This window comes from Leopardus geoffroyi, chromosome E1, assembly GCF_018350155.1.
Source record: "Leopardus geoffroyi isolate Oge1 chromosome E1, O.geoffroyi_Oge1_pat1.0, whole genome shotgun sequence".
Classification (NCBI taxonomy): Eukaryota; Metazoa; Chordata; class Mammalia; order Carnivora; family Felidae; genus Leopardus; species Leopardus geoffroyi.
The window spans coordinates 40043848-40183810 of record NC_059330.1 but is presented as its reverse complement, the minus strand read 5'-3'; the positions used below and the strand labels follow the sequence as shown (position 1 = coordinate 40183810).

General features: G+C 45.4%; 10 protein-coding genes across 11 annotated transcripts in view; all 10 read left to right on the top strand.

The window, feature by feature from the left end:
• The window catches only part of LOC123603700 (keratin, type I cuticular Ha8-like), a 5373-nt gene extending 327 nt beyond the window's left edge, over nucleotides 1-5046 (top strand). The window contains exons 1-7 of the mRNA XM_045488852.1: nucleotides 1-407; nucleotides 600-682; nucleotides 1467-1623; nucleotides 2014-2175; nucleotides 2265-2390; nucleotides 2838-3058; nucleotides 3619-5046. The exon at nucleotides 1-407 is cut by the window's left edge and continues 327 nt beyond it. Coding sequence (XP_045344808.1) covers nucleotides 1-407; nucleotides 600-682; nucleotides 1467-1623; nucleotides 2014-2175; nucleotides 2265-2390; nucleotides 2838-3058; nucleotides 3619-3751 — 1289 coding nt within the window. The 3' untranslated portion in view covers nucleotides 3752-5046. The remainder of the gene's footprint in view (nucleotides 408-599; nucleotides 683-1466; nucleotides 1624-2013; nucleotides 2176-2264; nucleotides 2391-2837; nucleotides 3059-3618) is intronic.
• Nucleotides 5047-13300: 8254 nt separating this feature from the next.
• Nucleotides 13301-18289, top strand: LOC123603693 (keratin, type I cuticular Ha8-like). The gene is made up of 7 exons (XM_045488843.1): nucleotides 13301-14760; nucleotides 14953-15035; nucleotides 15827-15983; nucleotides 16375-16536; nucleotides 16626-16751; nucleotides 17200-17420; nucleotides 17832-18289. Exons 1-7 carry the CDS (start codon nucleotides 14269-14271, stop codon nucleotides 17908-17910), a joined length of 1320 nt encoding a protein of 439 aa, XP_045344799.1. The 5' UTR covers nucleotides 13301-14268; the 3' UTR covers nucleotides 17911-18289.
• A 7830-nt stretch (nucleotides 18290-26119) lies between these two features.
• On the top strand, nucleotides 26120-31807 carry LOC123603694 (keratin, type I cuticular Ha7-like). Its single transcript, XM_045488845.1, has 7 exons — nucleotides 26120-26587; nucleotides 28082-28164; nucleotides 29145-29301; nucleotides 29653-29814; nucleotides 29904-30029; nucleotides 30389-30609; nucleotides 31356-31807. The coding sequence occupies exons 1-7, from the start codon at nucleotides 26159-26161 to the stop codon at nucleotides 31495-31497; spliced, it is 1320 nt and encodes a 439-aa protein (XP_045344801.1). The 5' UTR covers nucleotides 26120-26158; the 3' UTR covers nucleotides 31498-31807.
• Nucleotides 31808-38869: 7062 nt separating this feature from the next.
• LOC123603697 (keratin, type I cuticular Ha1) lies at nucleotides 38870-42700 on the top strand. Its single transcript, XM_045488848.1, has 7 exons — nucleotides 38870-39343; nucleotides 39551-39633; nucleotides 39983-40139; nucleotides 40913-41074; nucleotides 41169-41294; nucleotides 41419-41639; nucleotides 42284-42700. The coding sequence occupies exons 1-7, from the start codon at nucleotides 38996-38998 to the stop codon at nucleotides 42414-42416; spliced, it is 1230 nt and encodes a 409-aa protein (XP_045344804.1). The 5' UTR covers nucleotides 38870-38995; the 3' UTR covers nucleotides 42417-42700.
• A 9332-nt stretch (nucleotides 42701-52032) lies between these two features.
• Nucleotides 52033-55836, top strand: KRT34 (keratin 34). The gene is made up of 7 exons (XM_045488847.1): nucleotides 52033-52449; nucleotides 52551-52633; nucleotides 53150-53306; nucleotides 54185-54346; nucleotides 54441-54566; nucleotides 54689-54909; nucleotides 55371-55836. The coding sequence occupies exons 1-7, from the start codon at nucleotides 52102-52104 to the stop codon at nucleotides 55453-55455; spliced, it is 1182 nt and encodes a 393-aa protein (XP_045344803.1). The 5' UTR covers nucleotides 52033-52101; the 3' UTR covers nucleotides 55456-55836.
• Nucleotides 55837-62540: 6704 nt separating this feature from the next.
• Nucleotides 62541-69147, top strand: LOC123603698 (keratin, type I cuticular Ha3-II). The gene is made up of 7 exons (XM_045488849.1): nucleotides 62541-62976; nucleotides 64977-65059; nucleotides 66031-66187; nucleotides 67187-67348; nucleotides 67443-67568; nucleotides 67691-67911; nucleotides 68674-69147. The coding sequence occupies exons 1-7, from the start codon at nucleotides 62629-62631 to the stop codon at nucleotides 68798-68800; spliced, it is 1224 nt and encodes a 407-aa protein (XP_045344805.1). The 5' UTR covers nucleotides 62541-62628; the 3' UTR covers nucleotides 68801-69147.
• A 10364-nt stretch (nucleotides 69148-79511) lies between these two features.
• LOC123603695 (keratin, type I cuticular Ha3-I) lies at nucleotides 79512-84680 on the top strand. The gene is made up of 7 exons (XM_045488846.1): nucleotides 79512-79934; nucleotides 81125-81207; nucleotides 81756-81912; nucleotides 83156-83317; nucleotides 83412-83537; nucleotides 83660-83880; nucleotides 84093-84680. Exons 1-7 carry the CDS (start codon nucleotides 79587-79589, stop codon nucleotides 84208-84210), a joined length of 1215 nt encoding a protein of 404 aa, XP_045344802.1. The 5' UTR covers nucleotides 79512-79586; the 3' UTR covers nucleotides 84211-84680.
• Nucleotides 84681-110709: 26029 nt separating this feature from the next.
• On the top strand, nucleotides 110710-113281 carry LOC123604682 (keratin-associated protein 17-1). Its single transcript, XM_045491006.1, has one exon. The coding sequence runs from the start codon at nucleotides 112541-112543 to the stop codon at nucleotides 112868-112870; it is 330 nt and encodes a 109-aa protein (XP_045346962.1). The 5' UTR covers nucleotides 110710-112540; the 3' UTR covers nucleotides 112871-113281.
• Nucleotides 113282-118751: 5470 nt separating this feature from the next.
• LOC123603686 (keratin-associated protein 16-1) lies at nucleotides 118752-120907 on the top strand. Of its 2 annotated transcripts, XM_045488833.1 has the most exons (2): nucleotides 118752-119269; nucleotides 119315-120907. In XM_045488833.1, exons 1-2 carry the CDS (start codon nucleotides 118790-118792, stop codon nucleotides 120512-120514), a joined length of 1680 nt encoding a protein of 559 aa, XP_045344789.1. In that variant the 5' UTR covers nucleotides 118752-118789; the 3' UTR covers nucleotides 120515-120907. The 2 variants fall into 2 exon arrangements, with proteins under 2 accessions (XP_045344789.1, XP_045344788.1); XM_045488832.1 differs by having other exon boundaries at nucleotides 118752-120907.
• A 4399-nt stretch (nucleotides 120908-125306) lies between these two features.
• KRTAP29-1 (keratin associated like protein 29-1) lies at nucleotides 125307-127209 on the top strand. Its single transcript, XM_045491005.1, has one exon. It carries the CDS (start codon nucleotides 125340-125342, stop codon nucleotides 126396-126398), a length of 1059 nt encoding a protein of 352 aa, XP_045346961.1. The 5' UTR covers nucleotides 125307-125339; the 3' UTR covers nucleotides 126399-127209.
• Nucleotides 127210-139963: the final 12754 nt, after the last annotated feature.

Sequence of the window (139963 nt, the reverse complement as noted above, 5' to 3'; positions counted from 1 at the left end):
ACGTTGGGGGCCAGCCTGGGGCAGAGGCCAAGGCTGCCTCCCTGTGCCTGTCTGCCACCCTGGCACATGCCAACCGGGTGCGTGTAGGGACAACTCCTCTGGGCCGACCCAGCCTCTGTGTGCCCTACAGCTGCCAAACCGCTTGCCCCTTGCCAGGGACCCGAGACATTCCCGGCAACATCGGAGCGTGTGGGAACTATGGGGAAGGCGCCCCGAACGGGCACGAGAAGGTGACCATGCAGTTCCTGAACGACCGCCTGGCCAACTACCTGGAGAAGGTGCGTCAGCTGGAGCGGGAGAACGCGGAGCTGGAGACCAAGATCCGAGAGTCGAGCAAATGCCACGAGTCCAGCGTGTGTCCAGACTACCAGTCGTACTTCCGGACCATCGAGGAGCTCCAGCAGAAGGTGAGGTCTGAAGTAGCCTGGGGTACGCTGGGTCTGAGGAAGGTGGAAGGGCATGGCAGTCAAAAGGCCATTGAAGACTCAAGGGTCTTTGTGCTCTTGGGTTCTCTTGAGCATGAGCGTAGATGTCACCCATAGAGCTGGAGCCCAGAGTATGATGTTTTGTGCATGAACTGTCTTCCTGGTTTTCCACAGATCCTGTGCAGCAAGGCTGAGAATACCAGGCTCATTATTCAAGTTGACAATGCCAAGCTGGCTGCCGATGACTTTAGAATCAAGTAAGTAGGGCTGGAAGAGGTCTCAGAGTGACCCCTTCCTCTACCCTAAGTCACAAAGGCCAACTACTTAATTGACTGAATTACTGTCCTGTTTCTTCTTTCCTAAATTCTCCAAATAAAAATTTTTATTACAAACAAAGCTAATAGAAAGTGGCTGAGAAAAAAAAAAAACACATCAAATTCAGTATGTATGGTGTAGCCTAGAGTTCTGCCTCCTTCATTTACTTCTCTAAAATGGAAGGTAAGGCTGCTTCAGCTCACTCATCAGGAGCAGAATAAGGTGATTTCAAGAATAAACTGAGCAAGGACAGTCACTGAATTTCACATGTAAGTTAGAGGAACCATTTACAGATAGGTCAGGGTCCAAATTTATCTATGGGGACCTCAAATACCAGGCATTTCTACCAGACAAAGGTCAGAGATAGACAAGTAGCCCAACACAAGGAATAAGGGAGCAAATCATTGACCAGGTACCTGGATGTTGCTTAACCTAACGGTGTGAGTCCTGTATTGGATCCTGAAATACATGATCTCATGCAAGCTAATTCATCTTTTGGAACCAAAGTTTCTTCAATGCCCAATGGTAAAAATGATACCTACTATGAATATCTTGCTAGACCATGAGCTGATTGAGTAGAGGGGTTGAGTCTAATTAATCTCTGAAGCCAGTGCTGAGCACAGTGAGCAAATGAGGATCCTAATTGGTGAAGGAAATGGAAACTGGGGGCAGCTGAAAGGGGCTGTCCTTGTCATCCTGCTGACCTTTCATCTCCTGTCCTGGAAGGCACGAGAGTGAGCTGTCCCTACGCCAGGTGGTGGAGGCGGACATGTGTGGGATGCACAAGCTCCTGGATGACCTGAGCCTGGCCAAGGCCGACCTGGAGGCCCAGCAGGAGTCCCTGAAGGAGGAGATGCTCTGCCTCAAGAGCAACCACGAGCAGGTCTGGGCTTGGGGCTGCAGACCCATGGGAGAGGGCACTGAGCAGAGAAGGGAGCACCGCCCACCCTGTGGCTGTAGGATTAGAAGCCAGGCTCAGTTGGCATCAGGATGAGGGGTTGATCTGGGTGTGGGAGTCAGGCTGACTCTGTAGGATGTAGCAGATGTAGTGGTGGGGGTGGGGGGGGCGGGTTCCTTGTCTCTAAAGATTTGCCTTGTGAATTTAGGAAGGCGACCCACTGGGATCTTCCCAGTGGATCCTGGACAAGATCTTTCACATCGTGCACAAGTGGGCTCACCCCTCGTGCTGCTCGTCAGAGAAGGGGTTCAAGTGCCATCTGCTCTGTCCAAGGCCCTTTCCTCACTCAGAGTGTTGGTCCTTCTGTGCCCACAGGAAGTCCACATCCTGAGGGGTCAGCTGGGAGACAAGCTCCAGATTAAGCTGGATGCGGAGCCCACCGTGGACCTGAGCAGGGTGCTGGACGAGATGCGGTGCCACTACGAGGCCATGATGCAGACCGGCCACAACGACGTGGAGCAGTGGTTCCAAGATCAGGTGAGGGTGCTGCCTTGGAGCAGGGAGGGCCCCCCGGCTTCCACCTGGGCAGGGGGGTGATGTGATATCTCTGTGCACTTGTGCTTCAGTCTGAGAGCATCAGCAAGCAGGACATGTCCTGCTCCGAAGAGCTGCAGTGCTGCCAGTCGGAGATCCTGGAGCTGAGGCGCACGGTGAACGCCCTGGAGGTGGAGCTTCAGGCCCAGCACAGCCTGGTACGGTCCTCTGCCCTCACCGTGCTGCTGGTGCCACGGGCCACGGCCTGGCAGCAGCGTGTCTTAGAAGTCCACTCATCAGTCCCACTAACAATCAGAACTCAGGGGCTGGGTCCCTCTCTCCCCGGGGGAGATGCCTCACCATCAAGGTTGGTTTGACCCCGAAATCCGGTTCCTTTAAAAAGTCAACTCCACTTCCTTTACAATAAAGGGTGGTGGTTCAGGCCCTTGTTCCACAAGACGTCACTGGGTGTCTACTTGGTCAGGTACTGGGAATACAGGGATGAACACTTCCTCCAGGTAGAATTTTGTGAAAAGTCGTGGTGATATGGGCAGCGATTTCTCCAGAGTTCTGGGCATGTCCTATGACATGGTGAGGTTGGCCATGATTCCTACTGCTGAATTTTGGGACACCTCGGTCTCTTACCCGGTTATTTGCCACTACAGAAGGATTGTCTGCAGAACTCCCTGTGTGAGTCGGATGCACGCTTCGGCACCGAGCTGGCCCAGATGCAGATCCTGATCCGCGACGTGGAGGAGCAGCTGTCTGAGATCCGGGCTGACCTGGAGCGGCAGAACCAGGAGTACCAGGTGCTGCTGGACGTCAAGGCCCGGCTGGAGAGCGAGATTGCCACGTACCGGAAACTTCTGGAGAGTGAGGATTGCAAGTATGTGTGATCTAGGCACTCTTGGCCAATCATTTGCCCAATTCTTATGAGTTCCTTACGGTAACAGTAGTGTTGTCTACAAGCCAGAAGGCAGTCTATGCTCCTGTTGAGTGACCCATTGCCCCTCCTCTTCTCACACTCTGCCTCATTGACAGAATATGAAGGGAGTGAGGATCCATTGCCAGGTCTCCAGTGGGGCTGCTTGGCTAGCCATTCACTGGTGAGAGTAGAAACATGGCTGTATCTTGAACAGGCAATTTGAGTATAGATCCCAGTAGGTTTGTTGAACTCACTTTTGCTCTCTTTTTAATCTTTGTTTGTATTTTTTATCTTGTAGGCTAGAACCCGATTCTCGATTAGAAAACCTTAATTCTGGATGACATTGTAGATAGAGATCCCTCAGTCTAGCACTAGGGGTGCACAATAGGGGGTCAATGGCTAGGGCATCTGTTGGGTCCCCGTCTTGTAGTTTTAAAGAGGGGGGACTCCCTCCTTGTGCTCTATCACACATGATTCATTTCCCATCCCTCACTTCATTCACCTTTTCTCTCTCTCCACAGACTCCCTTGCAATCCATGCTCCACCTCTGCTGCCTGTGTGACTCCCCCCTGTGCACCTCGTCCAAGCTGTGCCCCCCGCACCACTTGCGGGCCTGGGTCGACCTGTGGAGTCAGCACCGGGAGCCGATTCTGAGTGCCCGTGTGCCAGCAAGGGTGGTTAGAGCAAGGGGATGCCTAAAGAGAAATGCTTGTTATACATCCAGAAAATATGGCTTCTAACTATTGCTGACTTTCTGCATGCAGAGCCTGTCCAAAGGCCACAAGATATCAGGAGAAGTGGAATCTTGGTCAGGAGGCTTCTTTCCCAGCTCCAGATTTTCCCAGATTAGCTGCATGCTCTCAGTGGCCGGATCCCAGCCACCACTGGTGGGACTATCTACATTGGAGAGACTCAGGCATTGGATCAGACTGAAGAAGTATCATGGGGTGAGGATGGGGCAGGACCTGAAACTGCATTTGCATTTCAAGCACCAACTTTAGCTTGAAAAATTTCCAGTTTGTGGCCAGGAAAGTGAGAAACAAACCTCACTGTTTGGGCTCCCCGCCCCCCCCCCCCCCGATGTACTGATTCTGTTTCTAACATCTGCAGCCCCAGATAATGGCCCCAGTGAGGGGGGCCATGAAACTAGATATGACATATGTGAACAATTCCTCATCCACTTCCTTCCTCCTGTCCTTCTGCCGCCCCGCCTTGGAAGTGGCTTCATTTCCTCTCTAGTGAGGTGGGAGTTCCCTGTATCAGATCTGAGCTCTCTTCACTCAGAGTTCCTTTCTTTGACAAAGGACCAGGCTGGCCTCTTGCTATGTAAAAAAAACTTTCAGATTAAGAAATCTCTCTTCTCTAGAAATCTGGACTCTCATAACTATTGTCTGGCTATACTTCTCTCTTCATCTAATTTTACAGTAAAATTTGGACAATGACTTTATTTTTTTCTAGTAGTTTCTCCTGAAATATTAAACCATTGCTGAGCCTGATGATTTAGGGTGATGGAAAATATATTATTACAATATTTTCAAAGTTTTTATTCTTATTTACCTTCTCTGCTCCCACCTCGTGTCTTCCCACCCTCCCCCTTCCTGACCACAATGCCACCACATTAGCCAGTATGTTCCATTGGACATCCCTGAGACTGGACCCTGTTCTTCCTCCTTCCTGGAATGCTTCCCCTCTCTTTCTTGTTATTCAGGCCTCAGCAGAAATGTCACTGCTTCTGAGAGCTCTTGCTTGGCCGTCAGTCCACATACTCAACAGCCTCGTCACTCTCTGTCTTGCTTATTGTCATCATCAACAGCTAAAATTGCCAGCTCTTCCATTGTTTCCTCACTGAAATGCTTCCTGGAGATTAGCATTCGTGCACTGCTGCTTCCCCGGAGCCTAGCTCACTGCTTGGTACAGAGTAGATGCTTAATAAACATCTGTTGAAAGAATGAATGTGTCTTCCTGACTTTATCTCTGACTTGTTACGGGGCTTGAGAATCATCACTTAACTCAGCGTTTTCCCCTGCCATACAGTGAGGGTTATGTCATCTTTCCCACTCACATCCTAGATCTGTTATGGGTTCTAGGATTAAGTGAGATGATAGAAATTTAAACAGTCTGAAAAGGAGAAAGCACCATATTGACCTCATGCAGAGCCAGTGTCATATAATTAGGAGTGTGGGTGCTGAGCCAGACTGCTCACAATTCACCTGTGGCCTCAGGCTGTTTCCTCTGGGCAGCTAGAATTAGTTTCCTTTAGCAGCTATAGGCGATCAGAAATGAAATTGTGTACTTAATAACTTGTTTTCCAGAGCAAATTTGATTTGAGTATCTGTATTAGTTCAAAGAATGAGAAAATTTTGCTTCGGGGTAGAAGGCAGAGCCTTCTTAGCAACTCCCTTATATTGAATCCATCCAAGAAGACAGGGCCCAGTTGTATGGGTGCTCTCATTTCCTTTTTCCCCCTTTGGGTCCACCAGTGGTGACGTGATGTGCAAATGTACCTTACTGCCCTGGGCACTCAGTAATTCTAAAAGCCACTGTGATTCTTGTAGAACTTCATTTTGGAGGCTACGTTTTGGGGGGAGTGCAGATTATGCCTATTTGCAGTCCTGATTTCTGAATGTGGTTGATAGCTGCTTGAAAAAAAAATAGCTCCTGTTAGCCTCCCTTCTCAGATCTTGTGCCATCATACGAGAAAGGGCAATATGGGGAAATGAAATCACTTCACCCACCCATGTCAGAGGAAGACTGGGATGGCTCAAGGCAGCTTCATCTTCGTGGGGACAACATGCTTCTTGGCATTTAGGAGCTACAACTTCCAGCGTTGAATGTGGTCTTGGTGGTGAGGGGTGACTTGCAGGAAGAACTTCTCATGATAACAAGGCACCATCTTGCCTGATGTTGATTGACTGGCTTGGGTTGGGGGCAGGAACAGGAGTCTTTCCAGAAACTGGCTTGGTTTCTGTCCATGATTTGAGCTAGAAAGCTTCCTCTGCAACCTTGGCTTTTTCTGAGAAGCAAAATGAATGAGATGGGGCCTGTTGTGTTGGGGCCCACCTTTGGAGCACTGCCTTTTAGAAAGACCCAGGCTCCTGCTTCTGGCCAACTTTAAGTCCCCTGACTCTGTGTCTGGTGCATTTCTTCGCTTCTTGTGAACAGCAACATCTATGTCAAACACAGAACCTGCTTTGCTCTCTTCCTCTTTGATTGTTAAACATTTGAATAGAACTGCACAATTTTTAAATTGAGGTTTAAAAAAAATTTTTTTTAATGTTTATTTTTGAGAGAGAGAGAGAGAGCACGAGCAGAAGGGCAGAGAGAGAGGGAGACACTGAATCCAAAGCAGGTTCCAGGCTCTGAGCTGTCAGCACAGAGCCGGACTTGGGGCTCAAACTCACGAACTGTGAGATTATGACCTGAGCCAAGGTTGGATGCTTAACCGACTGATCCACCCAGGTGCCCCCAAATGGAATTTTATATAGTGGTAGCTTCCTCCTGCCTGATGTTAAGTGCTGCCGCTTCTCCTGAGAAGCTAATACCACTCTCTAGCATTCTTACATGGTAGGCATTGTAACTGCTTTTAAAATATGAAGTAGTAAAGCTCACAGAGGTTAAATAGCTTGTCTAAAGATATGATTTGGCAAGTGGCTGAGCCAGGACTCAGACCTAGATTGCTTGGCTACAAAGCAACTCTCATTATATCAGTTACGTATTTATCCTCTGTTCCTTGGAGTGATTGAGCTGCCTTTTAAAGAGAGACCCTTCTTCCTCAAAAAACTAAAAATAGAATTATCATGTGATTCAGTAATTCCACTACTGGGTATTCACCCAAAGAAAATGAAAACACTGATTTGAAAAGATATATGCACCCCTAAGTTTATCGCAACATTATTTACCATAGCTAAGACATGGAAGCAGCCTAAATGTCCATCGATAGGTGAATGGATGGAGATATTCCATATACAATGGAATATTGTTCAGTCATAAAAAGATTGAAATCTTTTTATTGCCATTTGCAACAACATGGATGGACCTAAAGGGTATAATGCTAAGTGAACTAAATCAGTCAGAGAAAGACAAATACTGTATGACTTCATTCATATGTGGAATTTAAGAAACAAAACAGATGAACAAAGAAAAAAAAAGACAAAAAATCAGACCCTTAAATACAGAGAATAAACCAGTGGTTGCCAGAAGGGAGATAGATGGGGGGGGGGTGTGGTGAAATAGAGGCGATTAAGAGTACACTTATCATGATGAGCACTGAGTACTCTAAGAATTGTTGGATCACTATATTGTACACCTGAAACTAATATTACACCGTATGTTAACTATACTTGAATAAAAATACAAAATAGGAAGACCCTGCAATGTGAGACTTGGATGTCCCTATTTTTCACACTCAGGGTCTCACTGACAGTGTAATTTGGAAAGGGTCGCTGAAATCATGTCATTTGCTTGATCAATTTAGTACAAACCTTACTGGACAGTGTATTGTCAGTTCCTGAACCAGCTAGTCTGCCCCCAGCTCACTGCTAACTCCTCCTGAACGCCTTGTCTGTGTTGAACATTTCATGGGTCAATGTCAGTATCTGAGAAGGGACAGATGATGACTTTCGAGGGGAGAGTACATCATTAGCAGAGAAGGACTAATACCAGTACAACCAAAGCGACTGATGCCGTCATTAAATAATTCTATTCTTTTCCCAAAAGGACATGAGTTAAACACATAATTCAGTGTGATCTACTTTTGAATGCTCTGTAGGACTTTTCATGAAATACATTCCTAGATGAAAACATGTCAACCTGATTTTGATTTGATTTAGGACTACAGGGTTTAGAAGTCAAGGATTTTCTATCATTGGAACAACAAGCTATTGTTTGGTTTCATATCACGTTTGTTCGTTCATTCATTCATTCATTCAACACACACTTGCTGAGCATCACCATGCACTAGGCACTGTGGAGGGTAAAACTGGGTATGATTTGCTCCACAGCTGAGCTCATGTGGTTCTTTCTTTCATGTTTACATTGACTGTGAGTTTACATTTACATTTACATTTCATGTTTACATTTTGTGTGAGTCAGACGCCGTGTTGGAAATTACAGAGATGAACAAGATAGTCAAGCAACTGAGCCATCCAGGTGCCCCCAGAGATGAACAAGACAAAAGTAATACGTCAAAATCCTTGCTTGCAAGGGTCTTCTGCATAAGCCAACAACAAAGCACACTACCAGGACGTAAACTGAGGATTCAGTATGAGTGGAAGCTTTCACTTGAAGACAGCTCTTGAGCTGAAAAATATGAACTCCCAGGGATGGACTTGACCTTCAGAACGTTTCAGAATTAGGGTATTTAATAATGGATTGTCAATGTGCAAAATAAAGCAGAGTTGTCAATATTTCCCTATTTTTATTGCATAAAATCTGTGAAGTGGGCCAAGTAAGTAATTCTATAATGACTTACTCAGAATTTCATATTTTCCCGACTTCCTAAATCATCTACTCTACAAGTTTTTACAATTGCATTTTCCTCCTTTTCATTCAGCACACCTTTGCCCCAGGACTGTCTCCAGCCAGATCAGGGAGAGATCAGGGACCACAAGATGTGGTCCCCTGAGAAGCTCAGAGGAATGGACTCCTACATTGAGGTGAAATCCACAAATTTTGGGGGGCACAGAACAAAGGAGATGGCTCCTAATCCAGTGCCTCAGGGACCTCATCAGCCAGAATCAAAGATGAGGCTGTGGGCTGTGGAGAGCTGAACTCTGGGACAGGGCACATCTGAACCCAACTGGTTCAGCACAAAAGACATAGACCCCTGAAAGGGGAAATGGAGCCCAAGTGTGTCCAAACTCTCACAAAATACCAAGCATTTTTATTTTTGTTTGTAGAAGGTCTTCTTTTAAAAAGCCCAGCTTACAGAAATTATACACATAGAACACACATCCTGCAAAAACTTGAAACAGAAGTGAAGGCTACACTAAGCCAATAGTCCTCCTCCACAAATTAGTTTCCATATGTATACAAGGGAAGGGGGGGGGTATTGTGAGGTTCTAACAGATGATTCTCACTGTATTTCTCACTGTACACCGGGGCCCTTCTAGTAGCTATAACCCAAGCAGCACTCAGTGATTTGGGAGAGGGATGGCAGAGTAGAAGGCAAGGAAGAGGGTTTTGAGTCTCACGAGTCCAAGCCCTGAGCTGACCAGAGAATGGACTTGGATGAGATGAGTAAGGGGAAATGTCCTGCCCTCTGGTTAGAGGAAGGCACGCTGGGATCAGGGAATGAAAAGGAGGGGAAGGGAAGAGAATTTAGATGCTGGTGGGTCCTGCTTGCCCTACCCCTTCTCCTGGGCTGGGATACAGAGTCAAGGGCAGGAGGATAATAGGTTCAGGATGTAGGAGCAGAGGGCATATGTCCTCCCTTTCCCAGGTAGAATGTGGAGAGGCACCAAGACCCCAGGGGAGTCTGGACAGAAGGTCCTGAGAAAAAATCATAGACTATCCTGAGACCCGGGGTGGTACCGAATCTGAAAGATGACCCTGTGCATCAGAGAGTAGCATGAACAGAGCAAAAGGAAGTCTGACAGCTCAAGAGCCACATGGGTGAGAATGAGGACACCTTGGCCACACTGGGGAGCTCTGGCAGCCAAGAACTGGGCAGGAGGACCCACGTGGGTCTCTGTGGCGGTGTGGATGGATGCAAATGCCAAGGGTTGAGCCCTGCCCACCTCCTGTCTCCCAACATCCTGGAGGAAAGGCCTTTGGCACTTGGGGTGACCTCTTGGAAAGGGGTCCTCAAGATGACTGAGATTAAGGTTCTGCTACCTGGTGTAGTGTGGGATGAAGATTAAAAGTACAATTTGGTTTAAGTATAAGAAAATAAAGGTACATATTTTTCACACCTGACTTTAGGGTCTGAGATTCATTTTCGCTATAAATGTAAGCTCACATATGTCCCCCTTTGGGTAAATATACAAAGTAGCATACTGGGTATCTTGATGTGCATTTTGCCTTTTCTTCACTGAAAATTCCATTGTAGTTGTCATTTCTATGGTAGTATATATCTATGTCTATGTCTATATCTATGTCTGTCTATGTCTACGTCTATATCTATGACTACGTCTAGATCTAGATCTGTGTCTATATCTACCTTGGTATCTGTGATGGCTACATGCTTTTCACTATATTCATGCACTACAATTCGCTTAACCAGGGTTCTTTTGGTAGGCGTTTCATTTTCTCTTCGGTCTGCTATGACTCCCCAGATATTGCCATAAATATTCTTATTATCCTTGTACGCGTGTAAGTGCGTCTGTGGGATAAATTCCTGGAAGTGGAATTATCGGGTCACGGGGTATGTGCAATTGTCATTTGCATAGATATTGCTAAACTGCCTTGAAGAGGCTGCATGTTTCACCCCCCACCCCAACAGTGTTTGACGATGCCTGTTTTCTTACACCTTGCCAACATTGTGCCACTAGCCTTTTTGATCTTTGTTAATTTAACTTAAATAGGTATGAAATGGTAATTTAATAAGCATTTTTGAATTGTAAATGGTGTGAGCATCTAGACCCGTGATTAAAAGCCACTTGAAAAAAAACAGCCAACACTTATTTAGTGTTTACGGTGCCACGTGCTGGCCATTATTTTCAATGATTTACAGAGATCAAATTCTTTAATGGTTAAAACAAATCTGTGGGCTAGGTGCTATTACTGCCTCCGTTTTGCGTGTGCAGAAACCACAGCACAGTGAGGTCAAGCCATCAGACCAAGTTTTCACAGCTAGTAAATGGTGGAACCAGAATCTGAATCCAGGCAGGCTGACCCCAGGGTTCTTGGCCTTGACCATGCTACTATGCTGCATTAAAGGGCTTTGTCATGGGCCCAGGTAGGACATAAATAAGGGCAAATGTGCTTCCCTAGAATGTGAATAAGGGAAGCCTGCCATCAGCGCAGGAGGGAGAGGAGAAGGACAGACAATTATTTTGTCAGCTAGTTTCTAATGACCCGGAGACCTGGGACAGCAATAAAGCCGACTGATAATAATAAACACATTTAAAATCAGACTAAAGATTCCCAAATAATCATATTATTAAATGCCACTTAATAGAGAAGACTTCAGCAGTGTTGCCTCTATTTCAAAGTCTCTAGAGCTGGACGTTTGAGATCACAAAGCTCCCTGAGGGTGTCCTTCCTGGAAGCCCCGCCTCCTGGCCCAGAGTGTCTGGGGTGGGGGTGGGGGGTCGCAGGCACAGCTGTGCCAGGATGGACCACCTGTTGTGGTTTGCCAACTTCTTCCGGGTGCATGCAGTGCACACTGCGTGGGGACAGCACCTGCTTCCTTAGACAACTTCAGAGTCACCCTTTTGCAACAGATAAGGTAGCTGTAGATCAGACCCTAACCCCGTGGGCTGCTCCGAGTTCACTGCTTTCTCTTTCACTCTGAGTTGCCTCAGTAGGTCCCATCACCATGGCGTTGAATGGTGCTGTTCCAGATCCAGTGTCCTACCCCCCACCTTGAAGACGGACTCAACTCCAAAACTTTTACTCCTAAAGAGAGATGAGGTGGCCCCTGTGAATGAAGGAGGGGCTGCAGGACTTCCTCCCTCTTCACCCCTCAGCGCTGGGACCTCCCTTCATGCAGTCTGGCTCTCACATTGTTCTTTGGGGCCAGTGACTCTTTACAGGGAGCAAAGGAGGCGGTCTGGGGTGTCAAGAATGGGCTCCTCCTCAGTGACGCAGCGGAGTGCATCTCAAACACCTGCCTCATGCTTTCCACTTACTGCCAGTTCTTTGATAGGGAAGAAATTGGCTGAACCCACTTCTCTACAGAGTCACAGGCGGGCCTCAGTGTCATTATGCAAAACACCTCGCTGAGCCCAAGCCAGGGCTTTACAGAGAGGTGTCAGGGCGTCAAAACTTCAGCTATGGAGCCTAAGAAGTAACAAATCGCGGGTGTTCTGAGATGGGAGGAACCATAATTTTAGTTGATGGAACAAATCCTGCCAGGGGGTAGGGTCAAAACATGGAGCCTGTTTAGCAAATCAAAGGAAACAGTTTTAATGGTCCAATTCTCTGGATTATAGTGATGCGCTGTGATGAGGCAAGAGGGAACTAAAGGGGTGTTTGAAGATGGAACATATGCAGATTGCACCCAGAGGCCTCTGAAGGATGGGATGGTTTGGCCTCGTGAGGTCTCCTAATTTATGGTGTTTGTAAGGGGATTATTCATTGGTGACCTCAGGGTAACTGGCTCTGACCCTAGAGTGGGTTTTCTTTTTGGGAAGAATTCCAGATCCCTTTATTTCTTTTTTGAGAGAATTCTAAGAGTCCAGCTTTCACCAATACTCAACATCCTCCCATTTGGTTTTCTCGGGGCTGCTTGTTCTTGAATTTTGCTTAGAGAAGAGACCTATTTATACTTTTCTGGGGTCGTCCTCCATTAGATCTCTCTCAGTCCTTCGGTCCCAACACTCTGCAGGGGCATCTCCTGAGCCGGTTGCCTTGGTCCCTTGGCTCTAACGAAAATCTCTGGGATTTGAGGTCTACTTCAGACTCTTGATTTTTGAGTATAATTTTTCTACGTGCATTTTGTTGTTCTCCCTGCTCTATGTCTAAATATCTTCCTTTGCTGGAACACAAGGACCCTCGGATATTTTATTTCTTTTCACGTCAGCTTCTTGCCCAACTACTAAGCCTTCTGCGTCCCCCTGAGCAACAACACAGGCAGTACGCAGGTTGTTCTAACTGGGAGTCATGGTGGGTTGGAAAGAGAATGAATGGGCTTTGCAGACATGAGACCAAATCGAGCCCTTGCCAATTTATTTCTCTGTGAATTGGAAGATGGACTTTAGTTACCTCATCTGCACACTGAAGCCACCAAGAGCTACATCACAGGTAGTAAGGATTCAATAGGAAAGAACACCTAATAATAATAGCAATATATACCTACGTCCCCATAAATTTTGGTTCTTAAACTTTTTTTTTAACGTTTATTTATTTTTGAGACAGGGAGAGACAGAGCATGAACAGGGGAGGGTCAGAGAGAGGGAGACACAGAATCTGAAGCAGGATCCAGGCTCTGAGCTGTCAGCACAGAGCCTGACGCGGGGCTAGAACTCATAGACCACAAGATCATGACCTGAGCCGAAGTCGGCTGCTTAACCGACCGAGCCACCCAGACGCCCCGGTTCTTAAACTTTTGAGATACCCCTTGAGCTCTGGGCCCAGTTCCCTTTTCTGGATCAAATAAAGTTTTTATTTTATTTTATTTTTTCTTCTTTATTTTTATCAGTAGCTTCTCTCTAGATACATCCTTGATCAGGACCATGGATCCTCTGTCTTTCACTAACCCCCATTGATCTATGGTTCTCATTCAAGTTAAAGATATCCTGAGATTTCTGGGGAACTGTTTTTTCCTGAGGAATAGGGACCCCTGCACGTTCAAGAATTGGCACACTGCCTGAGTTCAAGGGAATGTTCAGGAAACACGCTCAACAAGTGAATGACTGAAAGCTGATTCTGACTAGTCAACCAAAACTTAGCCAGCACTAATGTTTCGGGATGCATTGATGCTTTAAAGCTTCTCAAGAGGAGTACGTAGTGTAAAGGATAGAAGAGAGAAGAAAGGGGACCTTACAATAATCAATATCTGTAGACTTCCCAGTTTTATAAAGTGGTGTTTTCTCTTCAGAGGAAACGCTGGGTGAGTCTAAATGCTGGTGATGGATTCACTGTCCCTCCTGCCATACAGATCACTGACTGAAAGATTCAATCCTTGAGTGTGGCTATATCCACAGGCAGACTGGCTCAGTCCAGCAAGAGGGCATCTGGAAGTTGAATTAACTGCTGGTGACTGTTGAGTAGAAATATACATCTTTGATCTTTCATCAACCGACAACCTGATATCAAACAGCAAGGGGCATGTCAAATTCATCAACATTCCTTTAATGAGGTGAGGAACTCTTAATGGTAAACCAACAGCTGAGTAACAGGATGACAGTACAACAGTAGGTAGAGAATCAAGGCGCTGAGGTCAAAGCATTGAGCCAACACCCACCTGGGATGGGGTATAAAAGGCCTAGCAGGGAAAGGGGTTGTCACACTCAGTGGCTTGGCCTTCGCAGCTGCTCTGAAGCTCCTGTGCTACCTCAGCCCACACCATGACCTCCTGCTACATCAGCTCATCCCGCTGTCTGGGCAGCACTCAGATGCCCGAAGCTGCAAATGTCTGCGGTTCCTGCATTGACGTTGGGGGCCAGCCTGGGGCAGAGGCCAAGGCTGCCTCCCTGTGCCTGTCTGCCACCCTGGCACATGCCAACAAGATGCCTGTGGGGACAACTCCTCTGGGCCGACCCAGCCTCTGTGTGCCCTACAGCTGCCAAACCGCTTGCCCCTTGCCAGGGACCCGAGACATTCCCGGCAACATCGGAGTGTGTGAGAACTATGGGGAAGGTGCCCCGAACGGGCACGAGAAGGTGACCATGCAGTTCCTGAACGACCGCCTGGCCAACTACCTGGAGAAGGTGCGTCAGCTGGAGCGGGAGAACGCGGAGCTGGAGACCAAGATCCGAGAGTCGAGCAAATGCCACGAGTCCAGCGTGTGTCCAGACTACCAGTCGTACTTCCGGACCATCGAGGAGCTCCAGCAGAAGGTGAGGTCTGAAGTAGCCTGGGGTACGCTGGGTCTGAGGAAGGTGGAAGGGCATGGCAGTCAAAGGGCCATTGAAGACTCAAGGGTCTTTGTGCTCTTGGGTTCTCTTGAGCATGAGCGTAGATGTCACCCATAGAGCTGGAGCCCAGAGTATGATGTTTTGTGCATGAACTGTCTTCCTGGTTTTCCACAGATCCTGTGCAGCAAGGCTGAGAATACCAGGATGGTAACTCAAATTGACAATGCTAAGCTGGGTGCCGATGACTTTAGAATCAAGTAAGTAGGGCTGGAAGAAGGCTCAGAGTGACTCCTCTTCTGTTTTATTTCTAGGTGCCCATCATGGTGCTGGCCCAAAGTAGATGTTAAAAAGTGGTTACTGACTAGAACCTAGAAATGATTGAAAGTGAACAAAAGCATTGAAACAAAATGAGGAAGAATCATCTAGATGGGTCAGGCCCTATGTCATTTTCTCCCCATCTAGAAGATAAGAAGGTTTTGTGTTATAGCCAGAAACAAAATCAAATCATTGCAAGAATAAACTTTCAGTTCATTGGTCATTGACAGATTCACTGACTCTTCGCTAAATTTATGAGTGGGAAGAATTGTCACTATAGCTTTTTGGTATCAAGAGTTGCAATTGAATGAATGAGAAAGGCATAAAAATCATCTGAAATAATTAATCCAAGGGGTAAACTAGAAAACTGTAGGTCCAGAAGGCTTACTTTCAAGCTATTCTTTTTCCTAGCTAAATGGCTCCTTTATAGCAGAATGAATACTGCGTTAATTTGACCACTTAGGGTGAATCCGTGAATCTACTATTAACCAAGATAGACAATCCTGGATACTCCATTTATTCTCTCTGAGCCGCAGTTTCCCATTTAGTTCCATCCAGTGGGCATAATGATATTTCTTCCAACAATGAGTTCTGTAGGTACAGGATCCAACACAGTGAATGTTGATTAACCAAGGAAATGAGGATCCAAGTTGGTGAAGGAAATGGAAACTGGGGGCAGCTGAAAGGGGCTGTCCTTGTCATCCTGCTGACCTTTCATCTCCTGTCCTGGAAGGCACGAGAGTGAGCGGTCCCTACGCCAGGTGGTGGAGGCGGACATGTGTGGGATGCACAAGCTCCTGGATGACCTGAGCCTGGCCAAGGCCGACCTGGAGGCCCAGCAGGAGTCCCTGAAGGAGGAGATGCTCTGCCTCAAGAGCAACCACGAGCAGGTCTGGGCTTGGGGCTGCAGACCCCTGGGAGAGGGCACTGAGCAGAGAAGGGAGCACCGCCCACCCTGTGGCTGTAGGATTAGAAGCCAGGCTCAGTTGGCATCAGGATGAGGGGTTGATCTGGGTGTGGGAGTCAGGCTGACTCTGTAGGACGTAGCAGAGGTGGTGGGGCTGGGGGGGGGGGGGTGGTGGTTCCTTGTCTCTAAAGGTTTACCTTGTGAATTTAAGGTGACCCACTGGGTTCTTCCCAGTGGATCCTGGACAAGATCTTTCACATCGTGCACAAGTGGGCTCACCCCTCGTGCTGCTCGTCAGAGAAGGGGTTCAAGTGCCATCTGCTCTGTCCAAGGCCCTTTCCTCACTCAGAGTGTTGGTCCTTCTGTGCCCACAGGAAGTCCACATCCTGAGGGGTCAGCTGGGAGACAAGCTCCAGATTAAGCTGGACGCGGAGCCCACCGTGGACCTGAGCAGGGTGCTGGACGAGATGCGGTGCCACTACGAGGCCATGATGCAGACCGGCCGCAACGACGTGGAACAGTGGTTCCAAGATCAGGTGAGGGTGCCGCCTTGGAGCAGGGAGGGCCCCCCGGCTTCCACCTGGGCAGGGGGGTGATGTGATATCTCTGTGCACTTGTGCTTCAGTCCGAGAGCATCAGCAAGCAGGACATGTCCTGCTCCAAGGAGCTGCAGTGCTGCCAGTCGGAGATCCTGGAGTTGAGGCGCACGGTGAACGCCCTGGAGGTGGAGCTTCAGGCCCAGCACAGCCTGGTACGGTCCTCTGCCCTCACCGTGCTGCTGGTGCCACGGGCCACGGCCTGGCAGCAGCGTGTCTTAGAAGTCCCACTCATCAGTCCCACTAACAATCAGAACTCAGGGGCTGGGTCCCTCTCTCCCCGGGGGAGATGCCTTGCCATCAAGGTTGGTTTGACCCCCAAAACTGGTTCCTTTAAAAAGCCAACTCCACTTCCTTTACAATAAAGGGTGGCGGTTCAGGCCCTCGTTCCACAAGACGTCACTGGGTGTCTACTTGGTCAGGTACTGGGAATACAGGGATGAACACTCCCTCCAGGTAGAATTTTGTGAAAAGTCGTGGTGATATGGGCAGTGATTTCTCCAGAGTTCTGGGCATGTCCTATGACATGGTGAGGTTGGCCATGATTCCTACTGCTGAATTCTGGGACACCTCGGTCTCTTACCCGGTTATTTGCCACTACAGAAGGACTGTCTGCAGAACTCCCTGTGTGAGTCGGATGCACGCTTCGGCACCGAGCTGGCCCAGATGCAGATCCTGATCCGCGACGTGGAGGAGCAGCTGTCTGAGATCCGGGCTGACCTGGAGCGGCAGAACCAGGAGTACCAGGTGCTGCTGGACGTCAAGGCCCGGCTGGAGAGCGAGATTGCCACGTACCGGAAACTTCTGGAGAGCGAGGATTGCAAGTACGTGTGATTGAGTCAATTTTTCACCAAGGCACGTACCTGACTATAAAGCAGTTCCTCACAGATAACTGACATGGTTGTGGAAGGAGATCTCAGCACGGAGAGCAAGTCTTCCTGTCCACACTGGCTTAGTGATGCGCTCAACTCTCCTGGTGTATGTGGATTGCACTGTGGATTGACTGTTACATAAACTATAGCTGGTTCCTAAGCCAAGTCCCCCTAGAGGACTCTTGGACACGGAGAGACACAGATGGCACTGGAAGAGGAACTACTCACACAGATTTCATTGCATTCTGTGACTTGGTGGCAGACTTGTCTTTTGTCCATTTTGGTCTTGCCTCTTCCGTGCATCACTGAGACATCTTTGTACTCCCTGTGTCTAACTCTTTCTCTCTCTCTCTCTCCCTACAGACTCCCCATCAATCCCTGTTCTACGGCTGCTGCCTGTGTCCTTCGTCCAAGCTGTGTCCCAGCCACCTGCCCTCTCTAAGCAAGTGGCCTCGGCGCTGAGAAGTGATTCTGAAGGTCTGAGTGCTGGTGCAGGAGGTCAAGGCTGGTTGTACCCAGGCTAGGATTGCCTTCACCTGCTCATTAGCCTTCCTTCCAGGAAGACTGAACTCACTGGAGGCATGTTCACTGAATCAGAGCATAACAGAAACTTCTAAGCCATGGCTCCCTGTGTGTCCCCACACTGCATCCGCCCCCCCCCCCCCCGCCCCGCCACATCCAATGCTATCATTGTCTTTCACTTAAGCTATCATTTGATCCCAGTACCTCTTCTGGGATTTGCCTTCTAGTCCCATGCTTCAGAGTCTCCTAAGATGTAATTGGGTTCCTGTATGAAACGGTCAATAAATCTCCTTCCTGTATTAAGTGCTACGTTTCTCGTGCTTGGCAATGTATATGGTGTGATAAACAACTCTGGCCCTCAAGACTTGGGTGATCCTTGGCCCCGACATGTCTTGTCACTGCCAGGATCTTCCACTGGGGCACTGAGGTCTTAGCCTCCGGATGAAGGCCCTTTGCTGACATTCGATTTACCTTGCCCATCGATCTCTATGGGCTGGTGAAAGGAAGACATGTTGGTTGCCAAGGATGAATTCCTTCAGAACAGCTCAGAACTAACATGTCCCTGCCGTGCTTTTGGCATCTTTAGCGTCTTGGTATTTTGTCCAAGAGCAAAATCACACAACTTAGAGTTCCGATCTAGCCAAAGGGAGGTCATGCTGAGAATTGCCCTGGCCAGGTTGCCAAGTTTTTATTTTTTTATTTTTCTCTCATTCAAACTGGCTCCTGAGTGGAGGCACGGAATTACTACCTGCTCTCTTAGCTTGGGTACTCAGGACAGTTGTCTGGGTCCTGGGCATATTTCCCTCCCAAGAGAGGTGTCCTTGTCTATTTGCTGTTGCCTTTGGGGTGCTGAAGGTGAGGAGCACAGTAGGCATGAGTCTGCCTCTTGGACATGGCTCTGACCCAGGCCCAGGTGGGTCACAGTCAGACATGGTGGAAGACCACCCAAGAGATGATGTGCCTTCTTTGCTGTGCTACTCAATTTAGCTTCTGGAATATGCTGAGCATGCCCAGAATGAAGCTCTCAGGGTTCGGCTCACCTGCGGAAACTGGTCCCAAGATCAACGCAAATTCGAATCTTCTGCCTAGTAGCACAGTATGGTGGGAAGGGCACTTGCTCTGGAGTTGGGCAGATCTGGGCTCAAATGCCACCCTTTGTGACAACAGTTAAGTGAAGTCGCCGGGCCATGACACTCTCTTGAGACTTACTCTTCAGTTGTAAGGTTAGAAAGATTCTATTTTCCTTCACCGTTGCTGAGGGATAATCCATACAATGCTCCTGGCACAGAGAAGGTGGATATTGGTTTATGGGGCTCCCTGGGAACCGACAGGGATAATCTTTCCTTCTTAGAAGGAAAGAGGGACTAAGGAGGTGGTAGCAAAACCCATTAGCAGTATCAGGGGCCATGTATTTCTGAGTTGGTGGCCTAGAAGTTTGACCACCCTCCTTGTCCACTTATAAGCAATAATAAATAAATAATAAAATCAATCACTGTTGTTATCGGAGCTTAGTTTTTCACTCCAAGTGTCCTAACCAACATTAAAAAAAAAGCATTCTTTGGGCTGTCAGAGGACAAGAATGTCCAAATGTCCAGTGGGTTCTGTGGGCTTTCTTCTAACAAATACCTCACAAGAATCGTATGTTTTAAGGAGTAGCCATAGGTTTTCATGCAACAGCGCCATGAAAATCGGGCCTTGTCCCCCTGCTAGCCTGACCAGGCTAAGTGTGGGACTCCCGAAGCTCCTGGGTGTGGCAAGAAAGGCAATTAAGATGCAGGATGGGTGCTGCAGGCAGGGGAGGCTGGCAGGTGTCTATCCAGCCTGGCCCAGGGCATCTGGACACGGAGGTTTTACCCTCATCCGTAATTATGGCCTGAGGGCTCAGGGCGCCCTCTGGTGCCCAAACCCGGGCACTCACAGAGTGACTCCCATCTCTGCACCTTCCCCTCGGCGGCGCTCTGGCCCCTACATCTCCCTATCCTCCCAGATTGGACCGACAGCCTAGATGCACTATTAGGCTTTGCTGTGGTCACAATAATTTCAACCAGGTTGACTGATTATTTTTCTTCCCCTGAGACTCTGACTTGGGACCGGATCCGGTTCTGAGCCACCTGGTAAAGTACTGAGCCCATTGGTTTTCGGATTACCACCTCTGCACTACCAGTGTGCTGGTTTGTAATATTTCCTTCCAGGCTTCACCTATGACACCAGGCAGGCCTCTGCAGGCCCCTGTACTCATTGCTTGTTTTGTTTTGTTTGTTTTTCACTCAAATGCCATTTCTCCCAAATGCCAGGAAAGTGGAAGGAGTAAGGGTGGCCCGCTGCTGTCCTCAGGGGCAGATGCTGCCACCACTGAGCGAGCTCGGGGGAAGGGCCCACACTTCTGCTCCCGGAAGCCAAGAATATCGAGGTGGAATTCTGGACTTTCTGGAACAGGAGCATTTTTTATTTAGGCACCAATTTTCGGGTGTTGTGGTCCACGATGTATGATACCTAAGGCTCCACCTCGTCACACCCGCATCATCCTCCTTACAAAGAACAAAATCAAATTCGCCCCTTCTGAGGACCACTTATAATAATCTTCACAAGCTCATCTTGTTGTCTTTGTCTTTCTCCACCTAATTTAGTGTTTCTCAACTTCTTTCTCTCCATGCCTTCTCATTTGACACATATTAAAAAAAATCCCTCTGGGGCTCCTGGGTGGCTCAGTCAGTTGAGCGTCCGACTTTGGCTCAGGTCATGATCTCGCAGTTCATGAGTTCGAGCCCCACATCCAGCTCTGTGCTGACAGCTCGGAGCCTGGAGCCTGCTTCGGATTCTGTGTCTTCCCCTCTCTCTGCCCCTCCCCCGCTCGTGCTCTGTCTCTCTCTGTCTCTCAAAAATGAATAAATGTTAAAAAAAAATCCCTCACTTTGGGGTGCCTGGGTGGTTCAGGTGCTTAAGTGTCTGACTTCTGCTCAGGTCATGACCTTGTGGTTCGCAAGTTTGAGCCTGACATCGGGCGGTCTGCTGTCAGTGCAGAGCCCTCTTTGGGTCCTCTTCTCCCTCTCTCCCTGCCCCTCCTCCACTTGTGTTCTCTCTCTCTCTCTCTCTCTCTCTCAAAAATAAACATTTTTTTTCAAAGATAAGTGTTAAAAAAAGAAATCCCTCACTTGTCACTTAATGTTGTTTTAGCTTTCAAAAATATAAATACGGAACTCAATCATGGCCAAAAGCTCATTTCAAATACAGGTTGTATTTGTTTTTAAGTGACACTCCCTCTAGCCAAATTATCTTCCTTGCCACCTCCCCTCTAGTGGGGGGCGGGGGGAGGAGGGAACCCGCCTTTTGAGAATTGCTGCCCTGTTCAGGTAGGAGCCTCTGGGCTAACTCAACAGCCCTACCTGCTTGCCAGGTGTAAGAAGAAAACTTAGCAGCTCAGGAGAGTTTCTCATTGAGTCCAAGCGATTCAGGTCTTGGATCTCCTGGTGGACAGTCCCACTTGGCTATATGTTACATTCCCCAACCTTCACTTCAGCCTCTCCCCCTTGAGCCTACTCTTTGCCTGGACTTCCTGGCTCCCTTTCGCAGCACATTATTGTTCCAGGAGCCCAGGGACCGCAAGAGCACGTATGGTGTCCCTCCTTCCTTTGACCCCCACATACAGCAAATCACTCAGCCTCGTGGGCTCTTTCGGCAGAATCTTCTTGTTTGTTTGTTTGTTTTTTTTTTTTTAATAAAAATTTTTTTTTTTTAACGTTTATTTATTTTTGGGACAGAGAGAGACAGAGCATGAACGGGGGAGGGGCAGAGAGAGAGGCAGACACAGAATCGGAAACAGGCTCCAGGCTCTGAGCCATCAGCCCAGAGCCCGACGCGGGGCTCGAACTCACGGACCGCGAGATCGTGACCTGGCTGAAGTCGGACGCTTAACCGACTGCGCCACCCAGGCGCCCCATGGGTACTACTTTTCCTAAACTGCTACTTGGGTCATCTCTCTTGTCTGCCCAAAACTTTCCAGAGGACTCTGTTCTGTCTCCCCATAGATTTCTAGCTCTTCGGACGAGGGTGCAGCCCAGAGGAGGACGGCACCTGTTTGTTGCATGAACAGAGTGGATGGAATGGGTGTCTGGGCTCCTGGCTGGGAGCCGCAGCTTGGGCTTGAGCGTCTGGCCGACCTGAGCTAATGCTTCGCGGACTTCCTCTTCTACTTTTGTGAGCTCAGACAGGTTACCTAACCACTCTGAGCTTTTTCTTATTCTACAGTGGTACATTGGTAACTACTTTTCAGTGTGGTTGAAAGGATTAAAGCACCAGGTACAATACGGTGTAGCACATAGTAGGTGGTCAAATGTGATAGTTCGTATCAACTCTGGATATATAGGTGTGTGTGTGTGTGTGTGTGAGAGAGAGAGAGAGAGAGAGAGATGAAATCCTGTGTAAGTGCCAAGCCAGAATCCCAGCACCTAGTGATGTTAAAGTGTATCACTTCACTTGACCTTCATCTGTCCTCTACAGACATTGTTTCATGTGGGCTTACCCACTGGTTTAACAAACACTGTATGAGTTTCCCCTTTTGTCCCTCCCTTCTCCGGTCTTAGATGTTCTTGCAAAACAAACCTCTATGAAGAAGAGTAAACCAGGAAGAAAGCAAACAGAACTTGCTTATTATATTGAGGAAAACATATGCTCACGTATCTGAAATGTGCCCCAACATCGGTGCAGAAATGTTCCGCAAAAATACCATTTTGCTACACTGTGCTTGGTTTACATAGGATGACAACCACCACGAGGCTCCTCTTTCCCCCAGAGCAGAAGTCCTGTTCTCAAAGTGTGCTCCCCAGACCCCCAGAGTCAGTATCACCCGGGAACTTGTTAGCAATGCAGACTCTTGTGCCTGACTCCAAACCTACTGAATCAGAAACTCTGGCACAGAGCTTGGCAATCTGCATGTTTGCAAGCCCGTTGGATGATGCTGATGTGGCCTAAAGTTTGAGAATCACCTGTGTAGAAGTTACGAAGATATAAGGCGACCACATTTTTAGCGTAAATGAGCACACATTTCAGTTTCATAGAGTTTAAAAATGCGGTTTGACTCTGCAAGGTGTACGTTTTTGTGTCATTCAAGGTGGTTTCTTTCCAGGAGGGCCTCTGTTGGCTGCACACCTACATTCCCAAGCTTGCACCCCTGCTTCTCCAGAGCCCACCACACGTGTCTCTGCTTCTGAGTGTGTACCTGTGCTTACCTCTTTTTTCTAGAAAATCCTCTCTCTCCTTCCTCTGCCTGTCCAAATCTTATCTATCTTTGAAGCTCCAGATAAAGTCTCTTTGATGTCAGCCCCTCACCCCAGCTCTCTCTCTGTGACTTCTCTTTCTTCTGAGTGACATGACCTATTTCTCCTTCTGCTCTGCGATTTTTGCGACGGGAATTTGTCTGATTCAGCCCTGAGGTCCTCATGGTGCCTTGAGAGGGCTTTGAATATTGGAGCGTATACGAATACTGGATCCCTCGGAGTAGCTCGTTGGGACAAGTTCACGGATGGTGGTGAACCCTGCCTTGGTGAATACTGCCCATGTCTCTACAAGGAGTAGTTAAGAGGGAGTGTCCTCATGGGTCTCACTGATCATATATGGGACCGGCTGGTGACTGGGTGGGTATCATGGTTGAAGAGTTGGTGGCACCAGCACACTCCACACAAGATTCCTGGGCAAGAAGATTTGCTGGGCCATCTGCTGGCAGCCTCTTAATTCCAGCTCATCCAAAATTCCATTCTAGAGCCTTCCCTTAAGAGTGGTAGAGACTCCATGGAATGTATTCAGAGGGATGTACTCAGGATGGTGAGGGGGATTAGAACCATTTGTCATAAAGAGCTGCAGGTCAGCCATTGTGGCAGAATGATTGGATTTATCCTGTATGGGACACCATGGATAGAGCTAGAAAGTAAATTGAAGGACAGACTCTTTGACTTACTTGCTAACATACCACCAGCATCCAGCGTCAGAGCCTGTCTGGCATAGAATGGGTACTCACTCAACATTTGTTGAATGAATGAAGGAAGAAACAAAAGCAATGGACATAAATAGCATGGAGGTAGATAGGTTTCTGCATAAAGGACTTTCTAATAGTCCCCTATATTGTAAGCCCCTGAAGACAAAGCTGGCTGCTGTTTATCTCTTGACCCCAGTATCTTGCACAAAGCCTGGGAAACTGTGGGCCACAGGGGCCCAGTTGGCCAATGATGGGATAGACCTTCTGGAGAGTGGTGGACTGGATGCTGAGTTGGAAGGTTATCAGAAGGGATTCAATGCCAAAGGCCCCTAGACTGAGGACTTTGAGATCCCTTTTGGCTCAGATTCCATGTTTTAGAGCCACCTAAAACATGTACTGCTGCTTCAAGGGCCCTCCTGGTGAATGCGTTCATCTTCGGAATGGGGTCAAAGCGTCTTCATTAGCATAACCTGGAAGCTGGCAGGCTGCCCTTTTCCAGGGCTTACTGAACAACCGGCCACTGACTTATTTAGGAATAGAGGAGGCCATAAACCTTCTGATGCTCTGAGTGTGTCTGAAGATTAAGGAAATTTAAATTTATTCTAGAGTCTGCTAAGTAATGGACAATCAAGGTACGTGCATTTCTTTGAAATATACGAAGTTTCAAAAGATGAAAGATCAAAGTTCTTGAGTGTGTATCTTCTTAAACAAGGTGAAGAGGGAGTCAGTCGGTGGGATGACCAGTGTCTTACAAGGGAAGATGCCAGAAAAGAGGGGGAGGTGCCTGAGAACAGACACCATAAAGTGCTAATCACTGCCTGCCTTAATTAGTCTATAGGCTCTAATACACAAAAACATAATTTTATTTCTTGGGATCACAGATTACCCCGTTTCATTCATGATTTTTTTTTCTCACTTCCAAAACTACTTATCTGTTTCACGCCTGCACAGGGAAAGTTTTAATTCCCACATCAGCTTGATAGGTTGTATTTTCGTCTTAATTCAGTTTAAAATACTTTAATTTCTCATTTGATGTCTCCCTTGACCCATGGGTAATTAAAAAGTGTCTATTCAGTTTCTAAACACCAAAATCAATTTGGAAGTTAGGTTTCTTTTTCATTTTTCTGGCCTGGTGTTGTTCTCTAATGCTTATACAGGAAACTTTCATCTCTCTTCTGTTACTTTGCTTCAAAAGGAGCATGGATATTTATTTTCCCTCATATTTGAGGAGAGTCAGCTTCCAGGGGCAGATTCCTACCTTTGATTTACCTTTACCTGAAGACTATATATGGGATGGTCCTGGCATTCAAGGCTTCCCACAACCTGGACTAAATGCAACTTTCCAGTGCCGGCAAATGTGTGTTCATTATAAGCATCAGCATAGCTAGACTATTTTCCATTTCCCAGACTTGTTTGATTCTGTTCATTTTGGTCTCTATGAGAGATGCTGTCTCCCTCAACCCCTCCTGGAAACCATTATCAGAAACACAGTTTAAATGTTCCCTCTTCCATGAAGTCTTTCTGGTCACTCAGTGTTTTCTCTTCCTAAAATCTATGCAACTTTTTTTTTTTTTTTTAACACCCTCTCTTATTGCCTTTATAATATTAAGGTCATTTACTTTCTTATTCCCCTTACTAAAAATCTAACCCCTTCCCTCCAAGCAAGCTAAGCCATGTCCCACATTGGACACTCCATACACATCCGCTGAAACAAACTAATTGTGATTTGATTTTCTTTCCTCAATGTGCCTGATTACTATCTTAGACTTTGCCATGATGGGAACATTTGGAGGCAGGAAAAGAATATAGAATGGGAGAGACTTTGGGGGGATATTGGGAGTCTTCTGGGTCTTGATGATCTCACAGAGATAAGCTGACTGAGGGGAAAGGGACATAAACCACAGAATGCGGGCCACTTGGAGAAGACCTCGTTTTCTCTGTATTCTAGGACCCTGCAGTGAGGGGGAAGCTTCCTGTGTGGGTGAAGGCTTCTTTCATGAGCTCATTAACTCTTTATGAGAGACAAAATCACTGACTAATAGAGTGATTGTATGAGAATCAATATAAATATTAATGAGGAAAATGCCTATTTTCTTGCACCAACACCCACTACAAGCCTATATAAGTTCTGGAGGAGAAGGAAGGCTTCATCTTCAAGCAAATCCAACTGCGGGCAAAGCACGAGCCTGGCCTGTACACCATGACTTCTACTCATTGTGATTCTCTCCTCAGTGGACAGGTTTCAGAGCCCACGGCTGCCTCCCTGTGCCTCTCCGCCACCCTGGCACATGCCAACCAGGTGCGTGTGGGGGCAACGCCTCTGGGCCGACCCAGCCTCTGTGTGCCCTACAGCTGTCAAACCGCTTGCCCCTTGCCAGGGACCCGCGACATTCCCGGCAACATCGGAGTGTGTGAGAACTATGGGGAAGGCGCCCCGATTGGCCACGAGAAGGTGACCATGCAGTTCCTGAACGACCGCCTGGCCAACTACCTGGAGAAGGTGCGTCAGCTGGAGCGGGAGAACGCGGAGCTGGAGACCAAGATCCGAGAGTCGAGCAAATGCCACGAGTCCAGGGTGTGTCCAGACTACCAGTCCTACTTCCGGACCATCGAGGAGCTCCAGCAGAAGGTGAGGTCCGTGGTGCTCCAGGTCAGGGGTTGGTAAACTATGGCCCCATTTGGCCTACTGACTGATTTTGTAAATAAAGTTTTATTGGTACACAGCCATGCTCATTCATTAACGTATTGTATATGGCTGCTTTTGTGCTATAATGGCAGAGTTGAGTAGTTGTGACAGAGATTCATGGCCTTCAAAGCCTTAAATAGTTACTGTTTTGCCCTTTACAGAAAAAGATTACTGATACTTGCACAGAATTTTGAGGGCCTGGATTGACAGTGGAAACAGCCATAGCTGAAGTTTCTTTCTTTCTTTCTTTCTTTCTTTCTTTCTTTCTTTCTTTCTTTCTTTCTTTCTTTCTTCTTTCTCTTTCTTTCTTTCTTTCTTCTTTCTCTTTCTTTCTTTCTTTCTTTCTTTCTTTCTTCTTTCTCTTTCTTTCTCTCTTTCTTTCTTTCTTTCTTTCTTCTTTTTTATTTCTTTCTGTCTTCCTTTTTCTTTCTTTCTTGTTGATTGTGGGAAGAGAATCTCTTGAGTGGAGGTGAATGGGAACATGTAAAAGACGAGATGTAGGATTTGGCTCTCCAGGATTTATGTTTACTTAGTCTCAGTCCTTACAAATCTAACATTGTAGTTGCAAAAGCAGTGCAATGTAATTTCTGGCATGACACAAGGCAGAATGTTGTAATGTCCTTCATGAGCCAGTATATGGCCATTCAGTAACATTGGTCTCTTCTGCATATCTGCTGTCCCCTTTGTAGGTCAATGCAATGCTTCTTAAGAGCCTACATCTTAGTTTTGGAGATGGGAAGACAAAGAATGTCATAATAGGGGCCAAAAAACCTGGCTAGATTCACAGAAGACCTTTGGGGAGGTTGGCCAACCAACATGAGGGACTTCTTATTAAGAACAGGTTCCCTGGGGCGCCTGGGTGGCTCAGTCGGTTAAGCGTCTGGCGTTGGCTCAGGTCACGATCTTGCAGTTTGTGGGTTCGAGCCCCGTGTCGGGCTCTGTGCTGACAGCTCAGAGCCTGGAGCCTGCTTTGGATTCTGTGTCTCCCTCTCTCTGCCCCTTCCCCGCTCATGCTCTGTCTCTCTCTGTCTCTCAAAAATAAATAAACATTAAAAAATTATGTATAGAAAAAAAGAACAGGTCCCCCTTTATGTAAACCTTTCATATCCAGCCCATTGTTCTGTGGCCTAGATTTCAGATCTTGTTTATATCAGGGGAAGCATCACAGCTGGAGAAATAAAATTGAGTCTCTGTCAAATGTTCGGTTTGCTACTCCTTTCTATCTCCCAGTTCCTTTGGCCGTACGCCTTCAGCCTCTGCCAAGCATCTTCTTGCACACCACCCCCCGTCCTGCACCACACCAGCATCTCTTACGTGTTGGGAGTTTACGCTGTCCCAAGGTGATGCTGTGAATCTTAGCCAGTGGAACGTCTTTTGACCTGAGGCCATTGATGGTTCTGGAGGTAGTGAATTACTGAGCCTGCTTTCTCTCCCTAGATCCTGTGCATCAAATCTGAGAACAACAGGCTGGTTGTGCAAATAGACAACGCCAAGCTGGCTGCAGATGACTTCAGGACCAAGTGAGTTGGGGTAGGGCACGCAGAGGGAGGAGCCAGGGGCCTCCCTGACTTCTTCGGTCTTGTGATGCAGCCGGCGTCAGAGATGTAATTGACCAAGATCCCAGACCGACAGTTACAGCAGGAGAAAACACAGAGCCTTATGCCTGAGACTTTGAAAGAACACCCACCCTGCTCCTCAGTTGTTTCGCTTTTACAGTTCACAACTGTTGAGAAGGCATCATCCACTTGTTGCTACTGTTGCAAGAACCTGGGGAGGCAGGCAGAGCAGTGGTGGCCTCATCTTTGTGAGGATACAGAAGCTCAGGGCCCTGAAGCGACCTGCCTGAAGTCACGTGGCTCCTGAGTGCTAGAACTGGAGCTTGGCCCCGCATTCCCTACCCCGAGGCCATTTCCTACCAAATTCTGCTGCCTCCGGGAGGATGTTTCCACACTGCAGCCCGACCAATTTGTAAGCACTAGTAACTCATGACAGAAATCATGCTTCAGTCTACAATGGGAGGCATGTGAACATCAAAAGGTTTATGCCACCTGAGAAGGTCCAACCTGGGAATAGGAAGGGGCATTGTGTTTTACTGTCTTTTTTTTTTTTTTTTTTTTTTTCAGGGCCCTGTAGAAGTCTCACTCCTCTGGAGCTAAAGAAAGCCATTTCCATCCTCCTATTTTGGCATTTGGCTTCTAATCCGAGAGAGAACCCAGGTTCTGTCTCGGTAGGGGACGGGGACGAGGAGGGTCTGCAGGGGTCACCTCGCGTGGCAACTGCCCGGTGTGATTCGGCTGCCTACCCTTTGGCCATCAGCCCACCCTGGCCCTCTCAGTACCGGCCACTCTGCCAGGCTTGTCCTAGGTGCTCAGGGTCACATGCATGGGGAACACCCATTGTTGGCCGGGCTGGGCGTGTAGCCACATAGGAAATGCCGACTGCCAGTGTCCTGGGGCCCCTCTGCTCTCTAACCTCGATTTCTGTACGTGCCCTGCTAAAGGTACCAGACGGAGCACTCCCTCCGCCAGCTGGGGGAGGCCGACGTCTGCGGCCTGCGCAGGGCCCTGGACGACCTCACACTCGCCAAGTGTGACCTGGAGGCGCAGCTGGAGTCCCTGAAGGAGGAGCTGCTCTGCCTGAAGAAGAACCACGAGCAGGTGCATGGCCTTTTGCGTGAGACTTTCTGGCGGGGGGCGGGGGGGGTGGAATTCACGCTCATTTGGGGGAAGAAATGAAGCTCTTCGTCCTGCTCAGGATGGAAGTTCTGCAGGCTCTACCTCATGGTTAAGGCTCACGAGCTACGGAGGTGAGCTCCTGCTTTGGTGGGGGCCCGCTCTTCCTCCACAGCCTCTGCGAGTTGTGGGGCTGGTGCCGTAGGTGACTCCCCCTCGGAGGGGCACAGGGAAATCACTGGGGGGCGGGGAGGGACAGGAAGTGAGGGATGAGGCTTTGGGTGGAGGGCAGTGGGGGGGTCCCACGAATGGGATGTCCTCCTCCTGTGCCCACAGGAAGTCCACATCCTGAGGGGCCAGCTGGGGGACAAGCTCCAGATTAAGCTGGACGCGGAGCCCACCGTGGACCTGAGCAGGGTGCTGGACGAGATGCGGTGCCACTACGAGGCCATGATGCAGACCGGCCACAACGACGTGGAGCAGTGGTTCCAAGATCAGGTGAGGGTGCTGCCTTGGAGCAGGGAGGGCCCCCCGGCTTCCACCTGGGCAGGGGGGTGATGTGATGTCTATGTGCCCTTGTGCTTCAGTCCGAGAGCATCAGCAAGCAGGACATGTCCTGCTCCAAGGAGCTGCAGTGCTGCCAGTCGGAGATCCTGGAGCTGAGGCGCACGGTGAACGCCCTGGAGGTGGAGCTTCAGGCCCAGCACACGCTGGTGAGCCCCTCTGTACGCCTGGCAGACCCGGCTTGGCTCCCACGCCCAAGGGCACTTCCGGGTCAGGACGTGCCTCCCTTGAATACAGACCAGGACACGGCTCAAACCTTGACTTTCTCATAGATGTGCAGGCTGAGGGCATGAACATTCACCCAGGGGAGGGAGGCTCTGCAAACTTCTCCTGAGGGTCTCCAGTGACGAGCAATAGCACGATGTTCGTTCTTCCAGCTGACGGCCTGCTAACGGGACCCAGAATGTTCTCTGGGCCTGGGCAGTGCCTTGGGGTGTCAAGGTCTTACTGAAGAGGCTGAGGGCTGCGTTCTGTGACTTCCCACCTGCTTCCCCCTTCCGTGTTACAGAAGGACTCTCTGCAGAACTCCCTGTGTGAGTCGGATGCACGCTTCGGCACCGAGCTGGCCCAGATGCAGATCCTGATCCGCGACGTGGAGGAGCAGCTGTCTGAGATCCGGGCTGACCTGGAGCGGCAGAACCAGGAGTACCAGGTGCTGCTGGACGTCAAGGCCCGGCTGGAGGGCGAGATCAACACGTACCGGAAACTTCTGGAGAGCGAGGATCGCAAGTACGTGCCCTGACGTTCGTGTCAATGTTGGGTGTGAAAGCAGAGACCTCTCATGGGAGTGATTTGAAAGGAGGAGCGGCATTGCCGACCACATCTCTGGGGACAGACTTGGTACCCGGTAAACCTGGTGAGCTGCCTGGATGTGGAGGAGGGCCCGTGGGGACTTTTCGGCTCACGCCTTCCATTTTGCTGACCACGTTCCCAGATGCCAGTCACTGCCACGGGGGAAGGGGAGAGGTGCTGACATACTAGAGAGCTCAGTGCATTTAGGTTTTGCTAAACTCCCTGGAGGAAGTATTCCGGTAACAGGGAATCTTCATACTCAACGTTAAAATATATTGCTAAGGGCACTTGCGGCCATTGTCTCATTTTGTCCTTCCATTGCACTGTGAGAAAGGTAAGGGGGCTACACACTCCCCTTTAAGCAATAAAAGACAAGGCTATGGGCTGTGTGTAAATCTGGAGGGCAGCTGACGCCCAGCCTGCTCTCACCCGGCCAGCCTTTCTGCCTTTCTCCGCCGTGTTCCTTCGCCTGTGGCAGGAAGCTCAGGTTTTGCACGTAGCCCCCTGAGCTCCCGTCCCAGCTCCACAGTGGGCTCCAACCACATCACTACCCTGTCTTTAGGCCTGGCAGGACCTCTGAGCTCTAAAATCCCCTTTGGCGTTTCTGATGCTAAAGCGCATACTTTTTGTCTTTCATGCCCCGCCTCACGCCAATGTTTGAAACACCTTTTCTTTCTCCGCAGGCTGCCTTGCAACCCTTGTGCAACCCCGGCCTCCAGGACGCCCTGCCCGGCCCCTGTGGCCTCTGGGCCCTGCTCTCCCTGCCTTTCCGGGCCTCCTCCTCCTCGGGCCTCCTGTGCCTCCCGCTCATCGTCTCGATGCTGACGTTCCCCTCAGCTTGAGGGATCGGGGGATGGGGAATGTCTGCAGCCCCGCCGGCCCCCTTCTGCGGGCCTGCCCCCTCCCCCAGCCCCTACCCTCCCGGGTCTTGCCCCCTCAGCCTGGCCCGGCTGCAGACTGATGACGCCAGGCAGTGCGTCTCTGCTGATGGGCTGTCCGGTCCAGGGCTGTCCGGTCCAGCGGCTCAGCCCTCGCCCCTGGATTTGTGCTTCCTCTCTCCTCTCTTCTGTGGCCTCACAGTCTGAGATGTGGTAGGGAAACTTTTTGCTAATAAACTTCAGTTCCGCAGCATGAAGAGCCCAGGGCCTGTGGCCAAGGTCTCCACGCTGTGCCAAGAGGTGTCCTGGAGCCCGCTGATCGAAGCAGGGGCTGGGGCTCCCTCACCAGAGGGCTTCTGGGAGATGGCAAAGCCAGCAAGGACCGCAGTTGAAAACAGGACTGCAAGCAGAATGGCACAGTTGAGAGACACCCAGCTGTATCTGGGTATCTAAAGCCTGATTCACAGAGCTTTAAAATACACACAACAGATATCGCCCCTCGCCTTCCACCTCTTGTCAGGATGAAGCCTCTGGTCCTTGTGCAAAGGAAAAACTCAAGTTCGAGGTTCTGCCCAGACCCCCTAGAAGACTCCATTTAAAGTTAGCTTTTGTGCTCACATGCCCATGGGGAGCATGCCCTTGGTGAGGCTTTATGGATCTTGGGATGCAGCGTCCCACACAAACCCTGCAAAGAGGGGAGCGGCGGGTGGCTGAATCAAGACTTGAACTCTGGTTTCTTTGAATTAGGCCCCAACCCTGCACTCTGAAAGCTTTGAAAGGAAAAAGATTAAACACGAGGGGATTTAGGGTGGCGGATCTAAGAGTAGAGTCCCCCAGTTTACTTGGGGACTTTTAGGAAAGGCAAATTTTTGGACCCCACCTCAGACTTTCTGAATAAGCAGTCCAGTTTATTGAGCCTTCCAGATGATTCTATGTGTACTCAAATTTGAGAACCACTGGGTTAGGGGGTTCATTTTGGGACTGAGCCCCTTACAGGCCAGATATATCCCAGGAGGAGTTGGCCACAGGCTCCTGATAGAGCCCATGTGTGAGGAAGGCTTCATCCGATCAAGATCGTGACTTTCCCCTCCATGCTGTGAAATGCTGAATGTGTTAAATGATGGCAATTTCTGAGCCTGTTAGGCTATCAGTTGAGAAAAGGCCAAACTGACCCATCCAAGCTCCCCCACTGGTTCCACCAGAAAGCCCTTGGGCAGCTGCCTGGCTTGGGTCTTCTGGGCAGTAGACACATGAACCAGAAGCTCCATGTTTAGGCAGCCATGGCCGGGAACAGCGTGTCTCCAGAAAGCAGTGTCAGAGCAGACCAAAGTTGGGAAGCAGTGAGCTCCCCATCACTGGAGGCATTCAAGCAGGGCCCTCACAGCCACCTGGTGGGGACGTTGAGAGGTTACTCAGGTATCTGATGGGGCTGGATGAGATGGTTGCAGAGGGTCTTCTAGCCCCAAATTCTATGACTTCCTGCGGTCTAGGTCTTATTCATCAGTGAGATTATGGATGTTAAAGTGGAGCTGGTTCTTATCTTCCCTCTGCTGCCTGAGCAATTTGCATCAGAGTAGCCTGTTGAGAAATTTACAAAGTCCAGCCCATCTCAGTGCAGAAGGGACCACAGTCCCAAGCCCCAAGGGCCGAGAGATCTTAAGCCAGGGGCTGGTTGGTGTGCCTCCAACTGCTCTCAAGTCCAGAATCCTACCTGTTGGCCACTGTCTGTGTGGACAGGACTGATTTGCCTGGGAGGCATCAGGGCTTCCATCATAGGGAATCTGGAAGGGTCAGAGGTGGTCACACCTTTTCCTCCCTTCCCCTCTACTGGGCCTCTGCTCTTTCTCCCAAGTTGTACAGCATACAGGTGACACATCTCTGAGGGTAGGTCCCAATAAGAAAAAAAACCAGTCTTGGTAAGTCTTAATTTAGCACCTGGCCCAAATGCCTTCACCACTTCCTTTGTACTTAAATAGCTCCTTTCATCCAATAAGTTCAAAGCTGTCTAACAAAATAAACCCACTTATTCCTGCATCAAGACAGGGTAGGTAAGCATTGTTCTTCCCTTTTAAGGAGAGGGAGAGGAGGTGAGTCATTGAGGGACTGCGTGGTTGAGGGATTCGTCAGGTGACATGAAATGAGTCAGTGATGCCCCAGGTAATTGACCTGTGTTTGTTAAGTTCACATCCCTGTCATTTATAATTAAAAGATGAGCTTTGATGAGACATTGTTGGTGTGTGTGCGTATGTGGTGTGTATGTGTGTGTGAAGTGGTTTGGGTTCCTGGGAACAAATACTGGGTGGAGGGATCACTATGCTTGGGGAAGTGTGAAGAGCTTCCCTGGAGACCAAACAGTCCCTCGTTACCACCATCATCACCACCATCGGCACTGAAGCTCACATTCATCCAGCTCTTTCCATGAGCCGCACACCGATCTAAGTTACAGATACATTTAAGCATATAGACTCATATAATCCCCATTTTGGAGTGACAAACCATGGCTCCGAGAGGGTAAGTAACATGCCCAGGGTCACACAGCTGGTAGGCGGTGAAGCCAGGATTCAGATCCCAGCGGTCTACCTCCAGCAATTGTGCTGCTAACCCCTGTGCTTCACGGAAGCCAAGTTTCTGGTTGGGTTGTGTCTGCAGGATGACAGAACCATAATCGCCCCATTGTCTCGATTGCTTTTCCTTGAGGGAAACGAGAGAGTGTTTACGCTAGAGGAGCCACTGTTGAGAATTTCTGTCACAAAGGGCTGTGCAAGAGATAAAAGGGGCAGCGCATTTCAAAATAGCCTGAGAACCCTGGCGATTGTAATGACAGGGAATCACTCAAGAAGGTCAACTCACCCCCTGCCATTGCTAAAAACACTCTGTCTACTGGGGAAGAAGAGAAGAGAAACAGGCAAACTTGCTTGTATGTCTGTTGCTTTGCCACCATTAAAGCTCACTTTCACCCAGGCTGTCCAATTTGAAATCCCCCAAACTCCTGGGAGATGCAGAGCAGGCTCCACAGTCCCCATTTTGCAGGGAGAGAAGTTTGGGGCTAGGGAGGGAAATGAGCCAAGGAGTCTCCCAGGTGGTCTCTCACTCAAGCCCACCACCTGGCCCTGCACCCAACTGCGAAGGGCTTTGCTAGTGGTACATCTGCATAAAACTGCCCGTTCGGACCCGCTGTCTGATGTTGGGGTGAGGTGGGTCACAGGGATCTTACAGGACCTGGGAGTTTCCCCAGGGAGAATTTTCTTGGTGTTTACTCCCATCCTGCAGTGTCCTCACCCAACCCCATTTCAGACAGAGTGCTTCTGGGCTTTCGGCTGTCCCCGGGCCTTCTCCAGCCCAGGCTCCCCCTTTATGCTGGATTTTGTACCGAAAGCTCTCTTGCTTGCCTCTCCCTTATCCCTGCCTGGTTGCCGGACATCCCAAACACATGCCTCGGTCATCCACACGGGCCCCCAAAGGCCCCCCGCCGCCGAGATGCCTGTGCCCTGCAGTAGATGCCTCTCGTCCCCTGGGTGGCAGACTTGTGTTGTGCTCACCAGTAGGTTCACACGTCACCTCCATTTCCCTCCACGAATCTCAGGCCCTTTGACACTTCCTCTTTCACTTGCTTGCTTTAGCATTGCCTCTCTTCTTTCTGTGTCCTCGGAAACCACTTCCATCTGCTTGGAAACTCACCCCAAAATCATGGAGCCTCTGTGGGGGCAGGCACACCACTCAACTGTGGTCTCCCAAGCAACAAGAACCAAATATCAAAAAAACCCTAATGACCAGGCCCAGTGGAAGAAAGGGTCTTAAAGGGATTAGGGTTCGATTGAGGCCACTTGTTTGAATTCTACTTCCGAGTCGCCTCACTACCAAGTCTCCTTCGGGATACAGATAAATAACCTGAAATGGCCTCATTCCTCCTCTTGGGGCAGAGAATCAGAAAATGGTCCAAATGGCCCAACCGGAGGTTGAGGCAGGAACAGGTATGGGAAGAACTGGAGGGAGAAGGAAGAAACTCTTGGAGGGAAGGGCCCAATTATATCTCCTACATTAAAGTTCGTTGTGGGCCTGCCTGTCCGCTCCGCAGGACCGAGGGCTCACAGAGGACGGTACCGTGTCATCTCCCCACTGTCCCCGCGTCCCCATCCTCAGTTCTGGGGCTGTGCCAGGCACTTGGCAGATGTTCAGTAAATGACAGCCGCCCTTGATGTCGTATATGCAGTCTCTTAGTTACGTTAAATACACACATATTTCCAGATACGTCCATCTCACACCTCTTAAATATCTCACCTCCTTACTTTCTTGTTGCTTTTGATATATTTTGGGGGGACCCATATTAGCCTGAATTGCTCACAAAAATACAATCCTTTACCAGAGCTATGATTCTTCTGTTTCAAGGTAGCCCCGTGCCCAGCACGGAGAAGCCGCGCGATAAATGTTTTGAATAAAATTTATCTAAATAAAGAAAGTGGGGTTGATAGTCCCTTGACCACTCAATTTCTCTTTGAATACAATTTGCGGATATTTCAATTAGGAAATCAAGACAGTACACGAAGTCTGCTCCCAACCTGTGTGAGGTCTTGAAGACCTTACAACGCCCACGTCCCCTTTCCCCACTAGTTCAAAAAGCAAATTCACCCAAGCCTACTGATATTTTGAAAGCACTGCAAGACAGAGGCTAGCTTTACAAGGGACAGCAACATTATGTCCACTCACCTGTCACTCCATCTGTGGTCCCGGCCATTTCACCTGTGGGGCAACCAGCAGGGGAAAAAAGGAATCTCCGCTTGTAACCTGTACTTTCCTGCGTCCCTGTGTGGCTGCCGATTGGCCGTGACCCGAAGCCAGTACAGGTATGATCTTCTCTGCTTCTATCTCCGTTTCTCCTGTCCACACTCCGTACTCATTCAGGAACAGGTAACGTTGTCCCCTTTTGACCTTATGCTGCCTGGTATAGGCAACACTGTATTTCTCAGCCACAAACAAATCTCAGACTGCATCATGGAGGTGATGCTCTGGTCTGGGCACCTTGGAAAATGTCACTGTTTTTGGAGGCCTCAGAGGCTGTGGCCCCGTGTCTGTAGATCTTTCCTGAATCATCTCGATTTATATCATGCAGGACACTCGGCAGGGTGGGCCAGTCTTCTGACCGTAGATTTGGGTTGCATCGGCTACTTCTCAGCTTTGTACTCTCCGGGATCACTCACTGGAAGGTGGGCTAGCTTTGTCTGAGCAGCATGAGCCCGTGTGGTTCCGAGGATTCTTCTGGTTTTCTCCTTGCCTCTTCTGTGTGTTCTTATCTCTTAGTCGACATCGTGCTCTCAGTTTCCATTCCTCTGATCTCTTGGCACTCTATGCAAATTCTAGTTTTGGTGTTTTTGTTGTTGTTGTTGTTGTTGTCGACCCAATTCTTGAATCTTCTCGTACTTACAAGCTAAACCCTCTTCTTGGACTAAAGCCCCCATGAGGCTGCACTGGTCAATCAATGGATGCGACCAAAAAGCTTGAAGAGGTGCTGCCATTGGTCTGTGCTCAGGCGCAAGTCTCCGTGGATAGGGAGGGAGGCAGGATTGGGGAACAGCTTCAGGCTGGAAAGCCAGGGCTCTGGAGCAGGCTGACAAAAGTCAGGAAGCAGGAGGCCTGTGCTGTGCCCTATGGGTAAATGTTCATCAGTCTGATTGATAGGCCTTTCCATCTGTCCCAAGCCCAGCCGAAGCGAGAAAGGAGCTCCTCACACCTAGACTTGCGTCCTGCCTCTGGAAAGTCTCTGTAATGCCTGCCTCAGGACCCACCTATTTCTGCCCCTTTAATTGCCTTGGAGGAAAACAAAGAAATTTTGGTTTTATTATAAGTCCGGGGCTTCTTTGTAGTGTGGTGGGACTTTCCGTCAGAATAGCATTATAATAAGCGGCGAAATAATGACCTTGGAGGGGGTAGATGAAGGACCTTTTATCTGAGACCCAAGCGCCATGCCACATGAATCTCATCATGAAAGCTGGCTGGGGGGAAGGACTCCAATAACCTGTCAATAAAACTGCCACTCTGGCTGGCAGCCAAAGCCACAGTGGAAGTTGAGATGCTGCTACCCAAGATGCGGGTGGTACCCCCATGGTGCCTATAATTACGCAACCTTTATATAGTCAGAACTTTGGCCGCCCCCTTCCTCAGACCTTCTGGTGCCTTCCCTCAGCTCCCAAATCAACCCTGCATGACTCCAAACTTGCTTTGCCAAATCTTCTCCTTCTTCTATGCCTGAGCAGTTTCTGTCTTGGTGCCCAAGTCTTTGGACTCAATTACACCACCACGGAGCCCTCCTTGGTACCTTTTAATGCTTGGTTCTCAAACCAGATTGCGTGTAACCCAGTAAGGCCGGAGATGGGAGCCCAGGACAGGATGGGTGTATGTTGATTTTGCTCAGAGGATGGGGCCAAACCTTAGAAAGTTTAACTGGAAATTGTAAAACTGTTTGTTTGTTTGTTTTTAATGTTAAAGCCCACATAGGTATACGATGGAATATAAGGCCTAGTCACATGAGGTTTTAAGATGAACTTCAAAGTTTTCATGCTTGAGGAGGCTCCTTCGGGTGATCTCTTGACTTTCTCGATTATCTGCTCACCTTAGTCTAATACAATGGACATTTCGATGGTAAGGTGTCATAAGAAATGCCTTTTTCCTGTCCACATCTGCCTGAGATGCTTTTTCTGGGTAGTTTAAATACACGTATATGGGTCTCTCAGCCCTCCTTCCAAATGATCTCTTCCTCCAGAGCCTTCCCTGTTCTTAAGCTAATTGTCAGAGCCTCTTCCTTTAAAAATTCCTCTACAGTCTCTGCACATGATATATAGGAGGCATTCCCCAAAAAGCTGCCCATTCTTTTCAGCCATGACCGGACTCAGTCCTTATCCACCCCAAGGCTTCCAAGGCTTGGGATGCTGCGGCATAGAAGAATTCTTCTCTGAAAGCAGATAGAAAGGGAGTTCACTGCAACTTCTGCTTTGACTCAATCCCAGTCCCTCCCTAGAAACGCCAGGTGGGCCAGGAAATGAGTCTGAATATGGGTTTACAGGATCACACAAGACAGAGGAATGTCATTGGATGGACCAACTCCCTATTAACAAGGGCAGATACCCGCACCACACTGTGTGGCCTCTTTCAAGATCTACCACAAAACTCTGACTTTATGGGTATACCTCCTGAAGAGGAGTCCTGACTTAGCAAGAAGCCCAAGTAAAGAATTTTATGGGATAAGGGACTCTTCTGAGGAAGGCAAATAACAGACTGACTGAGGGAAGGGCATTTGAAAACCAGTGAAGACATAGAAAGAAAAAAGACATTACATACCACGTCCACACCCTCTGCGGAGGGAATATAAGTGCTTCCCAGAGGAAGGAAATCTACAAGCTCCCTGGAGAACTTGGACTCTGTGTTCAGCCAGGTGCCTTGCTCCCTCCAGCACCATGCCTTACAACTGCTGCCTTCCCAACCTGAGCTTTCGCTCCACCTGCTCCTCCCGGCCCTGCGTGCCCCCCAGCTGCCACACCTGTACCCTGCCCGGGGCCTGCAACATCCCCGCCAACGTGGGCAACTGCGGCTGGTTCTGCGAGGGCTCCTTCAATGGCAACGAGAAGGAGACCATGCAGTTCCTGAACGACCGCCTGGCCAGCTACCTGGAGAAGGTGCGCCAGCTGGAGCGGGAGAACGCGGAGCTGGAGACCAGGATCCGGGAACGGTGCCAGCAGCAGGAGCCCTTCGTGTGCCCCAGCTACCAGTCCTACTTCCGGACCATCGAGGAGCTCCAGCAGAAGGTGAAGGTTTTCGCTGTTATCTCTGAGCAAGAGGAGTTTGCTGTGATTCTCGGTCTGTAGTAGAGCAGTGTGTCTGTCTCTTGCTTCTACGTGACCGTGATTCTTGCTTCCCCCTTTATCTTTGAAATAGCTTTCGAAGCCATTTTAAAGAAGTTGCTGGTTTCATACTTATTTTCAGTCCTCACTAAGCGGCCTCTCATTCTCCAGGTCCTGTGCACCAAGTCTGAGAACGCAAGGTTGGTGGTGCAGATTGACAATGCCAAGCTGGCCGCAGATGATTTCAGAACCAAGTAAGTTGTTCAGAATTCACACTGGTGTCCACCCCTTTTGTTTAACCTCTGGTTAAAGGAAAGGGATTTCCATGGCTTTACCGAGCAGCAGTTCCTATCCATGGGTGGTGAGACATTCTACAGAGATTGAGGGGAATCACGCAAAGGAATCACAAAAATAGATGAGGACTCAGATCAATCTGCTTATTTTTGGATCTATATTTGTTCTGGACTGAGCCTCCAGAACCCTCTGTCTCCTGGGTCTACTCATTGCAGAAAGTGGGAAGACTAAGCGAATGGGGTTATCAAAGATCATTCCTGTGAGTCTTGAATGCTTGCTGGTCACTGCTCTGACCTTGTCCTCGTGCAGGTACGAGACGGAGCTGGGCTTGCGGCAGCTGGTGGAGTCGGACATCAACGGCCTGCGCAGGATTCTGGACGAGCTGACTCTGTGCAAGGCTGACCTGGAGGCCCAGGTGGAGTCCCTGAAGGAGGAGCTGCTGAGCCTCAAGAAGAACCACGAGGAGGTGAGACTGGAAATGAGAAATGAAGAAACCTGGTTCAGCCTCAGGTTGACTTGGGTGATCTGGGGTGGCAGAATGCAGAACACGACGTTGAGGCTGACTTTATAATTTTCCTTTAAAGACACCAAAACTTCATGATGTGTGAAAAAATGGAGAGATGAAACCTCTCCATGTTCCCAGAGAAGATGTACTTTCACTCAAAACTGGTGCATCATGGGAATTTCCCAGTGCTCCCCCATCGGCTTGTGATTGGTCGCTGAGTTGCAGAAAGAGTCTCAGCATTGCTTTATTCATGCTGTGCAAAGTCATTTCTCTCCCCAGAGGTCACCAAGTCAAGCCGGTGAATCTGAGCCTCCACTCTTCCAAAGCCTTGGTGAAAAATGAGCCAAGGCTCCTCCTTTTCTCTCCCGGAGGGGGTCACGCCATCATCTTATTTGCTGGCCAGAATTGTTTGCTCTACGATCTGAAATTGTATGGCCAATTCTTTGCATTATGAAGTCTTATGCAAACAATCTGGAAACTGGGAAAGTTAGGCATTAGTCCATCTTTTGGTGGCATCTGAGCAAATCCTTGGGAATTCTTTTTGAATCCAAGTACAAGGCACAGCCCTGTGAGGAGGGAGCTGTTCCACATGGAGCACAGAGCACCTTGCCTTGAGCTGTCACAGACTGCTCCACTCAAGGTCTCTTTCCCAAGGAAATAGACTAACGGGGCTTCAACAAGCAAAGTCCATTCTTCATTGAGGAGAGTCACTCTTGCCTTTTCTGCATCCACAGGAAGTCAACACCCTGCGCTGCCAGATCGGAGACCGCCTCAACGTGGAGGTGGACGCGGCCCCCACCGTGGACCTGAACCGCGTGCTCAACGAGACCAGGAGCCAATATGAGGCCCTGGTGGAGACCAACCGCAGGGACGTGGAGGAATGGTTCACCACCCAGGTGGGCATCTCGGCACGCGGCCGCCCGGGCCCCTTGGCCCCTCGCGGCCCTTGAGGCAGGGTCTCACCCTGTCTCGTCCCCTGTGCTGTTTCAGACCGAGGAGCTGAACAAGCAGGTGGTGTCCAGCTCGGAGCAGCTGCAGTCCTATCAGGCGGAGATCATCGAGCTGAGACGCACGGTCAACGCCCTGGAGATCGAGCTGCAGGCCCAGCACAACCTGGTGGGTGTTGCTCGGGGTGCTGCCCACCCTCTCCTCACCTGGTGAAGCCCGTGACTTCTCTGGAATCCCACGGAGTCGCCCCCTGAGAAGCGGCTCTGTGACATTCCGTATGTTCCCCACACAGAGGGACTCCCTGGAGAACACGTTGACGGAGACCGAGGCGCGCTACAGCTCCCAACTGGCCCAGGTGCAGTGCCTGATCAGCAACGTGGAGTCCCAGCTGGCCGAGATCCGGAGTGACCTGGAGCGGCAGAACCAGGAGTACCAGGTGCTGCTGGACGTGCGGGCCCGGCTGGAGTGCGAGATCAACACGTACCGGGGCCTGCTGGAGAGCGAGGATTGCAAGTGAGTGGCCAGCTGGAGGGATCCGATGAAGCCATGCTCACAGGAGCATGGTTCTCATTTGACTCCGGGCAAAGAACACACACTTTCAAAAGGAAATCATACCTCCACCCCAGGCATGATCAAACAGAACTCAGAAAACACAATATGGCCATCATTCAAAATACAGGGAAGCACTAACTGTTTGAGGCACACACTGAAATTGTACAGCCAATTCTTTGCATTCTTCTGTGATCACACAGATATGAGATCTATGCGATTGCTCACTCGTTACAAGACCGCATTGCGCAGAGGGAGCATTTGCATACACTGCCTTATCTGACCTTGCAGTTGCCGCCAAGCAGGTTGGATCAGGATTCTCCCCATTCTGTAGGTGAAGAGAAGCTAAGGTGACTTTCCCAAGATCGCTAGCTAGGAATGGACAGTGTGGGGAGTCAAAGATTCTGGAGTTTCTGTCTAGCGCTTCGGGCACTGTATGGTGGGAAGACCAGGAGGGGTCTGATAGGGAGCTTTGCAGCAGGGAAGCTTGTGGCCTTCTCTGTTATAGGTCAGGCCAAATCCCACAGGCAATTCCACTCTTGGGGTCTCTCTTGTGTGTACCACGAGCCCCCCTCAATTCACCTTTCCACATGGTTCTTCTTCTCCAGGCTGCCCTGCAACCCTTGTGCCACAACAAATGCGTGCGGATCCGCCGGCTCCTGCGTCTCTAATTCCTGCGCCCCCTGCACGCCCTGCGTCCCCCGCCCACGCTGTGGGCCCTGCAACTCCTTCATGCGCTAGAGCCCAGGGGCTACCAGAGGAGCAAGGAGGCCGGGCCCACGGCTCCAGAGCTTTGACCTAGCACTGGTTCATTCGAGAAAAAAGGGCAGAAAACACAGTTTGCGTGGCTGGAGCTGCCCCAGTAAGGCAGCCACGAAACTCACCCCACCTACTGCAGACCATTCCTTGCCCACCCTTTCCTTCATGGAGGTGTGTTCTTTCTTCACTCGCCCAGAGAATCCTCGCAAGTGCCAGGGCCTTCCCTTGTAACCTGCTAATAAACTTGATTTCCCTGGCAAAGCAGACACCTTTCTCATTGGTATTCATTTGTTTCACCGCGCCCATCACTTGAGCACTCTATAAAAAGCCACTTGAAAGTCAGGCTACATAATGGCCTGACTCTTGGATACCAGAGCAGTTCTCTGCCTGGCGGGCAGACTGCTGGCCCGGCGCCCTGGACGCCTGGGTGAGGCAGACTGGCAGGAGGGAGGGCAGGGCAGCTGCCATGACGTGGTCCCCACCTCCCCCTGACCATTCTTGGATGTTCCCCACTCTCCTCTCGAGACCCGGATGTCTCCCAGAGCTGATTGCATCTAAATCCGAAGTGCAGAGGCAGGAGTGGGGCTAGAAAGAGGCTCTGGAAAGTTCATCTTTTCTCAGCAGGAGGTTTCAGGTCCAGTGCTGTATGATCTGGGGGCTGGTGGCTGGAGCGTTCCAAGCAGCCTCAGGGACACGCAGCAAAGGAATGCTCTGGCCTGCCTGCCTGCCGTGTTCAGGACATGCCCCTCCTGCATAGGTGGGTCATTATCAGCCTGGGTCCAGCAGCTCACTTCCCCTCCCAGCTCTGGGGCTTAGAGACCTCCTCACTCTTCATCTGAGACTTCTGCCTTTCTCAATCCAGCACCTGTGGAATACTTACCCTGTACACACCCTGGATGGTGGGGAAGGGAGAGACATACGGAGAAAGACATTTTAAAAAAACATTTATTCATTTTTTAGAGAGAGAGAGAGAGAGAGAGAGAGAGAGCATGAGCAGGAGAGGGGTAGAGAGAGAGGGAGACACAGAATCTGAAGCAGACTCCAGGCTCTGAGCTGTCAACACAGAGCCAGACTTGGGCTCAAACTCACGAACCACGAGATCATGACCTGAGCTGAAGTCAGACGCTTAACCAACTGAGCCACCCAGGCGCCCCAACAACTTGTTTAAAGGGATAAAACTAGTCCCTAAGTAGTGCTATTATAAGGCATTATCCCCAAACACCGAACACGCAGGCTTGTGCTGCAAACAAAACTCCGAGTACTGGAAGTGACATCAGTGTTCATCAAGAAAGGCTTGAACTTGAATCTTTAACTTGAAAGAAGAGCCATGGAAATGCTAAACACTGACTCGCTAAAACCCCAGAGGACCATTTTGACATGAAAGGATCAGAGACCACTCAGGTTTCTATCTTTTCCCACGAACCTTCCCATCACACCAGGCTTTCTGAGGCAGATATTGGACCCCACTTTGGTGAAACACAATCTTGTGTACTGGAATGACCAAGTGGATTGAAATTACATATATATTTGACAAAGGAACTATTTATTGTTTCTACCACAATTGTCCCCTTGACTCTTATTTTTAAAGCGCAAATTCCAGGGTGGATTCAGACTTGCACACCTTGCTTCTGGTTTGTGAGAAGCCTCTGACCTGGAATCCCGTCTCTGATGTGGTCCCCTACCCGGATCTCCTCCAAATCCAAGGTCAACCTCAGTTCAGAGGCCGTCCCTGATTTTGCTTGTTCCTTTATCCCGCATCCTGTGTATATATATTATTTTACAATAATGGAAAAGTAATGCTACTAACTCCTGCGGGAGGAATGACTGCCCCCTTTCTCTGCAAAGATGCCCATGTTGCTTCCTGGAACCTGGGAGTATGTTAGGTTGCATCCAGAGGGAGATTAAAGGTACCGATAGAACTAAAGCTGTTAATCAGCTGACCTTAAAATGGAGAGATTACGCTGGATTATCCAGTGGGCCCAATGTAATCACAGGAGTCCTTCAAAGTAGAAGCAGGAGGCAGAAGACAGTGACAGGGAGAGGGAGATATGACTGAGGGCGCATGTCAGAGCCATGTGATACAAGGACTGGACCCTTCACTGCAGGCTCTGAAGATGGAGAAAGGGGACCATGGGCCAAGGGAATTAGGTAGCTCCTAGATGCTGGAAAAGAAAAGGAAAAGGGTCCTTCCTTGGAGCCTCCGGAAAGGAACATAGCCCTGCCAACATCTTGATTTTTTTTTTTTCATTGTGGATAAAATACATATATATAACATAAAATTGACCATTTTATCTATCTGTTTTAGCATTTAATTCAGGGACATTAAGTACATCCACATTATTGTCCATCAATCAGCACTATCCATCTCCAAAACTTTTTCATCTTCCCGACTGAAACTCTGTCCCCATCAAACTCTCTAACCCCTCTACCTCAAGCCCCTAGTAACCTCTATTCCCCTTTCCGTCTGTATGAATCTGACTACTCTAGGTACCTCATATAAGTGGAATCATACAGCATTCATTTTTGTGTGTGTGTGTCTGACTTATTTCACTTGGTATAATGTTTTCAAGGCTGATCCATGTTGTAGCATGTATCAGAATTTTGTTCTTTTTAAAGGTTAGATAATATCCAATTGTATGTATCACATTTTGCTTGCCCATTCATCCATGGATGCATATTTTGGCTATTGAAACTAATGCTGCTGTGAACAGTGGTGTATATATATGCATACATATACACACACACACACATATACATATATATGTATATATATTATACACATATATCATATATAATATATATTATATATGTTATATATTAAAAATGTGTCATATATATAATATATATGTATATACATTATATATATATATATTCAAGTCCATGCTTTTGTTTCTTTTATGTATGTACCTAGAAGTGGAATTCTTGGATCATATGGCAATTCTATGTTCAATTGTTTGAGGCCATGCCATTTAACATTCCTGCCAGCAATGCGCAAGGGTTCCAATTACTCCACATCCTTGCCAACACTTTTTAAATTCTGGGTTTTTTGTTTGTTTTTGTTTTTGCCAATGGCCATCCTAGTGGGTGTGAAGTGGTACCTCACTGTGGTTTTGATGTGCATTTTCCTAATTATTAGTGATGCTGAAGCATCTTTTCATGTGTTTGTTGACCATTTGCGTTTTTGGCGAAATGTCTATTCAAGTCTTCTGACCATTTTTTTTTTTAATTGGGTCATTTAGTTTTGTTGTTGTTGAGTTGTAGGAGCTTTTTATGCATTCTTGATATTAATTCCTTATTAGGAATATAATCTGCAGATATTTTCTTCCATTCTGTGGATTGCCTTTTCATTCTCTTGATAGTGAAATTTAAAAGCTTTTAGGGGCGCCTGGGTGGCACAGTCGGTTAAGCGTCCGACTTCAGCCAGGTCACCATCTCGCGGTCCGTGAGTTCGAGCCGCGCATCAGGCTCTGGGCTGATGGCTCAGAGCCTGGAGTCTGTTTCCGATTCTGTGTCTCCCTCTCGCTCTGCCCCTCCCCCGTCCATGCTCTGTCTCTCTCTGTCCCAAAAATAAATAAACGTTGAAAAAAAAAAAAAAAGCTTTTAAATTTTCTGGAGTTTATTTTACCTATTTTTTCTTTGGTTATCTGTGCTTTTGGTGCCATGGCCGGGAAATCATTGCCAAACCCAAAGTCATGCAATTTTCCTCTATGGTTTCTTCTAAGAGTTTTATAATGTTAGCGCTTACATTCAGGTCTATGATCCATTTGGGGTTCATTTTTGCATATGGTGTGAGGTAAGGGTCTAGCTCCATTCTTTGCCTGTGAGTATCCAGTTTTTTCAGCACCATTTGTTGAAAAGACTGTCGGTTTTCCCATTTATTTGTAACTTCTTGATTTTCTTTTGGTAATGTTTTGCAGTTTTCAGCATACAAGTCTTTTGCCTCCTTGGTTACATTTATTCCTAAGTATTTTATTCTTGTTGATGTTACTGTAATTAAAAAAATTTTGTTTACTCCCAGTGAGAGTAAGACTTTGATTTTAGACCTATGTTAGGCTTTTGACCTATAGAAGTTTAAGATAATATATTTGTATTGGTTTAAGCCAGTAAATTTGTGGTGATTTGTGATGGTAGCAATAAGGAACTAATATGGTGAACATCTTTTGAATATCAGCTATGGGTTAGGCAAAACACTACGAACTAATCTTAATCTTTATAAAATGCTTCAAATTAAACCCATTTTAACAGATGAGGAAATTGAACTTTGGAAACTTGCTCAAATCACAGTTGGTTATTAGCATTTATGATATTTGAACCAGGTTCTATTTATAGGTGCACATGACACCACTATAGAGTATGAAGAATGATTTAAAAATCAGAGCAGAATGAATACACCCAGGTCAATGATATTCTTCAAAATTGTTCCCTACATAAAGATTCCAACTTAATTTTGGCAAGTCTCTTTAAGAATTAACTTTTGAGGACAGCTGGGTGGCTCAGTCAGTTGAGCTTCCGACTCTTGTTTTTGGCTTAATTCATGATCCCAGGGTCACGGATCAAGCCCCATGTTGGGCTCTGCACTGAGCATGGAGCCTGCTTGGGATTCTCTCTCTCTCTCTCTCTCTCTCTCTCTCTCTGCCCTTCCCTCATCTTGTGCATTCTCTAAAAAAAACCCAAAAAGTTTGCTTTTGAATCAATTATAAGCCACATATGGAGGTTTTTTTCCTTTTTAAAGCTTTATTCATTTATTTTTGAGAGAGATAGAGAGATAGAGAGCATAAGCAGGGGAGGGGCAGAAAGAGAGGGAGAGAGAGAATCCCAAGTAGGTTCTGCACTGTCAGTGCAGAGCCCTACGTGGGGCTCTATCCCACGAATCACAAGATCATGACCTGAACTGAAATTAAGAGTCGGACACTTAATGGACTGGGTCACCTAGGCGCCCTGGTGTTGTTATTGTTGTTTTAACTATCTAAGTTGGTTGTTTATCTTTTTCACAAGGTTTCTTGTTGAATGGCTTCCAAAAAATCAAATCCATCCTTAAAAGACAAAGGTTTGCTATCAACAAACTGGATGTTAAAAAGATACATACATTGCCAAAACATAAAGCTCCAAACATGATTTGAACAGAGAGACCATCATTAGAACAAAGGAAGATTCTGGCCAGAGGCAAAGCTTTTTGGATCTGCAAATTCTGTCATGTTCTTTCAAAACAAATCTCAATCCTTAGAGTTAAACCTTAATTTTGTAAATAAATGTGCTCTACATCCCCTTAAGCACTCCCATGTGGCTTTTAAATTGTTGGCAAGTACTCTGTCATCATCATCACACATGAGGACAGTGGTTCTAAACTTTGGTGGTGCTTTGAAATCACCTGGGGTACTAAACAAGTGCTGAAGACTGAGTTTGTCCTTAGAAAGCTTGATTTAATTGGTCTGGGACACAACCTGGCCACTAGGAGTTTTAGAATCTCTACTGGGGGTTCTAATGAGCAAGGTTGTGACCCACTTGCCAAAACCAGGGTTTTGGTTCTCGCTTATCCTCTCATCTACTCTGTGTCCTTGGACGAGACACATAGCTTCTCTGAGCCTCAGTTTCATTAAAGTGGAGGTAACAATATCTTCTCTACCTGCTTTATACACTTGCCAAGAGGATCATGGAAGATTGTGTTCATGGAAACACTTTGCAAGCCAGACATTTTTATCAGAGTTATTATTTTGATTATTGATGACTTAACACATAGACAAGCTTCTTAAGAATAGAGAACCTAGTCATTTTTGTTTGTTGTTGTTTCCTGCCCAACGATAGAATTTGTATACCATCCTATTGTCTTTCACACCATTGTTTCTTTCTTTAAGTCCCCCACCTAGCTCTGCACTTGGTGTACGTGCTCTATTCAGCATTATCTGATGCTCTTTGTCTCCAGACCCATCTTCTGATGGGCCCCAAGGCCCTTCTCATTTGGCATGCCCAGTGCTCTTTGGCGACCTGTTTTATTGGCTCTTGGCTGTCCTGGTCTGAACTCTTAGCCCACTGGGAATATCATCTTCAGAGACTTGACCCAACTCCAAGCTTGTGTCCTGAATATTTTTGCTGGTTCTTTTCCTGTTTCCTTGAAAATTTTGTATTTGCTATGGGTAAGCTAAGGCACTTTTTTGCATCCTTATATCTGGGGTCAAAGTCATTCACTGAGTTCTTTGAGGCCTGAGGCTACTGTCAGTGTCTGCAGGAAGAGCAGGATGGTCCAGGAACGCATAGCATTTTTCTCTGTAAAAGCCCATTTCATTACTTCCAGGAGGCATGCCTCATCACAAGCTTGTGGGATTTGTCACTTTTTAACCTCCAGTTTACTAAGAAGCAAAGCAATATGCAGGAAGCCTAGGTGTGTCTTGCCATCCATGCTCAGAGCTGGCATTGGAATTCATGAGCTCACCTCTTTGTTTTCTTCTAGTTCTCGTGTTTTGTCACACCCTGGCCAGTGTCTCATCTCTCTACCTCACAGTAAGGGCCCAGCAGACTCAAGTCTACTTACTTGTATCATTTTGAACAAGTTCACTTCTTTTCAGATTATTTATCTCTGATATATGGTGACAATAATGGCATTGAAACATTCATAGTTTGGGGTGAGGGTAGAATACCATACGTGAAGGGTTCTAGTAGACTACCCGATGAGGAAATGATGTATTGATACTCATTACTTTCCTGCCTCACCATTTGCACCTCAGTTTTCTTCTCCATAAATTCAGGTCTTTCTAGCTTTAGAATTCTTTGATTCTTAGAAAATAGATCTTACTTCTGAGAGGTGAACTTTTACAGGGCTAAAAGTTCAGGGTGAGGCAAAAAGCCTGTCTCTCAGATTCTAAATCACCTTAGGTCCTGCCATTGTGCATTTTGATTTGTTTAGATGCTAAGAAGAGGCAGTGTAATGTCCAATCTGGACGTATCAATCAGTAATGAAAAAAGGACAACCATTTCCCTGTGGAGAAAAGTAATAAGTGTAACTTGGTTTTGGTTCAAGAGGGTACCATAAAAAGTAGCTGAGGGAAAGGGCTGCTTGGGCAGACAAGGCTTTGGAGGACTGATGGGGTTGGGAAAGGGTTGGGAATAGGGTCCCAGAGGGAATCAGAAGCAAAAATGATAAAGAAAGGGGCAATGGGAAGAAAGGAATCTAAGATTTTCTTCCCCTTGAAAAATCAGAGAAATTTCTGTGCCAAATGTTTGCATTGTGTTTAGGTATTTGGGCTCAAGAGTTAGACAAGGAATTGTTTAAATCCCAACTCTGCCACTTACTATTTGTGTCTTGGGAAAATTCTGAGCCTTCCCTAATCTGTTAATTTATCTGTAAAATGGGAATAATTTTATAGACCGATATTATAGGGTTGTTGAGAGGGTCAAATAAGAAATGTGCCATAACACTTAGCACCTAGCTTGTTTGGCACAGAATAAGTACTCATGAAGTGGTAAGTAACATCATCAGTATCACCAAAACCACTGTCATCATTATTATGGATGCTAGCACAGAAATGCAAGGCTGGGGAAATCTCAGAAAATGAGTAGAGCCCATTTCAATGCCAATACAAGAAAGGAGGCTTTGGTGGCAATACAATCTCCATGTAGAGAACTTGTCTTCTCAAAAACCACCCCAGACAAGATAACCAAACCCACAAGATCAGTAACCTAGCAGAGAATGTAGGCACAGTGTGCCCTCCGCCAACTTCCTATTCTGGCTACCAAGTCAATGTTAAAATTTGTATTTTTGTTGATTAATTCATGAATTTAGTTCTATGTCTCTAGTGTTTGCAAGGTAGGTGAATGAGGTATTATCACCATTGGATTGGTCTGGGCAATGTACCCATGTGTCTGCTCAACAGAATTGAATTTTCAAAAAATTCTACGTCTGGGCCATCTGGCCAACACTAGGAAGGATAAAAGTTAAAGAAAGAATCACTGGTCTCACCCCCAACCATATTCACACACAATACATTACTTAAATTTTATAACAGAACTATGAGGTGGGCAGCATTATTCCTACTTAAATTTAAGTGATGAAGAAAACAAGAGTGAAAAAGGGGAACTCACTTCTTGGAGCTCATCTCATCAGTAAGAATGTGAACTCAGGTGGTTTAGCTCCAAGTGTGTGCTTTTCTGTTACCTTGATACTGCCTTTGAAATCTGGACACATCCTTCCTAAATGACTCATATTGTGTTCCACAAATAATTTTTTGGGACTTCTGTCTGAACCGTGATTTTGTTTCTGTGTGGAATAAAGGACAGACAGAGTGACAAGGAACAGAAGGTGAGATGAGGAGGGCTACTTCGTTAAGATTCTTTATTGGGCAATAGGGAGACTCCCAGGAATTTGGAAGGGTCCAAGGGTATCTGACCCCACAGGTGATAGAGAGGCACCCACTCATCAGGGATGGTGTCCACTTCTTAGGGACGACAGAGTGAAGGTGCATTCTCATGGGCATTGTGACTGGTTTTGGGAGCATCTCAGGTTGGCAGAGTCACAACTCTAGGGACGTATGATGCTCTCACAAAGAGGATTAAGTCTAGGAACGAGGACAGAGAAATATCCAGAGACTTTGAGATAAGGTCACCATGCACACAAAGATAGCTCTGAGCTCCTCATTCTGGTTTTTCCATTCTTGTTGAGTCTGAAGTATTATGCTTCAAATTTATGCTTCAACATTGCCACTTGAACTCTCTCTATGGACTAGTCCAGGCATAATTTTCCTTCTAGATATTTCTTCTCCTTCTCATCTTTAGGAAGATTGTTGCTTCAGTACGGTTTGGTAAACTTTTTCTATAAAGGGCCAGAGACTAAATATTTTAGGCTTTGCAAACAATATGGTCCCTGTTACAACTATTCAATTCTGCCATTGTAGAACAAAATCAGCCATAGACAATACCTAAATAAATGAACATGGCTGTGCCAATAAAACTATATTTAGAAAGAAAGGCAGGAGGCAGAACTTGGTCTGTGGGCCCTAGTTTGCTGATATCTGCTTCAGGGCTATTCCCACCCATCCAGCCAGTTTTACTTCCTAGCCATGAACACTCCATTGTTTTCAATCTCCATGTATTGATAAATTTCCACAGCCCCAATTAATACTCTCATAAGTAGGGCCCAGGTTTCTTGCAACTAATACAGGACAAATTTCTGCTATGAAGTCAAGTTGAACCAAACACTGAACCATGGGTAGGACTGGGAAAAGAGAGCCCCTTGGAAGACTGTTCACTCCAGACTCTCTTTCCAGGGAATCTAGTGGCATAACCTCATGAGTGAGGAGTTCCAAACAACTCCACCCCATGTCCCTGGCTGTCCTACCCTCTGAGTAATGGAGAGAGCCATTTGGGGTTGTGATGATTCTGTCTCCTTTGAAGCCATCTGATGAAATTCTGATTTCACCAACCACTAGCACCCATGAGGAACCTGGTGTGACACAAGCTAAATGGAATAATTTTATGGGTTGAGGAGACTCTTTGCAGGCATCTAACTAGCATATTTTGGAGAAAAAATTAGCTGAAGCATTAGGAAGGGAAATTATGCTGTATGCCAACCCCCACCCACCATTAAGGGTATAAAAGGACCATGGAGGAAGGAGAAACTCAAACCTCACCACATCCACCTAGATTAGCTTACTTGCTCTCCATCACCTCTCCCTGCACCATGCCTTACAACTGCTGCCTTCCCAACCTGAGCTGCCGCTCCACCTGCTGCTCCCGGCCCTGCGTGCCCCCCAGCTGCCACACCTGTACCCTGCCCGGGGCCTGCAACATCCCCGCCAACGTGGGCAACTGCGGCTGGTTCTGCGAGGGCTCCTTCAATGGCAGCGAGAAGGAGACCATGCAGTTCCTGAACGACCGCCTGGCCAGCTACCTGGAGAAGGTGCGCCAGCTGGAGCGGGAGAACGCGGAGCTGGAGACCAGGATCCGGGAGTGGTGCCAGCAGCAGGTGCCCTTCGTGTGCCCCAGCTACCAGTCCTACTTCCGGACCATCGAGGAGCTCCAGCAGAAGGTGAGGGGGTGCCATGTGGGGGCACAGCAGCAGCTGACTGTCTTTGAACAATAAGACATTCTCAAGTTCAAGTGGCCCTCACAGTAGAATCTTGTTTTCAGATTCTGTGTGCCAAGTCTGAGAATGCCAGGCTGGTGGTGCAGATCGACAACGCCAAGTTGGCCTCTGATGACTTCAGAACCAAGTAGGTTGAGACTTTTAGGCTAGGTGACCCCTAAGGTCCTTATGGCTCTCTCATGGCCCCTTGGGACTAACATTTCCTGGAAGGGGAGAGGCAGCCATTTTTCCCTTTTGATTTCTCTTCTCAAGCCTGGCTTTATCTAAAACTGGTTTCAAACAGAGATCCAGACACATATGCTGTGTGCACTTCAGCCTATATTGCTACCTCTGGAAGGCCTTCTTAAATCCCCAAATTCAGAGATTGACAGAGACTGTTCTATGGGGAGTGGTGGTATATTAACCAACAAAATTGAGAGGAAAATGAGAGACTCCATCTCATGAGTTCTTGTGGGGACCTTCTGGTGTTAGGGCGAGTCAGGGGCCTCTCCAATCTATTTGTGCAGAGCTTGAGGGAAACACGGAAGAAAAGGGGGAGAAAACTGCACCAGCTCAAAGAGATGGAGGCCAGTCCATGCACACAAGACACAGAACAGGGGACCGGCTTCTTTCCTGCCTCATCCTTTCTGATCTGTGTGTGCAGGTACGAGACGGAGCTGGGCTTGAGGCAGCTAGTGGAGTCGGACATCAACGGCCTGCGCAGGATCCTGGACGAGCTGACTCTGTGCAAGTCTGACCTGGAGGCCCAGGTGGAGTCCCTGAGGGAGGAGCTGCTGAGCCTCAAGAAGAACCACGAGGAGGTGAGAGGAAAAGGAAAAAAAAAGTAGGTTTCAGATCCAAGCCTTTAGCATCAGCAACCAGGAGGCAAGTGCCATCAGGCTTCTTGAGCTGGGACTCTTCTCTGAAGAACTCAAGACTCTTCAGAGAATGATGATACTATACCCATAGCATGTAGGGAGGTGGGTTGCTTATTCTCCAGCAACTGGGTGAGGTTGGGCAGGTGTTGGAGACGCTGAGAAAAGGCATCCATTTATTGAGCCCTGCTCACTGCTGCTCACTGTTAGTTTTTAAATTTGGTGGTAGAGATGGAGGGAAAAAAAGAACTAAGACACGTTCCCTCTCTTCAACGGGCTCCCAGTGGTCTAGGGAGATGGCTATGTACAAACGATGGTAGAATACGGGCAGAGGAAAGTAGTACCATATGAGAAGTATGAGCAACATATGCAGGGAATAGTCCAGTCTACCTGGAAGGAGACAGGGAATGTTCTCAGAGACATGTCATGGGAAGGAGGAGGCTTTCACACTTGGATGTTTCAATCTGGGGGAAGAGACTGAGCAAAGACACAGAAGTGGAAGAGCAGGTATATTAGAGTTTGGCACATGAATTGATATGGCTGGGCATGCATTACCTATAGGGGTGAGTTGGGAAATGAGGTAGGATTTGCACAGGCCAGGGAGTTTGGACTTGAGTCTTACTGGAAATGTGAGCTTCTTTCAGTTTTTTCGGGAAATATATTGATGCGATCCCTATTTGGGTCTAATCCTACATCATATCTGTGTCAGTCTTTGGGAATGATCAGGATATACATTTTTGGCAGGGCTGTGCTCACTGTCTTACAGTAGGAAGATATACAGCAGATCCATTTCTGTGGTTCATTTCTTCCTCTTCTTCCCTCAGGAAGTCAACACCCTGCGCTGCCAGATCGGAGACCGCCTCAACGTGGAGGTGGACGCGGCCCCCACCGTGGACCTGAACCGCGTGCTCAACGAGACCAGGAGCCAATATGAGGCCCTGGTGGAGACCAACCGCAGGGACGTGGAGGAATGGTTCACCACCCAGGTGGGCATCTCGGCACGCGGCCGCCCGGGCCCCTCGGCCCCTCGCGGCCCTTGAGGCAGGGTCTCACCCTGTCTCGTCCCCTGTGCTGTTTCAGACCGAGGAGCTGAACAAGCAGGTGGTGTCCAGTGCGGAGCAGCTGCAGTCCTGCCAGGCGGAGATCATCGAGCTGAGACGCACGGTCAACGCCCTGGAGATCGAGCTGCAGGCCCAGCACAACCTGGTGGGTGTTGCTCGCGGCGCTGCCCACCCTCTCCTCGCCTGGTGAAGCCTGTGACTTCTCTGGAGTCCCATGGCGATGCCCCGAGAAGCGGCTCTGTGACATTCCGTATGTTCCCCTCACAGAGGGACTCCCTGGAGAACACGCTGACGGAGACCGAGGCGCGCTACAGCTCCCAGCTGGGCCAGGTGCAGTGCCTGATCAGCAACGTGGAGTCCCAGCTGGCCGAGATCCGCTGTGACCTGGAGCGGCAGAACCAGGAGTACCAGGTGCTGCTGGACGTCAAGGCCCGGCTGGAGTGCGAGATCAACACGTACCGGGGCCTGCTGGAGAGCGAGGATTGCAAGTGAGTGCGAGGCAAAGAACTCTGGAGGACATGTGGTGGGACTACAAGATATTGTGAGCATACACATGGCGGCCACGTTTTCAACTCACAGAACAACGTGCATGTATAGAGTCCATGATGTGACAGTTAAGCAGAAAAGGAAGGTCAGAGGTGAAGGGCATACATCCCCTGCATCAGGGAGCTAATGATAGAGAAGTGGTGGTGGACAGATTGTTGCAACAACTGTTGGGTAAGACAGCGTGTATTGTTTTCAGGAGAGCTCAAGAGCATGACATATTTTTCAAAAGGCCAATTTCCACCTCAGCACATGGCATTCTGGGATGGGGAAAAGGATTCGATGGCAATCAAATTTGATTCCAACTATCTCCAACCACTGAGAATTCATGGGTTGTCTCATTAGGCGCCTTAGGGCTCTCTCCACAACCATCCCCAATCCGCTCTAAACCTCTGTGTCCTCCCAGGCTTCCCTGCAACCCATGTGCTACCACCAACGCTTGTGGCAATTCCTGCGGGTCCTGTGGTGCCTCTCAAACGCGTTGCTCTTAATTTAAGAACTTGCACCCTCTTTGAAGACAACAATGAAGCCACTCTGATCAAGCAAAGGAAAGGTCCTCGGGTCTTGCCTTCTTTGGAGCCTAGCCATGCCAAATATGATATCTCTAGACATGAAAATGCCTTCCAGATTCAACAAGCAAAGGCACACAGGGTTCACTTCCAATGTCTGGGAAATCCCTTTCTGTTGAAGTTCGAGTGTCTTTGTTTCTGAAGATGTCCAGCTCCATGGTATCTGAGCTCCAGGTATTACTTTTAGGGCATTTCCTGTATGTATTGTGTTTCCTGTTTTTCTTGCTTCTTTGGTATTCTCTGGAATGCAAGGAAGCTACTTCATTTACTTCCCAATAAACTTCATTTCTCTGGCATAGTAAATGTGTTTCTCATTCATATTTATGCACTGTAAAGTACCTGTTGTGGCTATTTCATAAAAATGTCCCTTTGTTAGGATGAAATGGGTTAAATGACTAACCCCAGCCATTATGCTCCACTGGTAAAGACTGCTGGAGGGGGGAGGGACTGTTCTCCTGGGAAGCTCCTGCCAAGGGGTGACCATGAAGGAAACCTGGCCTCCAACACTCATGCCCCTCTTTCCTTGGCTGCAGGGTCCTTGGCAATACTGAGTCCTCCCCAGATCTGACTGCTATTTCCCACGGTCATCCTTATCATTCAGGGGTTGATTTTCTGTTCCCCTTTCTCGTAAACTGCCTAAAGACCAGCTTCTGTAGAAACTGCTCAAAGAGCAGCTACCCTCTCCTTTCAACCTGTCAACTGCACCTGCATCCCCACTGTAGATTACCTGCCTTTCCCTGAAGATGTGCCTTCAATGATTTCCATAAACCAGCACACTCTGGGTTCTCTCGTTATATCTCCTGCTACCCATTTTCCAGCTCCTGATTAGCCTGCCTTCTCCTTTCTGTCCCAATTGGAGGAAATGCCTAGATCCTCAGCTGTGTTTTTTTCTCCTCCATCCTTGTTCAGGAAGAACTAGCACCTCTATGCTGACAACTCCGAATCTTGCTCTCATTTTAGTTCAAGCCCCAGGTCTTTAGTTGCCCATAGGACAGTTTCACTTGATACTAGGCTGCCACATCACATTTAACTGGACTGAAACTTATCTTCATCAAACTGGTTCCTCTTGTTACCCACTTGTTACACCCAACACTTCGTAATCTAAAGACCCTTTAAGTGCAGGTAAGCGCATCTCCCCACCTCCCCCTCTTTTCAAGTTCCCTCTTTCCTCTAGGTCTTCTCTCCTACCTACAATGTTCTTCTGTAACTTCTGTATCATTTTATTTCTTATAATTTCAAGAAAGACCAGTGCTCACTGTCTCCCCCAACAGACATGAACCCTACCCCTCACGTGATTCATAGCTGAATTATTAGAGCTCTCAATTCTCTTGGTCACTGTGTCAAGTCTTCATTCGATTTGACCCTATCTAACCTACACAACTGCAACCAACCATCTGTTGTGTATGCTCCCTGTGGAGCACTGAGAGTACACAAATAAATGAGCCCTGGTCCTGGCCCACAGCACGTTGACAGTCTAGAATGGACAAGACAAAGAGACAACGCTTATGCAGACAAACATCCATGTGGCCCAAGTAAGGTGTAAGTAAAGAATGATACATTTCTGACCTGTGAGAGAAAAACTATATGATTTCAGGAATTATTTCTATAGTTTAAGTGTGAGAGAGTGGTAAAAAGAGAGAGGAGGTAGCGCTCAATCAGAGCTTTGAAAACCCAAATATTCTGTTCATATGAATACTGTCTGCCTATCCTCCAAGAGAGACAGTATCATCACCCAGTTATAGCCCAGTGTAAACCACAGAATACTGTACGTGGAATAAAGGAACAGTAACACTAATGAGGATTCATGAGAAGGTTATTAAAACTTAATATACTTCCCTTGTTCCAACTTCAGTCAACGATTACTGTATGATATTAGCATAATTCTGAAACGAAGTTTGATGGGGGTATGTTTGGACAGATGAGTATATGCAGGTCTGACAAGAGGGAAAGTTTTCCCAAACATGAACTTTGCCTGGAAAGGAGAAGAGGAAGCAGGAAATGTGTCTAGAGCTTGGAAGACCAATTTCTAACTGGAGCAAAGCATAAATATAGTGGCTGATGATGAAACTGCAAAGTAGTCATGGAGCACCATATCTGGCAGTGCTTTTCACGGTTATCTGTGAGATTTATTTGTAAGGAAGTTTGGGATATGATCTATCGAGAGCTATGTATAAGGCGGGTTGTGATGAGTCCTAGAAGTTGGTGAGATTGGGTGGAAAAGAAGGAAGAATCATTGGGAGGCTGGTGAGAGACAACAGGACGGAGATGGGGGTGGTGGTTGGGGAGCCAAGGGCGGGGTGGATTTCAGAGGCACAGCCTGGGATGTGGAAGCAAATTGGGGGTAGAGGAACAATGGAAAGGGAAGGAAGGAAACTAGTACTGATTGAATACCTGCTTTGGGTCAACATGAGAGACATTTTTTGAGCCTGAGAAAATGAAACACCAGTGGGCCTCCAGTGGAGAAAGCTGGAAGAGAATGACTGGATTTGGGAGGGACGTTGGAGAGTTACCTAAACAGAGATGATCAGTTAGAACCATAGGAGTTGTTAAGACTGTCAAGGGGATGATGTTACACTATGGACAACCTTGGGAACCACTGGTAGAAATGACAGAGTGGCCTCAGGCTCTCCAAAATCCCTGACGTGAGGTTCCTTCTTGATTTGGCCCAGTCCCCAAGGAGAGAGGTGATATCTGGTTAAAAGCAGTTGGGAGTGGGAAGCTGAAGCAACACAGAAGTCAAAAAAGGGGTGCCTGGATGGCTCAGTCGGTTAAGCGTCTGACTTCGGCTCAGGTCATGGTCTCACGGTTCATGAGTTGAGCCCTTGATTGGGCTCTGTACTGACAGCTCAGAGCCTGGACCCTGCTTCAGATTCTGTGTCTCCCTCTCTCTCTGCCCCCCACCACCCTCTGCTCACATTCCATCTCTCTCTTTCAAAAAATAAATGCACATTAAAAAATTTTTAAAAAAGAAGTCAAAAGAAATTGGGGTTTTGATGAGGGAATGGTCAATGGCATCCTTCTCATGAATCCTCATTAGTGTTATGGTTCCTTATTTATTCCACTTACAGTATTCTATGGTTTACACTAGGCTTCAATTAGGTGAAGATATTGTCTCTCTTGAAGGGAGAGAAAGAGGAGAATTCAGACAAGTCAGTGGACATAGTAATAGGGAGATCACTGGTGACCATAGAGAGAGCAGGGTCTATAGGTTGCTGAGGAAAGGAGTCATAGTTCAGTGACTTTCACATCTTTTTCAAGTTACCAACTTAATAGTGAACTTAACACAAAAGTTCAACACAATGTATTCATACTAAACATGAAGCTTACTTTGCTTTATTTTCTGTGTACTCTTTTAAGTGTTTATTTATTTTTGAGAGAGAGAGAGAAAGAGATGGGGGGAGAGAGAGAGAACAAGTGGGGGAGGAGCAGAGAGAGAGAGAGAGAGAGAGAGAGAGACACACACACAAAATCTGTACAGGCTCCAGGCTCTGAGCAGTCAGTGCTGAGCTCGACACAACATGGGCTCAAACCCATGATCATGACCTGAGCCGAAGTTAGAGGCGTAACTGAATGAGCCACCCAGGTGCCCCCTCTGTGGAACTCTCAAAATGTTTTAGCACCTGCTCTTCCCTTTGGTATGCAGAACAGTCACATAAACAGGTGTTCATTCCTTCTCTGAGTGGTTCCTGAATCCAGCTTTCGCAGATTAGGACCATTAAGTTATATTGTCTTGGATTTTTTTTCACATTCTTCTTGACTTCTCTATTCTAGACTGGATAGAGTTAAAAACATACTGATGAGCTTTGCATTTTTAGGATTTGGCTTGGTCCCTTAAAGACCTCCAAACTCCATTCCCACTGGGAGTCGAAGACTGAGTGTAAGGGACAGAACAGCAGTTCTGGAGAGGATTTGAGTGATGGGCTCTGAATCCTATTTCGGGGTGCATTTTGATCAGCCCATATTACCATTGACCTAGCTCATTCTGCATATCCTCCTCTGCTTGTTCCTCACTGAAAATCTTGTTTGAACATCTTCCCAAAGCCAGACCTGTTGGTTTAATTCCTGGATCACCATGACAATTGCTCCCTTCAATGTAGTAAGACTGAGTGGTTGATAAAATGGCAATAGACACTTTTATGGAATAGTCTATGGAAGCCCTGTATCTTGTTCTTATAAGCAGCTCTAACTGGGGCTGGTAATGAACAGTGTTTCTGCTTTTCGGATTTTCCAGTGAATAACTCTTCATCTCTTAGGCAAACATCAGTATCTTGGTCTACGTGTGCCCAGCGATGGCACTCCTGGTCTCTTCTTGCCATTTGTCTACATTAAAATAGAATTAATCTGTAAGTGGCCCAGTATGTTACTTTGCATTTCCCAAGTAACGCAATTTATATTTCTCGTGGTGAGAATTTCAAGTGCCAGTACCTGGCCATCAGAGAAGATGGATTTGGGAAGGAGGAGGGAGGCTTCCTAATACCTTTAAAGTTCTGCCATGGGAGGATGGTCTCAGTAGATCTGCCCTGAATCCACTCTGTGGTTGAGTGCCACCGGTGGGTTGGCATGTGATCTCTCCCACGGATATAGTCTTGGCTTCCATAATAAATAGTATCTTTTAACCTCAAGTGCAATTTTCTCACATCTGGAGACCAGAAGCCTTACTGTGGCGTCTGCCACAATTACACAGGCAGGTCTAAAACTTTTTTGTTTGTTAGGGTTTGATCTGCTCATCAAGTTTATTGAAGGGTCATTAACTAGAGACAATGACATTGCTTATGTAAAGGGAAGGATTCAAGCACACAGTAAGTGGAATAAATAAAAAACAACTGCCTTCCAGAAATCTTGGGAGATAAAACTTGGCTCTTTTCTAAATAAACCCAAGTCCTCTCAGCTATTATAATCTAATTACCGTGTAGCTATGCAGCAATCATGGTTATTTTTGCTCAAGAGGTGGGAATAGTCATGTTTTCTAAACTCTGCCCTCCACTTTTGAAGATACAGGGTACTTATCTCTGGGTCATTTTGTTCTGAGGCAGAAGCTGCCATCATGGTTTAGGAATCCCTGTGGACATATTTATCAATCCAGAATACAGCATCTCTCCTATTCTTTAAAAAAGTGCCATTGTCTCGGTTTTTCCTCTTTGGAAGGTTGGGCAATAGAGGAAGGAGCGAAACAGAAAAGATGAAATCTGATGAAAGCTATTTGCTTTATGTTATTGGTACTGATTTTAAACTAGCACGCCCGTCCGATCTCTCTCTAAATGTAGAGATTCAGGCAGGAGAGGCAGAGAGTTGTGGATTGTGAACGTGGGTAAGGATGTCAGTGTCTTCAAAGCATTACCTTCTGGGAGACTGCACACTTACTCCAAATTCGCTGCCCTTTATGGGAGCAGATCTGAAGCTTCATGTTGGCAATGACTTTCAGAATCACCCAAGAAAAAGTACATTATTATTTTACAGTCCCAATGTGTTTCTGACCCATTAAAGATGCTACCAAATTCCGTTGCTTATCCCACTTACTAGGCTTGGTTCCAAATGATATCCGGCGAGTTTCAAAAAGAGACACACTCTCAGGAGATGAAGATTTGTCTTCAATGAGGCTAACCAAAAGAAAGTGTCCCAGAGTGTGAGGTCAGCTTTGTAGAAGAGGTGATGTGAGCGGTGGCTATACAGGAGGAATGAGCACATAGCTTCCAGAAGGAATTGCTTTAAGGTGTCTCTGTCCTATTTTGAGTGCCGATAGATGAAATGTAAAATCCTCATAGTTCATATCTCCATCTGGAATAGCACCGGGGCAGAAATATATTGATGGTCAAAGATGCTACCAAGCATGTCATGGCGTAGTGGTTTTTCAGGATCACATCCTTTGGAGAACTGGGCTCAGATGTTTCTCTGTCAAATCAACCAAAGGTTTCTTTTTTTTTTTTTCAAGCTTTTAGCAGGTATTACACTTTCTCATTTAGCAGACTTCCTTCCATTAGAATGGAAAGGACCTTTGGTTCTTTGATGGAGAACAGGCTTTTGTTTCTTGGCCCACTCTAATGTAGGAGGGGATAGTGCCTGGTAGTGATTGAGCTTCACTGAACTCAATCCACTTGCGCATTATTGCAAGTCAGTAGTGAGGAGACTGGAAGAGACAGTTGGTGTGATGGAGAGAGCGTGGCTGTTGGAGTCAGAGAGGTTTGGGGTTGAATGCTGGCTCACAGTGTGGGAGCCCTGGGACCATAGGCAACCTCTCAGAGGCTTGGGGTCCTCCTCTACAAACCCTGCAGGGTTTTGTGAGGCCGGAAGGAAACAATGCATATGAGGTGCATCGAACAGTGGTCCTCAGGAATCCGGTGCCATTCTGATAACACTCCTGTTGTGTGTAAGCACACAATACATTCTTCATGCAGGGTGGGTACTCCCAAGTTGTTTGTTTCCTTAACGTTGCTGACCAGTGAGTAACAGTAGAAATGGAGTCTGGTGGTGGGTGGAGGGGCTTCCTGCAGCCCCTCTAAGGAGAGCAGAGAGTTGCCTCCAACTGGTCTGCATGCAAGGGCAAAGGGCTGTTGAACAGGATGGCCTCACAGGTCTGCTCTGATCTCAGCTTCCAGGATTCCCTACTGAACAGTCCAGTTTCCAGGCAGGCTTCCTTAAGTGGCTTTCCCCACAGAGCCCTCACTGAATGGGAGCTCGATGAGGCACAAATGTTTCCTCCTTTAGGAGAAAGAGGCACAGAAGTGCCTCCATCTCTGGGGGACAGGGGACAGCTGTCACTCTAACTCAAAACCCTATGAATAAGCGCTGCTGTGGACAAGGTCATGGGTTGGTCACTTTGAAGGTCTTACTTAACCAACCAGCATAATTGGCGAGGAGTCCTGACTTAGCAGGAAGCCAGAGTAAAACGTTTTATGAGGTGAAGGACTCGTGTGAGGTGGCTAAATAACAAGTGGAAAAATGGGTAAATAAGGTAAAAGGTGGGTAATGCTGCATGTGGTCACCACACCCACTGCTGACAGAATATAAAGCTCTGGACAGGACCAGGGCTTACACCAGAGAGAGGAATCAGCCTTTGGAACTGACCTTCAGAGCTCTGCTGAAAAGCCCTCTAGCACCATGCCTTACAACTTCTGCCTTCCCAACCTGAGCTGCCGCTCCACCTGCTGCTCCCGGCCCTGCGTGCCCCCCAGCTGCCACACCTGTACCCTGCCCGGGGCCTGCAACATCCCCGCCAACGTGGGCAACTGCGGCTGGTTCTGCGAGGGCTCCTTCAATGGCAGCGAGAAGGAGACCATGCAGTTCCTGAACGACCGCCTGGCCAGCTACCTGGAGAAGGTGCGCCAGCTGGAGCGGGAGAACGCGGAGCTGGAGACCAGGATCCGGGAGTGGTGCCAGCAGCAGGTGCCCTTCGTGTGCCCCAGCTACCAGTCCTACTTCCGGACCATCGAGGAGCTCCAGCAGAAGGTGAGGGGGTGGGCACCACACTGCCGACTCAGTTAACTGTTTAATTTTTTTGAATGTGTTTTTATTTGTGTGAGAGAGACAGAGATACAGAGTGTGAGCGGGGAGGGGCAGAGAGAGAGGGAGACACAGAATCTGAAGCAGGCTCCAGGCTCTGAGCTGTCAGCACAGAGCCCGACTCGGGGCTCGAACTCACAAGCCGTGAGATCATGACCTGAGCCCAAGTCAGAAGCTCAACCAGCTGAGCCACCCAGGCGCCCCAGGTTAACTATTTATTTAAATTTAACGCACCAACTTCTTAATGGATCTAAGGCTGTTCAAAGCTACACCAATAAAGACATTGACTTCATTGGCTTAGGTAGGACATCTTAGGAAATCTGTTTGGGAAGCTCCATAGGAAGGATGCAGACTGGGGCAGGATAAGGCATCAGACAGGTAAGATGTTTCTTACCTAAAACCAGAGTATCTGATTTTTTAGTTCTATTATAATATCCTGGTCTTGTTTTTAGGCCTATAGGCCTGTAGGCTTAAAAAAGCATGCACCTGAATTAGTTCAGCTAGGAATTTCCTGAGTAGATCCTCAAATATTTAAAGCCTTTCAAAGCTATAGCAAGAGACTACGTCCATAGCAAAGCAAAAGAGCTGTTGACCCCATAAGCCTCACTAATTTACACAGGCCCTGTACCATCCACTAGAGCAAGCATGCATGTGAGAATTCAGGGTCAGAAATGCAGGAGCAGAAGTGGGGATAAGTATAGAGTTAGCATAGAGAGAGAGAGACAATACATGCTGTAGGTCAGGGAGGGCTTCCCACAAGAGGAATATCTGAGTAGGCTTTGATGGATGAATAGTTTATATCCAGTGGCACAAGCCTTTGATTCTCCAAGGAGATTGACTGGTCACTGCTCAGTAGTGCTGGCAAAGTGAATGCCGGAAAAGGGGCCATGCAATTTGAAGATCATGTATTCATTTGCCCATATTTACTGAACACAAGGCACAGTGCTTGAGTGGGGGATAAAGTTCAGAGTAAGATAGTCTAGTCTCTTTCCTTCAGGAGCTCGCAGTCTAATAGGGGAGACAGACATGGAAACACATGGTGAGAAGTGTAACTGGCTATGTGCAAAGTACTGTGGGCATGCACGGGGGATGTGACCTCCTGTGGGAGCTGGGGGCGGGGTGGAGGGGGAATGTGGGTCATTCAAGGGGTCTTGCTGGGTGGGCAAGGACATCCCAGGGCATTCCAGATAGAGAGAGCTTTGTACAAAAGCATGGAAAAGGGTAATATGAGGGGGAGTGGAAAGAGGTCAGCAGGGCTGGAGTAAAGGGGTGTAAGGGTAGGAAAACCACCCTGTCCTGGTTTGGCTGGGATTCTTCTGGGCTTAGCCTTCCAAGAGCCCCCTATTTCTTTCTTTCTTTCTTTCTTTCTTTCTTTCTTTCTTTCTTTCTTTCTTTCTTTCTTAACATTTATTTATTTTTTAGAGACAGAGAGAGACAGAGCATGAGCAGGGGAGGGGCAGAGAGAAAGGGAGACACAGAATCCTAAGCAGGCTCCAGGCTCCGAGGCATCAGCGCAGAGCCTGACGTGGGGCTCGAACTCACGAACTGCGAGATTATGACCTGACCCGAAGTCGGACAGCTAACCCACTGAGCCACGCAGGTGCCCCAAGAACCCCCTATTTCTAAGCAAACTGGGACACAGGTCACCCTAAGTGAGGCTCATTACCCAGTCTGCTCAATTCCTGCAAGAAGCCAGAGGCAGACCAAGGAGAGGAAGAATTAATGACTAAGGGCACATTTCCCCTTGACTGTTTTAGTTTTGAAATGAACAGTGCTATTAATTGGTTCATCTTCCTTTTATTCCCAGACTGAAAATCTGAAAAGACTCAAAGCTATTTGGAAAGAATGTGTGCTTGGAAAAAAAAAAAAAAAAAAAAAGCTTTTCACTTTAAGGCACAGGCGTTCCTTCTCAGTATAACTCATTTCATAATGAATCCTGTCCCCAGATCCTGTGCAGCAAGTCTGAGAACGCCAGGCTGGTGGTGCAGATCGATAATGCCAAACTGGCTGCGGATGACTTCAGAACCAAGTAAGGTTTTTCTGAGGATCAGAGCACTCTAGTAACACACAGGCTGACTTATGACCTGATGAACTCTGTCCTGGGTGCGAGCAAGCAGATGTCTGGGGTGACACTGGGAGGATTCTTGCATTGGGTTAGCCAGGTTAAATGTCAGTTTCCTCGCTGAATGCAAGAATGTTGCATTTTAAGCCTCCTTTTAAGGAGTGCAAGAAACCACCCACCCATTCTCTTTTTCAACTTAATATGTGGGCCCAGGTTAAAAGTGAATTTCACACCTGTTTCTTAGTGTAGGTTCACCACTATCAGCCCGACAGAAAAAAGTTACTAAATCTCAAAAATAGGAAGCAAAATCCATTTTAGCGAATGACTTTTTTCTAGGTGTGATCTTTACAATCATAAGAATCCTTTGCATGTTTAAGGGACTTTATAGCTTACAATGTAATTGTAATTATTATGCCATTTCTACATCTTTGGACCAACCTGTGAAATGTTAGTTTGGTTTCCATTGTATAGATGAAGAAGTCAAGGCTCAGAGACATTAAGGAATCTATCCATGGTTCTGATTTCTAATTCAATGCTTTCATTACATCAGTTTCTTTCAAGGTGGTTGGAAAGGATGGTAAGACAATCTATATAACAGGCTTATGAAGTTCACCAACTCACTGAAAGAGGCAAGAAGACAAGGCCTAATCCATAGCAGCCTGTACATGGGGTTCTTAGAACAAATGCAGTTAATATCAGATTAAGACTGTACATAGGCCCCCAACCAATACCTTCCCTGTGGGTCTCAGGGAAGAAATAAGTCTTTTTTTCATTCAGCATGGTAGCATGCTTTTCCCCTTACCAAAAAACTTTTTAGAAATTCAAAAACTTGCAAAATGTAACTAATTCCACTGGGCCAGCCAAGTAAAGCCCTGGAAAAAAGTCTTTTTTTTTTTTTTTTTTTTTTTACTCCCTTTGACCTTTTGGCATGTGTGCAGGTATGAGACGGAGATGGGCTTGAGGCAGCTGGTGGAGTCAGACATCAACGGCCTGCGCAGGATCCTGGATGAGCTGACTCTGTGCAAGTCCGATCTGGAGGCCCAGGTGGAGTCCCTGAAGGAGGAGCTGCTGAGCCTCAAGCAGAACCATGAGCAGGTGAGGGAGTCCCAGCCCCCATCATCCCAATTGGAGCACTCCATACCTCCCCCGAGCAGGATAAGGTCGGTCTTTACTAAGCGCCTCAGAACTAACACAACAGTTTGCTGCTTGCTCAAAACCCTCTTGGGGAAATTTTCAGGGACTGGCTCATAAGCTTATCTCTTTTACTAAAAGAATGTGGTCAGCTGACTTATTTTCCCTTGGGCCCAGATATATGGCCAAAAGTCCACACAAAGATATTTAAAGTACTTTCTACTATTTGACAAGTTCTATTAGCTTTTGAAGGTGACAAATGAAGGACTAAGACTGGAAGAAGACAGCAAACTCCCTCATGTTATATGTCACCTAGATACTAGAACCCAGTGGGTGGATGGATGGATGGATGGGTGGATGGATGGATGGATGGGTGGATGGATGGGGGGAATGGATGGATGGGTGGGTGGGTGGATGAATGGGAAAAATGAGAGAGATGAAGGAACGGAAATAATGGTTGATTCAGACCTCATGGTTGAATGTAATAGAGGATGTCAGATGCATGTATCAAACATTAGATTTTTAAAAATATAATGTATTGTCAAGTTGGCTAACGTAGAAGAGGAAACTCTGTATACAATATATAATGGCAGAAGACCAGGAAATAAATGGGAGGAATTATGCCTGGTTTCTCTGTATTGAAGTAGCAATAATTATAAACCAGTTACCATACCAGGCTTATCAATGAGCAAAGGGAAAATCAGAAAGAAATGATAGAATCCTGGATTGGGAAGAAATATTAGCAATCACTTTTTCAAGCAGCCTCATCATGCAGATGAGAAGACACTCAGGTAAGAGGCCTGTATCACACAGAAGTAACTCAGCTGGTTCTATATCAACTGGGCCTCAACTCATATTTCCTAAATTCATTGCAATCTTCTTCCCATCATATTAAACTTGCTCAAAGAGAGTTTATTGACAGACTTTTTTTTCCTGAGTTCATTCCTCTCCCTTCTCCTTCAGGAAGTCAACACCCTGCGCTGCCAGATCGGAGACCGCCTCAACGTGGAGGTGGACGCGGCCCCCACCGTGGACCTGAACCGCGTGCTCAACGAGACCAGGAGCCAATATGAGGCCCTGGTGGAGACCAACCGCAGGGACGTGGAGGAATGGTTTACCACCCAGGTGGGCATCTCGGCACGCGGCCGCCCGGGCCCCTCGGCCCCTCGCGGCCCTTGAGGCAGGGTCTCACCCTGTCTCGTCCCCTGTGCTGTTTCAGACCGAGGAGCTGAACAAGCAGGTGGTGTCCAGTGCGGAGCAGCTGCAGTCCTGCCAGGCGGAGATCATCGAGCTGAGACGCACGGTCAATGCCCTGGAGATCGAGCTGCAGGCCCAGCACAACCTGGTGGGTGTCGCTCGGGGTGCTGCCCACCCTCTCCTCACCTGGTGAAGCCTGTGACTTCTCTGGAGTCCCATGGCGATGCCCCGAGAAGCGGCTCTGTGACATTCCGTATGTTCCCCTCACAGAGGGACTCCCTGGAGAACACGCTGACGGAGACCGAGGCGCGCTACAGCTCCCAGCTGGGCCAGGTGCAGTGCCTGATCAGCAACGTGGAGTCCCAGCTGGCCGAGATCCGCTGTGACCTGGAGCGGCAGAACCAGGAGTACCAGGTGCTGCTGGACGTCAAGGCCCGGCTGGAGTGCGAGATCAACACGTACCGGGGCCTGCTGGAGAGCGAGGATTGCAAGTGAGTGGCCAGCAGACATCATCCCTGCAAGGCACATGTATGGTTCTACTCAAGGACAAAACAGACTTTTCGGGTTAAGTTTCGGAGGCCAGCATGTGTGTAGAGATCAGAGGTTTCTGTTACAATGGTGTACCGTAGAGGGAATTTTTTGTTGTCATTGCCTGGCCGAAAGGTATTTTCTTTTCCAAGAGATACTCAGGAGACTTGACTGTTTTCTCCAGCTGGTGAGCTTTTGGAGGCTGATGGGTAAATAAAGCCTTCTACCTTCACGGCTGGCCTGTCACAGCAAAAGGGAAAACAAAACTCAACAACCATCACATGTATTTGAGCAGCGCTTTCAGATTTAAACCACACTTTCAAATCCACTATTTCATTGATCCTTGTTGGAATCATCCGAGGCAGGCGGAGTGGGGACAGTATAGCCAACTCACATATGAGCGTGACACAGTGTTTTCATGAACACATTCTGTGTGGTAGGTATTACCAATCCCATCTTATAGGCAGGGAGACTGAGGCTCAGAGGGGTGAAGGGACTTCCCCATAGCTCCAGGGTTATAGAATGAGGGCTGGAATCCCACCCTCAGTCTTCTTTGCTCTTCTCTGACACTGTCTCAGAGCTTTGTAGAAGAACAGTCTGAACAAGGCTTGGCTTCCTAAGATGTCGGAGAATGGCTTCTGCTTTTTCTGTCTCCTTGGGTTGACCCCCCTCCTTTTTAAAAATGATCCCTCTCATGCTGATGAGCTATTAATTCTGTCTCCCAGGCTGCCCTGCAACCCCTGCGCCACGACCAATGCGTGTGACAAGCCCATCGGGCCCTGCGTCACCAATCCCTGCGCCCCGTGTGGCCCACGCTCCCGCTGTGGGCCCTGCAACACCTTTGGGTGCTAGATATCCAGGGGCCAGCAAGAGGATTGCATGAAGACAGAGGGGCCACCGATGGGCCAGCCCTGCTTCTCTGACGAGCATCAGCCACAGGAGCCAGCCCCAGGCATCCCCATAAATCACGATCTGGAAGGAGAGCAAGCACCCAGGTGTGGCCGGCACTGAGCCCAGCCTGCCTGACCCTCATCATTCAAGGCTGCTCTCTTGTAGTTATGCTGTGACCTGATGGTCTGCCAGGTCTGGGCTGTGAAGGTGTCATACGACGTGTGTTGTGGTTCTCTCTGTTGCTTTGACCTTCCTTGCAGTTCCCCGAATCCCTTTGTAAATCTAATAAACTTTCCTCTTGCAAAGCAGTGATGGTTCTCATTTGTATTCATTCTTTCCAAAGTGTTCACTCTGTGTGTATGTGCTTCTTATAAAACCACTTGAAAGCACAGGAGGACTGTGTCATTAATCCTCTCCCCAAAGGGCTTCATCACCATTAATTAACATTCATTAGGTGCAGTGAGCCCAAGCGTCCGCTTGGGCCAGCTGGAAACCAGTAGGACCACTCAGTCAACAGGATTCATCTGAATATGGTGTATATTCACTATGGGAGCTGACTCAATAATGCACAGTGGGTAACATTTCTAGCAAGTTCCCCTTTTTCTTTTCTAAGTGCCTGCAAGAAGAAGGACAGGAGCTAACATTTATTGGACACTGAGCAAGTACCAGGAACTACACAACTCATTTTCTTTCTTCTGCACCCAGTAAGGAGCCCAGAAGTGACAGTTATGCTGGTGCCCTGCTCCTGCTGGTGCCTCCTGATGTCCGGCCACGGTTGATGGTTCCCACAGTTGTGCGTGCTGAGTCCATGCAAGCCAACTGTCCCATCTTGGGCTAAAGTGCTAGTTATGTAATCTCTCCTTGAGATGCAGCTGACACTATGTCCTGCTGCTAGGATGATGGCTGCTACAGTGCTGGTCATAAACTCTTGTCTTAACACACTTAGCTTCCTTAGTGTCTGCTCCGGTGGCATTGATTTAGCTGGTGCTGCTGGAGCTCCCTTATCCAGACCTCAGGCGTGGCCCTGGACAATGACAGAGTGACCCTCCACGCTGTGCTCAGAATGTCCCAGATCCAGCTGGTGTACTTCAGCCTCTCATCCTTCCTTCCCAGAAGCCACCTGCATGTGTGCTATGAATGCATTTCTGCACTCTATGCAATCAGTTCTCCGTATGTGCTGGGACCACCATTCACCCATGGGTACCAGCAGCTGCCTTTATCAGGGACAGGTGCCTCCCAGACACCCAGTCCTCTGCCTTGCGAGTGAGAGCTCCAATGTTTCAGCGCAGTAAATACACTTTCTCTTACTGCTCAGTGTGTAAAGCATCAAAAAAAAAACGTTGTCTCTATGTTAGTCAAGGCTGTCAATGGGAGGACTAGGTCTGGGGGAGGCTGTCCTGGATCTTGGTCTCTGCCACAGTGATTTCTTTGGTGAAGAAGAGAAAGGAGTTCAAGGAAATCACTCTGTCCCAGGACAAAGCCAGATTGATTTCTGAGCTGTCTGGGTGGGTTTCAGTGCTACTCACCTCGTGTATGGGGCAAGACACATGCGCTGAAGTCCCCTGCCGGTGAGCTGTGATTTGCCACCTGGTGAAACAAGGCACTGCTGCTATTTCTTATTTTAAATTGCTAATTATGAAGTATTTCAAACATCTGAAAATACAAAAAAAAAAAAAACAACAATAAGACACCTATAAATCCACAACAAAGATTTGATAGATGTAACCTTGTGCTGTATTTACACCATTGCTATGTGTGTGTTTTTTTGTTTGGTTTAGTTTTTGGGAAAAAAAGGTTACAAGTCAACCTCGAACTGATCCGTTACCCATTCTTCTCTCCCTCTGTCCCCCTGAAGGTAAATTCCATTCTAAATTTGGTGATATATTATTCTCCAATTTAAACACTTCTAAAAATTATGCATAGGGTATCCATGTACAGTGTGTGTGTGTGTGTGTGTGTGTGTGTGTGTGTGTATGAATTAGCAGTTTAAATTAGAAAATACAAGTGGTATAAAGCTTGCCATCAATTTTCTCCATTCAACATTGCGTGTCTGAGATTTATCTGTGTTAATACACATTATTATTATAATTTATTTTAACTTCTTTGTAGTATTTCATAATGAAACAGATCATGTTTTTATTTACTTATTCCACTGCTAAAGGACAGTTAGGGTGTTTCTTCCTTTCTTTAATCATTGTAAACAGTGTTGCAAGAACATCCTCGTCAACATCTCTCTTTATGTACCTGTGTGAGTCGCTCTCCAGAGCCGTGGTTCTCAAAGTGTGGTCCTGGGAACCTGGGAAGCTGTCAGAAATGCAAATTCTTCAGTCCTACCCCAGACTTACTAACTCCAAAACTCCAGGGGTAGGGCCCAGCAATCTGTTTTGTTTTGTTTATTTTTTCTTTGTTTTACAACTTGGTAAAAACGTTTGGGTATACATCCAAAGGAAATTAAATCACTGTCTCAAAGCGATAACCGCACCCCCATGTTCAATACAGCATTGCTCACAAAAGCCATAAGTGGAAACAAATGTCTGTAGACACAGATAACTGTAATATATATACATATTACACACACACACACACACACACACACACACACACACACACAATGGAAGGGGAAAAAAGAAGGCAATCTTGTCATTTGTGACAAAGTGGATAAACTTGGAGGACATTATGCTAAGTGAAATAAGCCAGACAGAAAGTCAAACACTGCATGGCCTATTTTTTGTTAACATTTTTTTAAAAAATTAAAAAAAAAACCTTTGTCTATTTGAGTATAGCTGACACACAATGTTGCATTAATTTATGCATTCTCTCTCTTACATGTGAAATCTAAAGAAGCTGAACTCATAAAAACAGAGAGTAGAAAGGTGGTTGCCAGGGACCAGGGGTGTGATGGAAATGGAGAGCTGTTGGTCAAAGTGTACAAAGTTTCAGTTATACGGGATGAGTACGTCTTAGAGCTCTAATGTACAGTGTGGTGATGATAGTTAATAATACTGTATTGTATTTTTGGGAATTTTCTAAGAAGAAAAATCCTAAATTAAATCTTCCCAGCATGCATGCGTGCACCTGCAACCCCCAAACACACACACACCCGAAGGTGACCCAGTAGAGGTGATGAATACGTCATTTAGCTGGATTGTGGTGATCCTTCCACAATGTATGTGTATGTATATAAAAGCATCAAATTGTACACCCAGCAATCTGTTTTCACTTGCAAATTTGTGCAGTGCCAACAGATACAAACACTGCCAATAAATGTGGGTATGATGGCATCGTGTTGTTATAGCTTGTAGTTTTCTTCTTCTTAGTGAAATTAAACCTTTAAAGAATCTTTTGATTGGCCGTTTGGGTTTCTTATCAACTCAATAAATTCAACTCAATAATCATGGAATGCCCACGATGACCTAAAACTGTCCTGGGTGTCAGGACAGGGGAGTGAAAGAAACTAAGACCTGCTCTCAAGGAACTTATGTTCAGGTGGGGAGACAGGCAGTAAAAAGAGTCAGACAAACATGACTATGTCAAGTGGTAAGTGCTAAGAAGCAAAACAAAGCTGGGTGCTGTAGACTGTGCCCTTCAAATCCTCATGTTGAAATCCTAGCTCCCATTGTGACAGTATTGGGAAGTGGGGGCCTTTAGGAGCTGATTAGTCCTGAGGATAGAGCCTCATGAATGGGGTTGGAGCCCTTATAGACAGAGACCCCAGAGGGCTCCCTCACCTCTCCTGCTATGAGAATACTGCTGTCTATGAACCAGGAAGTGGGCCCTCACTGAACACTGAGTGTGCAGGAGCCTTGATCTTGGGCTTCCCAGCCTCTCGACTGTGACAGATAGATTTCTATTGTTTATAAGCTGCCCAGTCTTTGGTAACCTGCAATAGCAGCCTGGATGGACTAAGACACTGGGGACAATGTCAAGGGGACAGAGAAGGATGGGGGAAGAAGCCTTTCAGGTAGGGTGGTCAGGGCACTGAACGTCTGACAGAAAAATAAGGTTTAGTCTATTGCATTGAATTTTACTACTGACACACTTGGATTTATTTTTAAAATCTTATTTTGTGCTTGCTATCAATTGTGATTTCTTTCTTAGCTTATTGTTTTCCCCTTTCCTGAGATCTATCAGCTTGATCTTGTTTTCTTTGTTGATTGCTTATTAATCTTTAAATGTGCAGACATAGTGCTAATTTTAATCTCTCTCTTCTTGCATATAAAACAAGGTGCAAAGAAGTTTTGATTTATGTTCTTTATTTTTTAAGTTCTGCCTTGTTTTTTTTTTAAATGTTTTTAATGAGCGGGGGAGGGACAGAGAGAGAGAGGGAGACACAGAATGTGAAGCAGGCTCCAGGCTCCAAGCTGTCAGCCCAGAGCCCAATGAGGGGCTTGGACTCACGAACTGTGAGATCATGACCTGAGCTGAAGTCGGACGCTTAACTGACTGAGCCAGCCAGATGCCCCTAGTTCTGCCTTGTTTTTGCACTCAAAAATTTGGTCATTGTTACTATTATTTTTAGATTTTCCTGTATGTTTACTGGGTTGTTTGCGTCCAATCCTTTTTTCACTTTCTTCCTCCTTTCTGGTTTTAATTTCTTGTTTTCTGAAATGCATTCTTTGGTAGTTCCTACAGTACCTGTGATAAGTTCTCCCAGTTTCTGTCTGAAAATGTCTCTTCTTAGTGGTCCCTCCTGAACGATGGTGTAGTTCAGTGTAGAGTTCCAGAAGGGTGGCTATTTTCCTCCGGTCTTTTCAAGATTATCATACCATTGTCTTTCGCATTTTGTTGCTGATGCTAAAAAGCATATTACCCATCTAAGTGTGGTTCCATGTTGGTAATCCTTTTATTTATTTCCCCCTCTCTTTGTTTCTAAGATTGCTTCTTTGTCTTGAAGTGTTGTGTGGCTTCACTATATTTTGTCTAGGGGTGGGTCTGGTTTTGCTTTCCTAATTAGGATTGACGTGCTTCTTGAATCGATTCATGCTTTTCAGAACCAGTGGAACATTCTCAGCCATGGTGTTGTTTGTGTATTACTTCTGTCTTATTCGATTTTCCACGTCTGAATTCCTTTTTAAAAGATAGCTTTATTGAAGTATAATTCATATTATGTAAAATATAATTCATATGCCACAAAATTCCCCTGTATGAAGTTTACAATTCAGTGCTTTTCATTGTAGTCATAGAGTTGTATAGCCATTATTACAATTTTAGAACATTTCATCACCTCAAATAGATACCGTGTACCCACTACCCAGAAGTCATTCCCTAGGACACCCCACCTCAAATTAGGCAACCACAATGGTGTCTATAGGGTCGCCTAGCTTAGGCGTTGCACGTGGATAGATTCGTAAAATCTGTGGTGTTTTTGGACTGGCTTCTTTTACATAATGTTTTAAATTTAGACACCAAATAAAAGTTCAGCTTTTTTTTTTAATCTTTCTGTGACAATAAGCATACTTTTTTCTTTCTCTTTTTCTTTTTTTCTTTTTCTTTTTCTTTTTCTAGATCACGTTTTCACTAAGGGTACAGTCCCTTGAGAGATACGGGTTTTTCCTGTTGTCTGAGCTCCAACTCTCTCATATAGACTGAAGGTCTTGTCCCCTGTCCCTCATTTCTAATTCACTGTTTTTCAACCTAGCCTCTTCACAAACTCTCTGTGTGACCTTAAGCAAATCACTTCCTCTTTGTAACATAGTTGGGTGAGATGACCACTTGAGCCCTTGGTGGCTCCAACATTCTAAGATTCTAGGCTTTATCTGACTCAGACATGATTTCCAGAAGAGAAATTTTACAATCCTTTATTTGTGTGGGAAGTCCATTCTTAGAGTGTGGGTCAGTGTGAGGTGATTCTAATACATGATCTTGGACTATGGACTGGCAGTAAATTGGCAGAACATTTTTCCAGGGGTTGTTCCTTTTGGCATTCTCTTTGCCTGAAGCTCATACCCACGCCTCAGTCACTTTTGAACTACAGATTGTTTGATCCCATAGGAAGCTTGGTGTCCTTTCCTCACTTCCTAATAGCTCCCCTTCAGAATTGGCAAAGTCAGCAGTTATCACAAGGGTGACAGTGAAAATCGTGACAAAACTTTTATTTCCGGAACAACAAGCTCAAGTGTAATTTAGTGATTATATTGGAATAAGAGACTTACTTGGGTCTTTTTACAACTCTTTACTTCTTTAGAACACTTACAAGAATTTCCTTTTGGATTTTTTCGTGTAAATTTTATTCCTTTTGCTTGTGTAGGAGGAATAGGTATGTTTTCAAAAAATTTGGAGAGAACAAAAAAGTACGGAGAAGGGCGGGGGAAGCATTCATAACCCTACCATTTAAAAGCATCCAGTGTCATCATTATAGTGTGGTTCTTTTTATCTCTCAGTTGTCCCCATTGTTAAAATCATGTACATTAATTTTGTTATGACTGTGTGTTATTTTGGGTAACTATACTGCTCTTGAGTAGGGTCACTATTTGTGGTTCTAAGTTGTTTCATCATTGGGATATAATTGTATCTAAGTTGTTCCAAACTATTGAAACAAAATTGTATCATCAATTTAGAAATAATAATTGAAATCAGGATGGCAGTAAGGAACCTTAATATCACTGAATTGTATCATTTCCATATTCACCCTTTATTCTTATTCAACATGGCATATCTATGGGTAACAAGTGTGTTTTTTCTGTTGTTTTTTTTCTATTGTCTTTGATATCTGCCCCTAAGTAGTTGACAGATCATATTGGTTGTGAAATTATTCAACATTTCTGCAGTCTGCTGATGGGGGCTGGGAATCCATGGGGATTAGCAGATTTGGCTTCTAATTATATGATCCTAAGTAAGCCATTTCTCCATTCTGAGCCTCAGTTTCCTCATTTATAGAATGAGAGGCTTGGATAAGATGATCATGATGATCTCTGATATCACTCTTTTTCCAAGATTTTCTCCCTCTCTGACAATTTTGGCTTTTGGGATTTACATTAGGAAGTGGAAGGGAGGATCAGAAAAGTCAAATGCAAAGCAGCCTGGTTTTGGATCTGCAGCTATAGCTGAATCGTGGACTCTTGCTGTGAGCATGTCCCTGAGTTCTGCTGTCTCCCGCTAGAACAGCAGTAAGGAGCCTTTCTCTTCACCTAGGCACACAACTGAATTCTTTCCTCATAGCTTCTCTTTAAGATACCAAATAAGTCTCATCTTATGCCTTGAAAAAAACCTCCAGAAATTGTGTTATATTCATGAGCATTTCTGATTGCTTGTGCTTCTTGGGTAGATGTTCCTAAATCATCAACTATTATGAATCATCAAATCCAAACAAGCTTGACATCTTTAAACTACTTAAAGCACACTCTAATTATTGTAGAAAGTTTGTATTGGTAAGACCAAAGCTCACAATCTTTATAATCAGGTGTACAAACGGACTGTGGCAGGACTTCTTTAAACAATGGACATCTCACCTCTGGGTTATTTTAAATCTTGATTGCCTAAAGTTCAGTGTGGAGGTACTTCAAGAACACAGGTACTGTTTACAGTAAACACACTCATGTGACCATGGAAAGGTCCTGGCAACTTGTTGGCCAATGTATCCAAGATCCTTTCCATGATTCTGATCTTATAGGGTCCCTTTGCCACACTTGACACTTTTGACCTTCACCTCCACTTTGAAGCTCTCCTCCCTAACCTTCTCTGATGCCATGAACTGGCTGTCTTCATTTTCTCCAACCATTTCTCCATTTCTTTATGACTCTTTTTCCTTCTCCTGCTCTTAGGTTGGGGAATCCCCAAAGTTTGGTCCTTAAGCCTTTGTTGCTCTTCTCTTCGTACATTCTCTCTTGGTTCATTTCTCCAGCTTTCACATCTTCACCAGGCTCATACCCGCCATGAATTCTAGCTTTGTTACTCCAAGGACCTGATGAACATTTTCCTGTATAGATTCCACCATTCCTTCCAGTATAGCTGATCAAGAATGAAACTATATCCCTGCTCTCCTTAGAACCTTCAATGGCTTCCCATTGACCTCCTGATGAAGCCTAAGCTCCTCAAGGAGGTATACAAGGTCCTTCATATGAAAGTCTTTCCATGCCTTCAGGGAACTCAAGTAGAGAGAGAGAGAGAAGAATGTAGGTCATGACAATGCCATGTGCTCAAGGTGAGACGAGAACTCACAGAGGAGGAAGAAATAATCTGTCAGAAGTTAGGGAAAGAGCTAGGTCATTTATATCTAAACAACATGAGATGATAGACAGAGTTTACTTCTCCTCCGCCCTCATCTATCACTCCCTGACTTACATGGTGCTTACTGAGCTTCTCTCAGTTCCTCTGTTGCAGAACCTCCTAACCTTACTGAGGTGAATGGATTGGAGGGTCCATGGTACTCATGCTCTGAATCCTTGGAGTGGCTGGTCAAGGCAGCCCAGTCACAGCCCCAGTGAGCCACAAAGTGTGATCATTTCCTATATAAGCTTTTGTGTGAAAAATGGGAAGCATGCCTGAATACAATGTGCACTTGCACCAAAAAGCCTTACTAGACCCCCCACTCGGTCTGGTCAGGTCCTCTTGCTCGTTCCTAGAGCCGCTGGGGCTTGCCCTGTCACAGATGTATCCCGCACCCAGCTGGTGTGCATCCTCCACCAGATTGTAGGCTTGCCTCTCTGGCTCACCGTGCCTGCTCAGTTCCTGGCACATGAAGGGCTCAGTTAAATGTCTGTTAAAGGAAGCGGGCTAGCTCATCCTTGATGAGCAAAACAGTCTGTGTTCCTCTCAAATATTTCGCTTGCCAAATTTTGGGTTCATTCTTTATCCTCTCCCACATCTCACCTTTCTAAATGATTGCTGGTTAAAAAAAAATGTCTTGGGGCGCCTGGGTGGCGCAGTCGGTTGGGCGTCCGACTTCAGCCAGGTCACGATCTCGCGGTCCGTGAGTTCGAGCCCCGCGTCAGGCTCTGGGCTGATGGCTCAGAGCCTGGAGCCTGTTTCCGATTCTGTGTCTCCTTTTCTCTCTGCCCCTCCCCCGTTCATGCTCTGTCTCTCTCTGTCCCCCCAAAAATAAATAAACATTGAAAAAAAAATTAAAAAAAAAATGTCTTCTTTGAGAATGGTTCTTAACACCATTTCTTCTTTTATGCTTCCTCTGCAGACACCTAAATGAAGCCCCACCTCACCGCTGGCCTGGATTACTGTGGTCGCCTCCTTGCTGGCCCCTCTGCCTCCAGCCTTACCTTCATTTTGCTAAGACAGATAAATGTTTGCTAAATATTTCCTAAAACGTCTCCCTCCAGGACAGTCTAAGCTCTTTAGCTTTGCCATAGAGAACTTCTACCATATGGCCTCGACCTCCCCATACAGCTTTATTTTCTACAACCTCCCTACACACCTCTTCCCTCCCAGCCACTAGTCTCATTGACTGTGTGTGTCACACCTGCCCGCTGTGTGTGCACGCCATTCTTCCACCTGCAGGGCCCATATTTCTCCTCTGCGTCTCAGAAGCCTTGCGCCCCAGCACATATACGCTCCTGTGAACTTCCCATCCTGGCAGTGCCCTCTTGCCCATTTCCTCAATCTCTCACTTATCACTTACCATCTCCTGCCTTAGATTATGATTCCACATTCATTCCTCATCCACTCAACGCACATCCATTGAGTGTCTACTGCGTACCATGCACTTAAAGCTGAGGATTCAGAGAATTAGACTCTGCTGCTGCCTTCAGGGAACTCAGATACAGAGATAGATGAGCACAGAAGTTGTGCACTGCCATGCTTAAAGTGAGATGAGACCTCACAGAGGACGAAGAAATTATCTGTCTGAAAAAGTTAGGGAAGGAGATGGTTCATTTGTATTTAAGCAGCATGGGGTGATGAACAGAGATCACTGTTCTCTGTGTTGGAATCCTGGCTTCACAACACATTACCTCCTACCCTCTATGCCTCCATTTACCCACCTGTAAAATGGGAATAATATCATGTACCTTGTAGGGTCATGGTGAGGCATGAATGAGATCATGTTTGTGAAAAGGGCTTAGCACCAAGGTGAACCTGTACAGGTGCTCAACAAGCGTGAGCTCCTTCTGGCAGCTCTGGGCCAACCTTCCACTCCTTACAGTGCCCTGGACCTACTGTTATCCTGGTGACTATCTGTCATTTGGTTGACTTATATTATCATGGAAATTTCTGCCATATCAAGAAACAGAGCCACTGGGAGCCAGGTTATTTTAAGTATTCCAGAAGGGATCTATTCCCTTCTCTGAGAACCATGAATTTGGCATTTGGCATTTGGAAATTTGACCTGGCAAAAGATACACGGGCAAGAACTGTGCTTTCGCATCTTAGCAAGAAGAGCTGGGGGCTCGCCAAGGAGTCCGGGCCATCAAGCCAGGAGGCAAAGCAGCAATAGTGTCCCCGGGCCTGCCCCACCCCACTAATGAAGCCCAGGGTATTCATGAGCCCAGCTCTTTGAAGCCACCCTATGAAGTTCATACTTCATTGATGCACAGCATGGCAGAGGAGTCCTGACTTAGCGAGAAGCCCAAGTAAAGTCTTTTACGAGGTGAGGGACTCTTCTGAGGAAACATAACAAACCAGGGGGGAAGGGCTTTTGACAATCACCAAATGAGTAAGAAAAAAAGCGAGGCCTCCCATGTCCACACCCTCTGTGGAAGGGGTATAAATGCTCCCCAGGGGCAGGAGACCCATAGCTCTGTGGCTTGGAGAACTTGAACTCCGTGTTCAGCCGGGCGTCTCGCTCCCTCCTTCCTGCACCATGCCTTACAACTGCTGCCTTCCCAACCTGAGCTGCCGCTCCACCTGCTGCTCCCGGCCCTGCGTGCCCCCCAGCTGCCACACCTGTACCCTGCCCGGGGCCTGCAACATCCCCGCCAACGTGGGCAACTGCGGCTGGTTCTGCGAGGGCTCCTTCAATGGCAGCGAGAAGGAGACCATGCAGTTCCTGAACGACCGCCTGGCCAGCTACCTGGAGAAGGTGCGCCAGCTGGAGCGGGAGAACGCGGAGCTGGAGACCAGGATCCGGGAGTGGTGCCAGCAGCAGGTGCCCTTCGTGTGCCCCAGCTACCAGTCCTACTTCCGGACCATCGAGGAGCTCCAGCAGAAGGTGAGGGGGTGGGCACCACATGGCCTCCAGCCGGAATGGTAGGGAGGGGATCTGCGGTCTGATTCAGAAACAATACAGGTTCTCAGTTGATGTCCGGCTTTTCCATTTTGTTTTCTCGAGGGCCCATTTTATACGAGGCTCAGGACTGTTAGGCCTCAATATTTGCATAGTGCAAGTCTAGGTGAAGGTAGCAGCACTTTGCATAAATAAGCTGTAATTAAAGCCGCCTCCAAATGCTTCTGTGCATTTGCCAAGCTCCAGATTTATACCCTGAGGTAAAAGAAAAGCACCGAACCCAAGAAGGAAGCTGAGGAAGCAGAACCTTTTGTAAGAATTGGACCATTTTCTCTCTCCCTCATCTGGACTTTTGACTCTGACTTCTTGCCGCTGTCCTCTTCTGGGTACTTAATTACCCGAATTATTTTCCTGACCTGGATGCTTCTGGACTTCTCCTGGTGTTCCGTGTTCAGTGAGGGCACAAAATGGTTAGCTAAAATCAGAAAGGGTAGAAACCTCCTAGGAGGAAATCGTGCAAAGCCAGCCAGGATGGCTGGGAGGGCATGGCTGCTTCCCTGACCCAGTGCCTCCAGTGGCCAGTTACGCATTCATTTTCCCCAGCCGACTGGACGTTTCTTGACGGTGGATCCAGTGTTGACTCATTTTTGTATCTTCGGTTCCTAGAACAATGCCAGATTTATGATGGGTTTTTAAAAACAAATGTTAAGGGCACCTAGGTGGCTCAGTCAGTCAAGTGTCCGACTTTGGCTCAGGTCATGATCTCATGGCTTGTGAGTTCAAGCCTCACACAGGGCTCTCTGCTGTCAGCACTGAGCCTGCTTCAGATCCTCTGTCCCCCTCTCTCTGTCCCTCCCCGACTCGTGCTATCTCTCTCTCTATATGTATCTCAAAAAAATGTTAGTTATTATTATTATCAGCCTCTCAGTATTGCTTACTAGGAAAGAAAAGGATTACTTAGCTACTGATACTTTTCTCGCATATTTCAGTATTCTTTTTCCAATTTGATTTGTCAAATATTTACTGAGCACCTATTGTGCGTGGACAGCATTTAATAATCTTATATATGATCCAGTGTGATTTCTCATTCTGTCCCTTCCATGTGAGTGCATCAGCAGGAATTGGTGTTGGTTAGAAATAACCAAGCTTATCCTAGATTGTTTTGGGTCTTCTAGATCTTGTGCAGCAAGGCAGAGAACGCCAGGCTGGTGGTGCAGATTGACAATGCCAAGCTGGCCTCAGATGACTTCAGGACCAAGTGAGTGGACGAGTGGGGTGTCCCCTCTCTCCTCTTGCCCCTTAGCCGGTCCTCAACACTGACAAAGCTTTTCCCTAGACGTTTCCCCCAGGATCCACAGAGCCACTGCTCAGCAGAGCTCAGAGCTCTAATCTCTAGATGCAGACCCTTCCTCCAGCTTCTCTGTAAGGTGACATCCCTCCAATCTAGGAGAGAAGTCAGGCATCCCTCCGTCTCCCGCCATTGCTCTGCTCTGCACAGAATGCAATTAGGAGAATGTGAGAGGTGAAATAATTTTGGAAATTTCACAGTGTATCAACTTTTATTGCCTAAATCTACTGGCTCTTTATTTATCCAAAAAAACCCAAAAAACAAAAAACAAAACCAAAAACCGATTCCCAGAGCATTTTCCTCTAGGAGCTACTGCTCAGTGTTAAAAACCTGAATGAGAGACAAGCCTGTAGAAACCATAAGCCCCAAACTTCCAGTTGTCTGACAGACTGAACCAAACCAGAGTCAGGGCCAGGCCTATTCCCGTCTGGCGGGACCCTGATGCCCCTGTACCACAGGTACGAGACGGAGCTGGGCTTGCGGCAGCTGGTGGAGTCGGACATCAACGGCCTGCGCAGGATCCTGGACGAGCTGACCCTGTGCAAGTCTGACCTGGAGGCCCAGGTGGAGTCCCTGAAGGAGGAGCTGCTGAGCCTCAAGCAGAACCATGAGCAGGTGAGGTTCCCCAAAGAGCAACAGGCTGAAACTCGCCCAAGCCTGTTTCCAACTGCTGTGGGGTGTGGGAGAGGCTCTACGTGCTGAGGAATCTGTCTTCCAAACAAAAGGATTTGTAGAGAATGAGCAATTGAAAACCTGTGATATGAGAGTAGGATGTTTCTGCCAGAGGCGGGGGTGAGAGTGAAGGAAGTTGGCAAGCCCAGTAATGAGGAAAGACCAACAACCAGGCAGTGCCCACAGCTTCCTCCGCTCCCAGCCTCCTCCGCTCTGTGGGGATGCAGAGATCTTGTATCCCAATTCCCCATTAAGCACCTGCAGAGGCCAGGATGGCCACCCAGCAGAGAGGGCTCAGCTGGAAACAAAACCACCTCTCCTCCTTCTCCTCCAGAGCTTTCTCTGCTAGTCAGTGTTGTCTGGAGAAAATGCTGAGCAAAATGCTTACTGTCACTTCTTGGTCAGTTGCGTGATAAAGCAGACAGACATTTCGTGCAAACCTTAAATACCAGAACAATGTAAATAGCGATGGTTAATAGTAATCAAGAGCTTATTGTGTGCCAAACATTGTGCTAAGTGTTTTAGAACTCCAGAGGTACTTCTTGTTTTATAGATGGAGAGCTTGAGACTCCTAGAAGCTTCTAGAAGCCATATAGTAAGTGGTAGAGAGGGCCCTCAACTCAAGCTTGATAACCACCTAAGCCCAAGTACCAAGTTATGTTGGCTTTTTGAAGAGATAGCAGGGAAATGAATGGATACTTATTTCCTTCAGCAGAATCTAGGTTGATAGAATCACCAAACCACCGGTTAGGTCTATTCCATCCCAGATGGGAGATTTTGAAGTAAGCACTCTTTATTTCCTCTTTAGTAGGGCTCTATCCTTTTTATCAGCCATGGTTAAGAATCAAACCTAAGAGGCTGTGTGGTGTATGAGCAAAAACACTGAACTGGGTGCTTGGGGTCCACAGTGTACATGGTGGTCTCTCATATCTCAGCTTGGAGGCTGAATCGCTGCTCTAAATGAGGAGGCGTAGCCCGAATATGGGGGTGGAAAGTGGTCCTAGGGGTGAAATACTTTGCCAAGTGGAATACACGGATTAGGTACTGATTACAGAATCCAGTTATGAGAGGATCTGGTGGCACAGAGCTGCTGGAAGCTGAAGAATGATCACAAGCTGACCTGCTCTCTTAGAAGAGAGCACCAGAACCCTTTGTGATTCTTTCCATCTACCCCTTCCTCTTTTAGGAAGTCAACACCCTGCGCTGCCAGATCGGAGACCGCCTCAACGTGGAGGTGGACGCGGCCCCCACCGTGGACCTGAACCGCGTGCTCAACGAGACCAGGAGCCAATATGAGGCCCTGGTGGAGACCAACCGCAGGGACGTGGAGGAATGGTTCACCACCCAGGTGGGCATCTCGGCACGCGGCCGCCCGGGCCCCTCGGCCCCTCGCGGCCCTTGAGGCAGGGTCTCACCCTGTCTCGTCCCCTGTGCTGTTTCAGACCGAGGAGCTGAACAAGCAGGTGGTGTCCAGTGCGGAGCAGCTGCAGTCCTGCCAGGCGGAGATCATCGAGCTGAGACGCACGGTCAACGCCCTGGAGATCGAGCTGCAGGCCCAGCACAACCTGGTGGGTGTCGCTCGGGGTGCTGCCCACCCTCTCCTCGCCTGGTGAAGCCTGTGACTTCTCTGGAGTCCCATGGCGATGCCCCGAGAAGCGGCTCTGTGACATTCCGTATGTTCCCCTCACAGAGGGACTCCCTGGAGAACACGCTGACGGAGACCGAGGCGCGCTACAGCTCCCAGCTGGGCCAGGTGCAGTGCCTGATCAGCAACGTGGAGTCCCAGCTGGCCGAGATCCGCTGTGACCTGGAGCGGCAGAACCAGGAGTACCAGGTGCTGCTGGACGTCAAGGCCCGGCTGGAGTGCGAGATCAACACGTACCGGGGCCTGCTGGAGAGCGAGGACTGCAAGTGAGTGGGAAGCTAGTACTATTTCCCTTGGGGGTGCATGAGGTTGCCGTGGGGATGAGAAATCATCCTGATGGAGACAAATTTATAATTTCAAGCTTTTGGTTGGAGGTGGTGTGAGGAAGTGCTATATTCTTACACAGAGTGCATTTAGTATCTTCCTATGTCTTCAGCTCATTTCCCTCTAATTTGCCCCCATGATCTTCTGTCTCCAGGCTCCCCTGCAACCCATGTGCCACAACCAATGCATGTGACAAACCCATTGGGCCTTGCGTCACCAATCCTTGTGTCCAACGTGCTCGGTGCGGGCCTTGCAACACCTTTGTGCGTTAGAAGCCCCGGTGCCAGCAGGAGGAGAAGGGTTTCAAAGTCACATGTCAACTCTACTTCATGCAAGCATCTCCTATGGTGACCACAATTGGGACAAAGGAAAAATTTCTACCAGCACCAGCTTCTAAGTGTCAACTCTACCTTCTACTGATTTGCCTGGCTTGATCCTTTAGACGGCAAAGTCTGTACCAGTTCGTTCCGTCTTCTGAGCACATAGAGAAATCTACAACAGAATCGTGCAATATCTATGATCACGATGACGCACTCGTGTAACAAGTTATGCTTGAACAAATACTTACCTAAATGCGATTTCAAAATAATTACATGAAAGAATGATGGAGCTGATGGGCAGGCTACAAAACTGAACATAATTGGAAAAAAATCTTCCTTGTCACTCTTTTGGTCTTTGGAGATACTACAGTACGGGTCCCTTATTAACTTCCTAATAAACTCTTATTCTGGCACAAACCTAATAATTGTCCTTTTTTGTTCATTCATTCACCAGTTGGGTGTCTTGTATCAATAAAAAGTGACTGGTGTTCTCTCATCAGATGAAGGGGTCATGTGACTTCCTTCAAAGGAAAAGTCTCCAGATATCACCCACCTATTGATGTGAATTTCGGGTATGGGCAGAAGGTGATGGGGAAAAACTGGTGAATCCACATGACGGTATCTACAAACATTTTCTGTCTAGCTCTTCAGAGGGAATACCACAGAAATGGTACATCATCAGGAGGAAGTGAATCTCGAGAGGAAGCCCATACCTCTTGGCAACATGAAAATACTGAACCTAGAAAAAGACTGGAGAAAATATAATCAGCCAACAATTATCTTCTCGATTTCTATCTTTGTGTATTAGAGAGGTTTTCTTTATAGCCATCCAAATCAAGTTATGCTGATTTTTGTACCTATAGATTTTATAATAACTATTAAAAAATGCAGAAATACATTGTACTTAGGTTCAGAATATCAAGTTAGTTTATTATAGATTATCAAACCACAATGTTATAAAATGACTTATTTTCAGAAGCACTTGGTGGCTCAGTTGGTTAAGCCCATTTTGGGCTCCATGACTGGGCATGAAGCCTACTTGAAAAAAAAAAAGACTTGGGGCGCCTGGGTGGCGCAGTCGGTTAAGCGTCCGACTTCAGCCAGGTCACGATCTCGCGGTCTGTGAGTTCGAGCCCCGCGTCAGGCTCTGGGCTGATGGCTCAGAGCCTGGAGCCTGTTTCCGATTCTGTGTCTCCCTCTCTCTCTCTGCCCCTCCCCCGTTCATGCTCTGTCTCTCTCTGTCCCAAAAAAATAAATAAACGTTGAAAAAAAATTAAAAAAAAAAAAAAAGAAAAAAAAAAGACTTATTTAATTACATTCCTTTCACCAAAGTATTGCTATTATTATTATTTAATGTTTATTTATTTTTGAGAGAGAGAGCATAAGTGGGGAAGGGCAGATAGAGAGGGAGACCCAGAGTCCAAAGCAGGCTCCAGGCTCTGAACTATCAGCACAGAGCCCGACATGGGGCTCAAACTCACAAACAGTGAGATCATGACGTGAGCCAAAGTCAGACACCCAACCGACTGAGCCACCCAGGTGCCCCACCAAAGTGTTATTAATGTTAATATTATTTTTCATATTATTAAATCATGGTATTTTTGGGGAGGGCAAATGTTATACCCATTTAATAATCACAACAAATATAATTGCAAAAGTTTTATCACAGATTACATATTCCTTTAAAAGTTTTTGTTAAGGGGGCCCTGGGTGGCTCAATCCAACTCTTGATTTCAGCTCAGGTCATAATTTCACGGTTCATGAGATTGAGCCCCACATTGGGCTCTGTGCTGACAGTGCGGAGCCTGCTTGGGATTGTCTCTCTTCCTCTCTCTGTCCCTCATTCTCCCCCAAAATAAATAAACTTGAAAAAAATTTTCATTGGTAGCATACAGTGTAAGTTTTGTAACACACATAATATTTTGTGGTATATTTACATATGATAAATCCATAAAAATAATATATAAGGGTAAGTAAACACATTATAGGTGTGTGCTCAGCATTTTTCTGGTAGGAGTGTAAGATGAAATATTGTGAAACCCACCAAGTAGTGAGCCCTGAACCTCCCAGACCCCCTGTGCTCTGTACAGACAGAGATGTCACTTCAACCCCACCTAAAGTTGTAGGTGGAAACTCTTTGGGATGCCTCATGTGTGACTAAGGAGTTGAAACTAAGACCATTTTGTTTCCATCAAAAAGACTCTTCCTTTTTGAAGTGAGAGAACAGCCTGACATTTACACACGTATACCTTTCCTGACATATCAGTTCACCTAAGATATCCACCTTGTGTGAAATCGTGGGTCTGAAGCACCATGGCCCCCTCTCCCAAGGTTGTTCTGGGCTGTCAGGACACAGCAAGTGCCTATAAGTCACCCCACTGGAGTCCCAGATTCACAGAGAGCCTCTGGGCTTCATTCTTCCCCCTAATTGTCTCCTTTCCCTATGGAGGCTGTGGGTCCCGGGCAGTTGTTCTGCCTCTCAGTAAGACTGCAGTCAAGACCCCAGGCTTCCCCAAAGGGCCTGAAAAGCATGGAAAAGCTGAGACTTCACTTGAGCTTGGCACCACTCACTGTAGCTCCCATGACTCTCCTGGCCCCAGGTTCTTCCTGTCCTTTGTGACAAGGAGAAATAAGTAATGGTTCCTAGTCCATACTGTACTCAAATCTGACTCTGCTCTTTACCAGCTCTGGCCCTTGGGCAAGTCCCTCCCCTTCTCCAAGCTTCATGCCTCCTCCCAGCACTCCCAGATGCAATTTAGAAAATGTGAACTCAAAGTAAGTGCAAAACCATCTGCAAAGTGCTATGTAGAGGCAAGTGGTTATTCTCTGGTACATCTGACTCCATTGGTTTGAACTGTTGATCCAATGGCCACAATACTAAGTTGAAGAAAGTGACTCTGAAACTAGAGTTTGTGGGTTGGATCCCTGCTCTGCTCTTTAATAGCAGTTTGACCTTGCAAATAACATCAACACGAAGCTCCCCAGTTTCCTCATCTTTAAGGGGGCAGCGATAATAGTGTGTTTTCACAGGATGATCTTGAGGATGGGTGGAGTGAGTACACAGAAGCACACGGGCCTGTGCCTAGTAGAAGTAATCTGGGCTATTGTGAGTCACAGAGTGGCTGCCCTTGGGGTGCAGACAGGAAGAGGTGATCTCAGGTAGTGCTCAAGGAATGCTTTTGGGTCCCAGGCAGAAACTGCACAGTGCATAGAAAGTAGCAGGTGAAGATTCATCATGCTGGATGCTGAAGAGACTTGTGGTTTTTGTTTGTATGTTATGATTCCAAAGGAGATTCTTTTTTAAAGTGTGCCTAAGTATTAGAAAAACTCTTGGGAGGTCTTCAGACTTTCAAAAGCCATGGAAGTGTTGGGGGTGGTCCAAGCCTGTATCTCTGAGAAGAAAAGGGAAGTCCAGCTAATAGCTGGGGTAAAATGGAAGAGAAAATTGCACTAAGGTATTATAAATCTATCTTATATACATATGTGCACATACCAGATACATGCATACACACTGTATATGTACCCACATATATAAACTGTGTGCATATATGTATATATACATATTATATATTATATCATTACATATTAATATACATTACATATAATGTAGTTAATATAAATACGTAACTAATAATATATTAATCTATTCTACATATATTTATTTATTTAGAATTGCTTTAAAAAAGTTTATTTATTTTGAGAGAGAGAGAGAGAGAGAGATAGCACGTGTGCATGAGTCTGAGGGGCAGAGAGAGAGGGAGAGAGAGAGAATCCCAAGCAGGCTCCACACTGTCAGTGTGGAGCCCGATGGAAGGCTCCAACTTACAAGTCATGAGATCATGACCTGAGCTGAAACCAAGAGTTGGATGCTTAACCAACTGAGCTACCCAGGCGCCCCTAACCTATTATATATTTAGACACACACACAATATGTAGGTAGAAAATACGAGAGCACAGCAGAGGGTAGAGGATCCAGTGGCCACGAGAAGTGGCCAGATCTGCTAGGCTGGATGGGCGGGCAGTGCCTGGGATTCACCTTCCACTTTCTGTCCCCTCCTCCACACTCTGGAATCCTGGGACTACTCTACTGTCCTGTGAGGTGGGCAGGAGCTCTGTCTACCCTGGAGTGTGCCTTCCCTGCTCAGTCGCCCGAAATGGCAGTGTGCTTCAGATGGTGGAGGATTGTGGCTGGTTTATGCCGTATTTCAGTGAGCCCTGGAGCTCCAATTCCATCCATTTTTATTTGTATGCAGTTGGCATTGTCTTTCTGTCCCACATTCAGTGGTGTCTCCACTTACCAATGTTAGCAAAGAACACAAACAACAATCAAGTGAGGGAACCCAAAGCCCAGCTCAGGTCAAGAGTATTCTCTTGTTTTCCAACAAGATTCCTACTTAAAATTTTTTTTAATGTTTATTTATTTGTTTTTGAGAGAGAGAGAGAGAGCACAAGTGGAACAGGGGCAGAGACAGAGTGGGGCAGAGAATTCCAAGCAGGCTCCACACTGTCAGTCAGCACAGAGCCCAACTCGGGGCTTGAACTCATAAATTGTGAGATCATGACCTGAGCTGAAATCAAGAGTTGGACATCCAACTGACTGGGCCACCCAGGCACCCCTGATTTCCACTTTTCTATTTTTTTTAATGTTTTTTTTTTTGAGACAGTGTGGAAGAGCCAGCAGGGGACGGGCAGAGAGAGAGAGAGAGTAGGGGACAGAGGACCCAAAGTGGGCTCTGTGTTGATGGCAGAGGAATGCAGGCCTCAAACTCATGAGCCGTGAGACCATGACTTGAGCCGAAGTCAGATGCTTAACTGACTGAGCCACCCAGGTGCCCCTCCCACTTTTGTAAATCAGTGGTTGGAATGAAGAGATATCAGGAACGAGAACTGTTATAGAGATCAGAACATCAGTCTATGAAATTCATGGGGCAAGGCAAGAGCCAGAGTGGGACTAGAGCTTTTATCCCAAATTCAGAGACCACGTACTTAGGTGTGGCAGTGAGTTCCAGGGGAAAATACCAAAAACCTTGATTCAGGGTGTGCATATCTGAGGGCAGCTGAGAAGACAGGCCCTCAACACTTGCTCAGTCTTCCCACCTGGGTGTCTCTGGGCCAGCCTCTCCCCTGCGTTAGTGCTGCTGTGCAGAGAAATGCCGAAAGTGCCTCTGAAAGACTCTGTCCACATGCTACTGTGCTTGTCCCCGGGGAGCAGACTCCTCTGAGAGTCTCTGCCCCTTTCTAGTAGAGGACCCCATTCTTTATTTGACTTCAGTAGAGAAGAATCAGTAGATAATGGCCTTATCAACTTTAAAAATGATTAACATGGTACAATACGGGTCTCAATTAAAGTAATGTAGAAAGTCGCATTATAAAAATGGGTGTCTGCTGCTTGCTTAGGATACGAAAGAAATAAATGGGTCTGGAACTCTCTCTTTTTAAATTGCCTTTCAGCAGCAACAGAGGCAGAGAAAGAAAAAGAGTGAGAGCTCTTTCTAAGAGTTACCTTCTAGTCAATTCTGGGCGGACTCTCCCAGGTTTAAGATCAGTTTCTCCTCCCATGGGTTCCCAGTCCAACTTTGCTGAGGTCAACAGTTCCAGAGCCAGGCTTTCCCAGAAAGCAGCACTCCCAAAGCAAGGAAGTAAGAGCATCAAAACCTGGGGACCGACACCTAGCACAGCTCCACCCTCTGCGGGGCTGGGCGATGGGTCTCACCTGCTAATGACAGCGTGACCTGCTGAATGACAGTTACAGTAGAAGAATTATGGGTTGTTTTGGAGGCAGGATATTTGGGTCCTGGCTTTGGACAAATTTTCAACTCCTCCAACTTCTAGACTCTTCCTTTGAGAGAACGTCTGGGCCGCCAGCCTCATGGGGGTTGTGATGGTCTCTGTGTGTGGAAGCACTTTGTAAATGGCACAGCACCGTTCACACATAAGCCTTAGTATTATTGCCATTGACCCCCTGACCTTGAACCTTGAAGACTGACTCTTAAGTTCTCAGAGTCTAATTTTGAGATTGTCTGCTCCCAGTGAACCATCCCACTCAGCGTCCTACATGGTCCTTTTGTTGCTGCTGTTGACAGATGTAACCTGGGCTCCTGTTTTCCCAGCTTGGGGAGCTCCACCAAAAGGCCCTGGGGTAGAGTGGGACCCACTTTCCATTCTGGAAAGGGCATTCATCTCTTATGTTATTCCAGGTATTCATCTTCCTCGTTGACCCATGGAATGCCAGGTCCCAGGGGCTGACATGACAGGAGGACCCACAGGGAATGGAATGTGATAGGAGGCCTTGGGGGGAACGATGAGAGGGGTATGGGAGAAGGGATGTGGGCCTGCAAGGCCTCTCTGTCCCCTTTCTCCTCCTGGATGTACATTGTAACCCCCACCTCTTCCCGCACCTCCACACGCTCCTTTTACAGGGTAGCTTTCCGTGGGTGGCTCTGCAGAGACAAGGGAGTGCTGAGTCACTCACAGGAGGAATTATCAAGAGGCCCAAGAAGCATCCTGGAAACACCCGGGAGCACTTTGGCAGCTGAGTGTGAAACAGCACTCAAAGCTGGAGGTGGTGGGTGACAGTGACAGTCAAATGCTTTGTTCCGTTTTGTTTTGCTTCAAAGAAGAGTCACTGATATCTAACAACTGCTCACATTCCTCATCGAAACAGGAAAATCAGGCGAGAAGTGCCAAAAGTTTCAAGAATTGCTAGAATGGTAAGAAGATAGGGTCGTGATGTGGCCTGTCCCTTGTTATCGCAAAACTTGTGCTGACACCTTTAAGTGAGCAGGTGCCAGGCAGGTGGGCCCGGGCCTGGCCAGGTTCTTATTGGAGTCCATGCAGGCATTCAGGGTAGTATTCTCTTCGTTTCTCACTTTGTCACATATAGGGACAAGCGTGCATCAGAAATTTAAGGAAGACCAGGGAAAATGTACAACTTCTGGGGCAAAGACAGATTTATAAGAAATTAAAACATGTGCTCAGTGTGGCAGGGAAATGTTGGTATCTACACGACGTGGCTTCATATGGTAGCACAAATGAAGTTAGTGGTGGCCCTGATGAGCTAAAGCTTGGAGAGTGACACACTGAAGTGTGTGTGTATGTGTGTGTGTGTGCGTGCATGTGTGTTGGCACCCAGATTAGGCAGCTGGTTTCAAGTTCGCTCAAGGCAAAGGCTGTTGCAAACTGGCTGGATGTGAGCAAGATGCCAAGGAATCTGAGCTTGAGGCCTGAGAATCAGAGTTAAATGAATTCAGATGTGTGTGTATGTGTATGTGCATATGTGCATGCGTGTATGTGTGCACGCGCATGTGTGTATGTGTGTGCATACGTGTGTGCGCACACGTGTGAGTATGTGTGCATGTGTGCATCTGTGCATGTATTTGCATGTGCATAGGCATCTGTGGGTGTGTGCATATATGCCTGTGTTTATTTGCATATGTGTGTGCATGTGTGTGCATCTCTGTGTGTGTGTGTGTGGGGGGGCACATGGCGCTTTTGGAGGAAGGCAAGTAGTTAAGACATGTGAACTACTCACATTTCCATGGATTATAGCAATCAGAGTTTTCAAACAGGAAGATAAAAGGGCTGTTGGTGAATTAGAGAAAGGTTCCTTCCTGGCTGGACACACCCCACAGGGGGCTGGTTTGGCAAATGGCATAGATGTTGCTCTTTCGCTTCTATATGATCCCACCACTGGGTGCTCTTTCACCCGACACCACTCTTACAACTACACATGGCAGCCTTGGGGGCAACCACACAGCCTGCCTGGAGCCTGGTCCTCAGACTCTATCCGGGTCACTGTCCCTACTAGATTGGCTCTCAAGTCAGATAGTTTAATGTCAAAGAATTTTCACATTTCTTAAGTGATCCTTGTGTGCCTTTTATGGCAGACATGTAGGAAGCACGTAATCAATTATGTCCTCCTGGGTGTTTCCAGGATGCTTCTTGGGCCTCTTGATAATTCCTCCAGTGAGCGATTCAGTACTCCTTTGTCCCCTCAGAGCTACCCACAGACAGCTACCCCGTAGAAGGAGCTTGTGTAGGTGCTGGAAGAGACAACGTGCAACAGATAATAACTGGCCTGCCTGAAATTAATAACTCATTTAGGGCAGATGAAAGAATGAAGCACAGAGAGGTTGCTTGAGCAATGCCACACAGCAAAAAGTGCTTTTTGCTCATTGAGAGGAGAAGCCCTTGGGTAACTATGAGAAGAGCGGGAAGCATGGAGACACATGATTGCCATTTTCTAATGAGAAGGGAGTAATTCCCTTTCTCCTAACCCTGGCACTACGTGCTTTGAAGGCAGGGTGTCATCCCTATATAAACAACCATGACACTCACAGGATTAGACATGGAATTCATGGTGACAAAACAGGGGTATGGAGTGTGACTTTTGAATTAAGTTGAGCACGAAACAGAAATTAAGTAAAGAGCTAAACTGTTTCAACCACACAATGGTGGACTTCGTGCCAAGAATTTGACCAGTTCTTTTGGGAGGTGCTTAAGCGGAGACCCCAAAGGTGACCATCAAGCCCATGTCACAGGGCTAATCAGTGGCCAAGCCAAGACTTGAATGCTTTGGTCTTGACCCTGTGCCTCTTCTCTCTACAGAGGGTGTGGGCATCTCTTGCTTAGACATAAAGCTGCTCAAAGGTGACAAAGTAAGGTAGCCATCCTAGAAGTTTTGGATTTTAATTGAGAGAATCAGGGTGTGTTTAAAGAATCTTTTTTTTCCTTTCTCACATTAAGCTGTGAGTGACAATAAATGAAGAGCTGATGAAAAAGTGGATCTCTTGGTTGAATCAACGGGTTCTTTCAAACTCATACTAATCTCATATCCAATTAAATTAGTTGATTTAAAAACACTAGTCAAGGGGTGCCTAGGTGGCTCAGTCGTTTGAGCACCCAACTCTTGATTCGGCTTGGGTCATGATTCCAGGGTCATGGGATCAAACCCGTGTTGGGCTCTGTGCTGAGCATGGAGCCTGCTTAAGATTCTCTCTCTCTCCCTCTGTCCCTTCCCAGGTCTCTCTCTCTCTCTCTCTCTCTCTCTCTCTCTCTCTCTCACACACACACACACACACACACACACACACTCTCTGTGTAAAAATGAATGAATGAATGAATGAATGAATAAAAATACTAGTCAATGTTTATGCTTATATTAAAAAAAATCTTGGACTTGTATAGACATTTGTATATGCACAAAATGCTAGTAGAGTGTATTTATTAAATTCATGATTGTGTTTGTGTCTAGGAAGAGGGGACTGAATGTAACTGGCTTGAAAGCCCAAATTCTGGGGCGCCTGGGTGGCGCAGTCGGTTGGGCGTCCGACTTCAGCTCAGGCCACGATCTCGCGGTCCGTGAGTTGGAGCCCCGTGTCAGGCTCTGGGCTGATGGCTCAGAGCCTGGAGCCTGTTTCCGATTCTGTGTCTCCCTCTCTCTCTGCCCCTCCCCCGTTCATGCTCTGTCTCTCTCTGTCCCCCAAAAAATAAATAAACGTTGAAAAAAAAATTAAAAAAAGAAAGCCCAAATTCTTTATGTCATCTTTCATGTTATGTTTACTTGATTTTTTAACACAGCAAATAGGAAAAAAAAAGAACTTCTATTCACCCTCAGTAGAGAAGCATAGGCTTTTACAATATAGTTTCTCTATTCTTTTTTTTTTTTTTTAATTTATCCAAGTTAGTTAGCATATAGTGCAACAATGATTTCAGGAGTAGAATCCAGTGATTCATCCCCTACATATAACACCCAGTGTTTATTCCAATTAGTGTCCTCCTTAATGCCCCTTGCCCATTTAGCCCATGCCCCCACCCACAACCCCTCCATCAACCCTCAGTTTGTTCTCTGTATTTAAGAGTCTCTTATGTTCTGTCTCCCTCCCTGTTTTTATGTTATTTTTGCTTCCCTTCCCTTATGTTCGTCTGTTTTCTATCTTAAATTTCACATATGACTGAAATCATATATTTGTCTTTCTCTGGCCAATTTCACTTAGCATAATACCCTCTAGTTCCATCTATGTTGTTGCAAATGGCAAGATTTTGTTCTTTTTGATTGCTGAGTAATACTCCATTGTTTATATATATACCACATCTTCTTTATCCATTCATCCGTCAATGGACATTTGGGCTCTTTCCTTGCTTTGGCTATTGTCTATAGCATTGCTATAAACATTGGGGTGCATGTGCCCCTTCGAAACAGCACACCTGTGTCCTTTGGGTAAATACCTAGTAGTGCAATTGCTGGGTCATAGGGTGGTTCTATTTTTAATTATTTGAGGAACCTCCATACTGTTTTCCAGAGTGGCTATACCACTTTGCATTCCCACCAGCAGTGCAAAAGAGTTCCTCTTTCTCTGCATCCTCGCCAACATCTGTCGTTGCCTGAGTTGTTAATTTTAGCCATTCTGACAGGTGTGAGGTGGTATCTCATGGTGGTTTTGATTTGTATTTCTCTGATGATGAGTGATTTTGAGCATTTTTTCATGTGTCTGTTAGCCATCTGGATATCTTCTTTGGAGAAGTGTCTATTCATGTCTTTTGTAATTTCTTTGCTGGAATATTTGTTTTTGGGGTGTTGAGTTTGGTAAGTTCTTTATAGATTTTGGATACTAACCCTTTATCTGATATGTCACTTGCAAATATCTTCTCCCATTCTGTCAGTTGCGTTTTAGTTTTGCTGATTGTTTCCTTTGCTGTGCAGAAGCTTTTTATCTTGATGGGGTCCCAGTAGTTCATTTTTGCTTTTGTTTCTTTTGCCTCTGAAGACATGTTGAGTAAGAAGTTGCTGCGGCTGATGTCAAAGAGGCTTTTGCCTGTTTTCTCCTCAAGGATTTTGATGGCTTTCTGTCTTACACTTAGGTCTTTCATCCATTTTGAGTTTATTTTTGTGTATGGTGTAAGAAAGTGACCCAGGTTAATTCTTGGACAGCAGGTCGCTGTCCAGTTTTCCCAACACCATTTGTTGAAGAGACTGTCTTTATTCCTTTGGGTATTCTTTCTGGTTTGTCAAAGATTAGTTGGCCATATGTTTGTGGGTCCATTTCTGGGTTCTCTATTCTGTTCCATTGATTTGAGTGTCTGTTTTTGTGCCAGTACCATACTGTCTTGATGGTTACAGCTTTGTAATACAGCTTGATGCCCAGAATTGTGATGCCTCCAGCTTTGGTTTTCTTTTTCAGGATTGATTTGGCTATTTGGGATATTTTCTGGTTCCATACAAATTTTAGGATCATTTGTTCTACCTCTGTGAAGAACGCTGGTGTTATTTTGATAGGGATTGCATTGAATATGTAGGTTGCTTTGGGTAGTATTGACATTTTAACAATATTTGTTCTTCCTATCCAGGAGCATGGAATATTTTTCCATTTTTTTCTGTCTTCTTAAATTTATTTCATAAGCTTTCTATAGTTTTCAGTGTATAGATTTTCCACCTCTTTGGTTAGGTTTATTCTTAGGTATTTTATGGTTTTGGGTGCAATTGTAAATGGGATCAGTTCCTTGATTTCTCTTTCTGCTGCTTCATTATTGGTGTATAGAAATGCAACCGATTTCTGTGCATTGATTTTATATCGTGCAACTTTACTGAATTCATGGATCAGTTCTGGCGATTTTTTTGGTGGAATCTTTTGGGTTTTCCATATAGAGTATCATGTCGTCTGTGAAGAGTGAAAATTGATTTCCTCCTTGCCGATTTGGAAGACTTTTATTTCTTTGTATTGTCCCATTGCTGAGGCTAGGGCTTCCAATACTATGTTGAATAATAGTGGTGAGAGTGGACTTCCCTGTCGTGTTCTTGACCTTAGGGGGAAAGCTCTGTTTTTCTCCATTGAGGATGATATTAGTGGTGGATCTTTTGTATATGGCTTTTATGATCTTGAGGTATGATTCTTTTATCCCTGATTTCTTGAGTGTTTTTATCAAGAAAGGATGCTGTATTTTGTCAAATCTTTTCTTTGCATCTATTGAGAGGATCATGTGGTTCTTGTCCTTTTATTGATGTGATGTATCATGTTGATTGATTTGTGGACATTGAACCAGGACTGCATCCCAGGTATAAATCCCACTTGTTCGTGGTGAATAATTCTTTTAATGTATTGTTGGATCCAGTTTGCTAGTGTCTCGTTGAGAATTTTTGCATCCATTTTCATCAGGGAAATTGGTCTGTAATTCTCCTTTTTAGTGGGGTCTTTGTCTGGTTTTGGAATCAAGGTGATTCTAGCCTCAGAGAATGAGTCTGGAAGTTTTCCTTCCATTTCTATTCTTTGAAACAGCTTCAAAAGAATAGGTGTTAACTTTTGTCTAAATGTTTGGGAATTTCCCTGGAAAGCCATCTGGCCCTGGACTCTTGCTTTTTGGGAGATTTTTGATTACTAATTCAATATCTTTACTGGTTATGGGTTTGTGTAAATTTTCTACTTCTTCCTGTTTCAGTTTTGGTAGTTTATGTGTTTCAAGGAATTTGTACATTTCTTCCAGATTGCCCAATTTATTGGCATATAATTGCTCATAATATTCTCTTATTGTTGTTTGTATTTCTGCAGTGTTGGTTGTGATATCTCCTCTTTCATTCTTGATTTTATTTATTTGGGTCTTTACCTTTTTTTTTTTGGGTTTATCAATTTTGTTAATTCTTTCAAAGAACCCTTTGTGTTTGGGTTTGGCTAGGGGTTTATCAATTTTGTTAATTCTTTCAAAGAATCAGCTCCTGGTTTCATTGAACTTTTACTGTTTTGTTTTGTTTTGTTTTGTTTCGTTTCAATAGCATTGATTTCTGCTCTAATCTTTATTATTCCCCAACTTCTGCTGGTTTGGGGTTTTATTTGCTGTTCTTTTTCCAGTTCTTTAAGGTGTAAGGTTAGGTTGTGTATCTGAGACCTTTCTTCCTTCTTTAGGAAGGCCTGGATTGCTATATACTTCCTTCTTATGACCACCTTGCTGCATCCCAGAGGTTTTGGGCTGTGGTGTTATCATTTTCATTGACTTCCATGTACTTTTTAATTTACTCTTTAATTTCTTGGTTAACCCATTCATTCTTTAGTAGGATGTTCTTTAATCTCCAAGTATTCATTTGCTTTCCAAATTTTTTCTTGTGGTTGGTTTCAAGTTTCATAGTGTTGTGGTCTGAAAATACCACAGACCATCATACCATCGTATGATCTCGATCTTTTTGTACTTGTTGAGGGCTTATTTGTGTCCTAGTATGTGATATATTTTGGAGAATGTTCCATGTGCACTTGAGAAGAATGTGTATTCTGCTGCTTTAGGATGAAATGTTCTGAATATATCTGTTAAGTCCATCTGGTCCAGTGTGTCATTCAAAGCCATTGTTTCCTTGTTGATTTTCTACTTAGATGATCTGTCCATTGCTGTTTAGTGGGGTGTTGAAGTCCCCTACTATTATGGTATTATTATCAATGAGTTTCTTTATGTTTGTTATTAATTGATTTGTATATTTGGGTTTTCCACGTTGGGGGCATAAATGTTTACAATTGTTGATCTACTTGGTGGATAGACCCCTTAATTATGATATAATGCCCTTCTTCATCTCTCGTTACATTCTTTATTTTAAAATATAGATTGTCTTATATAAGCTTTCTTTTGGCAGCCATTAGCATAATAGATGGTTCTCCATCCCCTTACTTTCAATCTGAAGGTGTCTTTAGGTCTAAAATGGGTCTCTTGTAAACAGCATATAGTTGGATCTTGTTTTCTTATCCATTTTGTTACCCTGTCTTTTGATTGGAGCATTTAGTCCATTGACATTTAGAGTGAATACTTAAAGATATGAATTTATTGCCATTGTGTTGCCTGTAGAGTTGGAGTTTCTGGTGGTGTTCTTTGGTCCTTTCTAGTCTTTGTTGCTTTTGGTGTTTTTTGTTTTGTTTCATCTTTTCTCCCCTCAGAAAGTCCCCCTTAAAATTTCTTATAGGGCTGGTTTAGTGGTCATGAACTCCTTTAGTTTTAGTTTGGGAAATTTTTTACCTCTTCTTCTATTTTGAATGACAGCCTTGCTGGATAAAGAATTCTTGGCTGCATATTTTTTTGATTCAGCACATTGAATATATCCTGGCACTCCTTTCTGGCCTGCTATGTTTCTGTGGACAGGTCTGCAGCAAACCTGATCTGTCTTCCCTTATAAATTAAGGACTTTTTTTTTCTCTTGCTGCTCTCATAATTCTTTCCTTGTCTGTGTATTTTGTGAATTTGGCTATTATATGCCTTGTTGATAGTCAGTTTTTGTTGAATCTAATGGGAGTTCTCTGTGCTTCTTGGATTTTTATGTCTGTGTCTTTCCCCAGGTTAGGAAAGTTTTCTGCTATGATTTGCTCTCATAAACCTTCTGCCCCTTTATCTCTCTATTCATCTCCTGGACTCCTATGATTAAGATGTTAGTTCTTTATAATGAGTCACTGAGTTCTCTAATTCCTTTTTTTTTTAATGTTTATTTATTTCTGAGAGAGACCAGAACTTGAGAGGGGTAGGGGTAGAGAGAGAGGGAGACACAGAATCCAAAGAAGGCTCCAGGCTCTGAGCCATCAACACAGAGCCCGATGTGGGGCTCAAAATCACAAATGGTGAGATCATGACCTGAGCCAAAGTTGGACACTTAACCAACTGAGCCATCTAGGCACCCCTCTAATTCTTATATCATGTTATTGTGCCTTAGTTTCCCTCTTTTTTTTTTGCCTCATTATTCTTTATAATTTTGTCTTCTATATCACAGATTCACTGCTCTGTTTCATCCATCCTTGCTACAGTGGCATCTCAGTTATAACATTTTTAATTTTGTCCTGACTACATTTTACTTCTTTTATCTCTGTAGAAAAGAATTCTATGCTTTTTTCAACCCCAGCTAGTATTCTTATTATTGTGATTCTAAATTCTAGTTCAGATATCTTGCTTATATCTGTGTTGATTAATTTCCTGTCTGTCATTTATTCCTGTTCTTTCTTTTGGAGTGAGTTTCTTCATTTTGTCATTTTGGAGGAAGAAAAAGAATTAATAAAATAAAAAATTAAAATTAAAAAATTAAAAACAACACAAAAAAATCAAATAAAAGAAGCTAGGTCCTAAGTGTGTTTTGGTCTGGTTGTTGAAAGAAGGTTGATAGAACAGAGAAAAAAGGGAAAGAAAAGAAAAGAAAAGAAGTAAGAAACTGTTCAAAACTTAAAACAAATGAATACAATAAAATAGAATAAAATGAAGTGAAGAAAGTAAAATAGAATAAAATATTTACAAAAACAGTAAAAAATATGGTAAAAAATAATTTTTTTATAAAAATGGAAAATAAAAATAATTTTTTTCTCTTTCTGTATCCAAGAATAAAAAAAGAAAAGAAAAAAAAACTGGATAGATGGACCAGCGAACAGAATGAAATCCAAATGAAATTATATCCCATTTCCCCTAGAAGTCAAACTATGAAGGACTTTATAGTTGGTACACTAAGCAGGTGGAGATACTTGTGGTAGTCATCTAGGGCTTGGTTGTTGCGGTTGAAAGAGGCTTGGTGTAATGGCTCCATTCTCCTTGGCTCCATACATGTGTGTGCATGTATATGCGCATGTGCATCTATGTACATGTGTGGCCAAGGTGAAAATGGCTTCACCTAGCTTCCCAGTCTCTGGCACAGGAACACTGCACTCTCACCAACCAGCAATCAAGTACTCTTCCTTTGTCTCCAGCTTCTGTCCATTCCCCGCTTCTACACTGTCCACATTCAAGCCGTCAGCCCGCTGGGTGGCACCTACCTCCTGAATTTTATCATGGGGCTGTGTTTCCAAACTCCTCACTTTTGAGGGCCCTGCAGCTTGGACCTGCTCTGACCCTCTGGAGGAGGGTCTAGGAGCAATGGTTAGGTGCCAGCTTGCCCCAGAAAAAGTTCATGCAATCACATGGCAACAGAGGTTCAGGGATTATGGTAAATCACAACACACAACTGTCAACAGCTTTCACTGCACCCTGGCATCTTTGTTCCAATGCCAGCAAACATGGCTATTCTCTGGGGTACACTGGGATCTTTGCCTGTGGGGAGGCCTTATGGCCTCTACCAAATGCCCTCCTACTAGGGGAACTGCTTCTCCCCGTGTGGTCCACGGACTCCTCAGGCCTTGCTGCCTGCTCCTGGGGATTCGCTCTTCCCACCAGGATGCCACTGGAAGACATTCTTAATTAAGATCAAGATTTGCATTTGAAAAAGAAAATTCCATTCTGAGCAGGAAAGTTTCCTAATACAATGAATCTGCACTGCCAGGTATCAAACTGTGGAATTTCCAAGATTGCTCTCCCCTGTTTATAGGGTCCTAATGGTATTGAAACCTTTTTCCTTCTCCTTTCTTCCTTTCTTCTTCAGTCACTTGTGGGTGTTTTTACTCTTTCTCTTTCTCTCCAGCTACTTTGGGGGGAGCAATTTCCTGTACTCTTCCCCCCTTTCTCTGTCCTCTCTCCTCAAAAACAGCTCCTTACCCTCTGTGACTTCTCTCTCCCCCAGTTCACCTCTCTGTGCTGTGTACCTGCTGAGTTCTGTGGCTCAAGTTATGCAGATTGTTGTTTTAATCCTCAGATCAACTTTCTAGGTATGCAAAATGGTTTGGTGCTGATCTAGCTGCATTTCAGAGATGAGAGAAGCAGAGAACTTCCATGCTGCTCCACCATCTTGACCCCTTCTTGTCCATGATCCTCTTTTTTTTTTTTTTTTTGGCCCAGATTTTTTTTCTTAAAGGATTTTGTTGCTATCAAAGTATAAAACAAAATACAAAGGAACTGAGTGGAAAAGCGAGCTAATCTCTTCATTTCAGCCAGCAATGGCTGTTGTAATCCCAGGTGTTAGACCCTGGAATCTTACTGGTGGTGCTGTTGACCTGATGGAAATGTCTGGTGCTAAAGATAGGCTGAGTAATCAGGAGGATATTCATTCTTGTTTGGTCCTGGCAACCCACAGCCACCAAATGGTGGAATGACATTCATCCAGATCCTTGCAATAAAGTAGTTGTGTAAAGGCATTTGTGATTTTCATACTTCCTATGATAAGGAGCAAGGAGGACAAGTGAGTCAAAGGACTTTTATAAAAGATCTAACTGCTTTAGCTTTGCCTGCAATATCTGAGGTATTTAACTCAATACTTCAGAGTTGACTGAAGTCAGGGAAGTGTGAAGATCAGAAAAGATGATCCATGTTGAATGCCTACTCATCTCCGTGGGGGTTCTCCTGGAAGCACTGCTGAGATTTATATATGAGTATTTCCCTCTCTAGGATGAACTGGGAAGCACCCTATCTAAACACAAATATGGAAATGCTCTCAACCACAGAAGCATCAATAAGATAAGCGTATGGTTATCAAGAAGGACCACATGTAGGTATGCAAGTTTCTCTAAGATATCTTATCTTGCAGATTCATTGTATTAGGAAACTTTCCTGCTCAGAATGGAATTTTCTTTTTCAAATGCAAATCTTGATCTTAATTAAGAATGTCTTCCGGTGGCATCCTTTGTCATAAATTTTAAAATAGAAGTAGAAAGAAAAATGGGGATTGTGAAGTGTGATGTTTAATTGTATGTGTCAACTTGATGAGGCTATGGGATGCCCAGATAGCTGGTAAAAATTATTTTTGGGTGTGTCTGTGAGGATGTTTCTGGAAGAGGTTAGCATTTGAATCAGTAGACTGAGTAAAGAAGATTGCTCTCACCAACGTGAGTAGGCATCACCCAATCCATTGAAGCCCTGATGAGAACAAAAAAAGCAGACGGAGGGTGAATTTGCTCTTTTTGTTTGAGCTGGGACATCTATCCTGTCCTGCCCCTGGATACTAATGCTCATGGTTCTCAGGCCTTTAGACTCAGACTGGATCATACTACCAGCTTTCCTGGTTCTCTGGTTTGCGGATGGCAGATAGTGGGACTTCCTATCCTCCATAATCATGTGAGCCTATTTCTATAATGAATCCCTTCTTATAATCTATATCTATATTTATTTATCTACATATATCCTATTGGTTCTGTTTTTCTGGACAACCCTGACTATATATGGAGGGAGAGTTCCAAGATGGCAGGTAATAGAGTTTGTGGTGGCACGTATGCTCCAAACATAAAATACAGGCCTGGGAAGATTTTCCTTCCACTAGGAGACAAGTGTGCATTCAACGTGGATCATCTTTTCTGATCCTCATACTTCCCTGACTTCAGTGAAACCAGAGATATTGAATTAAATTAGCCTTCATGACCAACTGAGAGAGCTTGTCCCCCTTACTCTAGCTTCCTTCAAATAATTCCCTTAGGTTCTTGTTAATGGGCAATGAGACAGAGAGAAAGAGAGAGAGAAAGAGGCAAGAAATACAGTGAGCATGCAGGGTATGGTTCAATTAAAGGGTTATTAGTAAACCTGAAGAAATGGCTGATGCCAGATACCTCTTGGTTTTGTTGTTGGGGAGAAAGGGGAGGAAAGAGGCAGAGGACAAAGACTGTAGGCCATATGCATCCCACATGCTGGGAAAGGATTACCCAGGATAAGAAGAAGACTATATGAAAAGAGGATTGTGCAATAATATCTCTTATTCCCATGCTCTTTCTACATCATGATTGTGTTAGTTTTCCATTGACGTAGACCCTCCCCTCAAATCTGGGCAAGTTTGTGACTGTAGAGTAAGTGACACTAGTGACTTGTGAGGATAGGTCATAAAAGGCAATGCAACTTCCACCTCATTCTTCTGGGCTGCCTTGAGGATGCCCAGGCAGGCTTTGAGTCTTTCCAGATGATGTTCCAGACATTACAGAACAGAGACAAGCCATCCTACTTTGCTTTTTCAGAATTCCTGGCCCACAGAATCCATGAGCATAATAACATTCTTTATATCACATATAAAATGATTTATTTCACTGTATTTGGGCTTTCTGTTATGCAGCAGTAGCGACTGAAACAAAGACTTGCTCTGGGCCTCTTCTTTGTCTTCACTTGTGGTGGGAACCAAAAGAAAGCACCAGATGGTTACATCTTGACTTTTCTGCATCCATGAAATTCTAAGGGAGGGGGGTGGTTAAACAAGGCTGACTTTCTCTTGTCAGCTATATTTACCCACACCTGTAGATATTTTCCAGCTTGCCTTTTATTTCATTAAAGACAGAAACATACTTTATTATAACCTGTGTTTGATAATTCCAGGATCTGAATTGTCGTCTGTTTATGCTCTCTTGTTTCTGCTGATTCTCACTCATGGTGTCTTGTTTCCCTGTGTGCCTAGTTATGCACGACTGCAAATTGTTCACTCTACCAGTAAAGGTAGGCTAAGTTATGGTTACTGCAGTAACAACCAACTCCCCAATTTCCCAAATCTTATCACAATAGGAGTTTATTTCTTGCTCATGCTCTATGTCCCACACAGCCATTAGGAGTCTCTAATCATCATACTTACTTAAGGGTCCAGGCTGACAGTTGCTCCAACTCTAGACAGACTTCCAGAAATCTTCTTGGGAGGGTGAAGAAAAAGTGGCACATTATACATCAGCTCATATAGCCTTGGTGTGGAAATGATGTGTGATACGTGTTACTTCTATTCATATGTTATTAGCCAAAACAAGTCACTTGGCCATGCCTAACTCCAAAGGGGATAGAGAAGTGCATTCCTGCAATGTTTCTGAAAGAGAGAGAGAGAGACAGAAATATTTGGTGATAGCACTAATGATTGCCACACTTGCTTTCCTCAGAATATCATCTGTGGGACTTTGTGGAGGTAGGATAGTGGTGTGTTCTTCCAGACAGGATTTGAATTTGTTCCTGCCAGTACACTGGGGCACTACCAGTCAGAAGCCTCTTTCAATTCATGGCCAGAAGTTTTTTTTGAATGATTCAGTTGTGAATGGTAACATTCCTTAAAGTGCCGTGGTGATGGGAGGTGACTAGGCTGAATTTATGTCTGGGTCACCAAGAGGTGTGGCCCTTGAGGGTTCCAGTTTATGGAAGGGAGCCTCTACCTTGGTTGGGTCCTGGACTTTATTTTCTGTTTCTATCTCCCAGAAAGGTCATGGAAACTACAATTCAAGTTTGTCAAATTCAGCAAATGCTCTCAGAAGAGAAGTAATGTCAGCTCAGTGATGTTGTTAAGAAGATCAAGGGTGCCTGAGTGGCTCGGTCTGACTTTGCTCCTGTCATGTTCTCTCAGTTTATGAGTTTGAGCTCTGCATTGGGCTCTGTGCTGACAGCTCAGAGCCTGGAGCCTGCTTCGGATTCTGTGTCTCCCTCTCTCTCTGCCCTGCCCCGCTTGCGCTCTGTCTCTCTCTCTCTCTCTCTGTCTCTCTCAAAAATAAATAAACATAAAAAAATAAGACTAACAATTAGAAAATAATACAGCATATTCAGTTGTTTTCATAATGCAGGTTAGCCCAAATAACCTAGCCTGCCATACCATCTGAAACAGAACCTCTGGAGGTATCCTGCCCCATACAGAAGTCACAATATGTGGCTATTTCAACATAAAGATATTAACATGAAATAAAATTTAAAAATTAGTTTCACCTTAGCCACATTTCAAGTGCTTAATAGTCATATGTGTCTAGTCGACTCCATATTGGACAGAGCAATTTCAGAACATTCTTGTTATCACAGAAAGTTCTATTGGACAGTGATACTTGCAGACCTGAGATTGAGTGAAGCAGTGAAAGATGGGTAAGGAATGGCAGCAGAGACCCCACTCTCTTACAGTGGACACCTCTCAATGTACTGCATTACAGGGGATCATCTCACATTCATTCATGATTTTAGTTTTTCATTTATTTAACAAATATTTATTGAGTGCCCACCTTACAGCACCCACTGGTGAATAAAACAGCTATGACCTCTGTGGTTGTGAAACATAAAATCATAGAAGATATTCTTACTATAAGGCTTACTTACCTTAAGACAAAGAAACCGTTTTCTGTGGTTCCATCCAGAAAGCCTGACATAAAGGGCAATAGGCTCCAGAAGCAGACACATCTGGGTTTGAATCCAAGCTCTGCATCTTCTAGTTAGAGTAATTGATCTTCATGAGCCTTAATTTCCTCATCTATAAAATAAGGATCATAACACTTATTGTATGTAGTTATCTTGAACATTAACCACATAAACACATATAAAGTACCTAGTGCAGTGCCTGGGCACAAAGGGAGGGGCTGATAATGTGCCCCCTTGGCCAAGAGGTGGTTAATTGTACACGATTTAAAATCAATGCCATGCAAATATAATAAGCTTCTCAGAAGTCAAGTTTTTGTCGAGCTGCTTCTGGTGAAACGGGAATCAGAGCTTGTCTTGTGATTGTCTCAAAAAAGAAACACCAGAAACTGCATGTGTAATATCACCCAATGCACACAAGAGGCCGCCAAAACAGACACGACACCAAAGTTTTTCACAACTGCTGTTATGTCCATCCTGTTTTTTCTTGGACACCAAGCATTCATTTAATAGGCACTCAAGTACCCCAATAAGGAAAACCACATCGTTAATGTAAAGTAGTATCTGCCACACACCAAAATAAATTCCTGATGGATAACAGCAGTAAGTGTAAAAAATGCAACTATAAAAACTAAAAAAAAAAGAAAGAAAGAAAAGAAAAAAAATAGTTGTCTTGTTTGGGAGTGGTGAAGAAGTTTCAAAGCACAAAAGGAGCAGGAAGGAAAATACAGGTAGATGTGCCTATATAAAAAGAAAATTAAATGCATAAAAAATCCATAGACACAATTAAAAGATGATACCCTGAGACAATTTTGTAGGAAGTGTGAGAAAGGAAAGTTAATGCACTTAGCATAAAATAAGATGTGTAGCTTGAACATATAATTCCCAAAAGAAGAAAAAGAGATCTTAACAAATGCACTAAGAATGAAGTCACTACAAATAAATACTACAATGAGATTCCATGACCTGACTACCAATTACGACACATCTCTTGACAAAGAGACTTTAGAGTAATACAAATTGGGGCACTTGGGTGGCTCAGTCGATTAAGGATCCAACTCTTGATTCAGCTCAGGCCAAAACTGAGCTTGGGTTTTCTCAGTCTCTCAATCTTTCTGCCCTTCTCCCCCAAATAAAATAAAACTTAAAAAAAACTTAAAAATTGGTATTGGTGAAGGCATCTGTGAAATGGGTGAAAATGGGAATGATTTTTTTGGAGGATGATTTTTCAATATTTATTTATAGCCTTAAAATAATTAACATGCTGAAGATTCAGTAATTATATTTCTAGGGATTTACTTTAGGGAGATAATAAGAAAGTTGCATAAAGACTCGCATCAAAGAAGCTCAGTTCCGTGTTTTGCTTTGGAAAATTGGAAACAGATATCCAGCAATATGGAAACATAATTTCTCAGACTTTCATACTATTTAATAATCAACATCTTTATGAACATTTTCTCAGGTGAAGGACAATATTTGGTGTATAAATCAAATTTGTTTAGAATGGTTTTTTTCGTGTGTTTTGTTTTTAAAAATTTACATCCAAGTTAGTTAGCATATAGTGCAACAATGATTTCAGGAGTAGATTCCTTAATGCCTCTTATCCATTTAGCCCATGCCCCCTCCACAACCCCTACAGTAACCCTCTGTTTGTTCTCCATATTTAAGATTCTCTTATGTTTTTCCCCCTCCCTGTTTTTATATTATTTTTGCTTCCCTTCCCTTGTGTTCATCTGTTCTGTGTCTTAAAGTCCTCATATGAAGAAGTCACATGATATTTGTCTTTCTCTGACTGACTACTTTCGCTTAACATAATACCCTCGAGTTCCATCCATGTAGTTGCAAATGGCAAGATTTCATTCTTTTTGCTTGCCAAGTAATACTCCATTGTGTGTGTGTGTGTGTGTGTGTGTGTGTGTGTGTATACACCACATCTTCTTTATCCATTCATCCATTGATGGACATTTGGGCTCTTTCCTTACTTTGGCTATTGTTGATAGTGCTGCTATAAACATTGGGTTGCATATGTCCCTTCAAAACAGCACACCCGTATCCCTTGGATAAATACCTAGTAGTGCAATTGTGGGGTCGTAGGGTAGTTCTATTTTTAACTTTTTTGTGGAACCTCCATACTGTTTTCCAGAGTGGCTGCACCAGCTTGCATTCCCACCAACAATGCAAAAGAGATCCTCTTTCTCGTCAACATCTCGTCAACATCTGTCGTTGCCTGAGTTGTTAATGTTAGCCATTCTGACAGGTGTAAGGTGGCATCTCATGGTGGTTTTGATTTGTATTTCCCTGATGATGAGTGATGTTGAGCATTTTTTCATGTGTCGGTTGGCCATCTGAATGTCTTCTTTGGAGAAGTGTCTATTCATGTCTTTTGTCCATTTCTTCACTGGATTATTTGTTTTTTGGGTGTTGAGTTTGATAAGCTCTTTATAGATTTTGGATACTAACCCTTTATCTGATATGTTGTTTGCAAATATCTTCTCCCATTCCATCAGTTGCTTTTTAGTTTTGCCTATTGTTTCCTTCGCTGTGCAGAAGCTTTTTATTTTGATGAGGTCCCAATAGTTCATTTTTGCTTTTGTTTCCCTTGCCTCCAGAGATGTGTTGAGTAAGAAGTCGCTGTAGCCAAGATCAAAGAGGTATTTGCCTGCTTTCTCCTCGAGGATTTTGATGGCTTCTTGTCTTACATTTAGGTCTTTCATCCATTTTGAGTTTATTTTTGTGTACGATGTAAGAAAGTGGTCCAGGTTCATTTTTCTGCATGTTGCTATCCAGTTTTCCCAGCACCACTTGCTAAAGAGACTGTCTTTATTCCTTCCTTCTTTGTGAAAGATTGGTTGGCCATACGTTTGTGGGTCCATTTCTGGGTTCTCTATTCTGTTCCATTGATCTGAGTGTCTGTTTTTGTGCCAGTACCATACTGTCTTGATGATTACAGCTTTGTAATACAGCTTGAAGTCAGTGTACAAATCAGTTTTTACAGTATGATTTCAATTTTGTAAAAACAGGTGTCAGCATGAAACACTAGAGTATCCATTGGTCTTACCTTTATTCTGGAGTTTCTTTCACTCTTTTTTTTCACCCTTTTCTCATGACTTGGGCATCAGTGGGGTGTTTCTATAATCACTGCCCCCAGGGTAAGGTTATTACTGTAGAAATGTGGAGTAAATGAGCCAAGTCAACGCTCTGTGTATGCAATTCAAAGTAGACTTCTGTGCTAGAGGATAGTGGGTGGTCAGACAGAGAGGGCCTTGTGGCCTCCTGGATGGAGGGTGGAAGGATGTAGAATTTGGGGAGAACAGGGAGGAAAATATCTCAGCTGTGCCATCAGAAGAAGGATGGTGGCTGAGAATAAGAGAGAACCATGTACTTTTCAGTGGATGCCCACGGTGCATCCTTTAACGCTATAATACTCTCTTTAACGCTACGATACTCTCTTTAATGCTACAATACTGTCCAAGCCCCACAAAACTCAGATGCCATTTCCAGATGAAGGATGGGGAGACAGAAATTTTGAATGATTTCTGAGTTTGTACAAAACTGACTCTTCTTCCCCCTCAGTTGGAATGAAGTTTGAAAATAGTTTAAGCAGTCTAAGAGAAAGGTAGTTATGTATTCTTTTTTTTTTTAATTTTTTTTTCAATGTTTATTTATTTTTGGGACAGAGAGAGACAGAGCATGAACGGGGGAGGGGCAGAGAGAGAGGGAGACACAGAATCGGAAACAGGCTCCAGGCTCTGAGCCATCAGCCCAGAGCCTGACGTGGGGCTCGAACTCCCGGACCGCGAGATCGTGACCTGGCTGAAATCGGACGCTTAACCGACTGTGCCACCCAGGCGCCCCGGTAGTTATGTATTCTTAACATACCTTGGAACATGGATTTAGAAATTTGTACCTGATATATATATGCTTATACATAAATATGTGTCTGTATAGCTACCTGTATTCATATCAATATTTATATGGAAGTCTTTAGAGAAAGTGCTAAAAAGGGAAACTAGAATATTAGCAGATTATCTTTGTTGTGTGGTTATGGATGATTTTTATTTTCTTGCTTTAATTTTTTGTATTTTCCAGAAATTCCACAATAAGCAGGTATGAAATTCATAATGCAAACATTATTGTTTTTATTATTATTTAACTATAGCATCAAAGGCTAATGACAATCTGGAAAAAATATTTATAAATCATCATACAGACCAAGCTTTTGTTTTCTGTTTCACAAAGCAGCCCTATCAATCAATCAAAGCACTTAAGCATATGAAATGTTGCTTAATTTCTTTCATGATAATAGAAAAGCAAGTTACTACAATTGCCAGATCCTATCTTTCTTCTATCAGATTGGCAAGATCATGAACTTTGATTACACGTTGTGTAGGTCCTCTCACACACTGATGGGTGTGTAAGTTGTAAAACCTTTATGAAGGGTGATTTGGCAATAGCCATCAAAATTACAAATGAAAAAACTCAAGGATCCGGCAATTTCTCTTCCAAGAGTTTATGGGAGGGCTATAGAAAGATATGTGTAAGTACACAGTTACATAATAGCAAAATATTTAAAATTAAAGTTTATAATAGCCAGATATTGGAATATTGGAAATATTAGAAATAAATGTCTTTCGGGGCGCCTGGGTGGCGCAGTCGGTTAAGCGTCCGACTTCAGCCAGGTCATGATCTTGCGGTCCGTGAGTTCGAGCCCCGCGTCGGGCTCTGGGCTGATGGCTCAGAGCCTGGAGCCTGCTTCCGATTCTGTGTCTCCCTCTCTCTCTGCCCCTCCCCCGTTCATGCTCTGTCTCTCTCTGTCCCAAAAATAAATTAAAAAAAAAAAAAAAAGAAAGAAAGAAATGTCTTTCAATAGAGAATTGGTTAAATAAATGATCAGTACAATAGAACACTATGAAGAATGTTTTTATGTACTGAAATGGAATGAATGAGCTCTAAGATATCTTGTTAAGAGGGAAAAAAAGAGTTAAAACCAGAGTGTATACTATTGCTACTATTACACCTGCTATCATGTATAATGAACAAAAATGTCTATCTATCCATCTGTTTTTCTTGTATATAAATAATACAATAGCTAATGTTTATCAAACAACATGTAGCCAATACACTGCTCTAAGAGCTTTATACAACTCAGTTAATCTTCAAAACAGCCTATGAGATTGGCACTATAACTATCATAATTTCCATTTTATAGATGAGGAAATTCAGGTACGGAGGGGTTAAGTGAGGCTGGGAGCAGAGGGGAGGGCAGGTGAGAGGCGAGAGAACTGACTGGTGGACACAGAAAGAGGAGAGACTTTGCACTGCCTGCCCTTTGGTGTCCTTCTCGTGTGACTGCATTGCCTATTATTAAAAAGAACGAGGGGCGCCTGGGTGGCTCAGTCGGTTGAGCGTCCGACTTCAGCTCGGGTCATGATCTCACAGTCTGTGAGTTCGAACCCCGCATTGGGCTCTGTGCTGACAGCTCAGAGCCTGGAGCCTGCTTCTGTTTCCGTGTCTCCCTCTCTCTCTGCCCCTCCCCTACTCGTGCTCTGTCTCTCTCTGTCTCAAAAGTAAATAAAAACATTAAAAAAAAAAAAGAACGAAAAGGACGTATCTGTCTTGGACATCACTGTATTACACTTGCCCAGAGGTGTCCATCTGTGGATGTGCAGTGCTGGAAGGAACACTGGACCAAGAAACAGAACATCTGGGCTGCCTCACTCCATCATTGATGTGTCCTCTCCTGGGCCTTTGTATCAGCTTCTGTAGAAAAGAAGTGCTTCAGGGTGATGGTCATGGTGACATTAAATTATGTCAGTGCTTCCTAATCTATTTGAGAATTTGAGTCATCTGGGAAGCTTTAAAATATATAGCTTCTCAAGCTCCCATGAGCACATACTTTGATTTAACAGGACTGGGGTCCAGGTTGGAGGTCTGCATTTTTCAAAAGCCTCCGCCCTAGGCAATTCTGACATAAAATCACCTTTAGAAACCCTGGACCACATGATGTCTCCCTCCCAGTTCTAAATGTCCACATCCTGTGAAGTACTGAGCATCCTATCAGATCCAAGCAACCCATTATCTGGCTCCACCCTTCTCAGTCCATCTAGCTGGTCTTGGAGGCTGCCTTACCTCCACGCCCACCTAAAAAGAAAAGGCAAATTAAAATGAGGGGCTGGTCTCTTGATCCAGATCTTCACACCCACTGCCACCTTCATCCCCACCTCCCACTCAGTCCCCTTCTCTGGGTGCTGCCTTCCAAAGGTCGAGCCTGTAGTCTCCAGGGTTGCCATCACCATTCCAAGGTACCAAACCCAACGCGGAGATAGGAATTTCGACCCATCGTGGAATTTACACGCGGACCTGAATCCTCTGTGGATTCTAGCCTCTTCCCAAAGGCATTTTATGCCCTGCGATGGTATTCTGGGTGTCTTGTATGCTAATCCCGCCCACCGCCAGGTAGTCTATGAAGTTGGAGCTCTTAAAAGAAGTGCACAACATTCCCATTTTAGTGAGATGTTTTGGACATTCCACGATCTTCCATCCTTCTTCTTTCCTTCCTTCCCCTCCCCCGTCCCATCTCCTTCCATCAAGGAAAGGGTTCTGATCACTGCTCTTCCAGCCCACTTAGAGAGGAGGCTGAGTGTTCAGTTCACCTGGAGGCCCGGGGAGAACGTGGCTCCCACCTCTTGCAGTTTTATGATGAGTCTCTTTCCATCGCACAAGGCAGTTATTAATCATGACTGATGCTCACTGACCAAGCCCAAACAAATGTGTGGCACACTCCACATACCACACACAGTCACAAATATTTGCTTTGCTCACATGGGCCCGCACGAGGATACCATTTCCTCCTGGGACGAGCCACAGGACCGGACCTCGGAGAGCAGCCACTCTGCCTGCAGCAGGAGGCGCAGGGCCCCCGGCTTTTGCCCGTCTGGTTTTCCGGGACGAGCACCCACGATGAAACGGGGTTGGCTGCCAGCTTGCCACCCGAGGAGATGTGCAAGGGGAGGACCCATTCCAGAGACAGAGGCCGCGGCTCCCTCTGACCTGGGCTAATGACGGCTGGCCCGTGTTTGGCCATGATGACAGGTCTTTTCGAAGATGGCATTTTTACCCTCTGGACAAATAGCAGTTGGCCCGAGTGGGGCTTTTTTATGAGTTGAGGTACTCAGGGCTGGAAAATAAACAGGCAGCTAATGAGACGTTCTTATGGAAACTGGCATAAATAATAACAAAGGAAACATCCTGTCCCCTGTGCCAACACCCTCCGGTGAGGGGCTATAAAAGCTGCTGGCCGCTGGCCACCGTCAGACGTGGGGAACTCCGGCCGCGCTCCTGACCTGCCACCTGACCAGCCGGGACCATGGGGTGCTGCCCGGGGGACTGCTTCACCTGCTGCCCTCAAGATCAAGACTGCTGTGAAGTGTGCTGCTGCCAGCCCGCCTGCTGCGGCTGCTGCGGGTCCTGCTGCGGCTGCTGCGGGTCCTGCTGCGGCTGCGGGGGCTCGGGCTGCGGGAGCTCGGGCTGCGGAGGTTGCGGGAGCGGCTGCTGCGGGAGCGACTGCTGCGGCAGCGGCTGCGGCTCGGGCTGCGGGGGCTGCGGGTCCAGCTGCTGCGGGTCCAGCTGCTGCGGCTCGTCCGGGTGCTGCGGCCCCGTCTGCTGCCAGCCCACGCCCGTTTGCGAGACGAAGTGAAGCCGCCTGTCTTCTCCGCGGAGGTGGCCCAAGCAAAGCCTGCACCTGCTGCAGGTGGGGACCCCTCGTCTCCGGGACCTTCCCCGCATCCAAGACAGCATCCTGCCTCCGTGTTATTGGTAGACGAGGGCTTGTTCTCCAGCGCCTGCCTTGGTGTTTCAAGGCCCCGAGCACAAGAGCCATATGCTGGTGAGAGATGGAAACTGGTTCCCATCCAAAGTGACCCCGAAGCTCACAGGGTGAATCCCCATGGCTTTATTTTCATGGACTCACATGTCTTGTCACTATAAGGCATCCTCTGACTCAAGGTAGCTTTGGGACTGACCCTTCTCCTCAGCTTTCTGCTGCTTTTTGGTGCGAAGATTTCTTTGTTAACTTCTTAATAAATTCGAGCTTGCTGGCGTAACCAAATTAGTTCTCCCGCCTCTTCCTTGGCTCCCTCTTGGGCACCAGGCCAGGAAAACTTACTCTGGCATCCACAGTCAGGGTTTTGAAATGTGGTTTGTGGACCACTTGCATCAGAATCACCTGGGGACTAGTTAAAATGGAGATTCTGGAGCTCCCCCACCTTCTCCCCCACCCCCAGACAGGCAGAGTCAGAATCCCCAGGGGAGTGGCCCGCTGATCCGTCTTTTTAACAAGAACCCTAGGTATAAAATAAAATTTCCATGTGCTGCATGAGATTTCACTTGGGGGGGGGGGCTTTTAAAAATACAGATTCTTAGGCTTCACCATTAGAGAACTTGTCCATTAGCTCTAGGGAGGCAGCCCCAGCCAGGACTTGCATTTTTAAAATGCAGTAAATGGGTAAATGCTGAGGTTGGCCAGGGTTTACTCTTGAGCAAGGGGCATGGCTTCCTTCAGCATTATGGCTCTCCTAGAATGGCTCTGCAGGAAGGCTTCAGGTTTGGTGAGAACTTTCTCGCAAAGTCAGGGGAAGAGGCTTTGGTGAAACAAGCTTGATTCAGAACGGAAGAGAGTCCTGTGGCAAAACTTCGTGAACATGGTGCCTATGGATGTTCTGGGAACTCCAGTTCTTTCTTCTAGCCAAAATGCTTCGGCAAAGTCTGCCTCTTCTGGGCTAGGTTTTCCTGTCCTGAGACCAACTGTACTTCTGCTTGAGTCCCAGGGATGCAAGGGGTGAATGTACATCTGCCAGGTGGGGCCTGAGCCAGGTGTGTGTGGGTCCAGTCGGAAGGTTAAAATTTAAAAAATAGTTGATTCACCTTTTTGCTGAACGTGATCTTTTTTGAAAAATTTTTATATTTTATTTTATATTTTAGAGAGAGAGCGCGCGCGCGAGTGCAAGTAGGGGAGGTGCAGAGAGACGGAGACAGGATCTGAAGCAGGCTCCAGGCTCTGAGCTGTCAGCACAGAGCCCGATGCAGGGCTCGAACTCACGAGCAGTGAGATCATGGACCTGAGCCGAAGTCAAATGCTTAACCAACTGAGCCACCCAGGCACCCTTCTTGCTGAATGTGATCTTAAGCTACATGTGGAATAAAGCTAATTCTGCTCTTGCCTTGGAAGAACAATATTTATTTTTATTTCTGCAAAGCAGTGTTTCATTCAACAAACAAGAAAAAATATTTTTTTAAATTCAAGTTAGTTAACATACAATGTAGTCTTGGGTTCAGGAGTGGAACCCAGTGACTCATCTCTTACATATAACACCCAGTGCTCATCCCAAAAAGTACCCTCCTTAATGCCCATCACTCATTTAACCCATCCCCCACCCACCTTCCCTCCAGCAGCCCCCAGTTTGTTCTCTGTATTTAAGATACATGCCATTAAGCATGGCAATGATCTCTAAAAATACGAAAAAATGCAGAAAAATCTGAAGAAGCAATAATAGCCACCTGGATTCTCAACTTCAGCATTTATCACCGACATATATGTTTCCAGACTCCTTTTAAGCATATTTACAAATAAAACTAGGATGTTATTTTTACTTTTTTTACCTTAATTTTTTTATAAGCCAACTTTTTAAAGGTATAATTTATATATAATAAAGTGCACCTAACTATAGTATACAGTTTGATGAGATTTGCCAATCATATATACTCAAGTAACCACCACGGCACTCACGGTATAGAACTTTCTATCATCCCTCAAATTCCCCAGTGCCTCATTTGCAGGAAATCCTCCCCACCCCTGACCCAAGACTCAGGCAACCATCAACCTTTTGCCACTTCTAGAATCTCCTATAAATGAAATCATGCAGTATGAACTCTTCCACTTAGAATAACATTATTTATATTTATCCTTGTTGCAGATATCGAAGTTCATTCCTATTTGTTAAATAGTATTGCATTGTATGAATAAAGGACATGAAAATAATATTCATCTACTGATAGGAATTTGGCTTGTCTCCAGTTTTGGGCTATTATGAATAAAGCTGCTATGAACATTCATGTATGAATTTTCTTGTGGACATATGTTTTCATTTATTTTAGATAAATACCTAGGTGTTGGATCGCTGGATAAATAGTGTGGCAATGTTTAACCTCATGAAAAAGCTACCCAACTGTTTTGTGACTGTTTTGCCACCAGCCATGTCTGAGATTTCCAGTTGCCGCACGTCCTTGGGAACGCTTGATATGGTACATCTTTTTTATTTTTAGCCATTCTAGCAGCTATAGAGTGGTAGCTCATTGTGTTTTCATTTTTTTTTTTTTGTTTCATTTAAAAGTCCAGCAATACTACTTGTGTCTTACTTGGGAGAGACTTCAAACTTTGAGTCTGCCCTGGTTCAGTTTCAGACTTACTATGTAGGTCATTCTTTGCTCTGGTTGGAATTGGCCTCCTAAGAACTAACTCTTTTAACTCCCAGGACAAAACCACAGCCAGAGCATGAGTGTGCCAACAGTACAAAATTGCCAAGAGGCCAGTAGGTCTGCATTGAGCAGTTGTGATTCAGAGCATCTGATTCTTCTATTGCTTATGATATGGCTTCCCGGATGGGTGAGAGCAGGGTAGTGATTTCTTTGAATTACTGACAAATCCCTGCCTTTCTTAGCTGCCCACAGAGGTCCTCATTCATTTATCAATAAATATTAATTGTAAACTGCCTATGTATCAAACTTTGTTCTGGGTGCTGGATATATATCAGTGAATACACAAAATCCTTGCCCTTTGGTACTTATATAACGTCAAGGGAGATGAAAGCTATAATAATAAAGTAGAGGGGCACCTGGGTGGCTCAGTCAGTTGAGCTTCTGACTTGGCTCAGATCATGATGCCATGGTTTGTGAGTTCAAGCCCTGCATCAGGCTCTCTGCTCTCAGCACAGAGTCAGCTTTGGATCCTCTGTCCCCCTGCCTGCCCCTCCCCTCTCCCCACTCATGCATGCTCTCTCTTTTTCTCTCTCTGAAAAATAAATAAACTTTAAAAAAAGAACAAAGTAGAAATGTGTAGATTGTTAAAAGATCTGCTAATTTCACTTAGCAGGGAAGGATTCTTTGGGAGGACATTATGGCATAACAGGTGATGCCACATTAAGTTTCTCACCTGAGAGAGTTTATGAGGGACTTGTGGGAGGAAGGGCATCTCCATGTGAATTGCATTGCTGGCTTAGCTGAGGAAGACGAAATGCATAGAGACAAACTGGAAAGGTGGAGATCAGGATCTTGGGGACTCCTTCTCTGCCTTACCCACTGCAAGACTGTTGTCCAAAAAGTCTTCTTTTCCAATTGCCTGAGAGCTACATCTCAAGAATGACACTTCTTGTTCCTAATATTCCACTTTCAACCACTAGATTCTATAGATTCTACCTCCATAAAACCTCTCATATTGCTCCAGTCCCATGGCACTGCCCAGTTCAGGTTGTCACCAGGAAACTTTTGAGTAACTGCTCCAGAACGCTGATGGTCTCCTGGGCTCCAGACTTGCCCTCCTTCTCCAATACCTTTGCCATAGCCAGAGATGCCTTTCCAAAGAGCAAACTTGGTCAAGTTGTTCCCTTGTTTAAAATACCCCCATGTCAGTATAAAATCCAACTACTTGTCGTGGTCTGCGAGGGCTTTCATGGTAGAGTGCTAGTAACCCTTTTAGTACCATTGTTGTTCCTTCCTGTCCCCTGAACCTTCCATCCTGGCTGTGGAACAATTTACTGCTCCCCAAATGTATCATGCTTTTGATCAGCCTTGTCTAATTTCCCAAAAATCTTGTGGGTGTTTCTCCCGGGTGCCCCCATAGGACCAGTGCAGCCATCTGCCATAGCACTTGTACATATACTGTACCATAATTGCTATGGATGGATCTGTCTCTCTCCTAAACTCGGACTCCTTGAGGCAGGAATTGCAACTCATTCTTTTTGTAGCCCTCTCACAGAGCCTGATGATGGCTGAATCGAATGGATGAATAAAAGGGAAATTGAGTGAGTAATTGCATAAATTAATGAATGAAGGGAGAGATGATGAATGGATGACATGATGGTTCAGCTTTTCTAAAGGAGAGCCTGGATTTTGCATTAATGTTGAAAATGCGTTGTGGAGCTGGGCCTTTACTGAACAAGGATGTCAGGCCTTGGTGTTTAGAAACCTAAGATTCTTGGGGTGCTTGGTGGCTTAGTCAGTTAAGCATGCGACTCTTGATTTTGGCTCAGGTCATGATCTCACGGTTCATGAGATCAAGCCCTACTTGGGATTCTTTTTCTCTCCCTCTCTCTCTGCCCCTCCCCTGCTTGTTCTCTCTCTCTCTCTCTCTCTCTCAAAATACATAAATAAACATTAAAAAAAGAAACCTAGGGCTTGTTTCTCATCTTATGTCTGTCTCAGGTAGTAGCATTGACACACTTTGAGAAAGCATCTGTATTCTTTGCTTTTGTTCACAATGTCTTTGCAAAAGATCTCTGGCCTTTCCTCTTTATCCTTTGGGTTTTGGAAGTGTCTTTCTTTTAGGAGCTATTAAATCACCAAAAGCAAGAGAGATTCTGGAGGGCCACTGAATGCTTGAGGTATAAGTGGGTGGGAGGAAAACAGGGAGGAGAAGCATAGAGGCAAGATCAAGTACTTTCTGGAGACAAGTAGAGCCAGTGGTCTGGGACAGGACCATTCATAGAACAGGACGGAGGGCAGCACAGTTGGCTGAGCCTATGACATGCAGCTTTGACAAAGTCTTTTGAGAAAGGTCAGACCAAACAGAATGGTGAGGAGGAAGGAGAGCATCCCTAGATTAGGGGGCAAGCTGAGTGGGATCTTTAGCAAGTGACTTAAGCTTTCCAATTTCAACCACCTTTCCTTTTCTTTACCTATAATGGGAAGAGACAAGTTCTTATCTTGGGGGATTGCTGATGGTTTTAAATGAGACCATTTATGCAAAGCATAGTCATTTAAGATCCAGCCCAGACATCCCTTCTCCCACAGAGCTCACCACTGCTCTCCTCTACTAATCCCTGTATGTCTATTGTTGACCTTACCATGGCACTGCAATGAGTTTGCCTGCATGCTTGTCTGCCCACCAGAGAATGAGATATGTGGGAAGGAGTGAGTAGGTCCTATTCATGTGGACATCCCTAATGGCTCCCCCTCTCCCCACGGCTTGGTACAGAGGACTAGAAGATGGATAAATTATAAGTTCCTCTCTTCTTCCCCTGTTCCTGCCACTCAGAAACACAGATCATTCGGTTTGAAGGCCACGATGCTTATGCCAAGATGATCTGTTGCGCCGAAGATTCCAAATTTAGCAAGTCAATAAACAAACAGCTTCTTTATGGGTAGATAAACAACTTCCAGATCAACAAACCTTGGCATAATAAGATGTTCCTCTGAAAACCGGCCCAAACAGCAATGAGGAAAAGACGCAGGGTCTCCAAACAGCACATGCCAGTGAGTTGGTATAAAAGTGAGGGCTTGGGAGAGCTGTCCCAGTCAGGCAGCACCCTTCTCAGCACTCACAAGGAGCAGAGGCACCACCACCATGTCTGGAAACTGCTGTTCTAGGAAATGCCCATCTGTGCCAGGCGTCTCTCTCTGCTCCACTGAGGTGAGCTGTGGAGGGCCTGTCTGCTTGCCCAGTTCCTGCCGGAGCCAGACATGGCAACTGGTGACCTGCCAAGATAGCTGTGGGTCATCTAGCTGTGGCCCACAGTGCTGTCAGCCCGCCTGTTCTGTGAGCAGCTGTGCCCAGCCTGTGTGCTGTGAGGCCACCATCTGTGAGCCCGCCTGTTCTGTGAGTAGCTGTGCCCAGCCTGTGTGCTGTGAGGCCACCATCTGTGAGCCCGCCTGTGCCCAGCCTGTGTGCTGTGAGGCCACCATCTGTGAGCCGGCCTGTGCCCAGCCTGTGTGCTGTGAGGCCACCATCTGTGAGCCGGCCTGTGCCCAGCCCGTGTGCTGTGAGGCCACCATCTGTGAGCCTGCCTGTTCTGTGAGTAGCTGTGCCCAGCCTGTGTGCTGTGAGGCCACCATCTGTGAGCCTGCCTGTGCCCAGCCTGTGTGCTGTGAGGCCACCATCTGTGAGCCCGCCTGTTCTGTGAGTAGCTGTGCCCAGCCTGTGTGCTATGAGGCCACCATCTGTGAGCCCGCCTGTGCCCAGCCTGTGTGCTGTGAGGCCACCATTTGTGAGCCTTCCTGTCCTGTGAGCAGCTGTGCCCAGACTGTGTGCTGTGAGGCCCATTCCTGCCAGCCGGTCCTCTGTGTACCCACTCCCTGCCAGTCCATCATCTGTGATCCCAGCTGCTGCCAGCCAGTCATCTGTGAGCCCAGCTGCTGTTCAGCTGTCTGCACTGTGCCTAGTTCCTGCCAACCAGTGGTCTGTGAGCCTGTCTGTCGGCCGGTGTGCCCCACGCCTAGCTGCTGTCCATCTGTCTGCTCTGTGGCTAATAGCTGTCAGGCTATCTGCTGTGACTCCAGTCCTTGTGAGCCATCTTGCTCAGAGCCCAGCAACTGCCAGCCAGCTCGCTGTGTGGCCCTGGTCTGTGAGCCTGTGTGCCTTCGCCCTGTCTGCTGTGTCCCAAGCCCTTGTGAGCCGCCTTGTGTCTCGAGCACTTGCCAAGAGCCCTCTTGTTGTGTCTCCAGCATCTGCCAACCCATCTGCTCTGAGCCCAGCCCCTGCTCAGCAAGTATCTGTGCACCTAGTCCATGCCAACCTACTTGCTACGTAGTCAAGCGCTGTCGGTCTGTCTGCTGTGAGCCCGTATCCTGCCCATCTACCTCCTGCCAACCTCTCTGCTGCCGCCCAGGGTCTTCTGCATCTGCCATCTGCCAGCCAACTTTCTCTAGGACTTTCTACATACCCAGCTCCTGCAAACAGCCTTGCTCTCCTTCGGTTCCTTACCGCCCAATCTGTCGTCCAATCTGTCGCCCAATCTGCTCTGGACACATTACTTACAGGCAGCCATATGTGACATCCATCTCCTATCGCCCTGCCTGTTACCGCCCATGCCACTCCATCCTGCGCCGACCAGCCTGTGTCACTTCACTGTCTTACCGTCCGGTCTGCTCCCGCCTGCCTTGTGCTGACTCCTGTAAACGAGATTGCAAAAAGTCCACTTCCAGCCAACCAGATTGCACTGACTCAACGACCTGCAAGGCTGAGGTCTCAGATTCCAGTCCCTGCCAGCCCACTGAGGCCAAACCCACCAGCCCAACCACCCGTGAGGCTGAAGCCAGCCTGCCTACTGCCACCAAGCCTGCCGACCGCTGATCTGGCCTCAGCCCACCAATTCCTGCAAAGCAAACCTCCAGTTGGAGAGAAACCTCGACTGCCCTCCCCAAAGCTCACAACGACTTAGAATCTTTCTTCACCATCACTCACCATCTTCTTACACTTCAAAAAACTCACCAGAAATTTCAGTATCCTAATGGTCCAAATGCAGGCCCCCTGGGCACTGAGAGGGGGATCATCCTGAGCTCCTGCCCGCTGCTGCCATCAATCTGAGAAGAGCTGCTTCACCACATTATCTGGAGTCTCTTTCCCAGCGTTAGGTTTTTTTCTGTCCTCATGCCTGTGTTCCCTTGCTGGGTGTGCTCATGTTCCTTGGGGACTTTTTCCATGAGAAAAAGATATTTCACTGTCCAATAAAGTGGCTGAGTTGAAGTGGCATGTTATTCTCATTGTGCTGTTGTTAATATTCATATTCTCATCAGCTAACTTATTTTGACAGCAACTTCATCCACTCATCCATCCATCCTTCCAACACGCTTCATTAGACAGCTGTTGGCTGGGGACTGTGGTAGGCTGTAGGACTGAGAAGTCAGCCTTTGCTCTAAGGGAGCTCATTGTTGGAGTGGGGATGGGGAGAGACAGATAGGCAGAGAGACAATTACTACATTCTGTTGTGCTAAGTACTGGGACAGAGGCAAGCACAGGGCAGTCTGAACTCAGCAGGGTACGGGGAGAGAGAGGAAAGAACTCTTGGGGAATGTGAAATTGAAGCTGGGTCTTTCAGCACAAATAAGAATGGACCAGTTCAAAATCAGAAAGGAAGAGCTTTCCAGGCAGAGGAAACATATACACGAATGGGGCTTGTGAGCACACTGTTCATTACTGAGGCTTGGGCAGAGGTGTGCTTAGAGGCATGGTGAGCTCTAAGGTCAGTTAAGTAGACAGTAGTGACCTGAACCCATCGGGCCTTGTAATCTATACAGAGGCATTTTCGTTTGGTGCACGGTTGACATGAAGGCACTGGCGGGGGGCGGGGTGCAGATGTAGAGCAGTGACATGAAGAACACTTGGTTTTGGAATGTCCCTCTGGCCTTGGTGTAGAGAAATTAATGGAGGAGCATGGACTTGGATATAGGGAAACTGGGGAGCAAGCCAGTTGACTTTGGGGTTCACAGTGGAATGAAAAGTGGGAGGTCACATGTACAATAAGAAAGACAGCCTGGGTTTTTTTTGTGCAAGAGCTTTATTTATATTCTCCTAGTCTCTGTAAGGCACAATCCTTGTGTAAACTTCATACACAGCCTCTTACAATCTTAAGGACAGAGTCTCTTCGGAGTAGTCTCTTAGGGCACAGAATGAGGGGCTATGTCTAGTCCTCAAGGTGCATCTTGGGCTAACCTAAGCACAAGAGGGGGTAGAGCAGGGTTTCTGAACTTCAGTGCTATTGACATTTTGGGCTAAATAATTCTTCCTTGTGGGCATCATTCTTTAACATTGTAAGATATTAAGCAGCATCTCTGGACTTCACCAACTAAATGCTGGTAGCATCCCCTGAGTGTGGCAACCAAAAATGTCTCCAGACATTGGCAAACACCCCTGGGGATGAGGGGCAAAAATCATCTCTGTTTGAGAACTTCTGGGTGAGACAGCAGCAGAGGGAGAATCTCAAAGGTGGAACTTATCCTGCATGTTGCTGTCAAGGGTACTGTCTCGTCAGCCTATTGAGATTTATCTCCATCTCCTTCCAGAGTCAAGAGAGGAGTTGGCCAGGGCTTTAAAATCTCTGTCCCAAGCACAGACCCAGTGTTTCATGCAAATCATAGCAGTTCTGTGAAATAAGATGCTTTTCTCTCTATTTTACAAGATGAAGAATATGAGTGACAAACAATCCAAGGGCCCATCAACAGAGACAAGAACATTGTGGTGTATTCACTCAATAAATACTATGCTGCAATGAAAACTAGACAATGGCCATATGTAAAACAGGGGTGAACCTGACCAGTGTAGAGTTGATACAAACAAGCCTCCAGACCACATATATATATTTAAAGCTGAAAAACAACACACACACATACATGCACACACACATGTATGAGTATACACACATGTATACATGTGCACATGTATACACACTTACACATATATACCATATGTATATTCACAGGGGAATGCTAAACACAAAATTCAGGACAGTCACAGCTAGAAAGTAACATACAGGAGTAACATACAACATAAATGCATGTAACATACAAATAACATACAGAACATACGGTTCAGTCCAAAGTTTGTGTTTTTTATACATCACCATGTCTCTTGCTGTGATCACAACAGCCCTTGGTGATACATTCGATGTCTTTAGTGCCTTGCCATAGCAAAGTGAAAGGTCTCCCTATTGAGAGATACCTTTTTTTCATCTTTATTGAGGTATAACTGACAAAATTCCAAGATATTTAAAGTGTACATTGTGATGATTTGATACACACATATATTGTGAAAAGAATCCTCCTATCTAATCAACTAACACATCCATCACCTCATATTTCTGGGGATGTGAGAACATTTAAGTTCTCTTAGCAAATTTCGATTATGTAATACAGTGTTATTAACTAGAGTCACTATGTTATATATTAGATCCTCAGACCTTATTCATCTTATAGCTGAAAGTTTGTACCTTGTACCAACCTATTGAGAAGTTTCTTTTTTTTTTTTTTTAAGTTTTTTTTTTTTCAACGTTTATTTATTTTTGGGACAGAGAGAGACAGAGCATGAACAGGGGAGGGGCAGAGAGAGAGGGAGACACAGAGAGAGGGAAACAGGCTCCAGGCTCTGAGCCATCAGCCCAGAGCCCGACGCGGGGCTGGAACTCACGGACCGCGAGATCGTGACCTGGCTGAAGTCGGACGCTTAACCGACTGCGCCACCCAGGCGCCCCTTGAGAAGTTTCTTTAGGAGAAAAAAAGGCAAGAGCAGAATCAGAGAAAGATGGATGTTAAAATCGATTACTTTAAAAACAATAAAAGTGGTATGAATGAGCACAGGACATTGGTACCTTTTTCAGAGCGAAGTTGGCATGGCTTCTCAAATACATTCATGTTCCCATTATCTGATCTATTTGGTAAGACCAGAAGTATTTCTCCTGAAAGATGGAGAGCTTTGGGATGTAGACCTTCAGGAATAAAACAGAGCAGTGATCTTTGCAGTTTGCAAGGTGCCAAAATGATTAGTGATGAGTTGGATGGCAAAAGGAGTAATCGGGGCTGTAACACAAAAAGCAATGGTTAAAAAAAAGGCATTTTAATGACAAAGGTGAGGATTTCCCAGATCATGATCTCATGGTTCATGAATTTGAGCCCTGTGTCAGGCTCTGTGCTGATAGTGGGGAGCCTGCTTGGGATTTTCTCTCTCCCTCTCTCTCTTCCCCTCTCCCACTTGCTCTCTCAAAATAAATAATAAATAGACTTAAAAAAAGAGTAAAAATAACTTGAGCAACAGCAATGCAGTTAGTTGGTAAACTCTTGGTACTTTGCACCCTTGGGTAATGAGTCATCTTGTCCCGTGGAATGCGTTAGTAGCAGAGCCCAAAAATGAGACTCTACCCTATTGGGATCCCAAGGCCATGATCTTTCTATTCTGTCATGAATTTCTGGTGTGACCAGGTCAGGACAGGGAATGATGTGGGTTGCTGAAGTTGGCCAGTAATGCAGAACCTTGACAAATCTAGAAAAAGACGGGAAGAATCAGTACAACCAGCACCTCATAAGTCCCTCTTGGAAGAGGCTGATTTAATCCTTGGGAAAATACTTCGCAGTTATTAAAATTTCCAAATTAAAAGAATGTCTTTGGGTGTATGGATAAGTGGAGGTAAGTATTCATACCAGTTTAATCTAGTTGATGACTCTAGTCACTAACGGGCAAATGGTCCCCAGCATGGGGCCTGGCCACCTGCCCACTAGCCAGTGCACTGTTGTACTAAGGTCAGTCTTCAATCACTATATCACAGTCTTTCTCCTCCACTCCAAAGTCAGGAGGTCTAATAGGTGATTACAATCCGAGGTTTGGGGGTCAGTCCCAACTAGGTTTGGATCTTGTTTCAACCTCTTATTACTTGCATAATTTGGAGAAATAGGATTTAAACTCTCTGAGTTAGTTTTGCTACCTCTAAGATAGCAGTGGGAATTGCAGCTACTAATGAGGACCATTGCAAAGACTCAATGAAAAATGCACTCAAGGGCTTGGTATATAGTAAGTATGCTATAAATGGAATGGAAGCCATTAGTATTAGTATTAGTATTAGTATTAGTATTAGTATTACTAATAAAGTTGGGTTTCAGGAAAGCCAAATGGGAAGGTTCTAGAAAGAGGTGGAGACACTGAAGTGTCCTTGGGATGTACTGCCTGGTTCACCATCTCAGACATCGCCCTGTTTCAATTGGGTCAAGGCTTCATTTCCTGATTGTCTAAATGGTGCAGAACTGCATTCCTGGTGGAAGAGCAGGTTGCTTTGGCTGGGCTGAGGCCTTCTGATGAGAGGTTAGCACAGGGAAAGGTCCACTTCAGGGAGGCTGGAGAGCAACCTGTAAAAAAGACAGCTCATTCCAGAGCAGGAGCAGCATCAACGAATCCAAACTCGGCAGAGAAAACTCTCAACTCAACAGACAAGTTTTTAAACTGGGGACAATATCTTCCAGGCTCCCGAAGCCTACTAATCAGATGTTTGTATACAATTGAGTAGAAACAATAACAAGGAAAGATGCTCTAAGTCATACCAACACCCCTGAAGAGCTATAAAAGCCCCTATGAGAGATATCTTTCACACCCAGGTATACTGAGTTTGCAACTCCCTAGCGAGCTTCACATCAGCACCATGGTGGACAGCTGCTGCCCCGGAACCACCACGGCCATTCCATCTGTGCCCTCCTTCACGTGCTCAAATGGTGGCAGTTTCCAAAATGGTATCTGTTTGCCTAGTTCCTGCCGGAGCAGAACTTGGCAGCTGGTCACCTGCCAAGAAAACTGTCAGCCATCCAGCAGTACACCAAGTGGCTGTGAACCTGCTTGCTGCCAACCTACCTGTCTTCCGGCAACTTCTTGTGTTGGTTTTGCCTGCCAACCCATTTGCTCCCACACAGCCTGCTATGAATCTGGAACTGGTCAGTCTCCTTATTTGGAACCCTCCTGCTTGGAACCCACCAGTTGTCAGGCAAATTGCTGTGAAGCCATCCTCGACCAGCAAAACTCCTGCCAAGAACCTATCCTTGTGTCCAGATCAGCCTGTGGCCAATCGGTCTTCTGTGACGCTAGGTCCCAACAGCCATCCTGCTCTGAGGTAAATTCCTGTGCTGAAAATTCTTGCCCACCAACCATCTGTGCAGCCAGTCCATGTCAGCTAACTTGCTGTCAACCAGGTTCATGTCAACACATCAATGGTGAAGATCAGACCTGCAAATTAACTTATTACCAACCCATCTGCTACATTTTCAAGACTTGCCCATCGGTTCCCTGCATGCCTGTTCCCTGCCAGCCATCAACTTGTGTGTTCAGTTCTTGCAATCCTACATGCTATGCATCGTCCCCTTGCTGGTCGCTTTGCTGCCAACCAGCTCCTTCCATATCTTTCATCTGCCAGCCAGTGGTTAACTGCCAGCCTCCATGTTCTGTAAAGAACCCTTGTAAACCAGTTTCCTGTGGCACCGTGCTTTCAAGCCAACCAACTTGGGATGGATCCACTTCCTGCAACCAAGGTGGCTGCACACCCCCTTCCTGCCAACCAGCTTGCTGTGTAACAGGTTTAGGCAAATCATCTGGTGGTGGGTGCAATGGTCTCCAACCAACTGCCCCAAGTGTCTGCAAAGCCAGCACCTGCTCGCCAACTTCCTGCCAACCCAGCCATGAGTCCAACGTCTGTAAGACAGCACCTTGCTGATGGAGCACCCTTCACAGCTCCTTTGAGGTCTGCCACTATCTACAAGTGCATAGCCACCCTATGGTGCCCTCTTCCTGCTGAGCACAAATGCTATCTGTGGGCTAACTTCATTCTGAGTCCAGCCCCACATTCTCTCCAGGTGCTGATGAGGGGACTTGTTCAGCCACTAAGAGATCCTTCTTTACCAAGGAGGACATTTCAGCAGGCATGGTCCTCTCTATGGCTCACATTTCCTCATGTTGTCAATTCATTTCACCTCAGCAAAGCCTTCTCTCCAGTATTTCTTTTCTCTCTCTCTCTCTCTCTCTCTCTCTCTCTTTTGTTTTGATGTAGCCAGGTCTTTAAAAAGACTCCTTTGCTGCCAACTGCTAATAAAAATGTGAGTGGTGGAGCATAATGAATAAAACTCTCAGAATGCTTTCATTCCTTTCAGTACACCTCTTCATAGATTTCCTTCAGGTCACATTTGAACACGATGACCTTGGGTCCTCTAAGTTAATGGTTCCCCTTGGTCTGCAAGGGTGGCTGGTGTCTGCAATTATAGATGCTCAATCTAGAAGGGAGAAAGGGCAAATAATCCCCTGGCTTCCAACCTTTATACCACCAAAAGCTCTTTTGAGTTGAGTGGCCTTCGTTTCCCCACAGTGAACAGACTTGGGAAGCCAAAGACAGAAATGGTCCAGGGAAGCCACGGGTTAAAATAAACATAGGTTTGGGGCAACGAGAATAGCTAAGGGTTAATTCACTTAAAACTGGTTTTAATGATCATTCACCTAATGGCCAATTTAATAAAATGTAAAATTAGAAATTTTTTGTTGTTTGTTTGCTTATGTCTTTGACATTTTAAGAGACAGTTTTAATAACAGTCTAAGATAACATCTGAGTGAGTATTCCTCGTATGTAATTATCAAATCTAAACATTTGAAAAATGGTTGGACTGGTTTTCTTTTGGAGAAAGATTACAAGGAGGTTTGCAGAGCGTATCTGTGGCAATGATGTAAAATCCTTCTCCGAGGGGATCTGGCTTCCCCTTTCATCAAAGGCTCTGGGTCTGTGAAATGATTTAGGTCTGAAACTCAAAACATTCCTACACGGGTCCATGAAGGAACACATGTGAAGATGCTCACTGTGACATTTCTGTGATCATATAGATTTTAAAAGATTTTGAAGGAATCTGTGTCCACTACTGGGAGGGTGGGTAGGCAGCAAGCAGTGATTCCTTCCATGAGGTATTTCTTGGTCTGATTCTCCAGAGAAGCAGAACCAGTAGGATAGATACAAAGAGATGTAATAAGAGGAATTTTCTCACATGATTTTGGAGGCTGGTATGTCCAAATCTGTAGTATGGATCTGCAGGCTTGAGATCAAGGAGAGCCGACAGTGGAAAGAAGTTTGAAGGCTTTTTGGTGGAGAATATACTCCAAACAGAATAAAATAGCTGCCTGTAGGAAGATAATGGGGCATAAGGAGAACAGGAGTTAAATTAATTTGTATATAAGTACGTAAAGAAAAAATAGGACCAAGGCTTTGCAAGGACAAAAAATGATAATGTGCCATAAGGAATATAATTAACTCAGTTATTTGCAACTGAAGTCCAAAAAGGAAATTAAAAACAGGAAGAAGAGAGGGACCTTGATACTGCAAAAGAATTACCATAGATGGAATGTCTTCTAGAAATGACATTTTAATGCATAGCCCATTTAAATCCTCTCTCCCACATCTTCCATGGAGATTTCAGTGATGCCAGAAGAAGCAGGAGGCTCTGGAAAGCGTGATGCATCTTACCTCAGTCCTGGACAGAATTGTCAACAATATTTCTTACACTGTAAGTTTAAGAAATCACATCTCCTTAAACAATTTGCTTACTAATACCAGAATTCTTGACATAGCTGGAATTTCAAATTTCATTTTGCAATAGTTTTTGACCCAGCTAAATATGTGTTATTCTCTTTATCTTTCCAATTGTGGATTTCTCTGTTGTACTGGCAAGTGTTTTACACTGGCCACCTGCCAACAGGCAAACTGCACGTTTTCAACACCGCAAGTGTAAAAGGTGTCTTGGGAAATGGTGTATCTATTCCTATACTTGGTAACAGTTTAAATGACTGAGCATTTATTAGATCCTTTTAGGTTTGCTAGAACTTGTCCATAAAACATCTGAACCTCTTATTATAAACAATGTTCTGCAGAGCCTGAACATGCTTATAACTAAATCTTTATTTTCATTTATGTCCCAGATAGGGGAGCAAAATACAGGGAAGTCTTGAGAAAAATATTACAGACAACCACCACTCAGACATTTTCTTATATCTACTTTGGATCTTCCCCCCAAAAAACCCCACAATTGAAATAAGACATTTTTGAGAAAGTTGAAGTCCTTTTTGTACCCTTCTCCAGCTCCAAAACATTTACATTTGTCCCTACTCAGATACAACCTTGTGTACACTTTGAGTTATGTAAAGATAACTCAATGTAAAGATATGTAAAGATAAAACAATGTAAAGATAAAACAATGACTAGTATTTATGAAGTATTTAGACAATACGTAGAGTTTAGACAAATTTAAAAATTTACATATACTATGTAAAATCACACCATTTATTTTTCTCCTTCACTATTGCTTTTAAGAATGACTTTTATCAAGAATTAAATTGACTAATTATTAAGAATTTAGAATAATAATGTTTTATTGCATTTTGATACATGACCTGTTTCATTATAGTAGTTATTGCTGCATAACAAATGACTCCAAAAATTAGTGGCTGAGAACAACAAACATTGATTATGTCACTGCTTCTGTGATTTAGAAATCCAGGTGTGGCTTAGCTAGGCATGTCTAGCTCAGATTCTCTTATGAGGCAGTTGCTGAGGTGTTGGCTGGGGCTGCAGTCCTTTTGGGGCTTGGCTAGGGAAGGACACACTTCCAAGCTCACTCACGTGGCTGTTGGCCAGAGATATCATTTTCTTGCCACATGGGCTTCTCCATACACTGGCTGATAGTCCTCATGGCCTAACAGCTGGATTCTCCCAGAGCAAGTGGTCCAAGAGGGAGACAACGAGCACATGGTACGAAAGTCACACATCCTTTATAGCCTCATTTTGGAAATGACATCCCACCACATTCATGGTACTCTATTCATTAGAGACAAGTCAGGAAATCCAGCCCACACTCAAGTGAAAGGGATTACACAAAGGCATGAATACCAGGAGGTGGGGATAATTGGAAGTCGTCTTAAAGGTTGCCTACTGCACTCTGCTTTTTAGCCCCCTAGTGATTCACGTACTAAATGCATTCACTCCTTCCTAGGGTCCTCCCAGATCTCATATTATTATACCATAAGCTCAAAGTCCAGAATCTCGTCACTGAAATCAGGCGCAAGTGTGGGCTAATCTCCTTAGGCATGATGCCTTAAGTGTAGCTTCAAAGTACAGTTCTAGATCTGCAGACCTTGTGAAAGGGAAAGATATAATTTATCCAAAAGGTAGGGTAATGGTGGTAAATCTGATGGCGTGAACTTCAAAGCAGCTAAACTTTTTGAAGGAGGAAAGAGAAGAATGACTTTGGAGACAAAGCCACTGTGAAGAGTAGGTTTTCTAATCTGACTGGTGCCTTGGTCAAAATTCAGGACAATGACGCCTGAGTATCATTGACTTCATCAAATCTTTATAGCTTAAGGAATCTTGCCAATAAATTGGCCATTTATTTACACAATCACTCTGTAACATTCCTTTTACTTTTATTTGAATCTATGTTTGTTTGACCATCTCCCAAGGAAACACTGCTTCTCTGGGCGGCTCCAAGAGTGAGCTTCCACTTATTTTTGCCTAAATTAATATTTAGAGCTCCCATGATTGGTCTTGTTCCTTGATTCTACAAGGCCAACAGAAGATATGTCTTCTGCAGACAGATATTTCCATATTCAGTTACACTGGGGCATTCTTTTCTCCCAAAGATATTTTCTCTGGGATAATTATGACCAGATACCTCCATTCTTCATGATGTGATTTGAATTCCAGTTCCATTCCCAGGATAGTTGCTCTCTTCAAAACACTTTTCAATTATCCAATATTCCTTTAAAAAGGGCATGATCAGAACCTAAGTCAAGACCTAGTTATTTTCTAACCTGCCCAGAGAAATCATCCTGCTCTTTTGACTATAGTCCGTATTTCCCCTGGATCATGTCTATGTGATGAGGTCATCAAATACTATTCTCTAAGTTAGATATCTCAGCCCTGACCAGAAAATTTTCTGGGATTTTATGAGTAAGTGAGGTGAGGGGGCATCTGTCCTCCTGTAGGGGATACTTCTGTAACTCCTCAAATGATTTCTTGGTCCCTATATTGATATCCCCTGCTCCTTGCCTTGGCATGCCTGTTGCTAAGTTCATATTCCTATCCCAGGAATGCTGATGTCTTTACCTCAATTGCATGGAAGAGAGAGTTCTTCAGGTTCACATTTGATATTGACTTCAGATATATGGCTCTTTAACTTAAGTCTAAGTTAACCATAGTGCCTCCTCCCTGGAAAACTCCACATGCTTTGAGTATCTGCAGAAAATACTATCCAGTGGATCTGTCCCAAGCTGTCTGCTCAACTTCCTCTCTAGTACATCTCTTATCCAGAGTCTCAGCTTGCATCTGAGGTCAAGTGATTATTATAAATGTATGAAGAAAGAAGCTGTCATTGGAAATGAGCATATCTTGGCATTTGTCATTGAAATCAGTCCATGCTTCTGCACTCTTTTCATAAGTTGAGAGTCCTTTTCAATTATCCTGCTGAAATCCAGATTCATGTTCTATTCATTTTCATTGGTCAATAATCTAGCTCTTTGACACAACTTGGTTTAACTGGTCTTATGTTCTGTCTTTTTCTAGGGGTTCACAAAGGATCTTTTTCTGAGGCAAGATCAAATTTATAGGTGTTAGATTTGCAGAAATCTGAAAATGGAATGGCATTTGCTTGTCTCAACACATTCAGCATTGCTTGTTCTCTAAGACTCCTCAAATACCAATATATGCTTTACTTCCAGTCTCTAAGTGCTTTGGGCCATGATATGCACAGCACACAGTGACATGAATTTATCTAGAGAAGCTGGTGCTTGTAAAATCTAGTTGTCCTTATAAATGTTTAGTCATTTTTCCAATTTGATTATTCCCCTGTCTGAAAAGACAGATACCAAATAAAAGTCTTTCTAGTGTAATCTCACATTCTTTGGGCCACATTCCAGAGGCAGAGCTCAGATCTTATTTCATTCCCAGGTCCCAGCACAAGTTAAGGAGAATTGACCCTTTTTATAAGCCTGGATTTTCCTTGCCAGATAAGAACATGTAGACAGTTCATTATTTAGTGAGGGGTGGATACTAATGTATTATGGGAAAAAAATTAGTAGAATCGCACTGAGGAGTTTACTTCAAATCAAACTTCTTTTGATGGTTGTAGCTCTCCTTATTCAGATGAGAAGGAATTAAAATCCCTCTCTCTGTCATTGTTTCAGGTTTTCTCATTTGGTTCAGAAGGAAACATTACAATCTTCATTGTTTTTTTTTTTTTACTATAAAAATATCTCATGCTTGGGGGGAAAATAATGTATGAACAAAAAATGGAAATCCCTGGTCCCCTAATATCCCATCGCACCCACATCCTGCTTCCTAAAACAGACTACTGATTTATGTTTATTATGCCCTAATCTTGAGTTTCTCTTTCCCTTTACAGATGGTTGGTTGTTTTTCCTGTTTGAAAGATGGAAGAAAAATAAAAGACCATTTTTGTTAATCTCACCAGTTTGCCCATATAAATGGGTTGATCTCATAACAGTAGTCCCGTGACATCTGGAAGTAGGTTTCCTCTAAGAATCCAATATCTCAGAATCTCTTAGCAATGTCTTGAATCTAGCTGGAGCTGGAGAAATATTTAATGATAGAGATTTTATGATAAATAGTCCAGAGTTGTTGCAAACAAAATAAGATGAACAAACAGCTCTTTAGATGGGCCACTTACTTATACTCTAAGGCAGCCCTGGATGGGGTCCATAATCTTAGCCCAATGTCTTAAAATTTGGGCTTTTGCCTGAGTAGTGTGGGAATAGATGTGAAAGAGTTTTGTAAAATGCAAAAAACCCTCTAAATATAAGGGCTTATGATGGACATACTATACATAATCTAGGTTATAAAATGATATGCGAGATGAGTAGAGTTTTAGGTGATAAACTTGAAAATGTCTTACTTGCAAAGAAAACAAATCAAATGACCATAGTGGATAGAAAACAAATTATAAACACAACAAAGAAGTGTGGAAGGAAGCCATATTAGAGATGGAGAATTGACCAATTATTATGACAGTCAGTAGGGGTGGAGGATGGGGATGGAGAATTTTATGCATAAACAATTTCTAATGACACTCATTAGCTAAACCCAAACTATCACTAATGACCATAAAGCCCAACTTTTCAGCAAGGGCAAGGAAGACTAGGATGTGTTTTCTTAAATCAAATCATGTTATTTCCCTCATAATGTATTTCACCAGAGGAATAAACATAGTGGCCTTTTTTTTTTTTACAGTATTTCAAACCACGGGAAAAGGAATAAACTCCATTGAACTGAACTACCAGGAAAAGAGGGGGAAAGAAGTCACTCAATGCAAAGATGTCCAACTGTCATGGATGCACCAGGCATACCTTTCTTAGAATAAGTTTGTATAAATGAAGTTAATATTTGCCAGATTAAAGAAAAGAGAAAGCAGCAGTTCAGGCACTAAACAGAATGAAGACTCAATAATTTGAAATACAGAAAACCCTATAAATGCTATAACAAACAACAGCAACCAACAACAATAAATGTCCTGTATAATAGCTAATTGTGCAATAGCAGAGAGATAGATTGTTTATTAAAGTCTTCACAGACATTGTAAGTTATTTTAATGATCAGCAAGCTAAAACAGTTCTTGTATTCAAATCCTGGTATATATTTTGCAAATGCTCATTCTTCCTGAGAGAGACTGTTTCTTATTTCCAGCACTCAGACTAGGTGAAAATTGTCTCTGATGTTAATACCCATCCAGTCTCTTTATGCCTTAGATTCCTCATGATTTTTCAAATTTTCAAATATTACCAATAAGGGTTTGGTGTTCTCACTTGGAAGTTGTGTTGGTATTTGAAAAGTAACATTGTCTAAGGTTAAGAAACTAGAACTCATTTGAAGAAACTAAATTTTCTCTATACAGTCTACATCCATTTGGGGCCGTCAATTCCTCTTTGCAATTTTCTTTCCGCACAATTCTGTTCAAATGTGACCCTTTGTGTACATAAGTAATATTGAGAAGACTTCCTTTCTATGTCATAATTATAATTTTACCAGTGACTCTTAAATGAAGTCTTATTTCTTCTTACAGTCAACTATTTGTGTGGGGGAAAATACTCTTTTTTTAAGTCTCACTTAGTTGTTCGTTTTATATATTAAGTATATTTATGCTTTGCTATGTTTCTCACCATTGGACAATTACAGGGAAGTGCTTTGGAAGAACTGGGTTGACTTTGTTTGGAATCAACCTGAAGAAGGTGGAGGATCTTCTGAAATTTATCCCTTTTCATCTTAATCTTTGTTCCAAGCAAGAATCTGAATGAAGCTTAAGAGTTTAGTTTTAGGTTTTTTTTTAATTTAATTTTTTAAAAAATTTACATCCAAATTAGTTAGCCTCTAGTGCAACAATGATTTCAGGAGTAGACTCCTTAATGACCTTTACCCATTTAGCCCATCCCCCCTCCCACAACCCCTCCAGTAACCCTCTGTTCTCCATATTTATGAGTCTCTTCTGTTTTGTCCCCCTCCCTGTTTTTATATTATTTTTGTTTCCCTTCCCTTATGTTCATCTGTTTTGTCTCTTAAAGTCCTCATACAAGTGAAGTCATATGATTTTTGTCTTTCTGTGACTAATTTCACTTAGCATAATACCCTCCAGTTCCATCTACATAGTTGCAAATGGCAAGATTTCATTCTTTTTGATTGCCAAGTAATACTCCATTGTGTGTGTGTGTGTGTGTGTGTGTGTGTGTGTGTGTGTATACATGTATATGTATATGTATATATACACACCACATCTTCTTTATCCAGTCATACATCGATGGACGTTTGGGCTCTTTCCATACTTTGGCTATTGTTGATAGTGCTGCTATAAACATTGGGATGCATATGTCCCTTTGAAACAGCACACCTGTATCCCTGGGATAAATGCCTAGTAGGACAATTGCTGGGTCATAGGGTAATTCTATTTTTAAGTTGTTGAGGAACCTCTATACTGTTTTCCAGAGTGGCTGCACCAGCTTGCATTCCCACCAGCAGTGCAAAAGAGTTCCTCTTTCTCCACATCCTCGTCAACATCTGTCGTTGCCTGAGTTGTTAATGTTAGCCATTCTGACAGGTGTAAGGTGGTATCTCATGGTGGTTTTGATTTGTATTTCCCTGATGATGAGTGATGTTGAGCATTTTTTCATGTGTTGGTTGGCCAACTGGATGTCTTCTTTGGAGAAGTGTCTATCCATGTCTGTTGTCCATTTCTTCACTGGATTATTTGTTTTGGGTGTGTTGAGTTTGATAAGCTCTGTATAGATTTTGGATACTAACCCTTTATCTGATATGTCATTTGCAAATATCTTCTCCCATTCTGTGGGTTGCCTTTTAGTCTTACTGTTTCCTTCGTTGTGCAGAAGCTTATTTTGATGAGGTCCCAGTAGTTCATTTTTGCTTTTGTTTCCTTTGCCTCTGGAGATTGTTGAGTAAGAAGTCGCTGTAGCCAAGATCAAAGAGGTTTTTTCCTGCTTTCTCCTCAAGGATTTTGATGGCTTCCTGTCTTACATTTAGGTCTTTCATCCATTTTGAGTTTATTTTTGTGTATGGTGTAAAAAAGTGGTCCATGTTCATTCTTCTGCATGTTGCTGTTCAGTTTTCCCAGCACCACTTGCTTAGTTTTTATTAGGCCCTTATCTTGGATGAAGAATGCTTTGGTTTAGAAAGAGGCCCTGAAGGTTTTCTGGCCAGGGGAGGAGCCACGACCCCTGCTAACACAGAGGGAATAAAGGGTAAGTGAAGCCTGCAGGCTTTTCCTATTGAGTTCTCACTGTACAATTTAGGCTTTTTAGATTTATATTCAGTCAGAGAAAGACAAATATCATATGATTTCATTCATATGTGGAATTTAAGAAACACAACAGATGAACATAGGTGAAGGGAAGGAAACATAAGGTGAAAACAGAGAGGGAGGCAAACCATATGAGACTTTTAAATATGGAAAGCAAACTGAGGGTTGCTGGAGGGGAGGTGCATAAGGGGTTCAGCTAAATGGGTGATGGGCATTAAGAAGGGCACCTGTTGGAATAAGCACTGGGTATTTTATGTAAGTGATGAATCACTGGGTTCTACTTCTGAAACCAATATTACATCGTATGCTAATTAACTTGAATTTAAATAAATAAAAAATAAAGGACTCAGAGTTCAAAAAGAGACAGACCAAAAAACAGTCTCTTAACTATACAGAACAAACAGATGGTTACCAGAGGGTAGGTGGGTGGGGAAATGGGTAAATAGGTGAAAGGGATTAAAATGGGTAAATAGGTGAAAGAGCACCTGTTGGGATGAGTACTGGGTGTTGTATGGAAACTAATTTGACAATAAATTTCATGTTTGAAAATAAATAAAACATTAAAAAATTAAAAAAAGAGTACACTTATCTTGATGAGCACTGAGATATGGAAGTGTTGAATCACTATAATGTACACCTGAAATGAATATAACACTGTATGTTAACTACACTGGAATTTAAATAAACAAATAAATTACTCAGGGCTAATATCAGTCGGAATTTTTAAGATAAGTAGAGATGGTTAGGAAATTAATCAGAAAAGTCCAACTATAGCTAGGAAGACTGCTCGAAGTTCTGATAAGAGAAAGGAAATCAGAAATAAGAATAGTGAAGCAATTGAGGAAAACATTGTTTTGTGGAAATGTTGAGCAATTACACTTGCTAGGGCCTGAACAATCAGCCTTGAAGATATGGCTTTTATTTTTTAATTTTTATTTTAATTTACTTTTATTATCTTGGTCACTGTTTTCATCCATTCTAAATGTCAATGTCCTTATAATATTTATTTATTTATTTATTTAGCTCAAATGGGAGAGGGGCAGAGAGAGACAGGGAGAGAGAATCTCAAGCAGGTTCCATCCCCAGTGCCCAATGTAGGGCTCAATCTCATGACTGCGAGATAATGATCTGACCTGAAGTCAAGAGTCAGATGCTTAACAGACTGAGCCACCCAGGAGCCCCTAAGAAATGACTTTTAAAGAAATATTAAAATACTGAGCTGGAATCTCATTGGGACGGTAGATTTTGTCATCATTTACAAAAGACTCTAACCACCTGAGCTGGGGCGACATAAAGCCTAAAATGTTGTGAATATTTCTCTGATCAATTTCAACTAACGATTCTTAATAATCTGTATTTTCTCTTTGAAGAATACCCTTCATTTTCGTAGATTAATGTTTATATTTATTGAAGTGGGAATCATTTAATTTTATTTCTGATTCTTTTTTTTTTTAAGGTTTTTTTTTTTAGTGTTTTTATTTATTTTTGAGACAGAGAGAGACAGAGCATGAGCAGGGGAGGGGCAGAGAGAGGGGGAGACACAGAATCGGAAGCAGGCTCCAGGCTCTGAGCTGTCAGCCCAGAGCCCGACGCGGGGCTCAAACTCTCCGACCGTGAGATCACAACCTGAGACGAAGTTGGACGCTTAACCGACTGAGCCACCCAGGCACCCCCATTTCTGATTCTTAATCTTATATTTTCTATGTAAGTTACCTCCAAGCCTGTAAGATTTCCTATTTCTTTTGTGACAAATTTGGCTTTGAAATCGCTTCTTTTGTGTTGTTTCTAAAAGTTCTCTTGTTCTCCTTAAATTAAACCTATTTCAGAGTTTGGGCTTCAGATCTAACATTCTTTGTAATTTCAAGCACATAACACATAAAAAATCCTAAGGTACAATTTCTGAACCATGATCCCATTAGGGAGAGATCCCAAGGAGAAGGTTTTCAGTGATGAAAGAGCCAAGGTTTCCCCTCCTTTGAATGGAGCAAAGACTGAGACTGTTTTTCTGAAATAAACTCCTGTTCTTTCTTAAACAGTATTACATTGCACTAGAGCGCCTCACTTAGGGATTGGCTTTCGTGTTCTATCTAAATCACAAGAAGAGTAAATGAACTACAGTGTGAGCACTGGTGTAACTCACAGGAGGGAAGGAAGGAATATGATGGGTGTGTCATTCATAGCAAGCTGGTCATGCTAGATTATAACCCAATGAACAAAGACACACAAAAATAAGAGTCAATGCAACATTTTAATGATAACTGTACATCACTGAGGATTCTTTTTTTTCCAATTGGTAGAGAAGAGAAAGGCAGATAAATCCAAAGTCATCCTGAAATACAATTAGACATATCTTAAACAGCCAATAGATATTATGGTAGAAGCAAACAAAAACAGAAATGTCATCTTGGATGCTCACAATACAGTGATATAAATGAAGATGAATGAATAAGGACTTACAAAGCCATACCACTGAGCCTCAGAATCTACATTGTTATGTGAAGTCATCTTAAAAAGAAGGATATCTTTGGGGCACCTGGGTGGCTCAGTTGGTTAAGCCTCTGACTTTGGCTCAGGTCATGATCTCACAGTTCGTGAGTTTGAGCCTTGTGTTGTGCTCTGTGCTGACTGCTCGGAGCCTGGAGCCTGCTTTGGATTCTGTGTCTCCCTCTCTCTCTGCTCCTCCCCTGCTTGTGTGCTCTCTCTCTCTCTTGCTCTCTCTCAAAAATAAATAAACATTAAAAAAATTTTTTTAAAAGAAGGATATCTTCAAAGTCTGGGCAATTGATTCAGATCTGACTGAAGATGTAAGAAATATGAAGCTTAACTGAGGGTGTTGGTGAACCATGGAAACTCAAGGGTTAGGACAAGCACTGAAGCAACATTGGCAGTGTGCCACCAAGCACTGTTCAAAGGGAGATGGAGAGTTCGTCTGGGACTGTGAATTTTGTAAAAATTGTAAAAATTTTATAAAAATTTGATGGAGGCATCGAATGCCATCTGACATTTAGTTCCTTTAATTTCTGTACTGATTCCTTGCTCATGGGGTGGTTGAGAAATTCCTGTTACAGTTAATTCTCTGTAAGTTCATAAATAGGCGTCCTTGCTTTATGGGCTTTGCTAACATGAGTCTGCTCCAAGAGGTGGCTTCACTCAGAGGATGTAAACAAGTCCAGGTCTTAGAGACTGCAAGGCTCAAGGCAGGTCCCTGATAGCTAACTTTGTCAAGGCTACGAATTCTACCCTGAATGCCTTTCGGAAAACAGCCTCCAAGGGAATGCCTATTATCACAGAGCATGTTTTCTTTAAAGCATTGTGGACCTCAGAGAAGGACAACATGTTAGTGAGCAATCAATTAAATAATGATGGGGCAAGGCAGAGAGTGTTTAGGGACCTCAAAGAATCTTCGGCATGGAAGGAATCCTGATAAACTTGCTGCCAAGTGGTTGTCAGTTCCCATGCTTGAATGTCTGGTAATAAAACATTCATAAACCCAGGGTGGTCCATCCCATCCTTGGGAAATTCTTTTAGAGAGTGTCTCCACATTTTACGTTATGTTCACTTTGGCTCTCTGCACTTTTCCTGCATAGGAAGCATCTGTGACTGCACAATCAGAATAGCATTTCTGAGCACTTCCCCACCCTTATTAGCTCTGCTCTCTATTTCAGTGCCTTGTGCCAGGAAATCACGTTCCTTTTCCTCTAAACATGGCAATTATCTTTCTGCTCTATAGAATGTAGTTTCAGTCAGGCACACATTTCCCTGACTGGTTATCACATATTTTAAGATAGTCCTTCTGTAGCACGTTTATCATCATTAACTTTGCCCACCAGATCCTCCTCCTTGTTAAAAATCAAGTTCAGAGTGGTTTATCTGGATGCTTAAGCATTTTCTATTCTGTTTTAGTTACACTGAGATCCCTCTTGCAATCCCCAGAGATTTGGATGTACCTTCATCCCTTTTCTTTGTATCCCTTTTCCTAGCCATTTTGTGATCTGCATTTTCAAGGCATCATCAATTTTCTGTGTCTGGCCAGGCAGGCTATCACATGCCCACATAACGAGAACCCATCTATGCATCTCTCCTATGTTCATCCATAGTTTCTCCACTACAGAAGAAGACAGGAGAGGCTGGGCCATGAGGATTTAAATCAGGTAGATGAGTATTCACATCATTAGTGTTCTGTAGGCTTTCGGGAAAATTACTTAATATATTCCAACTATCTTTCATTGTCTTTGGCATATACATTGTTGGGGAGTTCCTGTCGTGCCTGAATTCTTCTTTCAATATCACTCCTTCTGTCCTACATTGTAAATTGATTCATGAGTTCCATATGGAATTTTTCTCTTTCCCTTCCTGACTGGGTTGGCCAGACACAATCCTGCATACGTATAGACCTCTCAACCCATTCTTCCTATATCCTTCATGGCAAAGACTC

Excerpts from the sequence above, each read along its gene's own strand:
- LOC123603693 (XM_045488843.1), top strand. The coding sequence starts at position 14,269 with ATGACCTCCTGCTACATCAGCTCATCCCGCTGTCTGGGCAGCACTCAG. Across the intron at positions 14,761-14,952 it reads TCGAGGAGCTCCAGCAGAAG|ATCCTGTGCAGCAAGGCTGA; the intron begins GTGAGGTCTGAA and ends GGTTTTCCACAG. Across the intron at positions 15,036-15,826 it reads GCCGATGACTTTAGAATCAA|GCACGAGAGTGAGCGGTCCC; the intron begins GTAAGTAGGGCT and ends CTGTCCTGGAAG.
- LOC123603694 (XM_045488845.1), top strand. The coding sequence starts at position 26,159 with ATGACTTCTACTCATTGTGATTCTCTCCTCAGTGGACAGGTTTCAGAG. Across the intron at positions 26,588-28,081 it reads TCGAGGAGCTCCAGCAGAAG|ATCCTGTGCATCAAATCTGA; the intron begins GTGAGGTCCGTG and ends TTCTCTCCCTAG. Across the intron at positions 28,165-29,144 it reads GCAGATGACTTCAGGACCAA|GTACCAGACGGAGCACTCCC; the intron begins GTGAGTTGGGGT and ends GCCCTGCTAAAG.
- LOC123603697 (XM_045488848.1), top strand. The coding sequence starts at position 38,996 with ATGCCTTACAACTGCTGCCTTCCCAACCTGAGCTTTCGCTCCACCTGC. Across the intron at positions 39,634-39,982 it reads GCAGATGATTTCAGAACCAA|GTACGAGACGGAGCTGGGCT; the intron begins GTAAGTTGTTCA and ends GTCCTCGTGCAG. Across the intron at positions 40,140-40,912 it reads TCAAGAAGAACCACGAGGAG|GAAGTCAACACCCTGCGCTG; the intron begins GTGAGACTGGAA and ends CTGCATCCACAG.
- KRT34 (XM_045488847.1), top strand. The coding sequence starts at position 52,102 with ATGCCTTACAACTGCTGCCTTCCCAACCTGAGCTGCCGCTCCACCTGC. Across the intron at positions 52,450-52,550 it reads TCGAGGAGCTCCAGCAGAAG|ATTCTGTGTGCCAAGTCTGA; the intron begins GTGAGGGGGTGC and ends TCTTGTTTTCAG. Across the intron at positions 52,634-53,149 it reads TCTGATGACTTCAGAACCAA|GTACGAGACGGAGCTGGGCT; the intron begins GTAGGTTGAGAC and ends CTGTGTGTGCAG.
- LOC123603698 (XM_045488849.1), top strand. The coding sequence starts at position 62,629 with ATGCCTTACAACTTCTGCCTTCCCAACCTGAGCTGCCGCTCCACCTGC. Across the intron at positions 67,349-67,442 it reads AGGAATGGTTTACCACCCAG|ACCGAGGAGCTGAACAAGCA; the intron begins GTGGGCATCTCG and ends GTGCTGTTTCAG. Across the intron at positions 67,569-67,690 it reads TGCAGGCCCAGCACAACCTG|AGGGACTCCCTGGAGAACAC; the intron begins GTGGGTGTCGCT and ends TTCCCCTCACAG.
- LOC123603695 (XM_045488846.1), top strand. The coding sequence starts at position 79,587 with ATGCCTTACAACTGCTGCCTTCCCAACCTGAGCTGCCGCTCCACCTGC. Across the intron at positions 79,935-81,124 it reads TCGAGGAGCTCCAGCAGAAG|ATCTTGTGCAGCAAGGCAGA; the intron begins GTGAGGGGGTGG and ends TGGGTCTTCTAG. Across the intron at positions 81,913-83,155 it reads TCAAGCAGAACCATGAGCAG|GAAGTCAACACCCTGCGCTG; the intron begins GTGAGGTTCCCC and ends TTCCTCTTTTAG.
- LOC123604682 (XM_045491006.1), top strand. The coding sequence starts at position 112,541 with ATGGGGTGCTGCCCGGGGGACTGCTTCACCTGCTGCCCTCAAGATCAA.
- LOC123603686 (XM_045488832.1), top strand. The coding sequence starts at position 118,790 with ATGTCTGGAAACTGCTGTTCTAGGAAATGCCCATCTGTGCCAGGCGTC.
- KRTAP29-1 (XM_045491005.1), top strand. The coding sequence starts at position 125,340 with ATGGTGGACAGCTGCTGCCCCGGAACCACCACGGCCATTCCATCTGTG.